General features: G+C 29.3%; 1 protein-coding gene across 4 annotated transcripts; it reads right to left on the bottom strand.

Moving 5' to 3' along the window:
- Nucleotides 1-1,334: 1,334 nt before the first annotated feature.
- Nucleotides 1,335-82,950, bottom strand: LOC142328189 (uncharacterized). 4 transcript variants are annotated; one of them, XR_012757215.1, is made up of 14 exons: nucleotides 82,604-82,950; nucleotides 74,837-75,094; nucleotides 73,715-73,831; nucleotides 70,359-70,577; nucleotides 69,534-69,704; nucleotides 68,473-68,603; nucleotides 64,941-65,049; nucleotides 63,538-63,724; nucleotides 62,359-62,549; nucleotides 61,548-61,656; nucleotides 59,265-59,284; nucleotides 11,841-11,912; nucleotides 10,517-10,674; nucleotides 1,335-1,744 (listed from the first exon to the last, which is right to left on the bottom strand). XR_012757215.1 is itself a non-coding variant. In XM_075371759.1 (13 exons), the coding sequence occupies exons 1-12, from the start codon at nucleotides 82,814-82,816 to the stop codon at nucleotides 11,871-11,873; spliced, it is 1,767 nt and encodes a 588-aa protein (XP_075227874.1). In that variant the 5' UTR covers nucleotides 82,817-82,950; the 3' UTR covers nucleotides 1,335-1,744; nucleotides 11,841-11,870. The 4 variants fall into 4 exon arrangements, 3 of the variants coding, with proteins under 3 accessions (XP_075227874.1, XP_075227872.1, XP_075227873.1); XM_075371759.1 differs by lacking the exon at nucleotides 10,517-10,674; XM_075371757.1 differs by lacking the exons at nucleotides 1,335-1,744; nucleotides 10,517-10,674; nucleotides 11,841-11,912 and adding an exon at nucleotides 40,783-41,313 and having other exon boundaries at nucleotides 82,604-82,949.
- Nucleotides 82,951-121,896: the final 38,946 nt, after the last annotated feature.

Genomic DNA, 121,896 nt, shown 5'->3' with positions numbered 1-121,896 from the left:
TTTTACAGGTAGAGACCATCATGGGGTGTTTCTCTAAAACAGCTGGGCCAACTTTGATGTTTTTTGCATTACATAGGTATCAGCTCAGAGCAGGTTCTTAAATTAGTTTTAATTATAAGCTGCCAGGGATGCTACAATAGATATGTTTCTTTAAAACTTGTTTTGAATATTTCTAAGTCTTTCTAATTAATATTTTTTTATTAAACATTTATTATGTTGGGTTTTCTAAAATTTTTAATTTTATTTACTTGTAACAAACATAACTTATTCCACTCATAAATTTAACAATTTAGCACAATACTAAATGACAAATAGTTGCAATCAGCAATGTATTTTACTTCGTGGGGCAACAGCCAGGAAATGCAATTCAATTGGTTTTTATGTTTTGACATCTTGACATGCACTAACTATTATAAAATAAATTTATTTATTTCAATATATTATTTATGTATAATAATGTAACTTTCTGTTTTAGGTTTCTATAAAGCCTGAACACTATAATTATTATTTACCAGCATTCACAGAATGATGAAGATAATATACTGCATGAGTCCAAGGTGGAGCGCTCTGGGTAGATGGTGGGAATGGCGACTGAAGCAAGCTTTGCAGCCATGGGGTAGGTCCTGAGCCTCTTGAGAGTCCAGCTTCTGGTTAGATGGACCGACTAGTCAATTATATCTTTAAACATAAGATCTAATATTGAATGTGTAGTTTATAAATTTTAGATTTGAACGAAGCCTACCCATTTCATCCATAACCATCATGTATGGCCTCTCTTGATTAGTTGACCTTGGATGTATTACTTAGATGTCAGTAATGCATTACTGATGAACCATCTAAAATCAATCTTTTTCACTAATCTTCATTGTCAACTTTGGGAGTAATTCCTTTAAATTCTAAGCTTCTTGTTAAGGTCCTTTATAAAGGCTATCATAACACTATACTCACCATTAACAAAGGCTTACTCCTGAACAGGTCAATTAACTACCCAAAGGCTTGTTTTATATAACACTGTATTGAAACTTAAATACATCAAAAATAATTAACAATCCTCAACAATTTGAGAATGAAATAAAACTAACTAAGCTAATCTTAATTACATTGGTCAATGTAGGGAATGGGTTGATAGGAGTAAAATGATGATTACACAAAGCAAAGCTGTATGTATGTAGGCTTCATATGATTCATGAAAATATCAAAGTTTTGTAAGCAATTAATCAAGTTCAGATCTGAAAACTAATAGTAACATTTTTTTAACCAATGGTATAGAAGTAATAAAAAAAAAGTCTGTTAGAAAATGCATCTTATTAAAATAAAGGAATAAAATTCAAACATCCAGTTCAATAATGTTATTTATTTAAATACCATAAACTTTTATTTTCTAATGTGTACATTACAACATGTTCAATTAATGAACTATTCACAACCCCCCACCTCATGAAAATGAGGTGTGGTCTTGTATAGACTCAAGCCAATCATTCCTGAGATGTGCGGTTAACTGTACACCACCAAAGTACCTATATTCACCATATAATATTCAAATCTATATAAAAGTAAGAAACTTTTACTAGAATTTAAACTTTAGAACCTTCGACTTTGAAAAAATACCACAAACTGAAATCAAATTATTTCCGTTTTAACAAATTAAATAGATCATGAAGCTCATAATATCATACTCCCAACAAAAAACCAGAAAATTAGTGATTGGTGTGGTTACTTTCTTCTGTGAAGTGAAGACACTAACCTGAAAAAAATATAAAAAATATATTAGGTACATAAAAAATTTACACCATATAAAGTATGAACATTAGAAATTATTAATATGCAATAATTTAATATCACAAATGAATAAATATAAACTTCTGATGATTTTTACAAAATATGAAACTACTAATCTGTATTCTGATCCAACTGTGAACACAGTACGTTCCAGAGAGATGTGACAACACAGTATGCCAGGTAAGCAAACAAAGTGTTAAAATTCTGAAATTAAAAACTTTCAGTCTATCATTAACTTTGTTACATAATGTGCAAAAGGAGCATTCATTACTCCTAATTTATATATAAAAATTCCCTTTTTAAACCTAACTATACTTTCTCAAACAGATTTAATTACAATAATTGCATAATGTTAATTACCCTAAAATTAATCACGTGTAATTAATATTTTCAGTACAATAATAATGCATGAATATAAATTTATTATGTTATTTTTGTATTAGAGTCAATCCATTTGAAGTGTCCGAAAGAAAAAAAAAACAAGCTGGTTGCTTGACCACCAATTCAAAAAAATTGAAACTTACCCACTTGTTTCCTACATGTTTTCAGGACCTTAAAGGTATTTTGTTTTAATTTTTTATTCAAGCAGTTTACCTGTGGGCAGCCACTTTTGTTATGGTGTGCACCACCATAACATTTTTGTGATTGTAGTGGTTTATGGAAAAAATCGTAACTAAAAAAATGATTGGTCCGGAAGAATAAAACAAAAAGCAATTTAATCATATCTTCTCAAGGTAAAAGACTGGTCCAGCAGTTTATCTACCTCTCTGTTTCTATGAGAAAATTATCAATAAAGTTGAACATGAAAAACTGTGAATTTCACTTTTGGTATTTTTTTTTTCATAAGGTAGCGATGGCATATAGTTTGAATTATTTTTTTATACGTTAAGTAGTTTTACCATAAATAATGGTGATATACTTACCCCTAAATTTTTATGAATTTTTGGAAACAAAAAAAATTCAAATAACTGATGGAGCCTAAAAATCTCTAATTTGCACAACTCGCAGCGTTTTTGTAGATGTTTATGGCAAATAAAATAGTTAAGTGTATTTTACTAATAATAAAGTTATAACCTCTCAAAAATCTTCTCAGCACTTTGGAGATCAGCATCCCCATTTGTCTTCTTGAAACTTTTGAAATGATGTATATGGTCCAGCTGGGTGGAAAAAATGAACCTGCACATCATTTCGAGGCTAATATCCACCACTGATACAATACTTGACACAGGATGGTCTTTCATAGTCCTTGGCGTCTGAATTAAATTATCGAAGGGTCACAAGAGAACTGTCCATACCAGGTGACTGAATTTTGACAAAAACCCTTTTTTCATGATATTTACAAACACTAATGAAATCTGTATTAAACACATAATAAGTTGTTGGTTATCGTCACTAAATTCAAAGATTTTCATGAGTTTTTTTGGCACTGTACTGTATACTGTTTTATCAGACTCTTCATACACATTAATTCCTATGGAACATTACTTAATGTGAAATTACTTGAAAATAATGTAAAACTTCTACCGATTTAAAAATAATATTATTAGGAAAACTTATTTATTTAATAATAAAACACTTCCAAACACAAGATAAAATTTGAGAGACTGTAAAGATATGAACAGGTCATCGACTAATGTCACAATCAGTGTATAATTACAAAGCTAAATGATGCAACAAGCATAAATAAGCATGTTGCAACTTGAACACTGCAGTTGAATGGTTCAAAAAAGTCTATTTCAATTAATAAGTATAAAAATATCAAAGTGCCAAGACAAGAAACCTCCCTTGGAGCACTTATTTAGTCAAAATGGTATCATTTTCAACAGGTTTTTCATGATTTTTGACAGGTTTAGAAAATTCATTAAAATTTAGGGGTAAGTTTATCATCATTAATATTATTTATGGTAAAACTACTTATATCTACATACATATAAAAAAATAATTCAAACTGTGTATGCATCCTGCCTCGAAAAAATTACCAAACGTGAAACTTCAGTTTTCCATGTTCAACTTTATTGGTAATTTTCTCATAGAAAGAGAGATAGGTATAAACCACTGGATCAATCTTTTACCTTGAGAAAATATGAATAAATTGCATTTTGTTTCATCCTTCCAGGAGAAATAGTTTTTTAGTTATAATTTTTTCTGTAAACCCTTACAATCACAAAAATAGGTGTGTGCACTGTAACAAAAATAGCCACCACAGGTAAACTGCTTAAAAAAAAGTTTAAAAATAATTGTTTTAAATTCCCGAGACATGTAGGAAACAGTAAATAATTTTCAATTTTTTTTTGAACTGGTCAAGCAACCACCCTTGAGTAACTTCAAATGGAATGAACCATAAACTAATACATTTATACTATTATAAATCAAACTAAAGATAGTGAATAAATGGCATTTACTTCTATCCATTTCTTTTTAATTATTTCATTATAGTTTAATATTCATTTAATTAAAATACATTTAGCAGTTGCAAATAAAGTGAATATTTAAGGGGTTAATTTGCCTAACATACGAATGTCAGCAATCTTAATAATAAGTAATGTGCTTATTTTTTAATCACTTAGAAGTGGTCAGCATAAAAATATATAATTAACCTTTTACTATCAACCTTTTTTGTTTAGGCAAGAATAATCGTATCTTAAATGAATTTATATGATATGGCTTTAAACTTTAAAGAATTCATCAGATTAAGTCATCCACCCCCTGGAGTAAAATTAATTGCTAGAAATGTGAGGACTGAAATTTATAGTAGACAGTCTGACAAGATTGTAACTAATTTAGATGGAATGAGGACTCTTATAGGGCTACTTTATATGGCTGGGGTGAGAAGTCTTTGCATCACAATGTAAATGACTTATGGGCAACTGATGGAACGGCCCCTGAATACTTTTACCTTGTGATAAGCTAAAATAGATATTATTTGTTACCAAGAGCCTTTAGGATTTGATGACCACTACCAGAGAAATGAGGAAAGCTTATGACAAATTTATACCAATTCAGGAGGTTTTTGAAGGCTTGTAGCATGTTATGAGATAAATTATACCATTGGAAAATATGTCACATTGGGTGACATTCCTAAGGCTTTCAGGAGGAAGTGCCCTTTCAGAAAATTCATGCCGAAAAAACATGCACAGTAACAACTTTTTTTTTTATATAGCTAAATTGGAGGAATAGAATTTGACTGTTGTATGCTAATAATACTGTACAGAAAAACAAAAGTGAATTACAATCAGAAATTGTAGGTAGTATACACCATAACTGGCACGGAGTAGTTTGTGTCTGAAAAAAGTTCTATGTTGGTGTCCTATGTATCTAAAAGATATAATGTTACTGTAATTTCGAGCATGCATGATTCAGATGAAACTACACGTGACCTAAATAAGCAAAGTGTCAACTTTTTAACCTAACAAAGGGAGGAGGAGTTGCTGTTGTGGTCAGGTTGAAATCCGAACATAGTGTTGCACAAATTTCTTTTTGGTGGCTTCTCAAAACTTTTTATTCTTTGCTTGATTTTTGGAGATCAATGCCCAAACAATACTCCGTACAGCAGAACAAACAACTCGGCATCAGGAAATACTTTGGTCTACAATCTGTGGATCAGCAACATTCATTCAGAGCCAGTAAATCAGATCAGAGCTAAATGTGCATTTTGTCCAAAAAGGAAAAACAACAGTTATGTGCTGTAAATGTGAGTTGCTACTCTAAGGAAAGCACACTCACAATTTGCGATTCTTTCAAAGAAGAGTTTTTTAATATTTTGTTTTTGAAATTCATTTATAATCAATCACGATTTCATTTTCCTTTATTTTCATTTCTATTGTAAATGCGTGTAGTAGCATATCAAATTTCTCTTTGTCATAATTTTGGATTTTTTTTCTCGTATGCAGAAGCAGAATAATAATAATGAGTACTAATAAATAAAATTAAATAATAAATATTTAGCAAAAGTGTAATATAGCAGTTATGTAAATATAATCTGCATTAATGTAAGACAATTATACTTGCATAAACCCTTTTATAATTTTTTGTTCAGTTTTAATAAACAAATTTGTTAATAAAAAGTAAAAAACTGAACATGGGCATAAAGAAAAAATACAACGTTAGATATGGGTAAATAAACAAAAATCAATGTGCGAGCCTAGTGCTTGCATTTTGAATAATGGCGGATTAACGTTTTGATTTTGTTAAAAAACTTTTTACCAATATAAAAAATTATTTCAGTGCAACAGTTGGAGAATAATATTTTTCTAATGAGGCCCACACTACAGTTTAAAAATCACTGAAAATTCAGGAAAACCATTGTTTACTCACTCACACGTTTCTCATGTTTAAAGAAAGTATTTACAAAACCGATTGAATTCTGTTTCATGTAAAATTTAACAGCTTAAACTCAGGTATCTCTCTCTTGTTATCTGAACTGTATTTGGTTTTATTATTGAAACTAAGAGAACATTAATCACCTTATAAAGATTAACCCCACAGTTTCCTTTGCCAGGTGGTAGAATAACCCTATTTATTTAGAAATCTAACCCTGTGTTTTCAAACAAAAAAACCTTGAAAAATTACATTTTATGTGTCTTCTGTTGTATTACCTATCAATTTTGATGTTACTATAAAGTTGCAGACATTTTTATAATAAAAGTATTGTAATGTATTACTATTATAATAAGAATACTACTGGATTATTTAGTTTTTATATTTAATAAAATAATTCTATTTAGTCATATTTCAATATAAGCCTGTCCCTGTCCCTCCTAGTCTTTCTACTTAACAATTTTCAATTTAAACCTAACAAGTTAACCTGAAGGTTGTTAAACCTTTTCACTGAAAATAACCTTCAGGTTAAATTTTTTTTACAATACAATTTTTTTGAACTCTTACGTGTTTAGTATGTTAGACTATAACGATATTATAGTATATCAAATAAATTAAGGAAATACATTGTAAAAATAAATATTAGAAAAGTAATATTTCTATTAGAAATTGTTTGGGGGGCCTTATTTGTATGACCTTATAATATAGATCATATCGTCATAACAAAGACTAGGAATTATTCTGGCAGAGATTGAAATTAACAGTGCATGAATATATTGTATGTTAAATCTTTGATTAACAATTTTCACACCATGTGTATCAGATTGATACATACATGAATGCCCCTATTGGACCAGATGATTTTTATTTAAGGTTTGTACTCCTAACATACATAAAACTCATTTCAGCCCATATCAGCCACGTTTTATAGTGTGTATCAATTATATACACATGGTTTATGATAAAAGGTTCGAAATATTTAGTCGAAATAACAATTGGAAAACCAGCCATTTCATTTGTAACAAGCAAACTAAATAATACTAATGAATTAATCTACAACTACTAAAACAGTTATAATAATACAAAGTGATTTTGATAACAATATTTTTAAAATGAGTAATACATTGTTACAATAATATGAAATGTCTAACAAAACTGCTCACTGGTTGAACTGGTACAATTACTTTTTGGTTGATTTGTAGGATTTAAAAAACACCATGCAAACAACAAATAAACATTTCTTCACACACTGAGCATTCAAGTCAAGCTTGAGGTGTCTTCTGGACAGCATGCTTTCAAACAGCATAGGTTAAAGCAGCATAGCACATCACACATCTTCCTATTTTTTCCAGTTTGATCAGCTTATGGTTAACTGACGCATTTATGCATAGCTGCAAAAATTGCTTTTTAATAGCAAAATTCAAAAATAAAATAAGTACCTGAAATCTCTAAAATGTTTCCCTCTAAAAATCAGATGACTGCTAAAACTAAAAACACAAAATTTTTGACCTAATGGTATTTGGCTTTTACTGCTGACCAGAACAAAAAATAGTACCATTTCAATCAATGCTACAGTGTATAAAATATTGATATAAATCAATCCCAACTTTAACAATACCTGTGTATCAATTTGATACATGGTCCACATGAAACTGTAGGAATAAATCAAATTGATACACACAGTCCCAAAGAGAGAAATCCTAAATATACAGTAGGGCTGGAGGTAAAAACTTGCATCATCAGCCTGGCGCTGAAAGTGTTAAATGAACAAATCTTCAAGAATTGACAAGCCTGTTTATACAATCTACACTGGAATGGCTTATTGTAAACAAATTTTGAGCCATTGAGTTCATAACATTTTTCTCTTAGGAGGGACTTTGGAAGCTGTAGAAAGTTTTAAATTGAGTAGGGAAATCCCCTTGAGTCAAACTTGGTTACCATTCTTCATTACAGCATCTGTATAATACATTTAGTATATTCAAAAACATTTATATTTTATATTCAAATAAGATGTGTACAGGTATAGGAAACATATTAAAGACATTACATACAGTAGGTGATTTGTTTACCCATTAGAGTATCTGTGAAAAAATGGATGAGAAGTGCTTAAAAATACAATCATATCATCACGGATTGGTGGCCATATTGTTAAAACGTTGACTGCAGACCATTCTGATCAAGGTGACTCGGCTTCCTTCGGTAACACCATCCACAGACTAGTCATTTCTGTAGCTGTACTACAAATGTGGTGTAATTGAAAAAACAGTTTTGCTTTCATGGCATCATTGATAAAGTGGTTTTGATACATAGTAATGTTGGTTACATATCTTTTGTCTTCAATACTGTGCACTCTTAGCTGAAATTGCCAACACACCAAATCTTTCTGGATCCAGCATGAAAGCAGAAATAAAGCGCTATGTAATGAACTTCTGTGATATTTGGAAGACAGTTAAGGGGAAGATAGCAGCGTTGACTATTTTGCAGGTTCTGAATGAAACTTTTGAATTCCAGAACCAAGGATGAAATTGACAATTAGGAAAGAGTAGGATAATTCAAGTACGTTAAAGCAACTTATATTTAGAAAAATAACAAAGAATGCTTATTCCAATTCCAGTTGACACCATGCCAACAATGATTTCGATTATAATCTTTGTTTAAACTAACGTGAAGTTTACTAATGAATATGCTGTTAGAAGTTTTATGTTCTCCACAAACAAAGGTGAAATCCCATATTGCAGATTGGAAGGATGTTACCCTAGAAGAGTTAAACATACTTTTAGCCTTACTCCTTCACATGGCAATATTTCATTGTCTCATCTCGGTGATTATTGGTAAACTGATCCTTTTTTTTCAATAAACCAATATTCAGAAAATAATGTTGTGGAACAGATTTCTTTTAATTTTAACATGGTTACATTTCTCATCCATCAGCAATAATAGGTGACCGTCTACAAAAGATAAGGCTAGCAGACTTGATTGTAATCGTAATCTTGATTGTATCCAGATCCTGTCTGGCCACGCCAGGCAAAGAATTGTCTGGCGTGGCCATTTGGTATTTTGACAATAAAAAAACAAGCACCAAAAGAATGGCATGAAATTACATATACTAACTGAAGCAAATGATTTGGTGTTTAAAATGCATGTATATGAAGGGGGGACGACACACCACAGACATTATTTTAGGTGGTATTGTCATACAGAAAAAGTAGTGATGCATTTATTACAAGAAAAGTTAGGTGGTAATGGCCATGCAGTATACCTTGATTATTTTAATTTCAGCATTGTTCTACTTACCACCAAATTATTTGATCAAGATACATACTGTACTAGTATGCTAACAGGAAAAAATACATTTATTATATGAAAAATTAAAAAGTCATGTTGGGAAATAGTATGACAAGTGTTCTGTAGATTATATTACTACTGAATTTGGTAATCCAATGGAGTTTTTCACAAATGAAAGGCACTATAACTGAGAAGCCAGTAGCTATTTAAAATTATAATTAATTTATATCTGGAATAGATAAGACAAGATATCAAATGATGGCATACTGTCCTTATAGTAAAAAAACCATTTGGTGGTACAAAACATTTTTACATTTTGCAACTAAACTTCTTGTAATGCACACTTTTTATATTGTATTTATGTAAAGCAAAGCCGTTTTTATGATGTTTGATTAGAAATAAGAACCCGATTATCATCCTGCAAGGCACTAAACATTCGACCAGTTGCCAAACCTTCAAAAAAATCATTAAAAAACAGCACAACAGAAGAAAGGAATGAAAGAGTGTAAAAACTGTAGCCAAAAGAATAATGAAACAAACATATGAATATAAAATGTGTCCAGGAAATCCTGGACTTTTAACTGTTTTGAAGATTATAATAAAATTTAGATATTATTAAATATACTGTAATTAAATATTAACATTTAAAAATAGACTGTATATTTTACATTTTTCATATCATTAATAAATACAATTAGGATTATATTGGTTTAGTTATTTCTCCTGTTTTGCACAAACATTTTGATCAATTTCATGTGTCAACAAGATAATATGTGATACTGGGATGCCAATCACTACAATCAAGAGTTCATTTTTTAATTATTTAAATAAATCATAAAAATCACATTTCTAATATTATTACATACTAATAAAAATCGACTGAAAAAATAAATAAATTAAAATCTCAGTAAGAGTGAACTATGTTAATTCAACATATTAAATGTAATATTTAAAGTTCTCTATTTTAAGCTTGCTCCCTTAGTACCAATTTAACAGATGAAAACAATTTTGAATGAGACACAGACAAGTGTATATTTAAAAGAAATATTAGAAACCTCGCAACATGAAGAAATCATTTTTAAAGTTACATATAATAAAATAACTCAAACAATATTTCTGATATAGTGTCACTCACAAGAACACCTCGTCTAATTTCATACTGATGCTTTCAAATCACTAAATCCAATTAATTATTTTAGTTAACGAGTTGCCATTTTTACATGGTGTTGTAGCTATCCTTTTTCATCGGTCTTGGATTACCACTCTGTACACAAGTTTCTTTCATGTAGAAATCTGTAAAAATAATAAAGTAATTCAACATTAACTCAATAATGATTTGTTTTAATAATTGTAATCCCTGAATATTAAGTATGTTACAATCAAAACCAGATTTATTAACTGTTATAAAAGGGCCATTCAAATTCAACCTAGTTGTGAGAGGGTGTTGACCAAATGTAGACATAAATCAAAATAAGTATAATAAATAAGCTCAGTTCTTTTTTGAAACCAGAATTCTGTAATTTTTGTTACACTATGTTCTTTCTTTTTGGAATTTAATTTTCAAATCACTTCCTTTCTGACACATTTTATAACCTTTATTATCTCTAATTTTTACACTCTTTTAATAGTGATAAATCTGTCATGCTGTTTTCATAACCTTTATAGGTGGGAACCGTGTGGCTACTTCTTACAAAACATGGTTTGATGAGACTTGAACCCAACTTCTTAACTATTTTTCAAGCAGTGTGGGGGTACGCATTACAAAGAGAAAACTGGGGCATTTCACTTACTTTCTATGATGTCACAATAGTAGTTGTTGATCATATGTTCTCTTCCAGACAATCATAATAGATTGGGCCTTCATAGTTCCCGGCTTAGTAACACTATACCAGCTGATATCCAGGTGTACAACATCAGAAAATAATCTCATCACAACAAATTGTTCTTCCAAGGTTCATGTTTTAAGTAGATCCAACATTTTGAAATAAACACAAGAGTTTACAATAATGGAAATATTCTCTTTTCATTTTTTTTTTTCAACATTTTCTGTCAGGAGTGCAGACTTGAATTCAGACATTTCAAGTTTATTTCATAAAATAGTTTTTCTTAAGTTGCAATTTGTCTTTAATTACCGAATGATTCTCATAATATCTCTATATGAAAAATAAGATTCTCTTAGTTTAAGCTTTATCTATAATGGAATTTTATAAGAAAATTAAAATTCTGAAGTGTTAAAATTATAATCTTTAAAATGTGTAAGTTACAAAACAATATATTTTTTATTTACAAATTCATATATAACATATGAAAGCACATATAGAGATCCTGAATATTCAAAATTCTGTTTTTTAAGACCACAGTATAAAGATTAAACTTCATGACTGGATTGTGTACGTTTTTTTTATCTGAAAAAAAATTTAAAGTTATAAACAATAAATTAGAAGCTCTACAATACTTACTACTTGAATACTGATTACTGATTGAAGTTATTATCCACCATCAAACATTACCATGCATAATGAACACGATACCTGTAAAATTACAGAAAAATTAATAACAAATACTAAGAACAAATCTCGAGTAAAATATAAAACTGCATTTACCATGAATGTCTTATGTAAAAAAAAATAAACAAACAATGGTGCTATTAGACGACAACTTATTTAATTAAATGTTAATTAGCTTTAGAAACTTTTTATTGTATACTGCAGTATAACAACCTGGATGATTATATACATAAAAAAAATTCAACTACTAATTTAAATAAAGTAATGGAAGAAATATTTATCACTTTAATATATTTGAATATGATGGTTTTAGCGTTTCATTTTAACTTGCACAGCAAAACAATTAATCCTATTAAGAAAAATCATATACATTAAAAATATCACCAAAATCCCACGCTACTGGCTTTTGCAGAAATTTATTTCATAGAAGAGTGGAATACAGATTTATTCTTCATACTGCATTAAAATAAGATTTATAGCAACTGTAACTAATTGATCATTAAAAAAAAAGCCCACACCCTCAATAATATAAGAATTTACAAGGTGCATTCCTTGATACATTCATTAACAATATACTTCTCTAATTAGCAGAGTATATATATTTAATAAAACCTAAAACAGTAATAGAAACACAATCTCAACATCTTGGTTTTAACTACTTTAAAAGGCCCCAATGATTTAACAAAATATCATTATCCTTTTAGCTAGTACAAAAATAAGTTTACTAAATATTTTAAAACATTGGTCTATTTTATTTCAGGTAACTTTTACATATTTAATAATAAATTTTAATTAGAACCAGAGCTTTTCAATTTACTCACTGCGATGTACAAGATTAATTTATATGAAATATGATAAAAAAATTTAATATTAACAAAAAAGAATATGAAAAACAACTGTAAAATAAATTATTCAGTCAAACAGTGAAAATAGAAACCCATGTCAATTCTAAAAAAGAAAAAACAAATGAAAACAAAATATAAATAACCGACTGAACAGAAATCAGCAAACAATAGTAGTGGCAAGTCACATATATTGATTTCACTTGTTTTTTGTTTACTGCTGGCCTATCTACTAAAAATCTTTAACTCGCGTTAATTTTCAACGACGCAAATTAAATTTTTAATGATTTCCTGATGAAAACTAATAATTTATCAAATTATAGAAATAAAACCTATCTGTCAAATATGTAACTACTTATCTGTTTTCCTCTCATAAATACATTCCTACCTCAATATTAAAAAAAAAGTCAAAATATTTTTTCACTAACAAATTAATATAAAATCATTATCATCATTAGTTATGATGAAAAATACTATTAAAAAAGAATGAATTTGTTGATCAAAAATGAATATAAATCTAAGACATTTTTGGTTGATTTCTTAAATACTTTTCTTTTATTAATGAATATTTACCAAACATTTCAAATTCCAGATGTTTCCCCCCCCCAAATTTCTCATTTATTTAGAATTTGAAAGAACTGTTTACCTGACAAAAGAAAAAAAAAATCACACAAATATCTTTCAATATTAATTTAAACCGAAATTTATGAAAATCTTTTTACTTCATTATAATACATAAGATCATTACTGATTATTATAATTAATTAAACAGTCCTAATTATTTGACACTGCTGGATAATCTTGACAATATTAAAAATTTGGTTGAGCCACATAACTGTTTCTGACAGTGAAAAATGAACGACCATCATTTGGATATTAAACACAAAACCTGCCTACTTATCAAACTAAGTTTGATAAAGTTACATAAATTAACATAAATTATTACATAAGTTAACTAAGTTTCATAAATTACAATTTATGAAAATGTTAACAGGCACTGCAATATTGGCAGCAACTATTTGACAATACCTATAAGGCAAAAACTTTATCAGAGAGTAACTGAAGTAGTAAGGGAGTTGAAAATTGTGTTCTTCATGATAATATGCAATAGAAGTGATATAGTACAATATAATAATATTATTCCTTAGCTGATGTACTCATAAAACACACAATTCTTAAAATGCCCAATAACTAACTTATTTAGTTAAATTACTTTTGTTATAAATATTTTTCAAGCTGTATTTTTTTCGACTTGTGAACAGTCAATGAGCTCATTTTTTAAAGGGGAGTATCAAAAGTCACTTAACAGTCTTGCAGAAAATTTTTTTTGTGTTTATAGCTTTTATTTTTCTGAAGGTGTGTAGTATGACTTTAGTAATTTGGACTCAAATAATGATGATGAAAATGTGCACATAAGAACACAGAGATTTTTAAGGAATATTGAGTTTTGAGCTGATGTTGCCAGACAACGAATAATTTGTTGGATGATCCTAAATGATATAGTTAGTTAAAATTATTAAAAAAAGAATTTACTTCCAAAAAAAATTTGATGAACATACTCAATAATCCTATGCAAATATTCAGTTTATAATTGCAATGATCATTAAAGTAGTAAACGAGGTATACTTTAGTATAAAATTATAATTTTACAATTGATGAAACAATGATTTAAAAATGTAAAATCTGACACGATAATTCTACTCAGATAATAAATATACTCATTATTACAGGCAGAAATATTATACAGTAATAGTAATTACAAAAACTTGAAGAAAACTAGGAACTTTCTATTGGTAGTATCACTTCAGGTTACTGCAGAACTCCACCACTTCTGTAACAGTCTAAGAAATTTCTGAAAGGAATTTTTATTATTTAATCAGAAATATTTTTTAAATGCTTGAATGATTAGAGTTTTTCTGATTTTTAAGAAAAAGAGTTTTTTAATAATATTAGGAAATTTATTTACGAGGCATATTCATAAAGTAAAGTAAAGGCCGTTGGCTTATATTTAAATATTAGCAGGTCTGAACACAGTTTCATGCATGCAGGGTCATCTATCAGGTATTTATAAATCTACTGCAGTTGTTCTGAGTCTGTAGTTGTCTGCCTGCTGGTAAATGCAGATAGCAATGTCCATGACAACCGTTTCTCCTGCCAGTTGTAAAGTGTGCACTGTGATTCGATTTTTCTGTGCAAAAGGATCTTCAGCTGCTGAAATTCTTCAGGAGTTGTGCCTGGTGGGTGGATCTAAAGTAATGAGTAAAAAGGAAAGGTTAGACAATGGTGTAAAGACTTTAAAAATGGCCGCACAATGTGTATGACGAAAGAGCAGAGTGGCAGACCCAGTATTTAGACCGATGAAATCATTGGAACAAGCGAGCCAAATTCTGCGATATGATCAGCAATTGACGATTAGTTCTCTGGCTGATGAATTTCCACATGTTGTACATACTTCAATCAACATGATTTTTTCACAGAAAAATTCTGTTTATCACAAATTGTGTGCAAGGTGGGGTCCAAAAATGCCCACTGACCAACAGAAAGAGCAAAGAATGTGGAGTCGATAAGAGTTTTTGGACCACTATCAACAAGATGGAAATAATTTGTTTACTCACATTGTTACTGGCAACAAGACATGGCTATCCTACACCAATGCAGAATCGAAATAAGTATCAATGCAGTGGTGCCATTCAAATTCTCCAAAACAGAAAAAGTTTAAGCAATCTCCGTATTAAGTCAAAAAATGTTGGCTACCATTTTTTAGGATGAAAGGGCGTCATTTTGGTTGATTTCATGGAACATGGATCCACAATTACTGCTGACGTGTACTGCAAAATGCTCACAAAAATTGACGACATGGGAAACTGTTATTTAGCATAATCCTCCTTCACAATGTGCATCCTCACACCGCTGCCTTAACCAAGGAGATTCAAGATTTTAGTTGGGAACTTTTTGACTACCCTCCACATAGTCCTGATCTTGCACCTCTTTATGCATTTGAAAAAGTGGCTTGGTGGACAACAGTTTGAAAACGAGGAACTCAAGATTGACTTCAACTGGTTCAATTCCCAGGCAGCAAACTTCTATGCAGAGAGGTTAAAGAAACTGGTGCAGTTACAAATAGTGCTTAGAAATGAATGGAGATTATGTGGAAAAGTGAAATACACATATACATATCTACTGTAGTAAACTAAAATAAATTCCAAGTAAAAACCATTTCTCAAGAGTTTTATTGACCAAATGGTCCTTTACTTTATGAGTATGTCTCACAGTAACATTTTATTCAACACTACACTTCAGTATTCTTAGATCTTTTCAAACCATGCAAAATGTTAATGTAATGTTTAAGGTCAGCCAATATACGGTAATTAAAATACAATTAAAAAAATTCAAAATTCATAAAATTATTCCTTTACTCAACTTTTTCCCATTTTCTAACAAGTGTTGATTACAATATACTAATTGGGCATAGATAGACCTGTAGTTACCAAAATAAATTTCAGAAAAAAATTGTGTTAACTGAAATCTTGAAAATTTTTAATGTAACACAAATAACAACTCTCTTTTCAAATATAACTAATTTTGTACAATTCTAAAATTTATTTGATAGGAATGTATATTTTTATTGCTCCAGTAAATATAAGCATATTGCCGACCGCAGCTACAATGCTTTTTTATCTTTATTACTGAACGATTTTTTCTTATACTGAGGTGAAGAATATTTATTCAAAATAATTCACTAAACAACGGTTCAACTATTGAAAAAAACTACATACAATCCCTTCTAAAGATGAAATCTTTTATTTAAAACATTCTTTCTAGATATCTGAAATCATTAATAATTTCAAGAAAATTTATATTTTTCTACAACTTGTCAAATTAAAATAGAAATTTAACTAAAATACCTGTAAAAAAATTGCAAAAAACAATATGAATATCTAACCCTATTTTTAGGAAATAAAATAAATTAAAAGTAATTTATTAAGTACTAAGAATTAAAAGTAATCACAGCCATACGATACTTTTCTAAATATTCTTTATAAATGTTAAATTCATATCCCGTTTTCGATGGATGCAAGATGTAGTGGTCATGATGACCAATGCTTACATTTTTTCCACCTTTTGATAGACTAGCCTTTCTACATTTTTTTTTTAAATTTACAAGTTGCATAACCTTTTTTATGTTTATTCATACTCATACAATATTAATTTACTAAGTGAATGATAAAATTATTAATACGAGTTAGTTTCTTTACTTGAAATACAAGTATTACTAGGACAAACAATGTAATGCCATTATGTATTTGAAATAAATGCATTACCTAAAATATTAAACAACAGCTTCTCTAGCGTAACTTATCTTTCATGAGCATTTTTCTAATTACAGGATTGTAACACTTTACCTTCACTTATCTTCCTACTTGATTTTCTCACTTTTAATCCTGTTGCAAAGTTTCTTTTGTTAATCCTCAAGAGACCTTATAAAAGTGATCTTACAGCTAACGATCAAAGTTGAGTTCTAGAATGTCCCAAAATTAAGTTAAGCTTTTCTTTTTTTTGTACATTTAAGTAGTTCCAGCAGTGCAAAAGTTGTCTACTGTTATAAACTCGGGTTATTCTGAAAACCTACTGTATAGGTCCATGCCATCAGAAGTAAAAAAAATATATATGAAACACAATGACAACTTGTATTTTTACAACCAATTCTTTGTAAATTTTTCTTACCTACAATTGTTAGATTTCAATCTACATAGAATATCCAACAGTTTCACATAACATTGCAATACAAAACACTGCCCATTGAATGACAGTTTGTCAAACAATAGACACCTATTATTTTTGAAAGACCTGTGAATATCAGATATAAGCATGAATGATCCAATTAATGCCTTTGTTAAAGATTGGTCACTATTACCTTTTTGGATGAAATATTTTCCATAGTCACTTGTTCATTTATCTATTTAACATTTTAGTCAAAATCTAGTCTTATAAAAATAAAATACCGGGTAATATATTCTGATGTTACATTTCTTAAAACTTTGACTATGTCTTTAGCCTAATATTCAGTAGCTTTAAGTTCCCAAAAGAGCTGTTGGGAGGTCCATCTAAATCATTTTTATTCTTGTGTTATATGTTGTGAACTAACTGCTTCTAAATTATATTGTTCAAGTTTGCATTCTGAGTATCCATTTTGTCTTTGCAATCTGTGAAATTATCAAATATCGAGTTTGTTAATTTCTACCATCTTCCAAGTAAAAGCTCTCTTTACTTTAGTTGCTAGACATTATATAATCCATGACCACTTTTACTAGTTGATGAATCCATATTCATTATGTTCATTTGAATTTAAAAAGAAATCCTACTAAAAAGTAAATAATTACTATTAAAAAAAAGGTAGAAAAATTGTTCTCAAATAAAAATACCAAGTATTCTCAAAGACAAATGTTTACTAATATATAAGTGGCAATTAAAAAATATTAAACTGAACATGGGAAAAATCCCACATTTACAGCAATAAATAGCTTAGAAAATAAAAATAAATCAAGATGCTCACTCTAATAATGAATACTTACACAATACCTATCAATACGAAACAACATGTCTACCTATAACTTTTTCAAAATAAACTGCAGTTAAAAACATAATTATTATACACATGCACCTTCATTAACTACCTCCTCAAAATAATGCATTGCAGAGGGATCACAATGAGTACACTATCAGTTCACTTTTTTATAATAAAAAAGTGTTGTAGTATTTATAGTATGGCTACCAGACATACCATTACAATAAATTGTCTTTTTATTATTTCTTTAATTATATTATTAAATTTAAGAAACTAAACAATTACTACAATTTACTATTATTCTATAAAATTATATATCATAATTTACTAATAAATGCAATTCATTTATAAAACATGTTAAGGTAATTGACATTGCTATTGTCAATGTTCAGATACCAAAGCAGTATAGCATACTTGCTCTTTTTTTAAAACAAATACAAGGTTTAGGTGTATAAGTTTCTATATAGTTTATAACACACTTAATGTTCTCTAATGTTTCTCTTTACTTCAAATACAATAAATATAAGAATTTGGATCCTTCAAGATAATATTGGTACAAATGCTCCGTTTAATTTACATGAATTTTTAAATCTCAATTCGATGGTCTCGCGTAAAATTTAACAAAACCATGATAAAATGAAAATATTTCAACTTGAAAAGCTTAAAGAACTAAAAAAAACTTTCCTTTTTTTCTTTTCAACATTAAAAATAATTTAAGAAAAAAAAAGATATTCTACCTTTCTATATAAAATAGTAAGAAATAAAAGATGACGTTTCAGTTTATCATACATATATTTATTTTTCTTCAGATAATACAGCACATAAAAATTAGAGGCACCATCTTTAGATGCACACACATCACTGGTTTCAAAGAAATTAATTTTTAATAAAAACAAATTGACAAATGTAATACAATATGGAGGACAAACTAATTGATATGAATACTGAAAATAATTTATGGAAGTATAGAAAAACTACCAGAACAAATTTTTGGTATATAAAAAAAATATCTTAGGAAAAAAAGCAATATAAGTTACATATAACGAACAATGCCACATTAGGTTAACACAGGCTTAATCCATTTAACAAACAAATTATCCATAATCTTGTAAAATTAAAGAGAACACAAGTAATAGAAATAATTAAATAGAAGGTAATTTTCTTAACTAGTACGTATTAACTTGCAATGTAATGTAGGAAGGTTTCAAATAACTCACAGAACAAAGTGTTATCATGAATTTGAAGAAATCAAAAAGTGAAAAAAAATTCACTAATGTTTAATTAAATGTCACATAGTTTAATTTTGAATTTTGTTAGAATAAAAAATTATGTCATGCTTAACTTAAAGAAAAAATGTTTAAACTTTGTTCAAATCATTTAGTTTTCTAATTTGACCCATCCTCATCAATACAAGAATTCTTGGAAATGAAACCACTTCATAATTACTAGACATCGATTGTATTGCATAAAATCATTAGCTTCATTGCAATAAATTTTTCATAATTTTCACGTAATAAACCAGATTCAAAATTACTAAAGAAAACACATGTAATTACAAGAAATATAACTTTTAGTGATTTACCTGGTTATCAGTAAGATATATAGAAGAGATTTTTAAGATATTAAATATAATTCAGTCACACTTACCTCCATCCATAAGGAAAATGGCAACAATAATATTACCCGCCATTTTTGTTGCCGGAAATACAGTAGCTAAGTCATTAATACTGGACTAATAAGTATGTGAATCTCAAATAGAACTGAGTGACTTGCAATTAACACCTGACAGTACATTAATAAACCAATAAATTGAAAACAAAGTTATTTAATATGACCAGCAACTGGGCATACATAATAATAAATATTATTACAAATTGTAAAAAAAGAAATGATTTTACATAATATGTAGCAAATATTTATTATTATGTATACTTTGAAATGAAACGAATATATATCAATTACACGCGCTTGCGCTGCAAGAAAATTATGCATTCATTTCATTAGAAAAAGAATGAATTAATAAAACCACATCACAATTACACCCTTCAGTCATCTCTCATATGCATGCTCTTACATCATTCAAGCACATACTTTCTCCTCTCATAAACAAACACCGTTAAACAGCATCTAATACTTCCTACAATAATGTAAAATAATAATGCTCTTTTTATTTGACTTACACAGTACTTAAGGAAGTATATAATTCTTGTAGAAAAATGTTTTTCTATTGTTTGTTGCAGACGGCACATTCAATCCATAGTAAAAGACAACGCATTTTATATATTTTTTCTGTACTTTACCATATCTCCAGTTGTAAGTTTTTTCTCAGTCCCATAAAAAAAAATGTTATAATGCTAGACCAACTCAAGATATAGGCAGCAGTAGTATTAAGAAATTAATTAGCTACCATCACCAATCTGTAACTCATTTGGAGAAAAGTTTTTCTTGATTCAAACTAATGATAGATAGTTTACAACACATTAAGGAAAATATTAAATATAAAAATTGAGCTTTTTGGACTAAGTGTAAAAAATATTAAGGGACTGGACTGCCTTGCACTGATCTTTCAAAATGTAAATTATAATTAAATAATAAAAAGAATGTCTTGTAGTTTTTTTTATATCAATAAATGCTTTAATGAAGATAAAAAAAAAGGTAGGCTTGAAAAAAGAAACTGATCCAAGTGGCTAAATAAAATGAAAATTATCCAACGTGTACAATCTTGGATTGATTTTGAGAAATTTATTCTTGAGCAATAAAAACCTATTCTGAATATTTAGAAATATCTTCCAGTCAAAATTAAAATATTAGAAATATTGTTTTATCAAGTCTTCACTATTTTTTAGGTAGATTTATTAGAAATTTTGTTGAATGCTTAACGTTAGTTGTAGTATAGGTATATAATTTAGTTACTTTCTTTTCTTCTTCATATAACCCATTAGATTTCATAAGCCTTTCTGGTGAAGTTGGCATTCAGAATTTCCTTTCTTTCATCTGTTTTATCTAACCACACACGTGATGTACATTAAATGTTATCAGAGTTCAATGCAATATATAAAATCCATAAGGTTTACTTTTTAAGGTAAAGCCATAAAGGATACACAAAATTTTGAAGGAAGGTGGGCATTTCTGTTATCATATGAAAGTGGAGTAGGGCGTGAAATAAAAGAATGAGTTTCTTCTTGAAATTCAAACCACAGATTAGATTTCTGTTAATTTTGAGCGGTGTACAAGGCTGGACTGGACTGCATTCTACATAAATCTCAATGCATTCTCATTTTTATACCCTGACATGTTATGTTAACTACAAAATTACAGTAACTTATTAATCAGAGATACAGATTAATGTTCCCCTCCCAAGAATAACAGCAAGCCTAAAAACATAAAAAGGGCGATGTATTGACTTCACATGATCACTTGAGTAAAAGTGTTAATCACGAACCTCAGCTTCTGAAAAGTAATTAAAAATTAGATAGAAAAAAGTAAAAAAAATTCGCAAAATGTAATGAAGTGAAGAATTTACCTCAATATCTATAATAAAAAAAATTCAGTTAATTCGTAGACTCAAGCAACTGAAATGAACTATCATTGTGTCTTACTTGCCGACAACTTTTTCAGATAAACGCAAAATTTCCAAGCGCAAAATATTGCAAACTGTTGCATAAAAACACCTACGTCAACAATCCCATAATGTTTTTGATTTTTATTCTACCTTTCCCTTATTAATTACTTTGTTTATAACAAAGATATTATTAAAACATACAGTAATATTTTAGCAGCTATATTACAGGCAAAATGTTCCAGCAATATGATTTAATATGAACTATTTAAATAAAATTAAATAAAGCATATCTTAAATTTATGATGCAGTATATATCAGACAGATATTTAGGGTTAAAAAAACTATTCCTGGAATTGGCAAATTAATGCCCCTTTTTTTAAGTAAAATTATTTAAATTTCACATTAAAATTTTTCTTGCAATGATAAAATTCTGATCACCTCAGAAAAAAGAAATAAAAAATGTGATGATAAATCTAATGCCAATTTAAATTTAATGTAGTCTCATAAAAATACTGCTACTTAAACATATAGCTTGTATGTGCACCACAGAATTAGTTTTATACACTTAAAAAAATCCTTTCCCCCCTGTACATAATGAAAACACAGATCCAGGAAAAATCTTGAATCCAGGAAAAGTCACACTGTCTAGCCAAGAATATCTCTGTCAAACAAATTATATCACAAGATATTAATAAATTTAATTTAAAAAATGTAAGTTTTGGTCTTCAGACCACTAAGAGTTTTATTATGCATAGAATATATTTCTAAATTTGTTATAGAATATATTTCTAAATTTGTTATACAAGAGTAACCTTTAATAATGAAAAAAGTAAATAAATAGAAATGTTTGATATACATTACTTAATACAGTATGTCTTCTAGTTTCATTTCTGCCTAACACTGTTAGTTCCTAACGTCCTGACTAGGTGGCATGAATAAATGAATAATTCCATAAGTCATCATGGAATCATATACCAATGCAGAATATGCTCAGTGTTTATGATTTCATGAATCCAAATCTAATACTATCATTCAGAGACAATTCATGACTAAATACCGCAAGCAACCACTTCAAACCACTATCTATTACACGGTAATAGCCACAACTATTACTTCAAGCCACAATTACAACAAGAGATGGGCACAGAATTCATTTCCCAGCATAATGGTGTGCCACTGCGTTAATCATGTATCTCAATGGGAAAGCGCCAACTTGGATTGAATATGGTGGAACAATTTCCTGGAAACCATGATTGCCTGATTTAACTCCAAGGACTTCTCCATATGGGGGTTCCATAAGAAAGTGTTTGTTCCTCTGCTTCCAGAAAATGTTGGACCTATGGCGCCAGATAACACAAACAGTTGCCACCATAAATTAAAACAAGCTTCACAGGATCGAAGATGGGACATTGTTACAAAACCAAGCCATATTGAACATTTTTAAATGAAATTTGAAGATATGCTGCATACTGTACTCAGTGTTGTATCAAAGCATTTCTGAAAGTTATTTATTTTTTTCATATTATTAAAGGTTCCTTTTGTGTAATTAATTTAGAAACATCCCATGTATATTAATCTACAGATGATTAGATAGAATTACTTATATAATTAGAAAATAAAAAAAATTATCTATTTGTTAACAATTAAGTATATAAATAGTTAATTATAATACAATTGCCAACTAGAAATTTGATTCACAAATCCAAACACAATATATCCTCTAAAGGAATAAAGAATATTTTTATTTTTATATACGAAGTAGTATTCAACAACTAATCATTCAATAACAATAAAAAAACGATTAAATAAATATACTGATGAACACAAATTAATCGAAGAATTGTAATTAAGATTATTATTACTATCCAATTTAATAATCACAATATTTTGAGATTTCAAATTAAGAGCTGCATACTTAAACAGAAGCCCTGAACCAAAGAAAAAAATTATTACTGCAGCGTAATAAAAAATGATCCATCTGCTTCACCGTAATGAAAATAATTATAAAATATGTTTTTGTTAGTAATATAGAAAAAATAATTCAATAAACCTATAAAAAATAATTGGTTCATTATAAAAAGAAAACAACTGTAACAATAACAAAACAACACAACATATTAATATAATCTATTAAATACTTTAATTATAAAAAAAAAACTGAATTGATGAATTCAATTTTTTATGATACAAATTTATATTGGTTTGGATTTATATTTACAAAAATGTGATTTTATCTAAAGCATGCAGAACTGTGTACAACCTAGCTTACAAAGAATATTAAAATTCTACCCATCCCTTTAATTTGATCACAGCAGAATCTGTTTTACAATATAAGCATTAATCATAATTAAGATAGCTACTACAGTAATAATTTTTTTTCTTTTACAATTTGAATCTCTCTACTTTTAAATTTTTTAAATATTCTACTTTTACTTAAATATTTATTTTTGAATCTTGATTTAAAAGGCACTACCAAAATTACATTGTAGTAAATATTGATGACAAGTCTCTGATTCTTTGGTCACAATCATTTTTATTAAAGTTTATATACTTACCAAACAAACAACTACAAACTCAAGCCTGACAATAATATTCTTATTGTAAAAACAAAATAGATTGTTTAATGAATTTATCTTAAATATACATTTAATTGAATAGAATCACACAATTTTTCTCTCTACTATAAATATTTGTTAATGCAAAAAAGGGAATTTTCAGTACATATAAATACAAACTGCTTATTTTTGTTTCTTGATAAAGACTAGCAAGTTTTCTTTTAACAAAAAAAATTTGCCACTAATGTAAAAATGTTATAATAATAATACATAGACATATATTCTTTTTTAAAAACCAATAAGGATATAATTAAAATTTCATCTTATTTTTTACAAAAACATTTTATGGATAACTAAAAAAAAACAAAAAACATGTTTACAAATATAAGAAAAATAAACATTTAGCAACACAAGTTACTTCTTTTTGTAAATAACAAAGGTTATATAAACTAATATTGTACTTTAATTGTTTACAAAATCTGTCATATTACAAACTGATTGATCTTGGATATCAGGAGGCTAACCAGTACAACATAAAACTTCTTTCGTTTTCTTGTTTAGATAATACTTCAGAGGATGAATGAAGATGATATGTATGAGTGTAAATGAAGTGTAGTCTTGTAGTCTCAGTTCGACCATTCCTGAGATGTATAGTTAACTGAAACCCAACCACCAAAGAACACTGGTATCCACAATCTAGTATTCAAATTTGTGTAAAAATAACTGATCTTACTAGGACCTAAACACGAACTTCTAAATCAGCTGATTTGGGAAGACGTGTTCACCACTAGACCAACCCAGTGGATAACATAAAATTCCTGGTAATGTTTAATTCAACTTAGATGGTTTTAAACATAAATTCATCCACATCAACTATTATTAAACAAGCAGTAAAATCTGAAAATTTATTTTTTATGCATCAGTAATAATTACATTTGCAAGAGATAGCAACTTTATTTTACTGAAAGATATGTACAGAAAAAGTTCTTGGGCTATAGCTAGCTATTTATCAAAAACGTTTGTTGCAATTCCTAGAAGAAATAGTAGAAGTAGTAGAAGAGTGATGTAATTATTAATAGAAGGTGCTAAACATTATATACACAAGGCACATCTTTTAAATGAAAACTTTATTATTAATGCATTAAAAACTATATTTACTACTTTTCTAAACAGCTGCCTTCAATTTCACATGTTTTTAGTTTTTCATAGTGTTTCTTCATTCATAATCATAGAATATTCATATGTTACATATTCATTTTCCTAGTTATCTTTTTCATTCCCTCTTCAAGACATTCAATCACCAGCAACGTTAATCAAGCTGTTTTTCAATTTGTCATCATTGTCAAACCTTTGTGATACAAGCCACTGTTCAAGGGTGGATATTTAAGATTTTCACAGTCTCACCATCTGATTTGTTATATGTGGATATCCTACATCATTTGTTTTTTATAGCTTATTAAAGATTTTTTTTAACAATGTGCAATACATATCAGTATTCACCGCAGTGACCTGCGATCACTAATTTCATAATAAGAAAGACATCCTTTTGTCCCCCTCACCAAAAAAAGTCGCTATCAGCTTCTTTACCAAATATTCTTGTTTATATTTCTGTCTAGTTGATGTATGGTACATCACATTGCTTTTGGTCATTCTGTTGTACTTTAGCTGACTATTGATTGAAATAACCAAGCTATGCAAGCACAATCTGTTTATACTGCATATATGGGTGGAAAATTAAAAATTGACCTTCTTTAAAAAACACACCTCATGTATATATATATATATATATATATATACACACACACACACTTTTTATGTAAAATAGATTTTTGGCATTCACTTGCTAAGGAAACTGTTCCAAAAAAAAGTAAATTAAATGTACTTCCTTCTAGCAGCATTTCCAATTTACATATACAAAGATATAGCTTACAGCTTACACAAAAATTTCAAATTATAAAAGTAAAAGCCAGAAACTGCTAATCTTTTTTTAAAATTTCAAAGAGGGATTCATTCAATCATCTCGCATCATTTTTTGTAATCTACAGTGGATGAATTTCAGTAAAAGATTTCTGGGGAAAATATTTAGGCAAACAAAATACAATAAAAAAAATTTTTTTCTGTAAACTGACAGTTATTATTTGGAAGAAAACTGTCAGTATATATACAACTACCTGTATATATATATATATATATATATAATACTTGATAATGATAATGCCTTATCCTCATTAAGTGCTGCAGTATACATAAAAAAAGAAAGCTTAACTCAAGATGAGATATCTTATAAACCACGATGGATAAAATTGAGTATCATATTCACTCACACTTTTTTCTGCATTATTCTCATATTTCAATTTAATCAAAGAAAATCTGTAAGAATTATATGTTAAATAAGTAGAAAAAGTTATTGCTTAAAGATAATTTTTATCCGTTTTAAATATATATTTATGTTTTGATACTTAAGCACATAAAAATGTTTGGAGGAACACAAAGTATGCACATAGATTCAGCATGCAAGCAACAAGGTTTAATAAGATAGAAAACTCAAATATCCATTGAGTAGTGATACATTAAGATATCTCTCCTGGATTAACTTTTTCTTTCATGATAACTGCAGAATATTGAAATAGATAAAGGTATCATATTACATAAAAAAAGAAAAAAAAGTAATTTTTAACATGTATGGAATGCTTTCTTCAAATTACTCATACCAGTCAACATTTCATTTTTCTTTGTTAACATTACTAAAATTCTGAATTAATTTTGCTGATGAATTTGTTTAACTTAGAAGTTTGTTAAAGAAAGGCAATATCAGACACAAAGATGTGTTTTCATCATACTATATAGCAGTAATAAGAAGCGACTTTACCAGACAGGTGTCTAAACAAAGAAGTCTTATTGTACAGGCCATCCATCAGACAGGAAAATCTCTGGGTTGGCACACAGACAAGTCCCTCTCACAAGACACTAAGGGTACACTGCTGCTAAGGGGTCTTAGTATCTTAGCACAGATAATACCTAAGCCGGAGAAGGACCCAGACCTCCCCTCATCTTTCAAACCGCTGGCCATGATAAATGTCTTGGCAAAGTTTTTTGAATGGATGATCCAGCACAGACTGGTCAGAGCTGTGGAGGACACCTCTCTGCGAACCAATATAGGTTTTGTGGGGCAGGTCCGACCTTGACACAGTATGCGTTGTCTGTGCAATGGCTGAACGAATTATACAAGATCACCCAATAGAATGTCTGGTGACATGTGTGTGCTAGTCACATTTGATGTGTAAAACGCCTTTAATTGCATCACCCACTCGGCAATCCTTGATGACTTTAAGGCTTCTGGACCATCTCTAAAAATTGTATCGTCCTACTTTACGGAATATAACCTCTTTTTGTTAGGTTGGGAATGGCAAAATAGTGCATGCTGTCAATAGGGGAGGCCCACAGGGGCTGGTCCTTGGACCAACCTTTTGAATCACTGTTAATGACAGGGTTTTTCGTTCACCGCTTCCCCCGGGGGTCAGTCTGCTGGGGTGACAATCTTGCTTCGATTGTGGATATTGGCTCCAAGCGACATGCTGCGAATAGCACCTGCAATGCCTGTTTTACTATAAATGATTGGATGCATGGTGTAGGGTTGCGAATGGCTCCAGATAAAACTGAGGCAGTTGTAATTTAAGCAGCAAAAAAGAGCCACTCTGACAGTAACCTTGGAGGGTCAAAGCATTGCGTCCCAACCGGCAATCAAATATCTGAGTGTCTGGACAGATGCCCGGCACTAATGCACTTGAAGCTAGAAAAAGGCAGGCGGGGTACTGAGGCTGGTGGCTGCTACCTAATTGCAACAGCCCCAGATTACAGAGGAGGAGACTCCTAATAGGCTCCACTGTAGGAGCAGAGGTGAGGGGTGGAGTTATTAGGTACGCTGGAGGTGCTACATAGGAGATGTTGTCTCCGAGTGGTGTCTGCATACCCAACAGTTTTCAGAGTGCCTGCAGAACTCCTCCCAATAGATCTTTCTATAGAACACCGCAAGAAGTTGTGGGCGTTAGGGCCATTATCATCTACTGACAGGAAGAGGCAATCTGAGACGCTGATGGATGAATTAATTGATACGTGGCAGCGGCGAATGGTGACAATAAGGGATGACGGCGGAAGCACTGTTTGGTGGGGGCATCAGAAGTATGTGTGATCGACCACATGGCTCACTTGATTACTGTTTGACTCAATTCCTTGTGAGCCATGGGATATTCATGTCTTACCTATTTAGATTTGGGTTACATAACTCAGAATTTTGCCCAGTTTGTGACTAGGAGGAGACTCCTTTGTATGTTTTTCTCCTGTCTCAGATTTGAGGATGGGGAAGGGAAACTGCTGAGTAACATCAACAGAGAAATCATGTTTACGCCTGAAGAGATTCAGGCAGTACTTTTGGAACCTGAGTATCTGGAAGGAGGTGTGTGAATACACAAACAAGGTCATGGAAGAACTAAGGGCCTGGAAGGAGTCTCACTTGTAAACAAGGCGTCAGAGGGTGCGGAGGCCAATAGGTCCTCGGCTGAGCGCTAAGGGAGTTCCCCATGCATGTGGGAATCGCTTAGGTGCAACGAGACTGGGGGCACTTCACCCATGTACTTGATGGTGGCCTCCGGTGTGATTGTTGAGTGGTGTTGTATGTGATGAGATCCCTTGTGATTCTGTGCATGACTGTGTGCGAGAACATATTACTCTCCTCCTGATGAAATGCTTCATTAGCAATACCAGGAGTGGGGTAACAAGTGATGGAGGGTAGTGCGCAGGTATACGTATGCATCTAATAACACCCTGTGGAACCTGTTAGCAAGCCTGAAAAAACTGCCTAGGTACCTGTAAATGGGGTTCTTCCACTTAAAAAACCTCAGCACAGAGAACCTAGTAGGTTCAGACTTGCACCCATAAAACTGATAATTGAAATGAATGGAAGAAGGATAAGAAACAAAGGTGATAAGGTGAAGGATGATCTACCAATTAGATAAAATATGAAGAACCATTAATTATAGTAGATATTGCTCAAAATAAATTATTTTTTGATTAAAGCTGTCTTTTGATGTTATCTGTACTAATAATAAAAACTATAATCAGGCACCTGTTTTCAATACATAAAAATATATGAAATATAAAAAAGCAAGGGAAATCAGTAAGGAATTTTCAAGAATATGATTATTTATATGGGATAACTTAAATTACAAAATAAATGAAACATTGGAATTTCTTTGTTTAGTTCATGCAATTTACGAAAAGTGTTCTTTTAACACAAGAGATTTTATTAATTTCTACATTGGCCATGTTCCAACATTTTAATGAAATATTTTTCTATACTAGACTGTTAAAACAACAATTTATCTTTTAACAGTGTTTACTGTACTGTATTGTGGTTACTGACAATTTTTTTAATATTTTTTATTAAAAAATTAAACGTTGAAATTTACAAACAAACTATTTACAACTTAAGAAAAAAATTATCCATTTTTCAACATGAAAGTTAAATGATTCAGCCATAGTTTTTAAATAAATAAAAATTTAATTAGGCTGTAATTTTTTAATTATTCACTATATACATACACTATACGAATTTGTAAACAATAATATAGACAAATTTTGTAATATATGAAAAGTACAAAGCCTGACCAGAATCTTCTGGATGAAAGGTTTAAATGCTAAACCACTTTCATCATGGACAGAATTACTTTTATTTAATTAAATAATATGAACAATAAATCAGTTAAATTAGTCTTAATCATTAGTAGTGTTTTGTAGATTTAAACTATGATAAAAAGACGTGAAAATATGATGTCAGTAGTAGTCCTGCAGATAATGCAATGCTTATAACCTTCCACTACTCTAACAATTTATTTAGAATTATAAGGTTAAGCTCTTTAACTGTAGTGCCAACTCGCACACAGATTCCTGTAAATAATCAATAAGTTTACAAATAATTTAATGAGCGATTCCTTTGGAATAACACACTCTTCTTCTGGTCCTGATCCAAAATGCTCGAAGCAGATTCCTTTAAATCCTATGACATGCAGCAAAAATAATCTATTATTAGAGACATACTGGCTGTTTTATAACAAATCATTAAAGCTCTTCAAACTTTCATTAGCCATAATTATCTCCTTAACCTGCCAAAAAATTTACAAACAATTTATTTGTTTTATAAACCTGTTTACCAATCACCGATATTTATAATGGTCATAGCTGAGATACATGCTGTCTCATAAGTAGTATTATAAATAAACTGTTATATACATATGTTAAAGCATCTGATATTACTTACCAAATAGGATTTTTTTTTGGTAGAATTTACCGTAAGTACAATAATTTATAAATATATATTTTGAATGTTCAACAAAAAACAGATTATTAATAAATAGTAACAAAATCTTTTTCTGATTGATATAATTGAGTAACTTCTTTAAGCAATTTTATTAGATATTATGTATCCCATATCCTGTGCATGATGTTTAATTCACATCAAATAACACTCCCCAATTAGTAAAGAGAAATTATCATAAAAAAAATTGCAAAGAAATACCTCTATGTAATATTTAAAAAAATGAAAATTCTTGCAAAGATAATGTATCAAAAGGTGATATATTAATTTATCAATTCTTTTAAAAAATCACATTTTATTTACTTTTGAAAATTGTTATTCTATAACCCCTTCACCAATCTTCTCCTTTTTTTAAATTATAATGTTCCATACAACTACGTAATTTGATATAATTGCATTTTATGTCGTGTAGCAGGTATTAACCATTTCCCCTCTCCACTAAATATATAACAAAATAACTAACACTCTATAAAACTTCACAGTAAATAAATTGCACACATTTGTATTCATCTTTCAATACACAAATGATAGTACGTAAATTTATTTAGAATTAGATTCTATAAAACCAAACAAATATATAATTTCTAGATAGAAAACAAACCATATTTTGACATAAAATTAACTACAGAATATACCGCAGAATTACACTTAAACATTTTAACAACAAATGCATCAATGTAATCAATTATATCATGAATTAAAATTGTTCTGTTAAGTGCATATTGTCGATAATACAAAAATTGATTAAGGTATCTTTTCTTTTTTTACATTTTTTGCAAGTTGAGAATTTATCACTAGATATTACTTTTTTTTTGCAATATATTTTTTAGATAACGTATAGTAATTGACTGAATGATGAATTAGAAGAAATTAACAATAAAAATTACCTTTGCATGTCCTTGCCTTCTAGTAAAAAAAATCTAAATTAATGTATTAAAAACTACTTTTAAAAAAGCCAGGAGTTCGTTCAAAATTATTGGCTGTTTACTATTATCACTAAACTGAATCATTTATTTAAAAAAAAAAAAAGACTATATTCCAACAACTTACTATTATAAAAATAAGTAGTTAACGAAAATTATCCAATAACACTGGTATTGCCAAATAATTATCACCACAGACACCATTTTTTAAAATAAAAACAATCATAACTTATGATAGAAAATGTTTTTATCATATTTTTATAAAAATGACAATTTTCAAAATACAAGTAAATAAAATTATTCCTTATTTCCTTTTAATTCATTATTAAAATTGTATGATTTAACCACAAATTGTATTTAATGATCGATGTGCAATGAAATCCATAAATGTATAAATAATAAACAACAATATTCATAACAAACCCATACTAAAATTTCATCATGTACATTTTTTAAACAATTATTTATTTATTTATTAATAATAATTTATTTTACTTTACTTACATTATTTTACTTCAATTTAATTTTTATTAATAAGCAGAATGTTTTTATACAAAATATATATTTACTCTTCCATTCACTTTAGCTTTACATATTTATTTTCAAAAATATAAAAAGAAATGTTTACCTTTGTTGCCTTATTAAAAATAAACATTAAAATTGACAACATAAATAAGGTATTTAATTCTTCTATCTCCATAAAAAATAATTTTACTATGACAAGTCACTAACTACTCAATCTAGTATTTACCCATTTGTTTTGATGTTTGATTTTGTAATCATATTTATTTTCTGTTAGTTAAATACGTTATTTATTTATGAAATGTTTAATATTGTCAATCATTTAAAATCATAATGTAAAAAAAAGATAATATTAAAAACATTTTACAATTGTATACTAACTATAAGACTTGTGTTTAATTAATAATTGAAAAAAAGAGTGATGAAAATGAATCTTACGCCTCATCCTGGTGCACAGTCCCATGTATCAAGTTGGACTTGGGACAGGTGAAGAGAAGTGTTATATACGGAATTATCCTACTACATGACACAGTTGACTGATTAAGGGAAAGGATGGAGGAGAATAGATTTTTAAACTTACTCTCCACCCAATATAATAAGAACATCTTTCTAAGGGTTATGGAAGCAGAAATTTCTGCATAACATATAAGAGGATGAGAAAAACTGAATGGGAAGATAACGAGTTCTTAAAAGGAAATGGAAACTTGAAATAATTTGGAATAAATACTGCTAATCATGTTGAAATGTTTAATAATAATATATATTACATGATGAAAAAAAATCTTTGAAGAGATATTTTATAAATCACTAGGTAGAAATGTAACACACTATTATATTGGGATTCTTAAAGAGTTTCATAAATTTAATTAATAAGATTATGAAAAAGTTGAGATTGAAAAAATCAATTAAAAAAAATTACTTTACAAATAAAACTCTTGTTTTGTATAATTTTTACAAGTTTCTTTAAATAAATTTCAACTATTAACAATAATGAAGAAAAGAATTAGGTTGAAAATACTTTTGTCATTTTCGGGTTCCCTAAATATACTTCTTCAGACAAAATTTTTTATGACTAATTCTTTCATGTTATACTAAGGTATAAAACACAAACTATTTCAAAGAAAATATTTACTACATTACTTTCTGAATTCTCTGGATTTACACTTATGTCTTCTTGCCGTCTTACTTCATATCGATTGAAGAATCCTCTGCAAACAGCTGAGGCAACATCTTGAATAAAAGCAAATGACTACAAAAACAGTCAAATTCACACACAAAATACAGTCATACGACGGGTTGTTAACAAGTTCAAAATTCATTCTTGCAGGATTGGAATAGAGAACGGAAAAATAATGTAGTCAATATCACTATTAGTAATGGTGACATTTTAAAAAAATATTAAAAAAAAGCTGGCAGTGCAATATTTTTAAATATTATTAATGGGTGTAATTGTCTTCTGCTAAGTGATCAATCAGTCTTTAAAAAAAAAAATTCTGTTACAAAATTATTACCACATACACACACCAATAATATACCAAACACCTCATACTAAATTTAGTTTTTTTAAATGTAATTTAAACATTTACAGAAATTTATTACACAACAGTAACCACCCCACCACTTGAAGACTTCTGATGACTATTGTATTAGAGAAAGAAATATCTAGTTCTAAAGTTTAAAGCCCTTTTCTATTTTTTGCTATTTTAAAAATATTGATTTGAAAACTTTTTTTGAAAACATAGTTTTTACAACATAAAGAAAGAAACTTTCTTAACTGGGCCGATCAAACAACTGCTATAAAATGGGATGTGTACACCTTAACCTGTAATATTTACTAGAGATATATTAACTAGAAAAGCCTCTTTCTTCTTTAAACTGTTATTTTTATTTACGATTAATATTGAGAGCATTAAGAATTATGTTGGGAGTCAAATTGTTATAAACTTTTCAGAAAATTGAATTGAGATCTTTGGTAATGCAGTGATCCCAATATTATATATAACACTACTAATCTTCACTAGCAACTGGCCACATCTATAAATAAACTATATTTCTATTAAAGATATTATTTATTATACAAATTGACAAACTAGAAAGAAGTGTTACAATCAGAATTTATACATTTCTATTATATTCATCAAAAGCTTTTTATAAAAACTGCTAGAACATATAATTGAAATTAAAGTGAATAAAGTTAACCAATTAGTGATATTTTTTCTTCTTTAATACATTTTTCTACTTACTACTTTAATGATTAAAGATTTAATAAAAATAATTTGAGTAATTGTAACAGTATTAACAATATCTAAGTGAACTGACTTAATATAAATTAACACACACACACATACACAAAAAAAAATCATGAAAGATTTGCTTTAACAAAGAAAAATAAATAAAAAGCACTTCAAAGAAAGAATGTCCTTTATCACAAGGCAGATGGAGACATGCATGCATATATATATATATATAATCATAATTATCATCAAGATGTATGTGCTAAATTTTTAAACCTACAATTTGTAAATATAAAGATTATGGCTGTTGTACATGGTGTCAAGGCAATGCATGTTTTTAATTTGTTTTGTAAATTAATAAAAAAACCTTATTAGTAGGAAATAAACTGATATATAAACATTTAAATACTTATATTCACGTATTCCCTGCGGTAGTCATGTTTGTGCAAGGTAAGCAAAACAAATTTGTAGTTATGTTAGTAAGATTTCTTTAGATCTTACCTTCTCCAAAGGCTTCTGCTGTTTTTGTTACATTCAGTCATTTATCTGAAACCTTTTGTCTATACCATAAATATTATTGCATTATAATAAATTTAAGGATTAAAACTTTTTCATTTACGATTTAATTATATTTTATATTATATTAACATAAAATATGTCATTCAAATAACTAAAAAAGCCAAAATTTTATTATGTGTAATAAATACAAAAACTTATAATTACTTTTAATTTTTGTGGATATTTTTTGTTTAATAAGATTACGCAGTATATTTTCAGACAACTATATATTTGTCATACATCTATTCAGCACAGTGGTGCTCTCACACTAGATAAAATTTCAGCATTCTTTCATTATGTTTTAGGCAAATATTTACTATTTACATTATGTTTTTTTAAAGATAATTTGAAAAATATAAATAAACAAAATATTTCAATGGAGAATGTGATAATCTCAGTGGAGTATGCTTTAAAAATTAGATGAAGTCTGATGCAATTAACAACTTATATATATTATAGGAACATGAATTCTAAATATACTAATTAAATTAAAATCAGAAAAATTAAACAAGCAGAGCTTTTGAATTTCACTTATGAATATAAATAAAACAGAAATAAAATAAATATGTTTTGTTCATGATAATCACACTTTTACCACCATTACATCAAACCTACTGACTGCAAGCTAAAAAATATATGTATCTTTAATTGAAATACACAATAAATAAATCCATGTATAAATTTATAATTCTCACTTTAATTATGTTATGGTAATATATAATTTATATTCTTTGCTGCTTAGTTTTAAATGAAAAATGCAACTCGACCTCGTCAGCTAAAATAATATTAAGCATGTAGTTTGTGATACAACCTAAAAAAAGCGTAACATTATAATTTTGTCAAAAAACTTTTTTTATAATACCTTAGTATAACATTTACTTTGCTATAGAACCCCCATTATTATTTTACCTTTTGCATGATATTTAAAAGTAATTTTTTATTAATTTTTAAAACAAAAAATAACACACTGGAATATAATAAACAAAAAATTATTAAAAGTAACTAACTATTGATAAGAATTAAGAGTAATAAATAATTCATTAAAATAATTACAATTATTATGAATCAAGATTATTGTAGTTAAGTAACTAAATTAGACGAAGAGGCTATTACACATCAGTCTTGTTTTGATTTAACTCAATGATGCATATTTAAAATAGCAATTCTTGTTACCTTTACCATAAAATTTTATTAGTATAGATAATATAATGATGTGAAGAAGCTTTCATTAGTCAAATCCTAGAATTTATGAAGGACGATCTGTAACAGTCCAATTTTTCTTTTAAAAGTACTACTAGTACCTAAGAGTTAAAAGGTATAAAACAGGCATGTTACCTTAAGCCCTTATTATTTATATTATGCCCAAAATTTGAAGAAAAAGAAACCATTTGTAAACATTATGAGATTTGGTTATGTTACTAAATGAATTTTGAGTACACTAAGATGAAGTTCTATCTTTACTCTTTCAAAAAGCCCTTTTGACCTCAGTACGATGTAAAATAAGAATGCTACAGTTCATGGAAAAAGTGATGAAAATGGCCATTTTTATCTGTTGGGGTTTATTACTTAAGAAAAATTTTTTTTAAATAAAAAAAAATATTTATTGTTCATAAAGTGGATAGTTATTATATACAAAAATCATCAAAATCAAAAATAGTGAAGTAATAAAACTTTTGAAAATTTGTTGAATTAAAATTGAATACCCCATTTATTATTGTTACAAGGACTAGTCAAATTCTTCTACCATAATGTTCATAATCTTTAAACTTATATTTTTTATAAAGAAATCCATTTTATCAGGACATTCTCATAATCAGAATTTGGAATTTTGCTATTAATCAATGATCAATATGAATTGTTCATGTTAACTTAACTGGTATTTGTAATAAGACAATTTTTTTATTTTCAGTAACTAGAATTCATTCATCAGCTAAATAAATCAGTTAATCTATGTAATAGTACATAGATTGCCAAATCATTTTAATAAATTTAAGTCTCAGCCACTAATTAAATATCCTTTATGATTTATCTTGAAGGTTTAAACAATTTCATCTGGTGTATAAAATTCAATCACTTCAGAGAAGTCAAAATGGAAACTGGCTAGAAGTTTTCTACAGAAAATGTTGTTGCCGGCTTAAAAAGGTTTTTTTTTTTCAATTTCTATTCGATTACATTAGAAAACTTTGAAATATTATGAGGAAAAATTATTCTTTATTTTAAACGTTTTTGTAAAAGGGTGTAATAAAATATTATCTTAACATTTTTACTGCCAATTATGATGAAACCTTTAGAAAAAACAAATATTTACTTAAAATAAGTTCTAAATGACAGATTTGTTGATTTAAGATAAATTAAATTTAAAGAAAGTAAAAAACAAAGGAAATGAAATACAACAAAAATGAAAATAGTAAGGTTAACATAATTATACCAGAATTTAGCTACTTTAGGTATAAAATTACAAAAGGATGGAAGGAATCAGAAAAGGTTTGAAAAATGGAAAACAAGGATGTCTTAAGAATGTAAAGGAATGGAAGGTAGTATTATATCACACCAGTTATGTAGAATTCATTTATTCATGTTAATACATAATTAACTGGTAACATGTAGAATATACAAATAATTTACTGGATACAGTAAATGGTTTCAAGAAAAAAAAACTTAAAAACTAGCTATACTGCTACACAGCAACAGTATTGCTATTGAATAAACAAAAACATTAAATAACACATTTTATTTGAATATAATCTGTGTTTTCATTTATTATAAATGTCTGTAAATATGCATAAGTTTAGTTAATTTTATAGCTGTTCATGTTCAAATGCTAGTTTTCTTTCCTAACATTAAGCAAACTTAACTGTTATAAATTATAATTCAAAATAATTTTTAATTATCAATTAGTTGTAATTTTAAAATCATCACACAGTGGTATACGAGGTAAGAAGTGTTGAATTTGGGCACAGTATATCATTAATTTTAAAATATTTAATAAGTACTCCGGCATCTCAAAACTTTATTTAATTCTAAATTTCACTCAGATTTCAACTTCAGAAATTCCACGTTTAACGCTTAACATTACATAAAATAACACATCTGAAACATCCTCTTTTCTCATAATAAATGACAGAAAAGTCAGGAAATTTTCACTAAATATTTTACCTTGGTGAAACAAAAACTATGAATGAAGTGCAGTTTTAAATAAGCTACAGTATACGTGTGTTTTAGATCGGTTAGATTCTTAAAAAGAACTGCACAATGTAAAGAATTATAAGTTTTCAATTTTAATTAATTTAATTAACATGAATAAAAAAATTACGTACTGTATTTAAGAAGGTAAAGGAAACACTATTAAACATCAGATTCTTATAATAATAAAATAGTGTAATCCTCCAAGTAGCCAGCCAATTTGGCAGTTTGTTTGCAAGTGCAAAAAAACTAAATATATAACAAGATTAAGAAAAACTGAATTGTTAATGAGAACTGCAATATTATTATGAAGAACTCTATATCATTGCTGATATGCTTTTTAATGAGGGATAACTGTATTTGTTTATTGTAATAAATAGCCTACAAATTATTATATAAAATATCTGATTAATTATCACTTTATGATGCAACCATATTCCACAACATAATACCACTCAATTTATTTCATATACATCACCTAGTACTTAAAAGCACAGCACCTTACGTAGAATACATTTTATTCTGAATCTATTAGTTTTTCATGTATCTCATGTTATGATAACCATTTTTTTTAAATGTTTGCACGATTTAATTTCAACAGAGATCAAAACTGCGTAAAAGCTTTGAAACGAAAAACATATAGGATTTGCAATTTTAATCTTTTTGTATAACAAGTAGCATTCAGGCCAGAAATGAAGAACTTACAATTACTGACAAAACAAAGCAGAAACTCTTTAAATTCAAAAAACTGTAATAGTTATTTTGATTATTGCAGCTAAATAAAAGTTATTAGTATTGAAAATACTAAATTGTTTGTATTGAGAATACATTAAATTTTACAATGCTAAGAGAGAAAATGTATTTACATTTTTTAAAGTGGTTTTTTTAAAAAGCCTACATGTAGAAAATTGGTGGGGGTCGTTAGGCTTATTTAAAATTAGTTCAGTCCACCTGAGATCAGTAATCAGGTAGTTGCATAAGTCACAACACGTTATTACTTAAGTTGATGGACCTTATAAGCATAATAAAACAAACCACAGTAACTACTATAAGTTTCTCTCAAGCTAAGTGGAAATTTGAATTTTATATATAAAAAAAAAAATCATTTTTATAAATGTTTCCTGCATCTTTGGAATACATACACATCTGGAGCCCCAAATGGAGCAAAGACTCTGGGAGCATTTAGCTAGTTTACATATAAAATCAGCTACCGATTTGTTTGCAAAATTTGACCAGAGCACATGTTATGATGTCCAGTTAAGTTTCCATGGAGATAACATCAAAACTGTCAAACATTGTTGATGAATTGTGGTCTAAGAGGGAGTTCTACTGATCCATACTAAACAGAACAAGCAGGAAGGCTGTACTTTCATAACTGAGGAAGACTGTGCTTTGCCCAGACCAATCATCTTTCAGCCAGATTTAATCAAGTGGCCAATGCTTTATACAGTTATCAGACAAGAACCCAATTCAAATGTTATAAAGCAGTTAAGTCACAGGCTGGATCAATTACCTGCAATTAGTGGTATGTGTAAACTGCTGTATGGCAAATGGCAGATTGGCTGAAGCTAGATGGCTGCAATATGTTAAGACATTGGTTTTTCCTAAAGCACACAGGCAAGCAGTGAATCAGATAAAAATAAACATCACAACTGAGTAAGAAAACATTTAATTGGTAAGTCCCAAGGACATGTTTAAAGGGAATACTGGAGTTGGGATTTATACCTGGAATGGTAGTCAGAACATTTTAACTTTGTTGTAGTTCACAATATGAAGAAACCTGTAGCTTACAAAGGCAAGAGAGCTAATGCTCCATAAGTTTAGTTTATTGCTGAAATTCAGTTGTCTGTATTATTATATGATCAGTATTTACCAATATTCAAAAATTTTCTGTAAATCTTAAGTATTACTGTGGTGGTCTTGGACAACTTGTTAATTGTGAGTTTTTTATTATCACTGGAAATTGCAAGATTATAGAATTCTCTTAGAAAGCGAAATTCAAAAACTTAATTGCAGTTAATATAAAAGAATGTTAATGTTAAGCCATCAAACCTGCTCTTTTGAAACTACGAAACTTTTTAACAGCAAACATTTTGTATTAAATGTGCACAAGATAACACATGCGTGCGTGCACACACAAACCTGTTACAAACTCTAGGAAAATTTTACTTTATACCGATAGGGATTGTACAATTTCAAACTTGGAGATGAAAATTGAAACTAATAAAAGATGTAAGTAAAAAAAAAGTACAGTATAACTAATTTGATTTACTAAGCATTTATTTAATTTTATATATCATAGAATCATAATAATAGATCAGTTTTACAATACTTATGATTAGAGTATGTGTAGTAACATTAACATAAACAACACATAGCATATGAACACCAGTTTATAAATATAGAAGTATATGTCAATAGAATGTCTACAGTTGTCATAAAATACATATAAACTGGAAAAAAATGAAATCAAAGTATAAAATGTTTAGAAAAAATAGTAAAAAGTGTCGAATTTCTAAAATTGCAAAGAAAATAATGCTACTAACACGTAGTTTAATGCAATCAATATAACTTAAAAGTCCATCACAATAAATAAAAAATTTATATTCTTCCATTCCAAAATATATGTTTCTACAGATAAAAAACTAAATTAAAAAATCAAGACAAAAACATCAATACCAACAAATACTGACAAATAGTATTAACACAAAACAAATAAAAGCGATATGTTTTAAATACATAATCAACTGATTCAAAATACACTAATGTTCAAAGTTCTCATATTTTTCTAAATACACATATAAAATTGATTACTTGATCCTCCTAAAACCATGATGTATCGGGTATAAGGAGTAAAAATGTGTAAATTAAAATTTAATCGGATATTTGGATATTAATTTTAATATGTTCACCCCACTAGTGTGGTAAATATTTTAATAACGACGTCGCTTAGTCGGATAGTCTTCAGCAGGTGCACCACGTCTTTCGGCCGGTGGACCCCAACGGCCTCGCTGTGGGGGCATATCTGCACGGCGTGGTTCATCCATTGCGCCCCTAGCCCCTTCATAACGTGCGCCTCTTTCGTATGCTTCCATATAAGCCTTGGGATCCTATCCGTAATAAATAACGGAAACGTGCCAATGTAAAAATTAACAAACATAGAAAAACATATTGATAAATTAACTTAGTAAATAAAAACTAAAAAGAAAAAGAGGAGATAAACATACTTACAGCCGTATCAGCACATCCTACCTACAATTGTGAGCAGATATATTAAATATTTATAAGCAACAACTAACTCCACTGTAAAATGGAATGATTGATAACATATCATTCTCTTTTTAGATAAATATTAAAACTAAATTTATTTAAAATACAAATTTTTACTTTTTAATTGTTTCCATTTTGAGATAATCATCAGAACAAAATAAATACACAATCTTGTAATGTAACAATGTTATGCCCTGCAATTAAGTCTGTATCTTAAAACCTGTGTTAAAGCAATATTTGAATCGAAGAAATTTTTATCATAAACTATTAAGGCTGATATATAGATATATTTTAATTTTTACTTAGTCTAACTTAACTTCTACAATAAAAAAATTATAGAAATTAAATGAAAATCCGATGTGCTGATACAAAAAAATTAGTTATATTTTATTAACCCAAAAACTATTTTATGTTATTTAACAGATAAGATACAATGGATAAACTTGTTTATCATATGCCACAAAGATAACAAAGTTTTATTAACTTCAGAGTTAATAGACCTACTAATTTAATATGTAAATACTACCTCCCTTTAATCTAAAAGTTAAATTGAGTTACACATATTATCACTTTAATCATTTTTATTATTTAAAATTTCACCTTCCAATTTCATTTATAATAAACTACAAATACTGATGGCTAATAGCGGTACGGTAAGCAAGGCAGCAAGGTAAAACTGTCACATTCAGCAGAGTTAAATATACATGAAACTCAAACTTGAGTTAGTTAATATAAAACGTAAACTTTTTATTAAAAAATAATTTTAATTTCTACACCATTTATAACATAAAAAAGTAAATTCCGTCATTAAAATTTTTTAAATGTTGTTTCATTTCAGACAATTAGAATAATCATAAATAGTATATTTAACACCACAAAATAAAAATTGATCCCCCCATTCAACATATGTCACAAAGACAAGTCAATGAAAATTGTATGCCACATTTTCACTAAATTCTTTGGATAACGCTTTAAATAAAAATTAGTTAATGTTAAGTAATCAAATTTAATTTTTCTAGACATATTATTTATCTAAATCTGAATAAAACAGTTATTTTATGATAGTGTAAGAAATCACAATTTCACGAAATGACATTTTTATAGTCTTCAGAAAAAGCAGCATTCTGTTAGATTTTACAACCACCCCCAAAATCTCTTTTTCCACGTTAACACATATTAACATACTAAAGATAATACACTCGAATGTGTGTTCCATCATAGATTAACTTCTAAACTTCCTTTCATTACTGAATAAACTGAATTTTGATGTCTTAATGCAGCACAACCAGTAGTCAATAGTAATATAATATACATAATAAAACACATAATATTACACTCAAGTTATCTTCATGGAAAACCAACAAGTGCTAAACAACATTTATGCATTTAAACATTTTCCTACTATCTTATATAATGTCTCATATCTGAATTATAATGTTAAGTAAATCTAAAGAAAAACTATTAAATGTTACAAAATTAAAAATTAGTTGCAAACCTCCATATTTAATATAAATATCGGCAACAAATTAATATCACTAATAAAAAACGACATCCAATAATAAATATGTTTCAACAATAGCCCCAATGAGTCTCCAGAGCAGTTAATAGTGATTCAGGCTTTGTATTATTGATTTATTCTACTGTTTGTTATTTAATATAGCAAATTTCTGGTAAATTCTTCTAAATAAATTGTTTCTTCAAAATCATGCACAAGGAAAACAATAAAGTACCGCACCAACCTTTAAATTAAAAGAGCAAGTAATGGAACTTCTTAATATTATAATTAAAACCTAAATTGATGCTCGATATATTATAAACCTGAGTGGGTGATGCTTGATGTAAAGGTCATTCTGCAATGAACAAAATTTGTACTAGCACCTACATAAGAAGTTGAACTAAAATGAACACCTTTAACTAAAAAATTGTTTAATGGCAAGTTAAATTTTTCGTTATTTATTAAGTGTGGCCTGAAACACCTATTGTCAATAAGAGTGGAAAAAAAGATTAAGAATTCACAGTTACTATTGCATTGCATACAATAAATTGTATAATATAAGCCTTTGAATACTGAGGAATTTAATATATTATAAAGCTATCAAGTTGGACAATCATGTGAAAATAGAATTTGTCAAAACAATGGTTGTTTATCTTGTACTTTGGCAAATTGTCAGATAATTTGCAAAAAGTGTACAAATGCTTTAGCAACGGAACTGTTTTACTTATGCAGCACTGCACTACTTTCTTGCGGCCATTATTCTCTTTTAATTGGATTAAAACCATTGGCTGCAACCTCTTATACTTCTAAAAACATCTTATTTTAAATATACATTGTAATAACAAAAAATTAATTAAAAAAATATAAGTCTGTATAATAAATTCTTAAAATTGAATTTATAAAATAAATTATCATCCCTTCCAACCTACATTTTCTTTGTCAATTCAGGTATAGAAGAACTAAAGTTTATATAAGTTGGAGAATACACTTTTTTTAAACATACTATCAATCAATGTATAAAAAAATCAGTCTTATACAAGCAAAACTGATTAAAATTCAGCAAACTGAATAGAAATGTAGCTTCCTTATGCACAAAATAAATTTCAACTGCTATATGCTCTGAAAATTTGGCAAATTAAATTTAGTGACTGCTGGTCATAAAGATGAAAAATGACTCTTATTATGAACTTTAATTTACAGAAATGACCAATTTTTTATTTAATAAAAAAATATGACTACCCATATCCATCACACACATGTAGGGATATCTCATGTCCCTCTCTCCTTTCGACGAATGATCATGTGGTTGCTGATACTTTCTCTAGTTGGCATCTTGCAACAGACAGCTCAAAGCAACACATCATAAAATTAAGTATTTACAAAATGTACTACTGTACAACCTGCGTAATGCTGGTGTTAAGGTTTTCCACACATTTTTCTATTTTTTCTAAATGTGAATAAAAATAAATTTACCAGTCACTATATTTTTTAATTAATAAAGTCAGCTCTTTTAACAGTGTTCATTGCAAATGTTGTTTGGAATTATGTTATTACAATTATTTGTTTTGACAATTACCAATGAATTTATCATCTAGTGACTAAAATCACATTCCAGAGACTAATTTATTGCTTGTGATGAATAAATAATTTACCGGCATAAAAACTAGGAAATTGTTAAAATATTATTCTTAAATGGTAGTTAATTCCTCAGGTGGGATTTATGTGGGTTATAGAAAACATTGCATCTCAGCCCATACTTGTGGCCTGTGAGTGTAGGCATTGTGCATCTTCTTTTAAACGTAATTTTTTTTAACTAGTCTAAAACGATATTAAATTTTAAGTTTTCTTTTAATTTTGTTTATTACAACTACATTTTTCTGTTAATAAATAATGTTACCCAAGTTTTAATCAAATAAAGTTCATTAATAAGCAGTATGGTGACTACTTCTAGAGGCATATCAGGAAGATCTTTAAAAGTCAACTTGTGAAATTTTATATAATGCAGCTCAATATTTAGAATGCATAAAAAAACAAGTAAATTCAGCTAACTTTAATGTTATTAACATGGCGGTGGAGGCTGAATATTTCAAAAATTATTGTACAGAAAATTCTCACAAAAGGAGAAGAATACTCCGCCAAGGGGTCAATTACACCCCCCCCCCCCATTAGGGGGTTGCGTTTTCAGCTCCTCAGGAGAAATCATACAAGCGCAAAAACAAAATTGTAGTAGACAACAGCTTTAGAGTGTACCATCCATAAAAATATTCATTTCTTTTAACAGTAAGAAAAGAGATTCTGACAATCAAGAAGTTACTGCCAGTCTTGAAAGAAGATTGTGTCACCAACTGGAGTTTGGAATATCTTAAGAAAATTACTATTAAAGCTTGGTTTTTCATGGAAAATATGTCAGTCCTAACGAAAACTGCTTGCTAATTGAATGGTCAGATATTGCAGCGTGGAGGATGCATTATCTGCAGAATATACACAAATACAGAAAAAACTGTTGGAACATGGTCTATTTTGACAAAGCTATACCCAAGAGGAACATTCTGGCTGAACAATCGTAAGCTCATTTATGGTAAATCATAGATAAAAGCACAGTTTTTGCCAAGCAGTAAATAATTTTAATGGGAAAGAATTCATCGTGGATGAAATTGTTCAGAGTAGAGTCATATACCTCTAAGGCTACTGCCATACCACCCTGATCTAAATCCAATAACAGTTTTGATTTGGGCTGCAATTAAAAACAAGTGGTTGAGCAAAACATCAATTTGCCTTTACAGGAAAAAACTTGTCAAACTCATTCAGATTTATGGCGCCAAAAATCTGAGAAGTTGTGAACATGTTAAACAATTGAGCACAGTTACTTAGAAAATGATATAATTGATGAGGAAATGGATAATTTATAATTAATGTAAACTATGACTATTAATTGAATGACGATCAAAGCAGAAATATCAGTGACATAGAACATCTTAGTGATGAGAACAAACTGCAGTTTAAGTGGATCCTCACAGAGAGAATTCATAACCTTGGTGGGGGAGAGTCACACTCATCAACACTGTTCCACCTTTTTTTTTAAATTTCATTATAGTTTTTATAATGTTATTCTAAAACGTAAACACATTTCATAGCAAAATTTAAGTTTGAGCAATGTCAAGTGAAGTGAATACGTCTTACATCCAGTAAATACTATTCTGGTTTAAAAATTTGCCATAAAAGGTTTTTATTTTAATGATACAAAATAAATTCTAGTTAATATTAAAATAATATCAATTAATTACATGCTTTAGACACAAAATCTATACCATATAATAGCAGCAGCAGTATTTGAATGTTCTTTAATGTTAGAAAAAAATTCAACTGTCTGAATGTAAATAATAAGAATACAAACGATGACAGTAAATATTATTCTGGTGCATTCATTTCAATTTTGTAGGCAAGTTACACTACAGAAATAAATAAAGAACTATGATGAAAAGTAATTTTTTCTGCCTGCATGACTAACACAGGAATGATAACGTCAATCTTTGGAATATATTAGATAAGTCGTCACATTCTAAAAACAATATGGATGATTGTTATACTTAAAAAATGCTGTCAGACAATTCCTTCTAAGCCAGCAATAATTCTCATCAAAATAATGTAAAACAACAATATTTGCATATAAAAATCAAAATTCAACTCGTGTGAATAAAAGCATAGTTTCATTCCTGGTCATTTATAGAGCAACAAATGATCTTATGTACCATAAAAATTCTTATCACAAAGATAAAATTCTACGATATATAAATTTAAACCTGTAATATAATAATTAAACAAAAAATTCTATTTCAGCTGATATTGTACTTTACAATTAGTAAACGGTAATTACTATTAGTATCAAGATATAAAATGCGATACAAAATTTGTTATTTGTAGAAATAAATAAATAAATCATTGTTTTATTACATAATGTGCTACTCTATGGCATATGAGAAAAATCAGTTAACCATTGCATCAGTTTTATAGATAAGATAATATAAAATACCAAAACAAATTAATTATACCATATTAAATTATACATATTGCAGAGAACCAGTGAAAAAGCAAGTTGTTTTATTATATTTTACTTTGTAAAAATACAATCCCAATCAGAAGCAACAGTAAAACCAACCAAATTTATCTGTCAGTCAAACACTACACCTGTTAGGTATAAAATATTACATTTATCTGTCAGTCAAACACTACACCTGTTAGGTATAAAATATTACATAAGTTAATCTTCAACCAAAACGTATAAATAAAATTTATTAAACTATTTGCAATTTACACCATCTGTTAATTGAATTGAAAGATATTATACTCTAGTAACATGTTAATACATTATTCAATTTTTATATGTTTTATAATTTTCTAGTTACTCATTTGTATGTAAAAAGTTAATTATATTTTTTAAAAAAGTTCTATTCCGATATTGAAACACTTATGAAAACTTTCATTGGCTCAAAAAAAATAAATAAAAGTTTAAACTGTTAAACATGATATTAAGTATTAAACATAAACTAAAAGTATTTCTATTAATTTATTTCTTTTATATAAACTTTTAAATTATCATTATGTTCCTAATGTTTATATTTGAATTTAATTTTTATTTGTTCCTTTACAAGATTAAATTCCATGAAAAAAAAGATTTTACACAATTTTCTTTTAGACCCCTATACTAAAAACACATTCTGACCAAGTGAAATTGCTTGAACAGATTTATTTATCTTTACACATTTTGGCTATAATCTGCAGATTAGAACCAAGATGAAAAAATGAAAAAGAATTTAATTTGCATAGTTTAAAAATGTAGATTTATAATCCTAAACTAATACAACATTTGACCACCAACCCCACTTTGTAAATATTTATCTACAGAATTAAGTATTTTTTCTAGAATCCAGAATTAAATAATTAGTGTCAGATGAAACAATCCTAAAAGACAAGGATAATTAAGAAAAAATATAAAACCAACTCTTTTCAATCTATGAAATAATTCTAAACTAATTCTGTTCCACATAGAATTCAGATAAACAATGTTCAAATGACTAAATAGCTATTCTTGATTCTTTAATTCAAAAGAAGTGCACTTGTTCCATGCATTAAAAATAAACTATTATTTTGTTCACGATGAGAACTGGATATGCAAATAATAATTACTTTTTATTCAGTATTTAAGACACATGATGATACACCTTTTTTGCAAATGAACATGTGTAACACCAAATGAAATATTACCAAAAGATTCTACACCAAGGGTATTTGGATTAATCTATACAAAAACAAGAAAAATTTCACACTTCAGCAGGTCAATTTTTATTCTATTAATATATACTATAATAGTAAATTAATATTGATGTTCAAAATGAGCCAACATCTTTGAAAAATCACAAAATATTAGTTTTACAAATTATTAAATTTTGTTACTTGTCTTTATCATTGTAATGGATTATTGATATCCAATTAGTTCATCTTTTTAGATAAATTTTTATTGACCATCAAATTCGTTTGCTCAATGGCATTATTAAATAAATAATTTAATTTCTAACAAATAAAATAAACAAAATTATAAATATTACTGCCTTAACATTTTATTTTTTATGTGCTTACATTTACAAGATCAACTGAACAACTTTCTTTTTTACTTTTTTATGTTAAGTATTTTAACTTAATTCTAGAATAATTTAATATACCTGTCATTTATATTTCAATTCAAATTTATATTTCTTTCAAACCGCAAATTACGACTGAAATATATGTAATTCTCTTTAAGTAATTTTCCCAACTTTTATATTTATGTTATGTTAACTGCCTACAAATATAATAAAATCACAATATCAATGTTGCAGTTAATTCTTTTCTGAATGTAGATTAATAAAAATTAAAAGAATTCAGATTTTAATTAAATTTTTCAGTTATTTATTTATGAACATTTATAACAAAACTGGAGCATCCAGTTTTATATTCAACTTAGACAAAAATGAGACATATATGTTTTTAATTAATGTTGGTTGCACAAGCCTCCATGCAAGTTAACTCTTGCACAAAGTCAAGTCAACTCTTTAACAAAGTTAATTTACAATTATGAGAATACTGATAATGTAATTCACCAAAACCTTGGATATTTATTAAACCAAGCAGTCATGAAAAAGTATACTTAGCTATATCATTCATTCATAGATTACAGAGACCTGATTTATTTTTAAATATTTGAGAACAACTACAAAACTGGCAGTCAATCTAAACTAGTCCTGTAAAAAAAAGGATCAATGCAAGAAATATCCTGGCAAATTAATCATAATAAAACTTTTCCAATGCAGTAAATTATGATTGAGAAAAGTAAATAAAATAGGTATATCAAGTAAAAGCTGTTTATAAACACTATCACGGGTCATGAAAATTATCTTCATAATTATTGCAGCATCTAATCATGGCAAATCCATTGAATGACAGCAACGGGCAATAATACAATGGTAGTCTTCTTCTCTAGTGGAACTGTCTACTTACAGTTATCTAGAAATAGCATTCTCTAAAGTAAAGAACGCAGGGAAATTTCTCTCCTTAAGGTTGGTGAAACTGTGTCGTTCATGGCCATGCTAGTAATGTACACACTGCAATGTTGTCTAAATTGTCACATTGTAGTGATTACGTGTGTGTTATGTTGTAAAATGAATAGGAAAATCGATGATGCCGCCGTCTGTGAAATATATGGACATACATTTTTTAAACCATCAAAACATTAAGCCAGCTGAAATTCATAGCAATTGGTTGCTGTGTACTGTACTGTAATGAATGAAAGAAACGTCCAAATATGGTGTGAAAGGTTTAGATATAACAGAATTAAATGCGCATGATAAACATTCGAAGAGGCACTTGATAATCACTGAGAACTTGTTAAACACGTCGATTATGAAATCAGAAAAGATTGTCGCTCAATGATTTCCAATCTGGCCCTTCTTTTTCCTGATGTTTCAAGAGCTGTTCACACACTGGTGTTCATGAACATTTAGGCTTCAGAAAGGTTTGTGTTCGTTGGGTGCCGCACGTTTTAATGGAATGTCGCAAAAAATCTAAAAGGGATCTGATTAGAAATCTTCGATGTGTTACATGGAAAAAGATGATGATTTCCTTAATTCAACTGTTATCAGCGACGAAACGTAGATTTCATATTACATGCCAGAGAAAATAACATCAACCAGACCAACAAAAGTCAAACCACAACCATTTGGATGCAAACTGATGGCCACAGTGTTTTGGGATCGGTTTGACATACTGCTGATTGATTTCATGCCACGTGGAATGACTATAAATGCTGAAGCCTACTTGAAACTGTAAATTATGATACGCCATTCAAAATCGGCAACATGGGGCTGACCAATGGCGTCGTCCTGTTGCACAATAAGATAATGCATGTCCACATGTTGCAGGTCTGACATGTCATTTACTGAGAACATTTGAATTAGTAAGTGGTAAGCAATTCGCAGGAGACAAACTTTAAATGCTGTTAATCAGTGGCTAAATGGACAGGCGGCAGAAGAATATGACGAGGGTATATTGAAGCTAGTGTATTGCTACGATAAATGTCTTAATTCATATGGCGATTATATAGAGAAGTAGCATAAGGTATATAGTTTAAGAGAAACAGAAAATATTTATAAAGTTTTCAGAATAAATTCTTTACATTGAAACAGTGTTTACTTTAAAAATAACCTCTTGTAACTTACCAAACATTATTTAGACCAGTGATGCACAACTTTTTCACTACTGTGGGCCACTTTTAAAATTCCCTGACACAAAAAGCCATGATAGTCTGGAGAAAAAATCTTAAAGAGGCTTTTTATGTAAAGGTAAATAAAAATAAATTAGCATTAAATGAAAAATCATTTTTTTCTAAAAACAACTGATTTTAGTGTAATTATAGAATTTAAACAAACTGAAAATGCAGGCAGGATAATCCTGCAAAAATTTTATTTATGTTAAATTTTAATTAACTCAGTGATAAATGTTAATGAATAATTTGATTTTCACAAAATTATTCAAGATAATATAATCAATAAATAATAATTACAAATATTTAAAGAGCAAATGTGACAATTAAAATTTAAAATTTGTTTTTTAATGATTATGAGAATTATATGTAATCTGAAACAATAAGAACTCTACATTGTTTATATCCGGTATAATTTTTATTGAATTTAGTTGTAAGATTTTCATCTGCAAGATGATTTCTATTAAAATCTTTGTTTAATTTCATTGGAGCAAATATTTGCTCACAAATACTGCCAAATAAACATGAATATATAGCAGCATGTTTTCCTAACCAATAATAAGATTCCAGTAGAAGACATCTATAAAAAGTTAAATTTCCTTCTTCAAACTTCAATCATATTGGCTCGAATATAAGACAGGTATAAGGATAACCCAATATAAGACTGGTATAAGATAATTTCTGAGGGGCGTTTTAATAGAAAAAATTAAAAAGTCACAATTAACACAGTTTTCACATATATTTAATCAAAACCCATTGAAATTTCATCTATAAATAAATAATAAACATACCTTAACGTAAAATGTAATTAGTATCATTCCCAGTCATATCAACCACCTCCTCCTCTTCTTACAGTTTATCTTCTTCACTACTGGAACTAGATTCAGAGCTAGTCTTTCCACAGTTCGTCTTCAGTACCATTCATCTTATTAGGAACACAACAACACTTCTTAAATCCTTTGACGATTGTTTTACATTTGATGGCACTCCAAGCTGTGGTTATCCATTTCACCAATAGCTGTAGGCTTGGTTTTTTCAACTTACCTGCTTGAGTCAATGCATGGGCCGTGTTAAGCAACCAAGCATTGTATTCCTTCCAAAGATGATCCTTATAAGGCTTTGATAACATCAAGGACCTGAAGTTGAGAAGACATTCGCCCAGGGATCATAACAAGATCAGTCTTCATTTCAGCAACCCGTTTCTTTATCTTCTCTGTTGTGTGCTCACGAAATGAATCCAGTACTAGCATGCCCCTCTGCTGTAGTAAAGCATCTGGTTGACATCCCCAAACCACATTCATCCAATCTGTCATCAGTTGTTCATCCCTTCTCATGGGCTCTGAAAACAACTTCAGCTGGCAATTGTTGCGTTGGCAGTGTCTTTCTCTTTAATATGATATAAGGTGGAAGTTTTCTTATATCTGCGGTTAATTGCTAACATGACTGAAATGTGTGACTTTTCATTGCCCTTATGTCTAAGCAATACTGTTGTCGCACCCTTTTTGTCTACAGTAACATTTGATGTCACGTCAAAAAAGACTGGTGTATGGTCAGCATTTGACATCTGGTCAAGATGATAATTATGTTCTTTCCTCAGCTTAATTAAATAATGCTGTTATGCGATCTACTTATCTGCATATAATCTGTCTGTAAATGCTTAGTAAGAATTGTATGGTCGTCACCAGCACAGTCCAGTACGGCGCATCATTTGTTTGCAGCAGCCCAAGCTTGCCTTAAATTGAGCTACCGGAATACTTAACTCACAAGCCACCTCCAACACTTTCATTTGTATCACTTAGTGACTTACTGCCAAGCCTTAGTTTCGTTTCTCCAGCACATAAAAAAAACACTTATTAATTGCATCAAATTTCCCATTTTTGGGTTCTCTGAATGCTTTTCATGTTGCACCAGCATTTCAAAGCTTTTCTTCTTCTTTTCGCACCATCAAATATTGCATTCAGAAATGCCAAACATTTTTGAAGCTTGTACATTATCAGTATGTTTTGCTTCACATAAATAACCACAATTTAAAGTTTGCATCGTAACTCCTTTCTAATTTAACTGTAATAGTGAAGACGCTCTTCCTTTCAACACTTTTCACCATGATAGGTAACCTAATACTACTGCTGTCTACTGGTTCAGCAATGAACAGAGTACAATGCACCCCAAGTTATGAACGAATTGTGTACATCACTTGACTATAACGTTATAATAAATTAAAGTAAAAAATCTGATAAATCAGCTGTTAAGAAAAAGAACTAATGCATGGAATGAATTCAAGCTTGTCTGAACAAACCCATCAATAACAAGTCAGAAAAACGTCGCTTTAGTTTTGACTTGAGCTCTGCTGCAATGCACACATGTTTTTCTCTCATATCAAGCCATGTAAATGCAAAAACTGTGTAAAGCCCTATGACTTATATGTAGTTATATGATAGGCTGTACGTAGAAGACAAATACTATTCAAATAGTATTATAGTATACAAATAGTATTCTCAGATTCAAGATCTAGAAATTTTCATTAAATAAATTTTTTAAATATAGCTAGCATAAGGAGTGCTACATTTGTGTTGTGAAAACACCTGTTAGCAACTTTGGAAAAGGCAAGTAATATTTTTTTTTTTTTAATTGCAAGTAAGAGACAACTTCCTTTGAAATGCTGAACACTAAAACACATCACTTATAAAGTACCTTTCCTTGTAGGTAGAGATTTACGTTGTTGATATAGCCTGTTATATCACTAAGAAATGAAAAATCACACAACCACTATGAATGTTCAAAAAGCTCATAGTGTTTTTTATAAAATGTAACTAAAGATTAGTCTTCAAGTAAATCAAAATAGTGTTTTAATACTTTCCCACGACTCAGCCAGCAAATTCTGGCAAGAAAATATCTTTGTACTCTGTATAAATTTCCTCTAAAAAAAACAAATTGGCAGTGATCTTAAAAAATTAACTGTAGTTGTTATAGTTTAACAATAGTGTCCAATCCCAATCTTTTTCCTATAGGTTTTGCTGATAATTACATAGCGATATTTTTTAAGTTACATCTAAAAATTTCTGTTTTCAGGTGTTTTAAATAAGACACCACTCCATTTTCTGTATCTATTTATTCTAAGTGCACCATCCATACCCACTATACCCATACCCGTTATTTTTTATTTTTAATGCTGTTATATAATCGCATCAACAATTACAGACTAAACACTACATCATCATAAATAATAAAAATAAGCAATAAAAACAGGAACAATAGTGACAAGAAATAACAAACACAAACTAAATACATAAATCAGAGAAAAACCACTAAATTGCATTCTTCAATCCACTGCAGGAGAGGAACCGCAACAGATGTTTTATACCTTCTTGGCAGTTTAGTAGAAATTTCATCTGAATCCAGGTCTAAGTTTTGTCAGATGGTTTCAAAGACTGTGCAATTAAAGAACAGGTGGTGCACAGATCATTTGACCTTGCATTCCTCACAGATCTGCTGAGGAGAGCGAAATAGATGAGCATGGGTGCAAGTCCAATCCTTAGCCGAGCTATGATGACTTTCATCTGTTGCTTGGGAAGGGGTTTCTTGAGCATATTCTCATGTATGTTATTTAATGCTGTGGGAGGACTAGTAGCCAGAATTCATTCCACTGAGCTTGCAATTTTACTTGAACAGACCTCATGAAGTCTCTCTCGCATGTCAATTGTACTCAAGAGACCATAAGTTTTGTTACATCAAATTTATGTTTTTCTATGCAAAATAATAATCCTTGTAATAAATCTGAACCTCTTGTTTGACTATTTATCGGTTGTAAATAAATAAGTTCTTCATAAATTTCAAATTCTGATGCGACTCAAAGAATAAATATAACCATTTGGGCTGTAGATGTTTTCTATATATAATCTCATAGTTTTTGAGATGTGTTAATTAAGCATTTTTTGACAAAATCACAGTTTGTGATCGATTGACAAAGTTGCAATGAAGTGCGAAATGTCAAAGCGAAACATTTTGCTATTTTCTTTATTTGCCATAACTTTCTTATTGAAATTTGCATGTTTGAGAGAAGTCACTTGCAGTTTTCCAAAGTGCACATATTTTCACCATCATACATTGAAAATGTGAGGTGACCTGCAAAAATTTTACATGCAACCAGCAGGTTGTGCATCAGTGATTTAGGCTACAGTAATTGCATTTTACTAAGATATAAATCTGATGCATAAACAGGTTTTTATTTTTAATCGAAAAGAAAAGTAATACCACTTTCTTTTATGTAGAAATAGTAGACAATTAAAGGACTTTTTTGACAGTATGTGAACACATTATTAAGTAACAAATATTAAATAAAAAATTATTCTCAATAATTATTTACAAACAGAAAATTTAACCTTTTATTTTCTCTCTATCAGTAAGGCTAATGTAAGAAACATTGATGAGCACACGTTCTGAGATGAGAAGTTGAAAAAAATAACAGCAGTAAGACATTACTCAACTGCAAATTTATTCCAACTCTTAACCTCTAAAACTAGTTTGTATGGTCATATGCATTTCTTCTTTTTATAGAAAAATGTATATCTGATAAATAAAATGATTTTATAAAAAAAAAATATATATATATTTCTCGACATATTAGTTTATTACAAACAAAACATTACTAATCAAGCATTCATACATATAATCAAATATTTCTTTTTATCACGTAACTGCAGATATATTGCACCCATGCATTCAATTTAAATACTTTTAATTTAATAACATTACATATTACAGCAAACTGGAATAAACATTTAACTATAACAAGAAAATAAATATATAAACAAATCAGATGTTTGAAATATTTTTCAGGAAGATTATAACTTTTGTTGATAAGAGTTCACTACCAAAACTAATATACCTTACACCTTAATATTCAATATACACAAGAATCTTATAAAGTTTAACACAATGTTTTTGATGATTCGATGATTAAAATAAAATTAAATTAAATGAGACAAACTGATTGACAGATAATTCGGTGATCATTAAACCTGCTCTAGAAACAAAAAACAGAAAGTTTGTTTGAATATCTTGATATTCTTAAATAACCCTTTTATGCACATTAGGTAAATTAGAACAGTCAACTAAGTTTCTTTATTTCTAAATGAATTCAATCTTTTTTATATTTATATTTATCTATAGTCTAATTAATGTTGCTCTGACGCTGAAAATTTTTATCATATTTGATCTTGCAAATTAAAACAGAATAAATGGAATTGGACATAAAAGGTAGTTAAGTAATTAAATACTGATGCCATTAAAGAAACTGAGGTTAATGATATAACAAAAGATTGGTCACAATTGTCTGACAATAGGTAATTGTTAAACCAAAAAAGAAAATTACACACTATAATAGGACCAAAACATTGTGGCAGTACTAGCAATGTCACTCTCATTTTCACATTGATATCAATCGTATCAGATAATGGTAAATTGTGGTGATCAATATAGACTTACTGTATATACAGGCATAAACAGGAGTAGCATTAGCGTTCAACTGCATCTTTTTTACAATTATGCACTTGGCTCAGGCGAACTCAAGTACTACCACAATGTTCTGATCATATTCAAAGAAAATATAACAAAAACTCTATTATAATAATTAAGATTTATCAATTTAATAAAATATGAATACAACTGCATATCACTGGATCTCTTTAAATTAATTTTAATTCATTAGCTCTTTAATTCACAGCAGACCGATATGGTTTCATTTTTAATTTATTTAGCAATAGTAAATTATAATTATAAACCTAATGCTAGTATTAAGTTAGTCAAGTTTCTTTCCACTAAAAACAAAACCGGATTTAACTGAGAATGAAGCTCTGACTGTAACTAACAAATAAAATATAATAGCTAATTTAAAACCAAACCATGAAAATAATTTTATAATAATATGTAAATAATATATTAAATAGAATGGAGTTGAGTCATGCAGATCTATTTTTAATTAATAATACTATTTTCTAAATAATAACCTTAGATTAAACCTTTGTATTTCAGACGTAACTTAAGTAGAAATTGTCTGAGAGAATAATAAACCTTAACTAAATGTAAAATAAAACCACGGATCACCATTCTTTTAATACACACGCAAACATATTAAACAGATGAACCGATCAAGTTGCAAAGCATATGTTGAGCGACCAATTTAGAATTTAATAACAAAGAATAAAAGGCGAATCAAAAATTTTCATCACTGCAATAACTATTTTGCTATAACAATTAGCTATTTATTAAGCTCTCATATTGTTTATTATTGTAGTAAAGATTCTCATAATCATATTTTGTTTGTTACAACTGATTTCAGAGAATTAAATAGTTTCAACTTTTAAGAATTTCAAATGAGGCAATTTCACACTTAAAAATATGCAAAACTTTTTCTACCTAAAATCCTATAATGTAAAGAGATTTAATCAGCTTTATCCTCTCTTGTACAAATGGTAGAGACAGATTTCATTGAGCACATTAAAATGATAAATCTGACTCAAATATAACGGTTTTCATTTTAAGTAACAAACACCACAGCAAAAAAAAACCTATTTATCTGTTTTGATATTTTAAGAGTAACACTGGTTAATATTTGAGTAATAAAAAGATCTTCCTATATTACACTTTTGTAAATATAAAAATCTGCTGATTACTATCATCCATTATAATATCTTATTAAAGGTGATAAACACTCCTGCTGTCTGAACATCAGTAAATTAATTTTTAAATTCACAAAAATTAAATATCCATCAATTCTTGCTTTACATAACCTTACTGGTTTTCCAGATTATTGAATAAAAATTAAAATTATTTTCTCAAATAATAATAATAGTCATAAAGAGGACAGAAAATACTTTTCAGAATAATTAGAAGAAATGTAATGTAATAAAAATATACTTAATTTAATGATCTATCAGACAGTCTTTAGTTATAACAAATGACCCCTTTTTTTACTAAGTGGACATGCATTATCTATTCATGAACTTAATAGCATTAACTGAATGAATAAGAGACAAAGTAAAATAAATTTATAGATTAAGAAAATATACCTGTAATATAAATCAAGTATTCAAATAAAAAAAAAATTGCTCAACTTTGGATGAACTCCTCATTGTTTTGACAACCCAAGTCAAAAACTTCCTTTAATATAAATATTGAAATTTAACTTCTAGAAGCATATCAACGATCAAAAATAAATATGAGTAAATAAATAATAAGAGATTTAAGAAAAATAAATAGAATGCCATGTAAAACACAACTATAAAATTAATGTAAACTTATTATCATATTCTAACATAATAATCCAGTTCTATACGAACAAAGTAAAACATAATTTAAATGAAAGGAAAGAAAATAAATTTACTTTATCTTGCTGTATATTTGAAGCTAGTTAATTCTTAAAATAATTTTTCACTGCAGCTGAAATAATAAGTAATAATCGTCACGCTGGTTATTATATGATCTAACAGTTTCATTTGTTTAAATATTATGCAATTTCAAGACAAATGTCCACATAATAACAGAATGAAATAAAAAGTTGAATACTATGGGTAATTTAATTATTTCTTGAATAATAGATTTTGAAATTTAAGTTGTTATAGGATCTCACTTTATCAAAAAAACGTTTAAAGTTCTGTTCAACTTCAACATCTTAATATTCAAGAAATAATTAAATTACCTCAGTATTCAACTTTTTATTTCAGTCAGAAGAGAACTCAATTATTCAATAAATGGTACTGATGCTACGCTATAAATTTTAAGTTAAACAATACATTATAATGAACCTTAATTCAGAACAGAAACAATTTTTTTCACTATAACATAAAAGTTCTAATGCTGTAGAAAAAGGATTCATTCAAAGTTCCACTAGATAAGCACATAATATTGTTTACAATTCTCCAAACAAAAGCCTAAAAAAATGTAATAAATGATTTTAAACTATACAACCTGATATTTAAAATCTGTAAGAAAATGTTTCTGACATTAATAAACTAGATTTATGTATTAAGTAACACATTACTACAAAGAAACAACATGAGTATATTACTGCAAATCAGAACGTTAATATAAAACATCTATTAAAAAAAACAAAAAAAAGAACAAATCTCTTATGTCCATGAATATAACCCGAGTAACCGTTTTCGAAATCCTTAAAATCACACGCACAATTATATAACTGTAGTAATAAAAAGAAGGCTTAAATAACCTTAAAATACATTTACTCTCCAGTAATTAATTTTTCATTTAGACTACGAATGCAAAAAATGAGATATATAGATTATGAAGGCCAAAAATGCATGAATACAATTAGTATACCACAGTAAATTTTCAATGTTGAGTGACTGATTAATGATAAAATGAATTAAAAATTTAAAAACCCACTTCTTACATTAAATAATACTAATAAATCAATTTCAACTCCATGCTAACTTTACAAACTACTGTTCTTTTCTAAAGTAAAATAATCAACATTTGAGGTACATTACCGGTGGAATGGCACCACTTCCTGTAAAGAAAAAAAAAACAAATATTAAAATATAATAGATAGGTAAACAGATCTAAAAAATAATTATCTTCTAAATATTGGGTCAGATTTTTAAAAATTGAAGTACATTCCACACAGTTTCGAACTGAATATTCCTTATTGAAAATACTTTTGTGCGTGCGTGTGTGTGTGTGTGTATTCGATTATTACTAAATATTTTCACATATAACATTAAATTATTTATTTGTTAAGTTGATTTTCTTTTCCTTACCATTCCTCTTGCCTAGCAGAGTATTTGGGGCAACAGGCAATCATATACATAAATTCTGAGGCAACAGCGGGAAGGACTATGAATCTAACCCAGTAATGGTTTCTTGACATCAGTTAAATTAAGTGAAATTCAGTATAGGAAAAGACCATTTCTAGAGGGATTCTGTAGAATATATATAATTTTGTCATTTTTTTACACTTTTCTCAGCATCTACAAAGCGAGATATGAAAGTAACTAGCCTAAACTGCTTGCTATTAGAACTATTATTTTCATATTCTGCTCTCAGGCTCTAAGAATTTCAACTGTTTATTACCAAAGCAACCTAAACACCTCTTAGGAATAATCAAACATGTCAGGCCAGCATCAACATTACAAAACTTTTCAATTTATATAAAAACTTTTTACAATTTTTTCCAGCAGCATTGAAAATTTATAGCATTTATTTTTGTGTTGTCTTCTTAACGATCTATCTGTCTACATTTTTTCATAACTAATTACCTAACTTTTCCTGACTGGGTTTTAAGAGTACAACATGTTTTAAAAGAGAACGAGATACATTGATTTGTTGGTTTTGAACTAACTGTCAATCTTTCTCATGACTGGGCTAATCATTTAGAGCAATAAAGTGCAAAAGGCAACAGAATTGCTTTCTTAGCGTTCCATACATCCACAACACCATGTGATGACCACAATGAAGTTATCAAACTTGAGGCTGAATATTACCTGCATGTTGATAGGCTTGACAAAATGCTGATATGCAACAGTATATTTGACGGCAAAGACAACAGAAAAAAACTTTCCTCAACTTCTGATAAAATAGGCTGAAAGCATGCTGTACCTTTTGTTCTTGAGAATAAGTGATTTTGGGAAGAAATTTGGAACCAGTGTTGGGTAACCTATAACCATTATGATGATGAGACTAAACATATAAGGTACATTAATTTATAATTCTAAGTAACAATTTTGTTCTTTACCAGTAACTTACTGTTTAAGGAAAACAATGACATATACACATTAACAGAATTCTATATAATTGTATAATGTTAAAGCAATTCTAAATGAATAACAATCAATTAACTAAAAAGATATTTATAAAATCCAAAGCTGTTGCCTAGGGCACATTAAATTAATGAACAATTAATCCATTCATTTATTGGAAATTAGGGTTCATTTTTATGACATATAAGGTGAATGTTTGAAGATTTATTTTTAAAAACCTTCAAGCAAATTCAACTGTGGTAAATAACCTACCAATTAATTTTTTAAATAAAAAAAGCAAACTAAACAATAGAAGTATAGAATCAACTGTTTAAATAAACAGCACAGCATTTGTCCATTACTAAAAAATGTTTCAGCATTTTTCTCAGAGGCTGGGAAACTCATATTTTCTGTTACTATCCGCAATATCATGAATTTGTGTGGGTGTGTGCACAACGTTCTTAAGGAAATTGTTTACTACTGAGCTCTCTTACTGCATTATGTCAATGAGTATCTTGATGTCTACAACAAAGGAGTTTACACAGTGATGTTTTCTTCTTTCAGATGGAATTGAAACCAGCAGATTATTCAAATGTTAAGTGCGTTTACTGAAAATGCTTTAAAAGTGACTGAATCTATTTCTTTCGTGAACAGATTTTCTATTTCAAAGAAATATATCATACTGATACTGTTCAACTGAATGGAGAATGCTAGACAATAAGAACAATAATCATGATTCTCTACTTACAACTATTAAATTTAGATTAAGTTTATGATCACTAGGATCTTTAGATAAATGACATTAACAGAATCGTGCAGAAATTTCTAATTGGCATTTGAGATATGTATTTACAGATTTATAAATCTTGCTCAAAGTATTTATTACATCTGAATGAAGAAAATATATCATAGCTCACATTTCTGTAGAGCATAATAAAATAAATTTTCATCATCAGAAAGCTAAACGATTCATAAAACCAATCAATAAATAAAAGCATGCATCATTTCTAGACTGAAAGAGTAACAAATAGTTACCTGCAACAGCAGCAGCTGTCATCGCATCATAATCTCTAATAGGTCCACCATCCTGTACAGGTGGAGTATTATATGAGCCACTGACCTGAGACTGTCTTAATGCCTGTTCCTGTAATAACACATACACATCAGTACAACTAAATACACATATATACCATAAACAGAAAAAATATTTGTATAAACAATACGAAGATTTACAAATAAGACGAAAAAACTTGAATGAGTAATATTTAATTACTAAAGGAAGGAAAATCATTAAAATATTATTTGAGTTACATATGTAAAGATCCACAATAATACTAGATCTTAACCTAAGAAGAACAAAAACCATGCAGTGTGAATCAAGTAAATACTAGCCAATAGAAAAAAAAACTTACCAGAAAAATGAATTTACAGAAGCTGAAATGGTGCATATATTAAGAGATGCTAATTGTAATAAAACTTTAACACGAACATTCTAAAAAGTTTTTATTAATACAAAGAAAAGGAAATGATATCAAATTATGTTATACTGTTGTCTGTAACAATAGTTCATGAAATTTTTTTTGTTGATAATGAAATAATTGGCAAAAAAAACCGCAGTTGCTCCACCTAATATATATCCAATCTTTTAATGTCTTTTAACTGAATGACAGACGTGTCAGTTGAACAGGCCAAAAAATGATACAAGGAAACAAAGACCATGCATATATACAGCAATCATTTTTAACACAATGGTAATTATATAAATTATGCAGTAATTTCTATTTGAAATGAGCTACCCGATTTGATTATATCTAGGACGTGGACTAAACAGTATGACATTATATACCTGCATAAATAATGAATTCTCCTGCTGCCGTCTTCTCAGTTCATCTTCTTGATGATGCATTCTCAATTGCATTTCCTCTTGCTGACGACGCATCATATCTTCATCAGCACGCCGTTGTTCCTCAGCTTGTCTCTCCTTCATTTCCCACTCTCTTTTCTGCCGTTCACGATCCAGCTCCCTCTGTCTTAGTTCTGTAATTTAGTAACATAAATCAGATGGTAATCAACTACTAGTATTTTCATTCCTGGACTAATTGACCAGAACATTTTCATTTCTGAAGACAGCTATATCAATTTTGGAAGTGACGTCTTATTTCAGATTGCCTGACTAGGCATTCAAAAGCAAGCTGTATGAAAACAAAAATTTGTCAGTTAGGTGTAGTTCTCTCTTAAAGAAAGTTTTAACTACTAACTCAGTACAGTATTTTAACACCTTTAAAATTATTATTATTAAATATTATAAAATTAAAAAATAAAAATTTTTGATTAAAAACATTATAAAATTACTATTAAATATTTTTAATATGGTAAAACAATTTTTTTAACACTATTACATATGAGACAACACAATCAAATTTTTTTGGCGCATTTTTTAACTGTTTAGGACTTTCAAATAAAGTATATACATCTACATAAAATAACATTTACATCTAATATCTGCAGTACACCAAAGGGCTAAGTATTTGAAATTTAGATTTGCAACCAAAGTAGATATTATTTGATAGAGTACTGTTTGCCATTAATCAGTATGTCTGGAGGTTAAATCTCCCAACTTACAAATGAAATGTTTCACTACACTTAAAATTTTCACCAAAAAGGGCAAGTAACTATAACTGGATATTAATCTACTGTTACTAAATTAATATGCACTTTTCTTAGATTCCAAATGCACTGACTACTGTAATTAGACACAAATAAATGTAAACATTTGCAGTGAAACTGTAACAAAAAAAACCCAAGAAAGTTTAATGCTGTTAAACTTCAGTGATCTGCAGGAATCAGTTTATAAACAAAACTCTGAATGTTATTTTACTTCAACTTTACTTTTTTTTTTAATATGTAAAACAACCATTTGGAACTAGATTAATAAGCATCAATGAACTTCAAATTATTTATTGTATTTACTTAAATTTAATATTTCATTCTATTGCTGCAAAATTACACATAAAAAAACACTCACGTTCTCTAAGAATTTCAGTTTCATGCTCATAACGAGCATACTCCATCTGAGCTTCTAACTTTTCTTCTTCCATTTTCATTTCTCGAGAAAGAGCTTCTTCCTTCTGTTTGTAAAGCTCATGCAACTGTTTCCAGCGTGTACCATACTCAAATTCAAAACCACCAACAGATGCAAATCTTGGTCCAAGCTGGGAAAAAAGTACATATTTTTATATATATATATATATATAAATATATTTTTAAAAAAGTCTGTAGACATAAAAACTTTTTGGATTTACTACTAAACATAACAGTTCTGTAGCTGATTTTTTATTTTCCATTGAGAAAGAGAAAAAAGAAATCATCTTATCAATGCAGAAGTAATAATTACTGCTTTATCCAAAAATGTCTTCTTTTTTAAGACCTTCTTAAGTTAACAGCAAGTTCAGTTATACTTTGACAGGGTTTTTTTATGCAAAACTTTACCACCTTTAAGGCTAATTTAACACTATTAATCATATAACAAATGAAAATGTTTAGAAATGAAATTGCTGTTACACTTTTTATGAATCTTGGCCTCAAATTTTTTAAGCACTATGATGTTAATAATCCCAAATTGAGAAAATGTCAACCAGATTAATCACAAATGTTGGGACTTATTGCCAAAAATTTAACAGAAAGTTTCAGACCCGTTAATAGCTATTACAATTTCATACTGCGTGGTAAATACAAGATAAATTCTGACATAGAACATATCCCATTAAATAAAATCAACTCAAACAGAAGAGTTCCAAGAAATGATAAAACAGTGTTCATATGCATAAAACCAGAGATCCTTAAATGTTATAAAGTTAACTCAACTAAGTCAACAAGACAAAATAAAACAAGGCTGATTACTCAAAAAAAACAAAATGTCAACAAACACAACCATGGAATAGAAAATATTTCAATTTACATACATCAAGAAATTCTTACCTTAATGATGATATATTCTTTTAAGACAATACATTTTCAGAAATAAGTTTTTTCACAACAAATCTTTTAAAGTTTAATGAATCACAAAGATAAACAAATCTGGTTACTTTGTCAAATATTTACATATAACTTTTTAAATGAAAAAAAAAACAAAAAAACTGAAACAAAGTTTTAAAATGCATGTATCATTAAGATTAGAATATCTTCCTTCAAATTTACTTCTTAGATGAATTCATTAACTTGTATAATATATAAATGGAAATTTATAAATATTACATTATTGATATGTAATATCAATATGATATTTGTATATATGTGATATTTTTTGGGTTATTAAACCCAATCAAATACATAAATATATAAATATTTTTTTAACGTTAGCTGTATTACAGCGATATCTAAAGAATACTTGTAAATTAATATTATGAGTAATATTATAAGGATACTTACTTCTCTGGCTTTAAAATATTCAGGGTTTTTCTTAGGAAGGCTTTTCTCAGGATATCCATCAATATCATCCAATTGTTCATACGGTTCCAAAATAACAGGCCGTAACGAACTAAAAAAAAAAGTTATAAGCAGAATAAAAATATTAATCATGTAAGAAATATAAGCCATTCCTAATAAGAATTAAACAACTGAATAGTTGCTAATAGGAGACTTCAGAAAGCCTTAGGAAATTGTATATATAAAAAGTGTTTTTTTTTTGTTTTCACTATACTACTCAACAACCAAAATGACCATAAATTTAATCTAACAACGGCACTAACATTTTTTAAAACAATTTAAACTACTATTATATTGCTAAGCCAGTACAATGTTGCCAGAAAGTTTAGGGCAGGCCTACATTTCGTTCAATCTGCTTTTGTTCTGAACTGTATTTCAGTCAATGTTTTTACACAATGTAATTAGGCATCTAATTACAAGTTTTCAGTAAAATGTTAATCGTTTTAGCTCTAATACTTTCGGAGATGTTTTTTTTCTAAATCGGGCTAAAAAACCCTGTTCTTCAGAATAAAATCTTTTTACTTGATAATGGCTAGTCCTATAACTTTGTTATGGCCTAACAAACATAATACTAATAATACTGCGAGATTCAAAAATGGCCCTTAACTTTAAAAGCACATAAAAATTTATTTAGATAATTTACAGATTCGGCTGAGGTCCCACTTCATAGAAGAACACATCAAATTTGTCACCCAAGATTAATTATTATTTGATATGGCTTCCATTTGTAATGCGAATACATCCCACCTAAAGTCGATTTCTTTCCAGACTGTAGCCAGCAAGTGAAGTGTTAACTCTGCACCTGCGGCGTTCATACAAAAGTCTTGCTCAGCAAGTTCAACAGGTAAAGATGGTGCATAAACTCTTTTATCTTTAACGAAACCCCCACAAAAAAATCTAGAGGTCATATCTGGGGAGCAAGATTTGCATGGCAATCTTGTTCCAAAAAATCTATTTTATCTTGCTATAAAATGAGACCTCAACCAAATCTGTAAGTTATCTATCTAAATAAATCATTAAATGCTTTTAAAATTGTAGTCCTTTTTGAATTTCCCGATACAACCTTGGGACAAAAACTTCCAACTTACTTGGCTCAAAAACAAAAATTTTCTCTGGGAAATTGGGTGGCAAAATCAGACATTTTTATTCTGTGGCTCAAAAACAAAAATTTTCTCTGGGAAATTGGGTGGCAAAATCAGACATTTTTATTCTGCGATAACTCGCAATTGGCAACACTTAACCTGTTCTAACTGCATAGTTGTTTCCTCAGTGACTTGTTTGCAACAGATTGGCTGTGCATGAATTTTCTTGTGACCTTGTCGTCGTGTCAACCATTATTTATAATCTCACTACACTTTACTGTCTTGTAAAAGTAAATTCCGCAGAAATGGGGCAATCGTCTGACAAATTATTAAATTAGTTAACACAAGTATGGTAACAGATCAATAGCATCTAAACATAATGTGTCCAAAACGTGTGTTGAGAACACAAGAGAGATGTTTTAAGGAAGACAGCACCACTCATTGAAGCTCCACAAAGTGGTAGACTGCACAAACCTTTGCCTTATCAAGATCGAAATATAAGTCTTAAAAATCAAAGTACAATTAGTAGTGATTTATTATCAATTATGAAAAAAGAAAACAAGATCTCAATATCTGGGTCAACAGTGTCTTCAAGAATTCAGGAAGTCCTTTCTATGCACTCTGCAAACCCTAGCTGCTAATTGATCTGACTAAAAACCGATGTAAAATTTGGTATAAGGCTTGACTTGGCTGGTTAAAGGAGACCTGGAGATGTGTTTGTATTCTCAGATGAAAGCTGATTTCAACTATTTCCTAGGCACAGAAACAGACTGAAAACGTTTTGCTTGCTTGTGTTGCTGTGGCAATTCAGGCTGGTGATGATGTGGAGGTTCAATTACATCTGAGGGTATAAGGGAGCTTTCTTTTGTTAAAAGGGGACTATGAATAGTGCAAAATACTGCCAAACAATACAGGGAGAAATCATGCTAGTTGGTTAAAAAGACGGCTTGATAAAAATGTTGTCTAACAGCAAGATAATGTTCTATGTCACTTCTCTCACTACACCAAGGTCTGGATTTCTAAGCAAGCTGTTGAGATTCTTTGAGGGCCAGCAAGGAGCCCGACCAAAACCTCCATCATATGGAGCATGATGGATCAATTCTAACCAAACAAAAGCCTAAGAATGAGACGAGCTGAAGTTTATGTTGGTGCAGATTTAGCAAACTTACCATGGATGAGTGTCTGAAGTTTATAGACTCTATGCCGAAGAGGATTACAAAGTAGTCCTCATTAAGTACTCCCCCATGTACTATTTTAATTTGTATCATTAAAACTGTTTCTTTCAAAAGTTTGTTATTTTTAGGTCTGTACCTAAACTTTCTAACACTGTAGAATGCAGATGTTTAGTTCAACTGACAACTCTCTTCACTTCAGGGACTGCATATATAATGATAAAACACAGTAGTATTTATTTAATCTTTTAGTTCTACCATAATATAAACTATTTGTTGAGGTACAGCTTATTCATATTGATAAGACTCATTCAAACTTACACACAATAAATGACATTGTTTATACTGCAGCTGTTTATGTAATGAGTCTGATTGCATTAACTCTACTCCTGAAACATTAATGTCATTACATGATTGATCTTTATTACTCACTTGTTTATGTTTGAAACCCAATTAGAAATAATTTCATTAAGTCCCTCTGTTTACAACAGGGTAGAACTAGGTAAACTAATTTTTTATTGTTAGCCAATTTTTTAAGGTAATGATTTTTGCAAAAATAGTACAAATAAAAAAAGTCATTATGAAGTTCTTTAAGGTATATGATTCTATAACGCTAAACATTAGTGTAAAAAAAAAAACTTACATAGTATATAAAAATTGAAATAAGAGCTGAAAAATCTAGATTATCTGGGAATGCAAATATGTTTTTTACTGGTACACTAGTGAAAAACAAAAAAAAAAGGCTTAGCCTTTCTTATCATTAAAAGTTTCTGGCTGGCCTTGTAATTAGAATAACTTATTTAAAAAAAAAAGATCCAAATGTGGCAATACATATAATATAAAGTAAAATACAACTTCAATATCTTCAGGCTCCGTTAACTAATAAGTTTTCTATATTGGTCCCTGAAGGTAAAAAACGTCTTGAAAAAGAATAGTTCTAAAATATGTCAATTTAATCATGTTTATAAAGTGGTTACAGAGAAGTTTACAGGAATGATAAAAATATTATGGCGATATTGCTTAATAACCTTTTATTTCATAAATAAGACTTTGCTTTAAATTACATTTTAAAATTGTACATAGAGACAAAATTCCTACATAACCTAAAAAAGAAATAAACCTTTTATAGTAGAAAAAATTTTTCAGATCAGTTCAGTAGTTGAGATTAACAAACATAAAAAAATTCAGTCTTAAAATAAAATGAAAAATTTATCTTTCTACCTTGTCAAAAAGAAACATCCTTCTGTGCATCGACGTAAGGCAAGCAATGCGCTTGGTTTGCGAGCAAACTCAACTATTCCCTCTCTTTGTGAATTACCTCTTTCATCAGTTATTATTACAGCTCGCTCAACCTACACAAAAACACGAAAGTCACATTAACGAGTTTAAGATTGATCCTAGTACAGTTCCTTAAGTTAAACATTTTAATAATTGCTTACTTTGCTAGAGGGAAGTGAGCAAAGGATTGTTCAGCCTGTTTATCAGCTGATAAATAACTGGCACTAAATTTGACAATATTTTCAATAAAACAAATCTCTTCAATAATTTGAAAAAAATTATTTTGCATAAATTATGTTAATGTTAAGAATAAAAAATGTTAATGCAGTTAATTTCCATACAAGTTACATTTTGTTAACTGTTAAGAGTAATTTACCAGAACAAGCATATTTAGCAACACGCATTTGAGAGATTTGAAATTAAGATACTTATATATGGAATTAAAAAATTTATAATAGCTAATTATTTAATTTGTCAAAAGTATAATTTTATTTCTTATCTACAAATGTAAATCTGGGTCTGCCAGTTGAATGAATTAAAAAGAAAAGTTTAGAAATTTAATTCACATAAAAATCATCCTTCTGTAATACTATAAGCATCTTAAGTTTCAAAATAAATTAAATTTAATTCTTCTGCTCTGATAAATTTTGTTGTCAATATTTTTACTTTTTCTTATCTTTTATAATTGTGATTATTTGGTATTTCATAAATGGAAATTTCCTTTCACTTAAGTCAACAAAGTTTTTGCTAAGTTAATTCTTCACAAGAATTTATAAGTCTATTAGTAGAGCACCCACTAATCAACACTGTCAAACCAACTAAATAATATTTCATCCTTTATTCTTAGAAATTCTACAGTCTGGACCATGAAATAGCTATGAGCCTATATTACTGTAACTTAATAAACTTGAAACATTGATTTTTAGCAGTTACACATAACACAATCTTTCTGCAATAATTTGTGGAAGAAAATGAAATCTCTAGTAAAAAAAAAATGGACTTACCTCACCAAACACAGAAAATGAATACTCAAGAAGCTCATTAGAAACCCATGGTGTTAGATTTTTAACTTTAACAGCAGCACCTAAAGGAGCGAATCTAACTTTTAATGGTCTTCCCTTTCTTGGAGTACCATCCAACTCACGTTTTGCCTTCTCAGCATTAGCTCTGTAGTCCTATAAAAAAGTTTTATTACATAATATTCAAAATTCACAATACATAACATTATTCAAAGACATTTATTTCAAGTGCTAATAATGCAAAATTACAAGACTGAAACCTATCACAAAAAAATTATATAAGTAACCCAATTCTGCAACTTAAACATTTTATCGTGCAAATTTAAATAATCACAATGCCTTAAAATTTATTAGATTCTTTTAGCGATAAGCTTTTGCTTATACCAAACATACTGATAGCACTTTTCTCTCATTCACATAATTAACAATTTGACTAAATTTTTTTGTTGCTTAAGGCAAATACAACAGCAATTCACACATAAAACCAATAGTATCATTCAAGCAGAGAGATTGGAAGAAAGTTGCCCTAAAATAAAAAGTAAACAAAGCATGATCTCAATCATGAATCAAATTGTAACTTTATTTAAAATAAACTGGAAAAATCACTTGAAAAGGAATTTTATAAAAAAACAATATACAACTTTTTAAAGAGCTCTCACTTTTATTCAAACTGCCACTGAATTGCTCTTACACATTTTTATACAAATCTGCTTGACAAGATTTATATATATATTTTTTTTTTATATAAAAAGTATAATTATTACTACCATTAACATAATTATTAGTAAATTAGTAATAAAATTTACTCACTAGTCGAATAAATGCAAAATTCTTTTCCTTATTGACAAAAGTTTCAGATGTCTCGCCAAAAGGTTGAAACAATGCATTTATTTCTTCCTCAGTAACATCATTATTAAGGTTACCAATGTAAAGTCTGCATCGTCCAGTAAACTTTTTCTCTTTGACATCTTGAGGAGCAAGATCTACTGTTGGACCTGATATTGCCATCAGTTTTTCATTCAACCTATCCTGTAAAACAATGCAACTTTAAATAAAATTACAGTGAACATGAAATACAACGCTAAATATGTTAAATTACACAATTCACTGGAACTCCAAATTAAAGTAAAACTTAACTTAATATTTAGATGCACAGCAAACACATTAATGTGTTTTCAGTAACAGTACATTTCTTAAATGTCAAATTGCCTTGTATGTGCAAATTTTTGTATGTGAAAATTTAACTTACTACTTTTAACTCACTTTGCAATTTTAGATCTAAGATACGCTATTTTGAAAAACTGGAATTACTATATAAATGATTATTCAAACACATGATTTAATTAGATTGAAATTTATAATTAGAATGAAGACAATTTCAGTAAGAAAAGAAATAAGATATCAGTTATTATAGTACGCCACTAGACACATAGGGTTCAGGGAGGCAGAATTACATATCTTGATTAATTAACTTTGCTTTATAATATACAAGTTATTAAGAAACAGCATTATTTGTTATATCAGAAACACTAATTTTGAAGCAATAACAAAATTGACTCTTACAGAGGAAACATACGAATGGAAATATTCATCTTTCACTTTTCAGTTATGTATAGGTGCTGATAAATGTGAAACTAGAAGTGATTCCTATAGAAAAAAAAGGGAGGAGAGAAGTAGGTTGGTATAGCTTATCCAAGCCAAATTGGCACAGATCTGATCTAGGTGATGGTTGCCTAGTTAGCGCGGGGCTATAATATGCTACTTGTTGAAGAAAGTATATACACGATAAAATAAATTTTATGGTTTTTTATATATATATATATACACACACACACACACCTTATATGTGAGATTTCATGGCACAAAACCTTACAATTGAATTTTGAAGCACTTCTGCTTATCCATTTGCTCTGAAATTTTGCATACAGGTTTGCTCCTGATGACAACACATTTTAGCAACATTTTCTCACGTTGCTAAGATGCCCTAACTTGCTAAGTTAAGTGATAAAAAAATGCCCCTTCAACTTATGCAACCTCATTTACACGCATATTTTCTTAGTGAAAGATAACCTAACCTGTTTCAGTAAGTTTGGATCTAAAATTTGACTGAAGTTTTGAGAAAATTCAATACTTTTCAACCAGATTGGAATTTTCAGATGAAAATCACAAATATCTTAACAGTCAGTCCTAAGCGCTGTGAAAATTTTTTTCAACCACCAAGAAGATAAACCCATCCACTTCCCAGTGGTACCCATCAGATGATAATATTTTCAAGTACCCTGGAAAACAGTTTGGAAATTGGAAAGGGGTGCCACCATAATAACTCTGCAACCGCTCATTCGATTTTAACAATTCAAACAGCGTATGTATCAGCAGGTTGACCGCTAACTGTTTAGCACATCGGGTACACTCTTGATCAATTGGATCTTGGTTATCTGGAAATTAAATCGTTTCGTCCTATGTTTCGATTCACTCACTCACTGTAAAACATACAGATCCAATCTTTCGCTAAATATGCTTAAATCTGTGTGCTAGTGCAGCTGTAAAATATAAACTTATGAAGCCAAGTATAAAATAAAAAAAATGTAAAAAATCTTTACAACACCACTCTTAAATTAAACACACCAAAATATCAAAAATACCTTTAGGACGGCATCTCAGAATGGATTTGACGACAAGCTTTGATAGTGATATGTAAGATTATGTGTAAGTCAGCTTCAAATTAAAAATTTGATGCGTTTGCAAATTTTTTCATATGCATGATAAATAGCTTAAAGAGTGGGATGCACACACCACTTTATAGGCCATACCTACCAGAACAAAGGGCAAACAGCATAGCATAAACAGTAGACATCAAGCTTGTGCATGTTTGGCTTGGATAATTTATAGTTATAAAACTATAAATAAGGGCTAAATACTAATCAGTAACAGCAGATTAGTCTGCATAAGATTGCATAACATATATAAATTCAGTATCTAATAAAGAAATAAATTATTAATTTAGTAATATAGAAACTCAGGATTAAACAGTAACTAATAACTGATGTAAATCTGTTCACTAATTGGAATAAACAATAGTCGTACAATATACACACTTTCTTTAATCAAGTAGTAGTATAAACCTAGGCAGCAAGATATACATCTACGCTGTTCATCAGATCTGTGCTAATTCGACTTTGACAAGCTATAAGAATATATAAAAAAAGATCCCATTACTGTTTAGCTTGGCATTATTTATAACATCAGAGACTGGAGGAAAAAAAATTGTTTTACGAGTGTGACATCTTTACTTCACTTGAAGCTTGTAACATTTTTACTTTAAGTGTTGCCTGGATAAGTGTGAGCAACCCTTCTTGTCTACCAGTAACATGATTTCATCTAAAATAAAATCTTGGAAAGAGTTGATCTGGTAGTGGAAGTTTACATGCCTTGCTTTTTTCTATGATCAACGATGAACTAATCCCATGAGACTCCACATGTGTTCAGTAGATATACAAAGATTCTTACATTCAACCTGAAACACCTCTTATTAAAAAAATTTTCATTTTTTAATCTTTATTTTATTTTTATTAATATTTTTTTATAAGCTTTATTATTTTTTTTTGAAAATAGATTATACAAAAAAACCAATACTCTGATTAAACAGAAACTATTGTTTGCATCAGGATCAACACATTCTGTTCTTTGAAATGTTTTATTTCATGGATCTGGATGAGAACACCAGTTGATTTTGAACTAATGCAGAAAGAAGTCTAAGCAAACAAGACTGAATAAGGATATAACCTACCTGAAAGTTGATGAAAAATGTACTACTCATAGCCGAAAGTATTGCTTTAATTTCAATCTTACTGGTTAGAGTGAATTCTTATAATCTCCAATTCAAGCAAATTGTTCAAAATATTGTTTTTTATCATGTACTTAGTAAGGTCAACTTTGTTTACTACTGGCAGTAAATTCACTATCGTCAGTACTAATACTACTTTATTTTTAAATTTAGTCCTTGTTTGTTTTTATTGAAAACGTCAGTGTCAAAATAACATACAAATTAAACATATAATCACAAATCATGAAAGAATAATTTAACTAAGAACACATCTGATGACTAAATTTATGCATTCTCATTTTCAAGGGCTTCCCAGTTGGGCCATTAACAAATTTCCATTTACCCTTTTCCACCTTTCATGACCCTTTCTTCCATCAGTTTCGACATGCCAGTTCTTATAAGGCTTCTTTTCCACGTCAACTGCTTCAGAAACCATACTTGAAGCGTCAAATGCTTCATTCTGAAAAAGATGTCTCAATCACTCAGCTTTTACTTCCTAACTCTGTTTAGCATTTTACAAGCATGCACACACTTTTGTTTTTGTATCTTTTTTTTTCTCTAATACTTTTTCTCAGAAATTTTACTCATTTTACATTCCATTATTAAACTTAAATAACCAATGTCAAATGCATTTATACACGGTCAAACACAATCAAATAAATGAAAAAATTAAAATAACTATTTATAATCATTAAAATTAAATAACCGATTGTAACATAAGAGTTATTTTTATAAATTTAAAATGTGTACATCATAAACCAGTCTGTTAAAAAAAAACAACTATTCAAAACTGTAAAATAAAAAAAAAATACATATACACAAAAACACATTTATCTACTTTTTTATACGTGGTACATCAACATAATATTTTGATTACATTATTTTATCAGTACAGTTTTTTAATCACAAAATATAATTAAAGAAAAAACACTTATAAAATAAACTCTGAGATAGAGAAAATTGAGAAGATATTTTAAAAACATTAAGAATCTAAAAGTATTCAAGTATTACAATCTTAAAAGATAAGAAGTAGGCTTACGAATATTTTAGAAGTTAGAAATATTTATAAAATCCAATAACTTTAATCATCTAAAGTAAGTGAGAAGTCTAGAAGAGGGAAATCAAGAACCATAAGAACAAATAGCAACTAGAATCTGGTCTTTTATTAAGAGGATAATCATCCAGCTACCTAAGTGAAAAATAAAAAAAACTAATTCTGAAAACTGAACCACACCAACATTACAATGTGATAAAAACAAATTGAGGAAGTTTTATAAAACAATACGTTAGCTTAATGGGCAATTAGCTTAAAGGACATATGTAAGCTTATAGATTTCAGAAAGAGAAAAAATAACATTAAGAATAGGGGAAAACTGAACTAAGAAGACTGTAAAGTACAATTTACCATGCTTAAAATTAATAAAGAGAATACTTATAAATATAAAGTAGAATAATTAAAACTTACGTCTTGTCCTCTACTGGCACCACCTCCTCTTTCATCCCCTCCAGGACCACGATTCATTCCTCTGAATCCACCACGACCACCCCCACCGCCCATGTGACCTCCACGACCACCGCCTCCACCCATGTGGCCACCGCCACCGCCTCCACCCATGTGGCCACCACCACCACCTCCACCCATGTGGCCACCGCCACCGCCTCCGCCGCCACCACCCTGTTGGCCGCCTCCCCTGCCACCTCCAGGAGCTCCACCCTCATCTACCTGTTAAGTACCATATTAACATCATTCATCAATCACAAACAATAATGGACATATTTATTTCATAACCATCTGTACCCACATAATAACATAACCACATAATTAAAACCTCTAGTTTTACATTTCTTCCATATTAATATCTTTTACCCAACATTGGGGATACATCACAAATGCAAGGAAAAATTGAAGACCAATGAAAAAAGCATTCAATCAATCAATGACATGAAGTTCATGAATTCATACAAAACCGCTTTTAAAAAAATTATATACATGTTTGTGCAACTTGTATCATCAATTATAGGATTAAATAATTCACTAACAAAATTATCAATATTCAAGAACAGTAACTGCACAGGAAATATATAACTAGTATTGTACTGTTACCATTAGCTCAAGAATAATTATTCAGGTGACAAGATTTGATAGATTATCGCAGGAAATATTAGCTAAGGGGTGATAACATAATAGCACATCATGAAACTAATCAGTATTATGGCATTGTTTTATCAGTAATTGCTTTATAAGCAATAATACACTGGTATTAAAGAATCAGTATAAAATAAAACTTATTAAATATTATTTTTCTGGCTTTTGGAAATTTATACACTACCAATTAATAATTTTTAAGATACATTAACAATTAATATAATCCACCTTACCAGCACGTTGATATGTTCTCTAATTTTTCGGCTTACTTGGAAGCCATCATCAGAAGTTAAAATTAATGTATTAAAGTAAAAAATTTTAAAAATCATAATTAAAATTTATAAATTTTGAAAGAAATTAATTTTTAAGAGATAAAAATCCATTACAATAGTTTTTCAAATTAGTCTTAAGGGGAGGTATTTACTGGCCTCCATAGCATGAGTGATAGCATCTCGGCCTTTCATCTGGTAGTCCTGGGGTTTGAATCCGGGTAAGGCATGGTATTTTCACTACAAATCATTCATCTCATTCTATGAAACATTACCTAAACAGTGATCATGGAGGTAAAAAAAAAAGCAAGTGTTTAAAATAAAATCCAAATAACAGTCTTCAGCTACTATATTAAAACAAACACTATGAATGTGTTAAATACAAGCTTTATTCAAGGTTGAATTTTTACAGCAAGCAAAATCTTACAGCATAACAAAAAATTATAGTAAAAATAGAAAGCCTGACATTTTTTGACTTCAGTTATTTCGCTGATACTAAGATTTATACATTTCTCCAATCTGCTGTGAAATAGAGTGTGTTCCATTATCACATATATTACAATTATAAGTGCTTTATAAGCATCACTGAGGGAAAACATTAGACAGGTTGTGTTAAATGGTCAACAAAAAACTCATCATGGTATATAGTAACATCTGTCTTAATTCAGCAATACCAATGTTGCAAATTCTGAAAATTTATAAAGCAATACAGAAATTATATTGTGCGCAATGACCATACTTAATAAACTTCCGCTTTATATAATACTGCATTGAAAATCAATATGGCCAAGAAACAGTCTTCCTGAAATTTAAAAAAAAAGGAAAACTGATCTCATAGGAGATAACATTTAGAAGCTCTTTCGTACAGATACATCTCTTAAATATAATTTATTTTCAATAACATTAAATTTATATGTGCAATGTAGTAATAATCTTCAATATCTCAAACTATTTGATATGATTCATTCAACATTAACTTTTCAGATACATCTACACAAACAAATTACAATAATCTAATCCAGATAGAAATTGAACAGTCTTTTAATTTACTTGTTCAGGTTAAAAGATTATCATTATTTGTTATTCAGTGACTATATAATTATCAATTTTAAATAAATTCTAATAAGTTATGCATTTACACATAACATACAAACACACAACATTGCAACATAAATTTTATTCCTCCCAATATAGCAAAGTTAATAATCTTAAACAATTTCTTTGGTCTCACTCTTTATGTGCTAAGATACTATAAAATAAGTACTTTTTTCCTCAATTTCAGTCAAACATATATATCAATTATATGTCTAAAAAAAACTTCAAAGGAAAAGAGGCAAAATCCGAATAAAAATGATTTTTAAATAATCTTAAAAACACTTCAAATAGAAGTTATTACTTTTTAATCTCAGAATATAATGACCATCTTATGTCATTAAAATGTTAACTTTTCTCCATTATAAAGTTTTCCTAGATATCTACATTAAAAGACTGGGTAATTTTTTGTTTATCAGAAAGTAGTGAAATTTTGAATGCAAATTCCTAATAAATACAAAAACTGTACTAACATTTTTTTTTATATAAGGGCATTAGAAATATCATTAGCTCTTCCTGTTTTGAAGGCTAACCTCAATAAATCATAATGAACATTGAAAAATTCTTATCACTTGGAGAAACATTGTTATCCTTCACTGGATTAATTTCTTCAAATATTTTTGGTACTACTTACTTAATTGCAATAAATATTTTTAATGTTTGCTACTTTAGAAAAAACAAAGAAAAGGTTTTTGACAAATTATTAATAAACTATTCATCTCAAACTTCAATTTTAAAAGCAATATTTCATTTCGTAAATTTGTTACGCTGATTGTTCATGTAACATCTGCATTTAACATTTTATATTTAAAATTATGGTAAAATCAAATTACAAAATGTTTACACTTGAATTATAATGTAATTATATAACCATTATAAATTATAGTTGTTAATGTTCACAACAGAAACACATTTATATATTCATACATATATATACATATATATATATATATATATATATGAAAATTATTTAAATAGAAGATTTTATCTGTCTTTATGTATTAAAATAAATAATATTTTTATCCTAAATAAACAATGTATACAGATTGTTGAGAAAACAAAATAGATAAACCTAATCACAATAATCTTTTCACTAATAAATGAAGAGCACAAGATGAAATTCAATTGTGACTGGTTTCAATTCAATTTTGCTATAGTTTGTGCAAACTTCACCCAAGTAAAGAATATTATTAATTTGGTAAAAACAATTAAAATGAGAAAAAACTTCACTTAATTCTCCATTCACAAGAGAGTGATTGCTGCTTTTATCCATATCCATGAGATGCTACACAAATGAAGAAATACAAACGTAAACAGTTAAGATTTAAATCAGTGTTGATTTTTTGTGTGATTTTTGCCAGAAACTGATGAAACTAGAGGTAGGGCATAAATTTGAAGACAAAATAGAAGTGCGTTTCTACATTGTACTAGTACCCTGGTTATCAAAGTGGAGCAGCAGAAAATTATGTCTATAATGTACAATTTGTAAAATATTTGATTTTGTTTCAGATCACATTCTGTGAAAGGCAAATGTAAATGGATAAAATTCTTATCAATAGTGAAAAACCGAATGAAGCACAAGCAAACTGGCAAACTCATTTCTGAATACCTTGTCACTGGTGTTCTCGACTGTACACATAAAAATAAAGAGCTCAAGGAATCTTGAGCTCTCGAGTATATTAATCGGACGGGTTATGCTAGAATAAACATACAGGCAACATGTGATGTGAACAAAAGGTTCAATAGCATAGATATGTAAAATGACCAGGGAGTATACATCATAATGGCAGAATTTGGAGGGGGTAATAAAAAGAAAAATGTCAATGTTTGATGGCATTTCTTGCTATGAGACAGCGATTACAGTATCTCCACGGCTACTTAAACCCTTCCCACCACCAATTAATAAACAGGGATGAATCATGTTTTACTTTCAAAGGAGATTATAATTATAGAAATAACATTACATCAATTAAAAATGAGTTTCCAATATTGACAAGTATAAGGGTATCTTCAGAAAAAATCATGAGAACAGTATGCTGTGGTTTTGCACAATGCTGCTCAATATTTCAATGACAATTTTGAAATACCAAACAAAAATGTAGTTGAATATAACAATTATATTGTGTACTCCAGGACAATTTATTTGATGAAGATAAAACCTATGGTAGCACCAAAGTGTCTAGACATTTTAAATTTATTAAATTAATAATATCCCTTCCAGTTTTCCTTTCTTTGCAAAATAAAACATTAAAAACTAAGTAAAAATGAAACAAAATCATAAAATACCACAAGTATGGGCAATTCAGCAAGCATAAGAATTGCCGAGTTGAAGCAATGAATTCTGCAATTGAAGCAACTGCTTCAATTTGATTATTTACATATAAATATGCAAACGTATTAATTAGACAAGGGTAGCAAACATTAGGTTATGTTCGGTTAGGTAATGCTTCTGTATAGACCCAACACATTGGTCTATTGGTGAATGCCGTCTTCCCAAATCAGCTGATTTGGAAGTTGAGAGTTCCAGCATTTAAGCCCTAGTAAAGGACTTTTATATAGATTTGTATACTAGATTGTGGATACCAGACCAGTGTTTCTTTGGTGGTTGGGTTTCAATTAACCACAAATCTCAGGAACGGTTGAACTGAGACTGTAGATGACTACACTTCATTTACAATCATACATATTCTCATTCATCCTCTGAAGTAATACTTGAATGGTAATTTCCGGAGATTAAACAGGAAAAAGAAAGAAAGAAGGTAATGTTTCCTTGTACTGAACTTCAACATAATGTGGACAATATCAACATAACCTAATGCTTACTAACATTGTCTAATTAACATTAAATATAAAAATTACATTAAATTATAAAGAGAACCAGTAGAAAACCTTGGGTTTCAGACGATATATTGCAGCTGATGGATGAACGTAGAAAATATAAGAATGCTAGTGATGAAGAAAGTAAAAGGAACTATCGGAAATTAAGAAATGCTATAAACAGGAAGTGCAAACTGGTGAAAGAAGAGTGGATTAAAGAAAAGTGTTCAGAAGTGGAAAGAGAAATGAACATTGGTAAAATATACTGAGCATACAGGAAAGTTAAGAAAAATTTTGGGGTACATAAATTAAAATCTAATGTGTTAAACAAAGATGGTACACCCCCATTTATAATACGAAAGGCAGTCGATAGGTGGGTGGAATATATTGAAGAGTTATATGGAGGAAATGAATTAGAAAATGGTGTTATAGAAGAAGAAGAGAAAGTCGAAGAGGATGAAAGGGGAGAAACAATACTGAGATCTGAATTTAAGAGAGCATTAAAAGATTTAAATGGCAGAAAGGCTCCTGGAATAGACGGAATACCTGTAGAATTACTGCGCAGTGCAGGTGAGGAAGCGATTGATAGATTATACAAACTGGTGAGTAATATTTATGAAAATGGGGAATTTCCATCAGACTTCAAAAAAAGTGTTATAGTTATGATACCAAAGAAAGCAGGGGCAGATAAATGTGAAGAATACAGAACAATTAGTTTAACTAGTCATGCATCAAAAATCTTAACTAGAATTTTATACAGAAGAATTGAGAAGAGAGTGGAAGAAGTGTTAGGAGAAGACCAATTTGGTTTCAGGAAAAGTATAGGGACAAGGGAAGCAATTTTAGGCCTCAGATTAATAGTAGAAGGAAGATTAAAGAAAAACAAACCAACATACTTGGCGTTTATAGACCTAGAAAAGGCTTTCGATAACGTAGACTGGAATAAAATGTTCAGCATTTTAAAAAAATTAGGGTTCAAATACAGAGATAGAAGAACAATTGCTAACATGTACAGGAACCAAACAGCAACAATAACAATTGAAGAACATAAGAAAGAAGCCCTAATAAGAAAGGAAGTCCGACAAGGATGTTCCCTATCTCCGTTACTTTTTAATCTTTACATGGAACTAGCAGTTAATGATGTTAAAGAACAATTTAGATTCGGAGTAACAGTACAAGGTGAAAAGATAAAGATGCTACGATTTGCTGATGATATAGTAATTCTAGCCGAGAGTAAAAAGGATTTAGAAGAAACAATGAACGGCATAGATGAAGTCTTACGCAAGAACTATCGCATGAAAATAAACAAGAACAAAACAAAAGTAATGAAATGTAGTAGAAATAACAAAGATGGACCACTGAATGTGAAAATAGGAGGAGAAAAGATTATGGAGGTAGAAGACTTTTGTTATTTGGGAAGTAAAATTACTAAAGATGGACGAAGCAGGAGCGATATAAAATGCCGAATAGCACAAGCTAAACGAGCCTTCAGTAAGAAACATAATTTGTTTACATCAAAAATTAATTTAAATGTCAGGAAAAGATTTTTGAAAGTGTATGTTTGGAGTGTCGCTTTATATGGAAGTGAAACTTGGACAATCGGAGTATCTGAGAAGAAAAGATTAGAAGCTTTTGAAATGTGGTGCTATAGGAGAATGTTAAAAATCAGATGGGTGGATAAAGTGACAAATGAAGAGGTATTGCGGTAAATAGATGAAGAAAGAAGCATTTGGAAAAATATAGTTAAAAGAAGAGACAGACTTATAGGCCACATATTAAGGCATCCTGGAATAGTCGCTTTAATATTGGAAGGACAGGTAGAAGGGAAAAATTGTGTAGGCAGGCCACGTTTGGAGTATGTAAAACAAATTGTTGGGGATGTAGGATGTAGAGGGTATACTGAAATGAAACGACTAGCACTAGATAGGGAATCTTGGAGAGTTGCATCAAACCAGTCAAATGACTGAAGACAAAAAAAAATAAATAAAAATTACGTACACAATGGGTATGGTAGACTGCATGTACTGTAGTGGTAGACCTGAAATTAAAGTATCACCTAAACGCATGTAAACATGTTGTTAAATATTCTTATTCCATAGAAATTCTTTTCCCTTTTTAATGAATTACTTAAAAATAAATACAAAATAACTGAAAGCCTATATGCAACATAAAGTTGTGTAGAATGTCAACAAATGGATTAATTATGTACGATGTAGATATTGATGAATATTTTAAAACTATGGATTACAAGTTAATGTAAAATACTACTTTAAATTCGAGTTAATTTTCTAGCTAGATTCAAGAAATCTTTATATTTCATTTGTCAGATCAAGCAAAGCCCACTCCAAAATAGTAAATATTTAATATACACAAGAGGACCAGAAATTAATTCATTAATAATATGCATATATATTACACCTTTACTCTCATCAGTAAATTCAAAATAAACAACCCTGTACTGAGGGTGTCTAGGCACAATATATGGATGCAGATTAAATAATTTTGCACCATTATTACTACTGAATGTAAAATTTCCAACATATTTTTTTGTCTAAGAAAGATTAAATAAAGTAAAAAACGTAAAAACACCTGTAGTATATAGACATTACTATAATCGAAGGCTGATTCCACTAAAGAATACCATGCTATCATGGAAGGCAATCATAACGGATTTACGCATTACCGTAATAACCTACTACCCCTCCTCGATGAAAATACTTTAACCCATCAGACTTCTAAATTTTGGAGAACTCGTAATCCAAGTTCAATAATTCTCTGTACAATATGAAATTCACTTGCATCGAATTAACAAAAGATATCCCTGTGACATGACCTAAAATTATAAAGAAATTGGCAGTCATGACGAAGGGCTTGTAAATATAGCACAAATAAGAATTACGATATTTACCTTTTCAGGGCCACCTCTCATGCCTCTAGCTTCATCTCTGGGTCCTTGTGGAAATCTCCTTCCAGGTCCTTGTTGACCTCCTCTACCAGGCCCTTGATTTCCACCGCCACGGCCGCCGCGACCACTGAAAGAATGATTTTGGTGTTCGGGCGTTCCTGGATTCGCGTTCGATTCCATCCCGTTCTCAGTTTTTGGTTCGGTAAGACCAGCCATAACGAAACGTTTACTGAGTTAATAAATGAGCTCTAATAAGAAGAAAACTTACAATAAAAATGAAATTACAGCAAACCACGCTAAACGACCACCAAACAGCAAGAGACGCCGACAAAATGGCCGGATACTAATGCAAATGTTTGACGCAGGAACTACAAACAAAGAGACTGTAGCAATATCCTCTGTTCAAATTATAAAAGTTTATTTAAAAAAAAAATATTCTCAATTTCCTTATTTTTAAAATATTCTAACAAAATATATACTTATTTATAAAATTAATATGTAAAGGAAGAATAACGTAATATTAAAATGAGAAAAATTAATATTAAATATATATATATATATATATATATATATATATATATATATATATATATATATAAAATTAATATCTTAATATATATATATATATATATTTGTGAGCGTGTTTGTAGTTCCATATAGAAGACATAAGACATAAAAATTTATAATAAATTATATTAAATAGTGCATTAAATAAGTATAATATTAGAATAAATATGTGTTAATCAACAAACCAAACCTGTAAGTAGTTTTTTTACAAACCCAGATTTTTTTATTTAAAAAATCTATATATATTTTTACTTTTATACTATTATTAGCTTGGTACCATCATTAGCTATATTATAAAATTAAAAAAAAAAAATTAATACTGTATTTGTTTTTATTGCAATCTTCCTTCTATATCATTTATAGTGTGATCATTTCCCATTTAATAATTATTTTTAAAAAATGCGTTTAAATAAAATAATAATATACATACATGCAAATATTAAACCACTGACAATCCACAAGTTTACAAAGTGCTGAAAGAGCTCAAAAACTACAAAGCGATTGAAGATCAAACATTTGAAGAACTTTGGAAACATTCAGCAGAATCAGTGAAAATATCAGAAAATATCACCAATACATAGTTGAAATTTTGGACCAAAGAAGAACTACCAGAGCATTGGACTATAGCTCTAATATATCCTTTATACAAAAATGGAGGAAAATCAAGCGCAGACAACTACAGAAAAATTTCTTTCTCGAACTGCACATAAAAAGTCATGTCAAGAATTCTCTACAATCGCTGTAAAGGTCAACTTGAACAAAAACTAGGAGAATACCAGGGAGAATTTATAACTTAGAGAAGCTACCCAGACTCTAAAGTCAATAATGGATATCTACAAAAGAAAACACAGGCACTAAGTTGTAAACTTTGCAGACTTCAAAAAAGCCTATAATTGTATTCACAGATCTTCAATATTAGGAGATGTTAAGACATTTTGGACTACAACCCAAATTAATAAAAATTATAAAATTAACCCTAACATCAATGATCAAACATCTAACCTCAAGTAAAATTAAGGAGAGAACTATCTGAACCATTTATGATTAAAATAGGACAAAGCAAGGACAAAGCAAGCTGGTTTATCACCACTACTCTTTAACTGTGCTCTGGAATATGTGATAAGAGAATGGTATAAGAAAAATCCTAAGAACATAAAAATCAGTACCAAAAAAGACCCAATAAACTTAAATTGTCTAGGATTTGTAGATGATTTAGTGCTATTAGCTAACAACATCTAAGAAGCCAAAACCCAAATAACAACCCTTCAAAATATAACACAAAGAACTGACCCCAAATCTCATTCGAAAAAACAGAAATAAAGGTAGCAGACCTATTTGTTATAAACCACACAACAGTAAACAACAGAAAAATAAAAATAAAGAAACAATTGAAATACCTAGTAGAAATTATAACATACAACTTAACTGAAAAACTCACCTGGCAAAAAAGAACTAATAAAATGATAAAAGCCCAAAAACTAACATGATCCACATATAACAAAAAATACCTGTCCATCAACATGAAATTAAAACATTACAAAACAGTAGTTCAGCCAGAAGTAACCTACTGAAGAGAGCTTCTTCAAAAACACACAGAGGAACAGAATTGACAAAATCCTAAAAGTGGAGAGAAGACTATATGAAGATAGTGCCATGAAGTGGTTTACCGGGATCTAGAACACATCACAGATACAATACGTAAAAAGAAGATCTTTGGGCAGCTCATGAGAACACCAGAAACCAGAAGAAGACAAGAAGAATTATAGACAGACTTTGGAATCAGAAGGAAAGGGTGGGATGAATTAAAGAAATAAGACAGGACATGGAGGAACTGGGAATAACTCTGGAAGTTCTGCAAAATAAAATGGAAAACATCAAGGAACTAAAGGACAAGAAAATAAAATTTACACCAAAAACCGACAAACACACAATGATAAGGATATTTACGGATGTGAAAAGAAAAGGAAGATCAGAATGAATCAAAAAGTACTGGGAAATTTGAAAGAAAAAACTATTCAAAATGACCTGACACAGATTAGTTAAAGTGGTCCAATGAGGCTGTACAAGCAGGAAAAAAATACATATACACTTTTGCACAACTCTGTAAATACTTGTTATAATAATGTCTATACAATTATTTTTATGTTATAAACACATAATGAATAATCAAAATAAACCTTATAATTATATCAAAACATAAAAATAATTTTATAATTTAACTTCTTTATAATTGCTGTTATTTTTATAAGAAAATAAAACTGTTTGATTTTAGATTTATATTAATTTAAATAAAAAAACATTAAAGTAAAATATTGAATTATACAATAATATTATGGTTTCATAATTTAGAGACAAAATACAAATCTTAGATTTCATGTAAACAATTACAGTTCACTCTACAGATTATTACTTTGATCTGTACTTTTTTTTCAGATTTGAATATTAGATTGTGGATACCGGTGTTCTTTGGTGGTTGGGTTTCAATTAACCATACATTTCAGGAATGGCCGACCTGAGGCTATACAAGACTACACTTCATTTACATTCATAGATATCATCCTCTGAAGTAATACCTGAATGGTAGTTTCGGAGCCTAACAGAAAAAAGAGAGAAATTTCATGTAAAAATGAAATTAATTAGGTATAAATTAATAAATTAGGTAAAAATTAATTTATTTTATGGACTATTTAAAAGTTGAAAGTTATTTTGTAGTAATGTTAAAAACTAATTTTTGAATCTGCAATAAAATACCCTACTTTTTTATAGTAATTTTTACAGCTTTACCTACCTATCAGAAAAAATAAAAACTAAGACTTTTCAAAATTCTTTTCTAATGAGCATCATAATGTATATGTGATGATTTTTATATTAATTTTCTAGGAAAGTCTTGTCTGGTTAAAAATCAGCTCTAACTCTGTTTAAGGTAGCAGAGTTAAGTATTTGAGTTATCCAACAAACTAACATTACATGTATTACTGCCATTCATGAGCAACATTTACCAGTTTACCTAACGACAACTTTCAGAATTTTGTAATAATTTTTGTACACGACTTAACAATTGTTACTTGAAAGTCATCTACTGTGTAGGTTTGCTTTAAAGCCTATAAATAAAATGTTAAGTGTGTTATAATTTTTTTTTTGTTTTTGTATATGGCAGTAAATATTTAGAAGATGGAATGTATGAATTACTCTCAATGTGTAATACAATTTATGATGTTGGAGTATGGCCAGAAGATTTTTTTAAAACAATAATGATACAAACACCTAAAACAGTAGGAACCAAAAAATGCGAAGAAGATAGAACTATCAGTTTAATATCACAAGCTGCAAAAAAATAATGCTAATTTGTGAATAGAAGGTTGATTACAAAAAAGGAGGAGAATACTGGGGAAGAATAGTTTGGATTAAGAAAAGTAAATGGGACAAGAGAAGCTGTAGGACTGATCAGAATGATTTAAGAGAGATGTTTTGAAAGAGGAAGAGTATTGAGCTTGTGCTTTATAGACATGGAAAGAGCATTTGACAAAGTACAGTGGTAAAAGTTATTTGAGATTCTGAAGAAAAAGAGAGTTGATTGGAAGGATAGGAGACTGATCAGAGAATTGTATATGAAACAACAGGTAGCTGTGAAAATAAATGAGAATTTTACAAATTGGCTAGAATTAGGCCAATACAATATAAATTGTATCAGATTTTCTGACAATCTGCTGTTTGTAGCTAAAGACACTCAGACATTACAAGTATTGGAAGTAGGGATGAAGGAATATGGGATAAAAATAAATGTATTTTTTTATTAAAAAAAAACAAAAGTTACGAAGGTGAATGAGGGAAGTAATGCTGAAAAAGCAGAAGGAAAAATTGAACAAGTAAACAGGTACAGATATCTCGGGATAGTACTAACTGAAGACTGGAGGAGTAAAGAAGAGATTAAGACAAGAATTGCAATGGCAAAGAAAGCCCTTTTTAGGAAAAAAACCTAATCTGCAGCAATATGGATCAATTCTTTTGAGGAAGAATTTGGTAAAATGCTACATTTGGAATATACTTTTGTGCAATAGTGAAACTTGGAAACTGGAGAAAAGAAAAAGATAAGATTGAGGGTTTTGAGATGCGAGTCTGGAGGAGGTAAAATGGGTTGATAGAATAAATAACACAAGAAGTATTAAGAAGAATAAATAAAGATAGAATAATACTGACGACTATCCGAAGGAGGAGAGGAAATTGGAACAGGAATATAATTAGGGGAAAAGAAATAATAAATACAGTTCTTGAAGGCTCTGTTGAAAATTAAAAAAGAAGAGGAAGGAAGATGCTGAAGTTAATAAATGACATAAAGGGTAGTGAAGGCTATGATGAGATGGAAAGTAAAGCATGGGACAGAAACGGATAGAGGCAGCAATGGTGCCAAGGACCTATCAACAGGCAGAATACCACATCATGATGATGTTGATAAAATAAGTATATCTTCAAAAAAGAAATTAGTTTTTATAAAAATGAACATAAATGAACATAAGTTCATTTTTATAAAAATGAACTTTTAACATATAATATAGCAGCTCTTTGGCCTAAAGGAAAAAGTCATAATATTATTCATAGTAGTTTTTAATAAACTGCATTACCATTCATCAGATAATTTCTCAAATGTATTTTCTTTTGAAAAACAATGTTTCCATTTTTGCATTTTTATTCATTATATTTCATTATTATAAGTTTTAATTAGATAAATTAAATTAACCTAAACATTCATTATGTGTTTTAAGGAAAATTCAGAAAAATAAAAATATTATTTTTATTGATTTGCTATGATTTTACTTATAATTGTCATTGAAGACTACATAAAACCATCAATTGTTTAATGACAAAACAAAATAAATTTATTGTAAGTTAATAAACTCCATTGTAAATAAAAAAAACTTTTTTTATTAAAAAATATTTTTTTCATTACCTTGGAATCTATTTATTGTCATGTTATCATATTTATCATGTAGTCTGTTTATTATCATACTGCTTTTTCAGAATATTTCTATTATAACCAATGTAAATAATTTTAAGACAACACTTTTTTAATATGGGAGTTCATTTGCAATAACATTTATGATGATTGTAAAAATAAAAAAAATATTTATAATTTGTTTGCTTTATGTTTCATAAGTAACAACAAATCTCAACCCTTAAGCTGCTGTATAATGAAAATGTATAACATGCAATTTAATATAAGTACATATGAAGTAATTATTATGATAGATTGTCAACTACTTATTTTTATGAAAGTTAAACGTATTAATAAAAATACTGTCCTTGGCATTGTGAAATGAATAGCACAAGAAGTATAATTTAACATTCCTAATATCTTTGTATATTATAATTTATAATACTGTAATTACTTACATTTAATCTAAGACAAAATTACTTCTGTGTCAGTAGTAATAGGAAGTAGCACAACATGTTGTATTTATTAAGCAAGTAAAGATATCTTTATTGAGTATGTTTTAATGATGAAATTCTTCAATTGTAAAAAAAAAATATTATTGCACATTTTTACTTGTAAGAAGTAAAGGAAGTATTGTGATCGCGAAAAGTTTCGGTTTTCAGATTTCAATGGAAATATCCATTTTGATCATCCCTGAATCCATTTTGACTAGTTTCGGGGTGACATCTGTATATATGTACTTGTGTATGTCACATAACACAAAAAAAATTAGCCGTAGGATGTCGAATTTTGGATGTAGGGCTGTTGTAACATCTAGTTCTGGACCTCCCCTTTTAATTGCAATTGACTGAACCAAAAGTGTCAAAAAAGCCCAAAATCCAAAAACATTTGGAAGTTTTCTTAACTGCTGTAATAACCCCCCGTCATTGAGTCGACGATATATCATAAGAGGTACTTATTTTCATTGGTTCCAGAGTTATAGCCAAATAAAATTTTAATTAATGAAATATTTGGATCTTACAAAGGAAGGCACATTGGTTCAAATCAGACTTCATCTCCTTTTTTAACTTTTCTTTTTAATTTAAATATATTGATTTATTAATAATAATTAACCGTGATTGTAAAAAAGTGTTTATAATAAATAATTACTGAATAATAACAATAAAAAAGTATGAAAAAAAATCATAAGTTATTAGCAAAATAAAATTTTATGTACTTTTAAAAATGTGTATATGCAATTTAATAGGCATTAATATATATTTGTATATGTAATAGATTTGGTGAAACATCTGATTATTTAATAATATTAATTGAAAATTATAAATTAGAATTGTATTATTTTTAGATTTTCTAGTTTAATTTCTGTTTAAATTTATCTAGTTAACCTTAACTACAGAGTGACTGAAAAATAGACCTTCACAAGAACAACATATATACTGAGACATTCATGCCGGATCTTTAATAAATTTCAAAAAATTCTATCTTTTAGTTCATTACTCCTCTGATATTGTCAGACAATATATTCCGTAGGTTGAGTTTATCATCATTTCGTTTGTTCTTTCTTTTCAACTAATTAATTGCTCTTTGGTTTGATGTAATTTTTCTGATCTTAATTTGTGTTCATGTTTTCTAGTTTTCAAATTTTCTCTGTTTTATATTCATCATCCTCTCTTAATATTTTTATTTTTGTTTGATTTTAACTCTTCCTCTTTACATTTATCATATTTTCTTATTTTTTTATTCTTCCCTTGTTCTTAACATTTTCTTACTCTTCATATTCATCTTCTTGTCATTTTTTTTAGATATATTTCATCATGTTATCTTTCTTTCTCCTGTAGGATTGTTTCTTTTTCATTTTTGATTATTCACCAAATAATCCAATAATAACAACTGAATATTACACTGTAAGGTTTTTTTCCTGTTTAGCCTCTGGTAACTACCGTTTAGATAATTCTTCAGAGGATGAATGAAGATGATATGTATGAATGTAAATGAAGTGTAGTCTTGTACATTCTCAGTTCGACCATTCCTGAGATGTGTGGTTAATTGAAACCCAACCACTAAAGAACACCGGTATCCACGATCTAGTATTCAAATCCGTGTAAAAATAACTGGCTTTACTAGGACTTGAACGCTGTAACTCTCGACTTCCAAATCAGCTGATTTGGGAAGATGTGTTAACCACTAGACCAACCCGGTGGGTACACTGTAAGGTTGAAATTAACATTTGTAACCAATATACAGAAGTTCACTAAACAAAATAGTTTAATAATTATTGTTAACTTTTATTTATACAACACACAAGAAATCTGAAACTTTTGTTAATCAGCAACTCACGAAGATACGAATAATACTGATCTGACAATAGGAGTAATAAAGGGACTTTTACTCTATCCTAATATTACATGTAAAATTGTTGAATTAATAATTGTATAAATATTTGATGTTAATAAAAACTAATATTTCAGCAATTGTGTGACTGTCCACTTTATTAAAGAATTGGAGAATCGTATCTCACTTTCAAATGAAATAATTAAGGGAGATATTATAAGTAGGAGAAAGAGAAGGAATGATGGAGGAACAGAACAAATAGTGGTCCATGATCCATGGCCTAAACCAGGATACTAGATAAAAATAAGAGAAAGGAGAAGAAGAAAATGATTAGAATAAAATAGATGATATATATCGTTGGGGTAACACATTTGGTAAAATTATTACATAAATAATTACACTGAATCTAAAAATTCTGTTGTACAAAAAATATTTTAACTACTGGAATTAGATTCATCATATCTATAATGATACAAGTTATGCAATGATGCAATTGGTTTGTTTCATATCTTATTCTGAAGGTTAAATTGTATTTAGATTTTTTATGTATGTGAATTATATTCTTAAAGTTTTTTAGTGTTGAATATTTTTTGTTTAATTTTTTTTTTGCTTGTTAATATAGCCACATAAGCTTGAAGCTTAAGCATGGGATATGGAAATGGAATTTTGTAGTGTATGAAGAGTGCCTTGCCTGACCAGGATTCAACATGCGACCTCTGGATGAAAGGCTGAGATGCTACCACTCTACCACGAAGATCAGCAAATTTTTCTTTGTTTCTGTTTTTATTTGATTTTGTGTAGGTGTGAGTCAGTAAGTAATGTCATGTGATGTGAGCAAATGAGTGATGAGTATTGTGTTATATCATAGATTAAGGAGAGAACTCTTCTTACTATATGATTATACTCATTTGTATGTGCTAGATATTCTACAGCATTGAGTTTCTATGTGGTCTTTAAGGATCATGGATGAGTTGAGCAGTTTGTGGGTCATAATTCTAAACACAGGTAATTTGTGAATTTGAAATGTTGTGAATGTATGTGAGTGTGTGTATGTGTGTGTGTGTCCATCATCCGTATTGGTTTCCAAAATATTTTGAAAATCTACATTTGTTGGATACTTTTTACAATCATTGATAAAATTTATCTGTTATTTTATATTCTGTTAATTTTAACATGGATTAATTTTGTTTATGTATGTTATTAGTTGTTCATATTGTCTTTGTGCAAAAAGTAGTAGAATAAAAAATCAGAGTGAGTACATTTTTTTGTGGGAAGTTCATTGTTGGCATGCAAATATTTTCTACATTACAAACAAATTTCTGCTAGAATGCTGGAAATGGGGTATGTAATATTTGTTCTGGAATGTGTAGCAATCTTTTTTTAGACATATGTTTTGATATATATACTTCAATGATTTAGTAGTTTACAAATTAAAAGAAAAATTTTGGAACCAAGACACAATTTGGTGAACTTTATCCAATTTTTATGCCAGCAGTTGAAATTAAAGTAGTTTTCTCTATCACCTATATATTTTTGATTGCAGGCCTTCAAAAATAGTAGAAAAAATTTAACTCTATCATCTCAGTGTTTTATAAGTTGTGACATTATAGACTACAATCACTCTGTAAGTATTTCTTTATTATCATGTCCGAAGTGACAAAAATAAATGAAATTAAATTTGTATCTGTACTTTGCAGAAATTGTTTATTTAACTGTTATTTTTCTTTTCTTTTAAATACTGAGAAGTCTTCTCTTTGTAAAAACCAACAACAATCACTCATCACAGATTCATTCCATCTGTCTAAATAATATTGTTCTATTTTAATATATTTTGACGGCATGTTTCTTCTTCCTTGTCGCTTGCAACGCTTACATTTAAAAGGAAGAAATCAAGATTAACAGTGGCAGCTTGTAGCTAAAATTAGTGGGTATGCTGCTCCAGGAAATTTTTTTCTGGGCCTTTTCAAGGCCTTGGTTAAAGCTTTCTGTAAATTAAGAGAACCAAAAAAAAAAAAATGAGTCAAATATAACATCTGGAAGCAGGATAATAATCTAATTCTACACTTTATCACATTCAAGAATATGGTGCATGTGGTTTTTGAATATGGTACAATGTCATTTATAAACACACTGTGCTTAAAAACCGTATTTGGTTTAACCAAATAAATAATAAAATCCAATACAGACAGTATTTTTTAGTATTATTGGATAATAACTTAATAAAATGTCTACTTGAAAACACTATAGCCTAATGTTGCTTAATTCAAATTTCTATGTACACAGAAACAAATTTCTAATTTGCAGTAGTAATTTATTACTGGGGAGTTCTATCATATTTGCAGATGATACATCAATCATCTGTTTAAATAAAAGTTTACATTTGTTGACAATAAAGTATCAGATTGACATTCAGACCATGAGTATCCAAATAAAAATTAATATTACAGAAAGAACAAACATGTTTTATTTAATTATAGTATAAAAATAATCCACAATAACTTAAATTGAATGTAAAAATCAATAACAACATACTAAATATAGATGTTAGTTACAGTGGTTGTTGAAAAAATATTAGTAATGGAATAAATTTATTGATGATTTTTAAAGAATATGTTTATAGTACTTTCTGAATTTGGCTTAAGAAAGTTACTGAACAGCGAAATATTATCTACAAATAATTTATTAGTAGAATCACTGAATTAGTAAAACAGCCATTCATCTTATCATGTTGATAGTACTTCTTGATTGTTAAAATGTTTCTTCAGTTAAGCACATATTAATTAAATAAATTCGATAATAAAATAAGAACTTATTACAACAATAGTAACAGTTTTAAAATAAAGTTTATGTAGATATTACACTTCCTTATTATAAATAATACTATTATTATTTTTCAAACAAGGCTGTCATATCATCTCTGATTGTTCATAAAATTATAATTGGCTTTATGATGGTATGTATTATATGTTCTTATTACTGAATATTGTCTGTTCTACTATTACTTATTCTAAGATTGTTTTGTTCATTAGTTATAGCATAAATTAAGAAGAAAATATACATTTCACCAATCGTTAGGAATTAGTAACGCACTTTTAGTGTGTTAGGAATGAAGTACTCATGTACTGGACTATCAATAGTCATGAATTGTATAAAAGTATTCTCTATTATTGAACACATGCATTATGCTCTGTAGGCAGTTAAATATTTGAATGGCAAGTCTCAAACCTACATTCTTAGTCATCTGTATTTTATGTTATATGCAAATTAAAGGCTTGATCTTTACAATCTATATGATTGTTTTTATCTCACTAATTGATGATTTTTAAAATTAGACTGGTACAACTGATATTTGGACTAATCAATAATAACATAATTACTGCACTTAATAAAACCCAATAACAAAACTTTAAAATTGAATACAGTGTACAACAACAACAGGATTGACAGTTTTTTTAATGCTAGCTTGTACTAAATACACATTTTAGTATTATTATAATACTATACCAAACTATATGGTAGAGTGGTAAAATCTAAAGCTTTTCATACGATAGATTCTGGGAGTAATGTAAACTCAGGCTTGGAATTTTTCATATATTACAGAAATTCATCTCTCATCATCATCATCATCATCATCATCACTAATGATGATGATGAACTTGAAGTCACTTGAAAGAATAAATAAATATTTATAAGTGATCATTATCATTTATTAATAAACCATATTGTTTTTGAAATAATCAATTGACATAATTATTAGTTGAACATTATCAATAATTTAATTAACAATTATCAACTGATATAAGTGCAGTTAGAACTCTATTAAATATAAAACAAATAGACACATTTTAGGTAAGCTTTTATTTTACTAAGTTAATTAAGGCAGCTTGTGTTCTGGCAGGGATGCCCCTGATAGATCTTTTGATTAAGGAGCATTGCTGGAGGTACGAAGGAGTTCCTAAGGAGGTGGTCAAAGATAGGGTTAACGTAGAATCGCAGGAGAAATGGAGCATGGGTGATAAGGCGGCATGTACAAAAAGATTATAGTTGACCTAAAAGCATGGTTAAACAGAAATAATAGTGAGGTGGGCTTTTATTTAGCTCAAGTGTTAACAAGATCATCTGATCAGTTTCATGCTGATTAATAAAAGCAACTGGGGGGGCTGTGGAGGGTGTTGTCAGGTGAGTCCTGCATCTTCTAGAGTGACAACGTGGGTACTGGCATTTATTGTAGGGGTTGGGCAGACACCCCCATCCGTGAGGGCCGGTTCCGATGAGCGGGTGGGTAAGTAAGAGGTACAAGGGGAAAACGAAAGACCGAGTCCTGATCACTGGGTAGGGGTCCGAGGGAGATGCAGTCAAGCCTGGCTTCCCCTGCTTCAATGATTAGAGGCAAATGGCACGAAATTGTACAGACTGAGACTCGGTTTCCGGGGGGGGGGGTACATCCAGTGACTCTTTGGGGCTTCTTTCCTCTCCAGCTGCCGAACCACCTTGGTTTTCCGAAGGAAATCTTCGACGGCCATATTCAGTAACAGATTTTGACCGTGCACGGCCTTGAGGATTTCGGGGTCCTCTACCCTTGTCGCCCTTGGTATATCATACACCAATATCTGTGGCCTCTGCTTGGCCAGCAACTGACCCTTTAACCTGTTCTTCACCAGAAAGTTGGCCTCCAGCAGCTAGTTCGCCTGCCGCTCACTTACGACTTCCAAAATGAAACCATGGTCTCTTGTTTTTGTGACCCGGGAGACTTGGTTCCTTTCTCTCCTCGGGTCTAGAACCTTCTTAAGGGTTAGTTCCGTCACTACCGACAAAGTGGACTGTAGTGGTGCTAGTCTCGGGCGGCATGGAAGATGAGATAGAGGAGGTAGCTACACGTGAGATAGAGCGAGTAAGCGCCTGGCTCAAAGAAAAATGAGTCTGGCTTCACATAAGTCTGGGGATGATGGGCAGCAGGAAGTTCTGGGACATAGAGTTGAGGTCAATGGAGTCAGGGTCGCTACGTTGGGGTGCGTTAAGTAACTCGTCGTTTCATAAGTAACTAGGAGTTTTGTTTGATGAAAAGTTGCTGTTTAGCAACCACATTAGACAAGTAGCGGCGGACGCCGTCTAAGTGACGCACAAACTAAGGAGGATTGCTCGGAAAGACTATGGGTTGTCGGGCCGTCAAATGTACATGATGTACCGAGGTGTCTTCGAAAGCATGACCTCTTACGTGGCGCCCGTTTGGGCACATAGGTTGGATATGAATAGAGCACTTGTTCAAAATTTAAGGAGTGCCCAGCGCAGAGTCTTAATTGTATACACTGGTGTTTTTAAAACAACCTCCTACGAGGCTGCCACCGTATTGGGAAAGGCCAATCGATTTAGTGGTGAAAGTTCGAGCAGCCATGTGGAGATTGTGAAGAGGCCAGGAGGCCGAGGTATTTGGGATGCGGTTTCGAGCCGGACCTGTACCGGAGCGGAACGGAGATCACAATGCATCAGATCTAAATTTCGTTCAGTTGCCCATCTCTCGCCTGCGAAAGAGGCTGCAGAGCCTCAAGATGGAAGCATGGCAGCTTGAATGGGATGCCACGACTAAGGGAAGATCAGGATACAGGATTTGGGGGGATAGTATGCCTCCAGCTCGTTTTTAAGGGCAAAGGGTGCCCGGATGCTCACCAACCATGTTAATTTGAACCAATATCTGTTTCGGTTGTGCGTATGCGGGGAGGTCCAGTCAAATTAACACCTGATGTCTGACTACCCTGCTCTTGGTGAGGGGGCAGAGACGGGACCACACTGGAACTTATTGGTCAAGGGGAAAATTGGCCAAGAGCCAAAATTGGACAATGTGGCAAGAGCCGCATTGTCAGACCGTGTGGGAGTTCCTAGATGCGGCTGCTTTGTTCAACCGGCATCCGTAGTTTGCTTAAGGGAAAGACTTTTACCGCATTGCCGTGGGAAGCTAACCCTGAGTATGGCTGATCACCAGCCAATTATTATGGCTTCAAGAGCTATAAAATGGTGGACAGGTAACTTGCTGGCATTCAGTGACTTAGGTGTGGCAGCGAATTGCTACCTCAACAAAATAAATTTTATTATGGATGTCATATATTTTAAGCAGTTGACAGGGTGCGCCTACCCATTTTAGAAAATAAATGACAAGTGATTAGTTGGGACACGTAAGCCGATGGTGAATGGCACCACGCTTAGTCCACTGATGCTGTTAGGTAAGCTCTAGGAGCTATGTTAGGACACTGGTAGCTAAACTGTTCGAGGCTCAGTTGCTGTTTGTGGCACAGACATTCGGTCTTGTGCTTTAGGGCGACCGAATGTTGTGGTGGCGGGAGAAATACCAAGCAAACCAATTTATAAAAAGTAACTAGTCGTGTACCTCGAAAAAAGTGGACGCTTCAATGGCCACTTGAATGAGAGCATTAAGAAAGCCAAGGTAGTTATGAACAACCTACTCAAAGTTATGAGAACCAGACACGGCCCTCGGCCTAAGATCTGACGAATAATCTCTGTAGTACTCTTCGTGTTGTTATACACGGCACCTGGCTGGACGGATGCCCTCCTTATCAAGAGAAACAAAAACAAACTAACATCCTTGTTGAGGTGGGTTGCCATTAGAGTGGTTTCAGCATATCGTGCCAGGACAGTCGGAGTCATTGCCGTATTTATGCCAATCGACCTTAAGGTCATTCGGCATTCGGCTGAAAAGAATACATGAAGTAATGCCCAGAGCGGAAGCATTTTGGTTAGCTATGGAAGAGTGGCATGTGGAGTGCGATTGGGCTCCTCCACATTTGTCGGCCTGGACAAGGAGGTTTTATTCTACAGGTATATGAAGTCAAGGTATTAGTGTGAAGATTTGCGATGTGAACCACCTAAGCACTAGGATTGAGGGCAAATGTCATACCCTAGACAATCATTATGGTCCCAGGGTGTTAAACACTCTAAAATTCTGCCTAGAGACCTGCCTGGAATTTGACAGAGGACAATTGGACAATTACTGATTTTGCCTATGGTGTGGTATTTTTCCATGAATACATATTTTTATATTTCAAGTATAGTATCAATTCTTTATTTTTAGATAGTTATAAATATACCCTAGTTTTACTGTGAAATCTTTTATGTTACTACTGTAGCAAACCAGTAAGTTCACTATGGTCTATTTATTTCAGTTTTATTTTCTTACTTGATATGCTATGCAGACTCCTGATAGATTAACTTCCTGTTTTACTCCTACACCATATTTAATACAAATGCCCTGATGTAGCAGTATATTTCCTTGAATTTTTATTACTTACTATTCAGAATTTTTAGATCTTAGATTCCTTACTCATTTGAATATACAGATTTATTGTTTTTCTAGTCAACATCTTGTTTACTAAATTAACCTTTAAATTTTTTTTTGTACATTTTGAAGTAACTTTTATTTATTTCTCTATTCAATTTTATTATCTATATTAATTTCTCCTCTTAATTACATTTAAATTTCAAATACACAACTGAACAAAAATATTCTAAACACAAATCAACTCTGAAGCTGGCAGTTATTGATTTTCCAATGCTATTTTTTTCTTAAATGGTACTATTAGTTAAATAACATTTTCATACTCACTTACAAAAATCTATATTTTCATCATAAATTCATATTAAATTATCTTGATTTTCTTGTTGATCTGAGAGTTAAAATTCAGTATTTTTGTTTAATGATTTAAAATACTAGCTGGTTGGTTGCTCATCCAGCCATCTAGCGAGGGGCTTCATCCTCTGGACCCCTGTGACTCAAGTTAGCATAGGCGAGTCCAAGAACCAACCTAAGGCTGAGTCACATGCCTCCAGGCATGTGACTCGTCCTCCTGCCAGTCCCTGGGGGATCATTCCAGTCTAGCCAGGACCCCTGCAGTGTTCATTACCCTCATGGTTATGAGAATAACACTAATAAATAACAATTAAAGTATTCAGGCTTTATAGATACCTAAAAAAGAAACTAAATTACAAAAGACAGAACAGTTAATCATAGCAAGTACAAAGGCCATTGATGAGAGGAAAACTTAACAACTTATTTATGTTGCCATAGGGAGAGAATTAATTTAATTTTTAATTAATTATTAATTTTTTTATTCTTTAATTAATATATTTAATTGACAACTTTGTTCCCAAGAGGCCTAGGGTCTCAGACTATGGTTTAAAACCTTCTCTGGGGAAACACGAATGTATCTTGCAAATTTGAAAGTAATTGGTCAGTTTGTTCATTTGCATGAATCAAGAACATACAAATAAATAAACAAACAGACAGACAAACAAATTTTCAACTTTATATATAGGATTATGTTATTATTTTTAGATTTTACAAATAAATGTCATCATAGTAATTGACAAAGTAATAAAATCAGATTAGTGCTACTGGTGGATCTAACGGGGGCCGTGGCTCCTTGTTAGAGATTAACATGATATATATTTGAAAAAGATAAAAAATAAGTAGTAATACCTTTAAAATAAAAAATGCAAAAACAAAAAAAAATATTTCTCTTTTCTTTTTAAAATCAAATAAAAATATGAGAAGGGAGTTTTTTGTTTTTTCTGATACCAGATACCCTTCAATTTTTCTAAAACTTTTATAAAACTGTACTTTTATAAAATTAAATTTTTAATTTAATTTTTTTTCATACAATAAAATATTTCTATTTTATATTCCCAACCACAAGCAATGATCTTTTTGGGGAATTAATCGTAAAAAAAAAACCTCTAAGTGTATGTATTTAAATATCTGCAACCAAAGAAGTAAAAAATTACCAGTTCTAGGTTTAACACTTAAAAATCACTGATCTGGTTTGTTGCAGGAGTAAACTTTTATATAGAAGAAATGAGGACAGTGATTATTGCAAATTCTAAACAACCAGGAAACTGGCAGTTCAAAATAATTTTCGTGAAGGAAATAGATTTTACTGATTAAGATACATTTTTAATTAACAAAAGATATTAATTAGGTTTTGTCTTTGTTAGATCTTGATTGAATGAGGGTATTGTTTTCTAGGTGAAAAAACTACTTCTATGTACAACTAAAATCTACAGAACACTCAACACATTCTAACCCCTGGAGATCGCATAAAAGAGCTCATCATTATAAAATACCTAGCTTATACATACCTAGCTTATACATATACACAATCTATAGCACATAATATACATTGCAGATAACTTTTTACTAGGAAGCAAAAAATGGGCCAAACCCACAGAAAGCATTAGATTTTATGTAATACTGGTTTTATGAATATTTTACTATTCAGTATTAGAATGCAGGTTTTAGTCAACTAATGCTTATGTAGAGTTACAGAATATATTTTTGTTTTGGGAATGAGGTATGTTAATAGTTTTTATGTATATTAGTATATCTATATTTGTGTATATTCTGATGATCTTGTCTGCATGCCAGTCAAGTTTATGTGCAACAAGGATATTTTGAAATTTATAATATTTTAAATTAGCTATTATTTTAAACACTGCCTTATAATATACTGGTAATGTGGATAGATTTAATCATTCAAATAAAAGGTACTTTCTTGTTTTTAGCAGTTTTACATACAACTTGTCAGCTTTTTAAAAAATTAAATTTACTCCACAGTTATTAACTCATTTCTACATGAAATATGAGGTCTGTAAATAAAGTAATGAGACTAATTCAGAAAAATGGACTCTATCACCTTCAATATAGTTCCATTGGGAAGCCACGCAACACTTCAAACAGTTTCCCCACTCTTCATAGCAGTGTTGAAACTCAGAAACCCAAATATCCTTCAGATGGTTGATTACATTTTTTTTTATATCTTCTACTGTTCCAAAATGGTGTCCTTTGAGGTGTTTTTTTAAAAGTTGGGAACAGAAAAAGTTGCCGGGACTCAAGTCAGGTGAATAAGATGTAATTTGCAAAGGTATTTAAGTCCTGATTTTTTGCTAATTTTAAAACTTTATTACCGAGACTCTTACAAAATATTAATGTGATTCGTTTATCCAAACTTGAGATATAAATTTTTATATAAAAATAATAAAATGACAGACAGGGGGAGAACGAAGAAGTAATTGCCATTTTTCCTAAGGATATTTTTTGTTCTGTTTTACAAGTAGAATCCGAAAAAGTATAGCCAGCCCACCAATTTAGAAACATTCTGTATATATAACAGAACATATAATATATATTACAGAATATAAATATATAATTATATGTATTTTTAGAAAGGAAACTTGCATAAAAGGAATAATTTTTTTTTATGAATAGATGCACACCAATTAATTTCTAAATTAATTGAGTTACATAATTTCTAAAATTAATTCTTATGTATTAAATTTAATGTGAAGAATATTTCTGCTATTAGAAAAAAAAATTTCTTTCATAGTTTTTCTTGCAACCATACAGTTATGTAATAACTAACTTGATACTAAACTAATAAAACTTTTAAACATTAAAATAAACTAACTGAACTAACTTGATACAGATTCGTAAAAACTAAATTTAATTCATCAGTTATCTTTATTTGAAAATGTTTATTTGTTTATAATGCTTTAAATGTACATTATAATTACAGTTTTAATTTTAATGATCCTAAAAAAGAGTTATATATTTAGTAAGTAGTACATACTGTCATTTCTACTGAACTGCAGATTGTAGCACTATCCTTTTTGAAAAACTATTTATTTTGATAATAATCTTCATGTTAGTTAGAAATAGATGTTAATTTTAAATTTAAACTTTTGAAATGTTACACCAAACCAAATCATTTCAATAAATATTTTTTTAAAAAAACTTGCTTATGACCATTCTTGGTGACTCATTAAGAATATTTGTAAATTAAAATGAAAATGTTTTGAGGTTTTTTAGTTCAAATTCAAGATTGAATTTATATAATAATAATATTTTACTTTTTAAAACATATTTAACTATTTTTCTTTCAAAAAATAGATAAGAAATTAAGAAAAGTTGCTGTGATCAATTTTATAAGTTATGAAAGAGTTAAATTTTAACGCTTATTTAAATGTAAAGAAACTTCAGCTATGTCATTGTCAGATTTTTCAATCAAAATGCAGAGATATAGGAAAAAGATTACTATAATGGTATGTAATGACGGCAATCTTAATTCAATTCAATTTAACAATTTTTTTCTTGGCATCAAATGTTCAAATTTGATGCTTGTTTGCATAGCATGCAAACAAAATAAGCTCACTAACATATTTCATAAGAAAAGAAGGAAGGAAAGAAAAACTGAAATTATACACTGACAGAAATAAAATACTTTAAACAGTTATCAACAGGTAGTCACACGTTACTGTTCACTGAATCTAAAATATTATCATGCAATAAGGATGAATGGATCAGGTAACAAGTTCCTTGAGGCAATATCCTCCATGTAATATATTATTATATATACATGCACACATAAAGAGAAACAGAGATCTGCTATATTTTACTTCTACTTGTTAATTTTATGTACAGAAGTTAAAAGCTACCATTTACTTTGTGATGCAAAATTATTGTACATAACAATGAAGCTGATCACAACTAAGTTGGCAAGTTAACGCTCACTAACAACCTTATAAATGCAAATCACAAATATATTATTCTGATAACACAAAAAAATTATGTTCTTTTGGATGCATTCCTTTTTTTCACCAAAAAAAGTAACACATTCAAGTATCAAAAACTAAGAAATTATACACTAGATTACACTGAATGAATAGGCAAAATTCAAATGAAATATAATTAATTTAAAATTAAATTAAAAGTTTTGTTAATGATACACTAAACCAAATTATATTATAAAACATTTTTTTTAAATTTACTTTTTAAAACTCTACAAAACATCTTCAGTTACTTTTACAATCACCCTTAGTGACTTGTTTCACTAATGATTTTACTTTGAAGTTTTTTTAAAAGCATTTTATGATACAATTTGTTAGGTCGTAATTAAAATTTATTAAATTTCAAATTAAATCAATTGTACCCATTATGGATAAGACTTAAAAAAATTTAAGCACAGTTTTCAAGTACATACTAAATTCCATCTGCTTAACTTGGAAAACCAGCGGTTGATATGTGGATGAGAATAGCAGCAACAGACACAAGATGGCCATAAGAGTAATTGAGTGTTATGACATAAGTTGTATACTTAAGCTGGTAAATTGTTTCTAATAAGTATAGTTTTAAATAATAATATAGACAACATAAAAAAGTGTATCCTGAACCCCATAGGAGAATCATCTAGTGATGATCCTGGTCACCACACCACACCCTCCGTTCCTAGCCCTGATGGGCAACTTGATAACACAACACAGTTATCAGTTTGGTCTCTGTCAGGATGCCACCAATGCAAATGCTTCAGCAGACATTTCCATCAGTGTATTTATACAATCTACTATTACCTTCGTATGGCCTCTTCTAACTATGACCAACTACCTTAACTAAATACCGTGAGCTATCAAATTAACAAATTCGCAGAAGCACAATCCCTGTGTCTTTCTCTATCTAACTTCAATTAGACTATGCACTCATTATTATCATTATCAAAACCATTACTTGATTGAATCTTTAAACACTAAAAATACTATTCTCATACCAACAAAACAGTTGTTGATTGCAACAGTGGAAATTTAGTACTGCAATTCAATTTACTCAAAGTCTTGATTTAGTTCAAAATCAAGAAACAAATTCAAAACTTTAATAAGCCTCTAATGAAAACATATCCTATCTATCTCTGTTCTGGTCTGCTTTCAGGTACGAGGTCAACTGCAACTCCATCACAGAGTTCTCCACACATCTCATCCTAACAGTGAATATACCAGGGCTTGATGCAAAACACCTACTTTATGAAGTAAGTAAGTAAGTAAGTAAGTAAGCAAGAGGACCCTACCCATCCGAGTTGCTATTCTATCTATACATATATATATAAAACAGCATCAGATATCCCCAGCCATCCTCCACAGGGCTAAGAATCTAAGGAAGCCAGCAACTATGTTCCATTCCCTTTTGGTTTTCCAATTAACTTGCAGATCAAAACCACAATTGATCTTCGCAACTTTGGTATGTTCAGCTTCATACCTGGGACGGACAGACATATAAGACATGATGCACATCATCAGTAGCCCTGTATTCCTGACAAGCCTGAAGTAATCAAACTAAATCTGGGCAAACTATCTCTAAAAGCACCATGTTCAGAAAGAAACTGTATAATACAGATTAGGGGAAATCCACGTAACTACCACCATCGCCACCTAATTTCTAACACCAGGAAAAATTCCATGCGTGTAACAGCCGTTGAGCATTTTAGTCCACCTGACCTGCCATAAATGGAAACTTGGTTGTCTATTTCTTTTATGCATCCAGAGGTAAGTGGACCTACCTTCTTCGCATCATAAAAAAGTGCAGTAAATTCTTATGAATGTAAATTAATGATAGGATTAATAATAGCTCACAGCTAGGTATTGAACATATTTTGAGAAATTATATTTTTTTTATATTTTCCACTTCACTCATAGCTATATTAACTGTTTTTAGATGAATATTTATAATTACTGTTTTCTGCTTAAAAAAACAAGAGATAAATATTAAACATTAAAAGAAAACACGACTGCCAACAAAAAACATTGCTCTTTAATGTAGGATTATTGCTAATATAGAACAATTAAAGAGCATGTGGGTGACAATTTTGTATTTAGTGTTTGTATATAGTATAATTTTTTTCAAATTTTAAAAATTTATTTAAACTAATAATATATATAGCCTATGACATTCTTGATAACGTAAGGATTCCAATCCGGGGTTACACATCTAAATCGGTTCAACCATTGAGCTGCTGTGGTCGAACAAACACAGATGTATACACACATATACCCTAAATGCATTACATTCCTTTTTGGGCAGTTATGTAAAAACATTACCAATTTACTAAATTTATATTTCAGTATCTACTGCAATGAGTCAAGTGTAAGTTATCATTGCATGAGAATGATATATACAAGATTGGTGCAACCATTTCAAGCAAAAACAAAATCTGTTATCAAACTGAAATCATTTGGAAGACTTCCAGATTCAAACCTTCATTTTCAAACTTTTTCAGCATTTCATAGCAACGTGAAACATGATCACGTTGCTGGGAAACGTGATTGTTGGTAAAGTTATGCAGCACCCAAAGGGTACAAAGCTTTCCAACTTGAAGCTGATCATACAAAATAGCACAAACTTCTGATGCATTAATGCCCAAGGACACCTCTACTTGTCTGTCTTAAGACAAAAAAAAATCCTTTAAAATGCAGTAATGTTTCCGTAAGTCACAGACGAAGACGGTTGACCTGACCTTGGAGCATTCTTCAGGCCAAAATTTCTCTTTCAAACTCTTGATACCACCTAAATATTCTATAGTGAGGACATCGTCTTCATTCACAGGAGTCATTTCCTCTAAACATTGATCAACACTTAATCCACACACAAAATTGCCCAGTATTCACGTTTCGACCATGATGACCTCACTTATCTCTTTTCATTAATACAGCTAATAAGAAATGATACTCAGACAGTGAGTAGTGTAACTGCAGTGCAGGTTGGTACTTGTCTATATCCACACACCTGTCTAAACCATCTCTGATGGTATGTTGTGTCATATTGTAAAATTTTCCTAGTACCCTTGTATATAGACCACAACCGACTTTTTTGCATGTGAAGTTTTTAAATATTCTTCAACAATTTCTAATTTAATTATTTGTTATGCAATATTTATTGTTATTTTCAAAAGCTCCATATAATTATTGAATTATCTGTTTTTAATTATGGCATTACATAAAATTTGATTTTTTATATTTGAATGTAGAGACTTTAATACCCTATCTATTTTAAAGTTGATCTGTTACACTGTATAAAGTGTATGGAAATGCAATTATTCTGAAATGAACAATTAGTTTATGTCAAATAACTTTACACAAGTTACAATTTATTAAACAAATCACTCAACTAAATGAAAATTAACATGTAGTTTACATTTAAATGTAATTTGTATGTCAAATTAATATTTTGTTTGTTGCAATTATTTTGGTAGTCTGTGGTATATAACAACCATTAAAACCTAACTTGTCATACTTTGAAAATAAAAGGAATTTTTGTATGACTATCTCCCTTTTTGTAATGTCAGCAATACTCTGTAAACAGTTAGTGCTGATCTCCCATTCTGAACAAAGTTATCTTTGAAACATAATTCTTTCATGCATGTTAGATTGTAAAATAATTTACCATTAGATAAAGATATGTCCTTCCCAGCTGATTATGGAACTCATTATTGCAGACTCTAACAATATATAAACATAAAGATATATGTAAATTAAATATAAGAATACATTTTTGTCTATCCGCCCATAGATCTCGCAACCTTACTTTTCCCTTCTCATATATTTTCATTTATAAACATTATATCCAATTTTTATAAAACTTCAAAATAATTACGTTGACGACTGTTTAGGTTTCAGAACCTAAACAGCTTCTGGTTATTTCTGGTTCATCAGAAATATTAAATCAATTTCATTCCTTATTTTGGAAAATCAAGATGATTTAGTAGTAGTATCTATAAGAGAACTTAAAAAATAATAAGATACAGAATGCTGCAAATATTCTGAGTGCAAAAAGTATGAAATAAAAAGGAATAAAGGATTATATTAAAAGTAGTCAACTGAAAAATAATATATTATATAAAACGATATATACTTAAAAACACCTTAAATATGTATACTGTGAACAAATTTAAAAGACTTTGGTTAATTCAGACACTTATTTCTGGTACTCTACTGAGCTGAAGACCCTTGTAATTATAGAAAAAGGAATTTTTGTATTAGCTGATAGCATTTCTAAAATTACTATACATAAAAAGTGAATATTATTCAATGATACAACCATTAATGAAAGATACTATCCAATGATACAACTTCTAACGAGTCACACACACACACACACACACACACACACACACACACACACACACACACACACACACACACACACACACACACACACACACACACAAACACACAAACACACAAACACACAAACACACAAACACACAAACACACAAACACACAAACACACAAACACACACAAACACAAACAAACACACAAACACACACAAACACAAACACACAAACACACACAAACACAAACAAACACACAAACACACACAAACACAAACACACACAAACACACAAACACAAACAAACACACACAAACACACAAACACACAAACAAACACACAAACAAACACACAAACAAACACACAAACACACAAACACACAAACACACAAACACACAAACACACACAAACACACAAACACACAAACACACACAAACACACAAACACACAAACAAACACACAAACAAACACACAAACAAACACACAAACAAACACACAAACACACAAACAAACACACAAACACACAAACACACAAACACACACAAACACACAAACACACAAACACACACAAACACACAAACACACACAAACACACAAACACAAACAAACACACAAACACACACAAACACAAACACAAACAAACACACAAACACACACACACACACAAACACGCACACACACACACACAAACACACACACAAACACACAAACACCCACACACACACACACACAAACACACACAAACACACACAAACACACACACACATACAAACACACACACACACACAATTGCTACTCTGGATTTGTAGTAAATTCATTTTCTTCCTACACCCTTCAGTACAGTATATAATGCAATGAAATGAGGAACATGCTGAAAAATTATTGATTCCTACTTGGTTGAATTTATTTTGTGGCAATGATAAAATAATGCTTATCTTTTGATAAAATAATACTAAATATTGTAGCATTCATACTTCAAATTTACATTCTCAATTTGAATCCAGAAGCAACAGAAGAGAAAAAACCATTTTGCCCCCATGTCTGTGAGAGTTTGAGTAAGACCAAAAACCATCAAAACGTACCTTTGCTACCTAAACAGCATAAAATTATATGAAAAATTACTTACCATTTTCTATCTCCTTGCCTGCCCTCTTGACCAATTATGACCGTAATTAAATAGGATTAATGGTCCAGACACAGAAATCCTTCTGCCAAATATCATTCAAATTTGTCAATCCTATCTAGAATATCAATCAATAAACAGATTAATATGCATATATCCTACTGAAATTTTTCAGTACAAAATTGTGTTTTTTGGGATCAAGAAATGTCAAGATCTGTAGAAATCCAGATAAGGAACTTGATCGATAGCAAATTTTTCATAATGCTGTATAATTACATAGCAGGAAAGTAAAAATCAGTAATTTAAGTTGGTAACTACATTGTCGAATGAAGAACTTTGTACAAGATGTAATTCTAAGCAAAAAAGGTGCATTTACACTTTCAGTGGTAGAAAAGTTGCTCATTAATGGAAAAGAACCAAAGATCGATATTTAAATTTGTAAAAATATATTGAAATACCATTTTTTCTTAATTTTTGTGTAACTAAGTGTCTTCTACTCAAAAAAAAACATTGTGTAAGATGCTTTTACCCTATCAAGCTGCCCAATATGCCCACATCAATAGAGATTTACTTTAGTTTACTATTTCTGTTTCTTTATTGTGTTACTGAATAGTGTTATTCTAGCATTTTAAATTACAAATTTTGTTGTTCATACTTGAACAGATAAATATAATAAAAAACCATGGCTACTAGAAAGAAGGAATTCTCAAATTTTTATAAAAGTTCTCAAAACAGAAAGTTTATACAAATTTTTATTTTTTAACTAAAAATAAGTTTATATGTATACATCCATTAAAATTTAGGTAAATATAAGCACACAGTACCAGATTTTCTATAATTAATTCTTAAAAGTGAATTAATAGAAACAGTGAGAAAACTTAATAAAATATGAACAGGAGAACCTAACTGAAATTAATTATTAGTTTAACACAGACTAATTGCATTATAATTAGTCAAATTATCTGATTTAAATTGTAAAAAGAAGTGAAATGTTTTAATGAAATATTATATACTACATTCTAATTAAATAAAATACAAAGTTATTTTTTAAAACAAATGAAAATATAGAAATTAAATACAATTTCTTTAAACAGAATATAGATTCGGTTTAAATATTTTGAATTTCTGCAATCAATATTAATAATTAATACAGACAAATGATTGCCATTTTTTGGAAACTTGAATTATTTGTATCCAGAACTTTTTCAAATCCTATATTCCAAACTATATTTCTACATGATTTTTACCCTCTACTACAAGTCCCAAAACCTCTGTTTTCTAAACACAAAAATTGTTAATTTTGACATAATTTATTTTAATTACATAACATATTTGAATAATTCTATGGCCGACTATGTCATTTCAGGACATGTTGAGAAGCCATCACTAGGTAATTCAGAAAGCATCAGTATAACAGTAACTTTGATATGTGCAGTGATTTTCATGAAAACTTTTTAACAAAGTGAGGAAGACTGTAGCTCCAAACTGATTTTGTCAAGTTATACTAAATTAAAAAAAAAAGGCTGGCAAAGTACTGCATGACTTTCCTGAATATGCCAGTCAAGTAATGATTACCAAATAACAATTAAAGATCAAAATTCCCAGAGCTAGAGCCAAAAACCAAAAAGAAAAACAGAATATTTTTTTTAGAGGTGGGAAATAAATAAAAACAATTTTTCTAAAAATATTCATATAAAGCTTAACAAATTGGCTTAAAAAATTTGCTTAAGTAAAGTTTTCTCTAATTCTAACATCCACCTTTTCCAATAAAGACTAAAATAAGAAAAAGAAAATCTTCAAAAAAATTTTCTGAATTTTAGGTCCAGGATCTGTAATAATTTTTTAAAAAATTGTAGACATTTCTTGATAGGTCTACATATGAAATATAAACTTCCAAAAAATGTTTTAAAAATATTTAAATTGAGGGAGATAGAGCAAAATAACAAAAAACATATTTCAATTTTAAGTGGTGGGGGGGGGGTTGATTTTTTGAAAAAAAATTTTAAATTATTTATATATGCATTGGAGGTATCAAATTTGTTTTAATAAAATTTTCTCTAAAATGCCTCTGAAGAAAATCAAAATTGGTTTTTACACATACGTCCCAACCCCTTACATAATTTTGAAAATAATAATATGATCAATGCCCCATATATAGATACATTTGAACCAAATTTAAAGAAAATAGCTTTGGTCAATCCTGAGATATGAGACCAAAAGCAGTGTGATATATGTATGTACATATGTAAATACATACGTGTTTTTGTGGTCTAAATGAACTAGTTGTTCCCTAAAATGTAAAAATTTATAAAAAACCCGATATCCCATTTTTGACAAGATCTCTTTTCATACAAGCTTTCAAATTTAGTTTAACTAAACTGATAATTAAAACCTATTCTAGTTAATTTACTATAACTAATTAATTGTAGTAATTGATCGATAACTGTCTGTGAAATATGAATCAGGTTCTAACATGATAAATAAAAAGTATTAGTGAATTTATGTACAATAGAGTTCAATTTAAATAGAAAGATATTGAAACAAAATAAAAATAATATTTATTAAAGCCAGGGGGGAATATATAAATCAGGAGACTCAGGGGAACACAACCCCTTTGAAATCACTTGTCCATGAAAACACTGATTCAAGAAAGTCATAGTGTTTTGTTGGCTGAATGAGCTGTAACATTGTCCTACTGAAACCATGTGTACTGCAGTTGATCTGCAGGTATAGTGTTTACAAATTGTTGTACCAAATTTCCACCAATATTGAAAACAACTTTGATTTTCTATTTATACATTAAACACATAATTATGAACTTGAACATTATGAAATATATAAACATACAAAAATACACAACTCTAATATACTAAATGGACAGAAATAACCCAAATGTACTTTTCTACCACATTCTTAATATGTCTGGCTAATTAAAAGCATAAATAAACTACTAATACTAGCATGAGTGTGGAAAACAGCAGCACCAGTCACTGAGGATGGTTGCAAAAATTAATGAAAACATTCTGAACAGATTTCAGGATTTTATTATGCAATTTGTTTTGGTTTATTGTTTTAAACGTTTAAATTTTAAAATAATACTGTTGTGGAAAAGAAGATAATAAATATATAAAATATAGGGTGGACCTATCTTTAATTATTCAGTACTCCAGCTAAGATTTAAAAAAACTGGAAACAATTATTTTTTACTACTCCTATCTTTTGCATCATTTTTAAACACAGTTTCACACCTACAAGATGTAATCTAATCCAGTCATTGACTATATATGTCATACCAATTTTGTAAAATTTTTATATGAGAGATAAAAAATTCAAAAAATCAGAAGCTTTATTTATATCTGAAAATATTAATGTGGTTTTGTCTTCTGAAGCAATACCTTTCTTAATGGAATTTTTGTAAATTTTTCTTTTATAAACTAAGTTTATATACTTTTATTATATTACTTTCATTCATATGAAATTTTAACATGCTGAGTAATACCCTTTCAAATATGTAAACACAGTATATAGATGATCATGCATGTGTATATACACGTACGTACACTCGCACAGAATAAATAATGCTAGACAATCTAAAAAAAAACTGTTTAATATTAACTCTAGAAAATGAAAGAAATGAATAGTCATTAATTTAAACTATTCTCTTTTCAAATTATTAATAGAATACTGGATGAAAATTCTTTATGCAAATATATTTTATGTGCTAAACTAAAGTTTGTAAATACTACTATATTTTTACATAAAAACCCGATAGAATATTTGTTCACATTATTTCTTTTTTTTTTAAAAAGTATTTATTTTTGAAAGAACTATTTACACTAAATAAAGAATAACCAAGAAATGTTAATTGCATTATGTACATTTAATTACTCAGCAAATTCATTTAAATATATGGTTTTTGCTAGATGAATATAAACGCTACAATCATATAAGCTTATTAACGAGTATTTCTAATCTTTACGTACCTGAGAATTATTTTTGAAAATTAATTAAGTGGAAAACACACAATGATGTATTTTAATAAATAAATTAAATAAAACACACACACACACACACACAAAGTTTATTTTTGTTTATTTTTATATCTTACCAAAAATATACTTTGATTTTTTACACTCTAGATTAAAGTATAGCTTAGTTTAGGAGCATATGTAGCATTAATAAACTACTAATGATTGCACAGAAATATGAATCTTAAACATTGGCAAAGAAATCTAAATTAATATCATTATTAAATGTATTTTTTAGATAAGAATTTTCCAATTAAGAAATCTATACTTTTTAACCTTTTTAAGATATCAGGATTATTTTTATTTACAAAAAGAAAAATTTGAATCAAAATTCAAAGTTATGGTTATACCCCATTAAGAAGCCTAGAGAGAACAACTGTGTCTAACCAATGTAAACAATACTGTAAAAATACAAATGAATATATTAAGTAAAAATTAGCCACTATGTTTTATGAATTGGTTACATGGAACCAGTCTTATTCTAGATATTTACAGAAATTATTTTTAGATTATTTATAAAATATGAACATTAATGTTTTTGTATTAATATTTTACTAATTTTATTTTTGTTGTAACAAATTGTTGGACTATTTTTTCTGATTTGTATGTTTGTCTTTAAAATTGATTTTTAATATACAGAGTGTCCATAAAGTCTTTCCATGATTACAAAACTTTATTCCAAAATAACTGTTACAGTTACAGCTGTGTGGTTTGTAACAAAAGAAAGAAAAAAATTATTAAGTTTTTTTTAATACTGGTTTGTTGTTGGTAGAGGCAGAGTAGAGAGCAATGTGATCAATTTTTTATAAAATGGCATCGATCCAGGAGAAAGCCCAATGTGCATTGTGGTATCACGAGTCAAAATGACTGATTACTGTGCAGCAAAATTTTAGAAGGGAATACAGACAACCAGCACCTGACACCAAGAATATTGTTGCGTGATGACTAAGTTTAAGGAGAGTGGAAGAGCAGTTGATCGTCCGCGAACAGGGGGCCATCTGTTAGTTGAGGTTGTGCAGCAAGCATTTCTACATAGCCCTTCTTCCAAACCTACTCATCATGTATCTTGTGATCTAGGGTTTCCCTGCTCAATAGTACACAAAATTTTCAACAGCACACAAGAAACTAAGGTTGCATGCGCATAAGTTCAGATATTGCAACATGAGGCTACTTTACACACCTCAGAAAGTAAACAGGCATAATGTGAGAATATGGGGCTCAGAAAATCCGTTCTCTTTACCATGGAAAAAATTAAAGATTCCCCTAAACTGAATGTGTGGTGTGGTTTGATGCACAACAGAATCATTGGTCCCTTCTTTTTCATTGAGCAATCAATAAAAGCTAACATTTACCGGGATATGCTGCAATGCTTTGCTATACCTCTACTCAATGACTTGCAACCTAGAGCGGTTTTCCAACAGGGATTACTGGTTCGAGATTTGCTGAATGAATCATTTCTTAGCAGATGTATTGGGTGCAATGGTCCCACTCCCTGGCCACCACAATCACCAGGCATTACTCCTTAGATTTTTCCTCTGGAGTTATGTTAAGGACAGAATCTTATGCAATACCTGTACCTGATCTGGTCAAACTGAGATGGAGATTAATTGAAACTGTTGCTAGTGTTATTGAAGAAATGTTGACCAACACATGGTGTGAAATTGATTATCGTTTGGACATTCTACAAACGACAAAAGACGCACATGTTGAAGTTTATTGACTTGGTAAAAAAAACTTGATTATTTTTTCTTTCTTTTGACAGAAACCGCACAGCTGGAATAGTTTTTTTGTAATAAATTTCTATAATCATGGAAAGACTTTACGGTCACTTTATATAAGTAATTATGTTATACCTACAGGTAACATTTTTTAGTTCTATATTATAGTACTTTTCCTTCTTTCTTTTTCCTGTTTAGCCTCTGGTAATTACCGTTCAGATAATGCTTCACAGGATGAATGAGGGTTATATGTATGAGTGCTAATAAAGTGTAGTCTTATACAGTCTCAGTTCGACCATTCCTGAGATGTGTAGTTAATTAAAACCCAACCCCCAAAGAACACTGGAATCCATGATCTAGTATTCAAATCCATGTAAAAATAACTGATTTTACTAGGACTTGAATGCTGGAACTCTCAACTTCCAAATCAGCTGATTTGGGAAGACGTGTTCACTACTAGATCAGTGGGTCTAGTGGGTCTATATTATACTACTGCATTTATTATTATTATATTCTGTAATCCACCTACCTCAGTAGTGGAATGATAGCATCTTGAATCTGAAAGGTTGTGGGTTGAATACCAGTCATAGCTACATTTTTTCTAGCTACAAAGTTCATTTCTCATATTAAAAAAAGTGGTTAGAGTTTCAGTAATTGGGCAACTGGTCTGTTAGCAAAAAATATACATAAATAAGTAATTGTTTTGCATCAAGAGTTTATTTATATTTTTTGACAGAATTTTTAACTATTGAAAAGAAATTAGTAGTAAATTCTTGGTGAAAAATTTTGATTCTTTTTAATGGTATATTATATTTACCATAACCAATTCTAAGTTCTTTTTTTAATTTTTTAATAGATAAAAGGCTTATTTTAGTTAATCGAATCAAAGTAGTAATCTCCATTACAGATTATCCTATGAAGATAAAAAATTTTCCTTCATATTAATTTACATTGTTATTAATTCTATGACTATTTACTTTGAACACTTATGTAATGTTCTCTACTTCATACAAGTTTTTTTCTTCTTTGGACTGATTGAAAATAAAAATTATTATTAATGTTGTTATCTGTCAATTATATATCACACCAAAATGATTTTAATTGTTCAGATGTGATAAGAAAACATTCTCATTCCAAACCAAGCAGATAAATGAAACTGAGGACTGAAATAGGTTCCCACTGCTTTTTCATTGAATCAAATATACATTTGTTTGTGTGATGCCAAAGTAACTTAAGTTTAAGTGGGATTTATTCCTATAATCTGTTTAGAGAGTGACTGACTGATTGCTTAGTGAATATCATTATTCTCAAAGAAAGCTATTCTGACAAGCAATGCTTATATATCAGATATTTTACATACATCAAAATTATGGCCATGATGTAGAGTATTAAATGCCAAATTGATGTACCACTTTCCTAATACATAATATACTTTTTTGGGCATAGAAGATTATAGAAAGGACTAAAGATAAGTGGTGTTAAATATTATCGCTCTTTAAAGGATATAGTCCCATTATAAAGTAAGTTAGTATTTGATGGTATGTTTTATTTTTGAGATTTCAATACAACCCCTTATTGCTGATTTTTTTTTTACACGTATGTCATTACTTACACATTTAAATTTTTTATGCTTTATGTTAATTTCTTTTTCAATTTTTAAAAAAATTGCATAATAGTAGTTATTTTATGGTTCTACAGTTACTGTTGTAGTTCTGCTTTTTGGGTGATAATAATCTTTATGATTATTCACCATAAAAATGAAATAAAAGATGGGTGAAAAAGAATAGGGAACATTTTTTGGTTAATGCACAAGAGAACATAAGGTAAGAGGGAATAGTTTTCAAATATATCAACTAAAAAAAGTTGATTGTTTGGAACATAATTCTAACTAATTTTCAAATTGCATAATTACATTTATTGACCACTATTTTTAGGCAACATTTTCTTATTAATTATTAGAGTAACTGTAATATATACATAATATTAAAAAAATTATAGTAATTATTTTTGTTTACAAATGAAACAGGCATCCTATAAATAAAATCCATAAAAAAATGCAGATACTGATTAAAATTATGGAGATAATGTGATTTTAAATACATATTATTGAGTGCAATGAACTGGTATGAAATAGCAGCAAATTCAAAGTTAAATTCAAAATGCTAACATTAGAGTTTGAAAGAAAATTTATATGAGAATAGTAATAAAAAATCATGAAATTTTTTTACTACTTTAAGTTTGAATCAAAATTAATGAATCCCCATGATATGCAATGATGCAACTGATAAATAATCAAAAAATAAATTTTTATTCCATAGTAAAAATTCTTCTTTGTGATCCTGACTAATTGTAAACTGTTATTCTACAGTGTTCTCAAGGAATATCACTTTGTAATTTGTGGCCGATAAATAAATACAATTGTAATCTGTGGTTGAAAATAATTTTTTCTTCTGATTTTTTGGCAATAAATATGTTCATTTTAACTTCTGCCCCAATTTAGTTGTTGGTCTTGTTGAAACTTGGGTAAATCATGCTTGTGACAATACTGTAATTTTAATCTCAATTTCTAAAGTACCATAGTAAATAGGTATAATACCTAATTAAAAATAATTCTATACCTTATGATTTACCTGCAGTATAGTATTTCTTTCTTTGTTTTTTTTGGGAAAGAAATTATTGTTTCTTCAGCCAAATAATTTTATTGGGATTGTTAAACAATAAAAAACACAAAAATAAAGAAAAAACTCAAATGGGATTTGAACTTAGTCCTTAAGTATGGTGCAATATTTGAATTAATGGTGAGATAGTCTCAAAATCAATTACCAAGTTCCTGTTACTGGATAAGGAACTGTTCATTTTATAGTAGTTACTAGAGGAGATGATCAAACCAAGGCCTGTAGACTATGTCCGCATTTAAAAATAATTGTACCATACTAAATAAAAACTTTGAAAAATAATTTTAATACATATAAAAAATTTTAATTAAAACAATAACCTTTATTTGAGTTTGAGATCAAACAGACTTCTAAAAAATGGAGTTTGTTTGATCTCCTTATTTTAAAATTCATTTAATTTGTTAATTAACTTAAAGTTAAAATTAATTTAAACTTAATTTTTTAACTTAAAAGTATTTATTGAAGAAGATAAATTAAATATGAATATTACACAAAATTATTAAAATTTATCAATAATTCACTTTGCAGATTTCTATAGCAGAGTCTTTCTTTCTAAAAGAGACTTATGAAAAAAATTAATTGGTTTGTACTTCTGTAGATCTTTTGAAGAATTTCAGCACTTTCTTTGGTGCAGTTTTCAGTAATATTATTATTAGTTGTTACTTTCTCAAATAGATTAGGAATGAAGTAATCAAATAATGTTTGTTTAAAGAGATTTTCTAATTTATTTAAGACAGGTGTCTTTAAAAATAGAGTAACTATACATTTTTCAGAAGAAGGGACTGGTATTTATCTACCGAAATTCAAGTTCCATTAATTAAAAAATTATAATCATTTTTAATTATTTTAGTGTTATATTGTTTCATCATAATCAAAAAATAAATTTAATATAAAAGTAAAACTTTTGGATACTTTTTAAAATAGTGGTAAATATATTTTTATTTGTTCTAATGAATTATTTTTCCATATGAAATGTCAATAAAATAAAATTAAGGCACTTTCATTTTTATGCTTAAAAAACATCAAGGGTTTCTTGATTTTTTTCTTTTGAAAACTGTTGCATTCAGTTATCAAAATAAATTTGTCAAAGTAAAAACAGACACATAGTAATAAGATAGTTGAAATAAGAAACAATACTGAATTTGTTTTAAATGTTTTTATTAATTCCTTGATTGTTGATATGAAATTTGAACCTACAATTAGATTCAGTCATTATGATAAAAATTTGTTAACTAATGACTAAATTACTAAAAGGCTTTCAAAAAACTGATGACCTTTGGGTTAGTGCAATAATTAATGTTACTATTTTTGTGGATATTTTTAATTGATGTTTACATTTTTTATGGTACAATAGATGAAGGTCAAATTAATTTTCAAATTGTAAAGTGCATACTAACAAATTAAAAAAAAAAAAAACTGGATTTTCTATTAATTTATTATTTTATAATTTAAAAATAGTTGTAAGTGAAAACTTAAGTAATTTTTACCCAAATTTTATTTATCTTAAGATTTAGTTATTGAAGGTCATTGTAAATTAATATCAAATGAAAAGTGTTAAAGGTGGTAAAATATGATGTGACCTACATTTTACAAAATAATAACTAAGCACTTAATTACATAATACTTATACAGGTTTATTATTAAATATATATATCTAATAATTTAATTATTCCGCTGTTTTTTCTAAAATTTACCCAATTTTCTTAAGTGCATAATCTTAGTTAAGATGTGAAATACAATGTTTTCACACTGGTTAATAGTTGGTCTCAAGTTGTCGGATGGGTAACACGGATTCTTTAGTGGGAGGGGCGCGCACACACACATACACACATTACACGAAGAAGAATAAAAGAGCAGCGTTGTGTGCTGCTGCAGCACCTAACCTCACCCAGCGCAAACGGCGCGGCGTACCGCTTTTTACATTTTAACCTCTTCGACATAGGTGGTGCATCAGCGTGCACGGCCACAGAACCATTTCACTCATAGTACTTTATATTATTCCTCTCTTTCTCATTTTCTTTTTATCTCGCTCTGTCTACCGGTTACTTATGTTGTTTTTTCTTTTCTTTTCTAATTTTATTACAGTCGTTTTCTTGTATCTTTTCTACTTTCCTTAAACCGCAACGTACTTTACAGTCTAGTATCTACCGTCTTACATCTGTGTGTTTGAATTTGTAGCCGGCGTGCGTGCTTGAGTTCTTTATTTTACCATAAATATATTTTCTCTTATTTGCTATTACTTTGTAATATTTTTAAGTTTAAATAGCTTAACATTAAAAAACATTATCAGAATTAGTATAAAACTAATTTTAATTTTATTAGGAAAAAGAGTTAATTTTACTTTTCAGGCTATTTTGTAATGTACAAGAAAGAAACTATAGTCATCGGATAATAAATGACCACCTCTTTCCGATTTTTGTATATTTGATATTTAAAATCCCTTGAATTCTAAAGAGTAAAATATAGATTAAAAACTAATGCATCTATTTGTGTGAGTATTTGACTATAATCGGCTTTATATCTCAGAAACGGTTTAACCTATAAACATGGAACTTTTGTAAAAATTGGATGTGGAGGCAGGAAGATGTTTAGGGATGATATATCCGAAGCTAATCTTCAGGAAAAAGTTTACTGCTGCATAATTTTATAATATTAAAGAATTGTAAATAAATTATTAAATTCTCCTCCTGAACTCAGTCTTATGCTAAAAATCTTGAATGGTTTTGAACGAGGGTCCATAACATCGTAAAACAGGTAATTTATTTTACACATACACACACGCGCGCGCGTAACATATTATATATAATATGTGCGTGTGCTTGTTTTTAGATTTGGTGTAAATTTACTTTGTTAAATTTACAGAAGACCAAAACTTTCTAGAAGATTATTGTCACAACGAATCAAAAAATTCAAAACTGAAACTTTAAAAATGCTATTTGTTTTCATTTGACATTTTTACATAATAGATAGTGCTATAGCAGAACGATAGCTCTAGAGGGAAAAGTATTGTAGTCGGTCCAATTTGGGCATATGCGGTTTTCACCGGATTTTGAAGTTTTAACACCTAAGGAACCCAAAAAACCGGATGAAAATTTCACGGATGTTAATGTTCTATGTACCTGTGTGTGTTCAGTATTGGCCTCTAAATCACCTTACATCTTCAGAATTACTGGACCGATTTTGACCAAACTTGGTCAGATTAGTTCTATATACGGAGCACTGATGTATTAAATTTTCAACTTCAAGCTCACCCTCAGTATCTCAAGATTTCGCCTAAGGTGATATTTTTCTTAAGACACATTTATTAAAAATTAAAAAAATTACAATATTGCAAAAAAAATTGTAAAATCACACACCCCACCCCCAAAAATGCTCTAAACTATTGCTGTGTTTTGATGTCATAAGTAAGCGGTAGAATTAAATGAGTATGTAAACAAATAACTCGATCTGGCCGGTTCGCAAAATTCGATCGCCCGGTTGACTCTCTGGCTGGTGCGTTAAGCTTTGCGGCTACACCAGGCTGCCGGCAGTAAGCGAAATTTGTTCTATATAAATTGTTAAATTATATTAGTTTAGTAAGTGCCGACCGTTGCCACTAGTACCGCCACACCCGCGTGAATTAAATACGGTATGCGCGCGCGCTTTAGTTAGAATCAGTCAATTAAATAAATGGAAAAATATTGTATTTAAATAAAATGATAAATATTTTTAATTAAGTTGTGTATGTAAGCCGAGCATCAGAAGAACCCACAGTTGTATGATTTTCCCGGAACACGGTTTTAGCACGTGACGGTAAAGTCCTATAACTGTATTTTCAGCTTTTTTACATATTTTTTTTAGATTTAGTTCTGTTCTAAGAATACATTTTAGTCTTTAAAAGTTTTGTGTATTTTTTTACCGGCCAAAATTTATTTGTATAACATATTGTACTTACAAAGTGTATATTCAAATCTAGCCCGATTTTTTGTGCTAACCAACTTTACCAAAACCTACTAGAGGTACAGATTTAGGATCATTTTAAAAATATTTTTTAATTAAAATAATGTAAAACCAATTTTGTCCAATAGTTTCTGTACTAAATTATTATCCTATAAATAAATTTTTAAGGCTCAAAACACACGTTGCTGATTGAGGACCCATATTTAAAATATTATTTTTGTTTTCTTTTTACTTAAGTTTCGATATTGAAAATACCACTCACTGTATCTAGTACTAATACAGACGACATTGGGATTTTTTTAAAACAGGGGATTCAGTGGAACTCGACTTATCTATCTTGCGGTTTTCACGTTTTCATTCATTCGTTCGAACGATTTATACTTCTTCATACTAACGATTCATCTAAAATCGTATTTGTGTTTTGGGAATAAAAAAGGAAAACATTGGCGGTTTGAGCTGTGTTAAAAAACCTAACTCAAGAAAAAGTTAAAAATGTTCAGAATTTTGAAGCTTTTCGTTGTAAAAGATTTTGTTTTCGCAGCGATTCACAGGTCAGCCATTTTTCTAATTAATTTATAAATGATCGATATTAATTTATAATTAAATTTGGTGTAAGATTAAGGAATTTTCAAAATTCAACTTTAGTAAATTCAGTTTTGCTTTCCGTTTCAAATTAAAAATTTTAATGTAGAAATAATTTTTGTAAAAAAAGTAGAAATCCTAAAGATTTTATTGGAAGAAATTCTAATTAAAAAAAAATCTGATTGTTGTTATCAACGGTTTAAACTAATGAATGAATAAAATATGTGTTTTTATGAACGGTTTAAACTAATGAGTGAATAAAATATGTAATATTATTAGGGACAACACGTTTTGAGGATATTTCTTGATTAAGTATACATCCTTCAACGAATGCGTGTTAACATAATTATCAATTTCCGGTACAAATAAGTGTGTAATACAATCAAGAAATATAAAACGAACTGTTCTAAAAGAATAAAAAAAATGAATTAACAGATGAACAAGATGAAGGACCGGAAGAGGAAAAAGAAAAAAGATATAATACGAGAGAATATTTCCTTTTCTTTTCATACATCTCATGATCTGTCCACTATAAATCAAACAGACATCCTTTCTGAACTAACACAATAAAATCTAATCACAGCAAATGAAAGGAAACAAAATTTAATAACAGAATAATTACGTGTTAAACATTTTATTTCCACTTAATTCTCAATTTATAATCAATTAAATTAAGTTATATATTTATTTTACTTTTTTGTATTCTGCATATTCTATTAAAAAAAATGATCATAAAATCTTAATTTTTCTTTGCAATTAAATAACACATAATAATAAAAATACTGTAATAATTACAGTATATATACTCGTATATATACTGCAGTCTTTCTTTGTCTTCAAAGATAGATTTTGATCTTTTTAAGGGTTGGATATAACGAAATATTTAAAAAAAAAGATTTATTTGGTAATTTAAATATTATTTTAGTTTATATACCTTCAAAAATACTTCATACTGTTAGTGCACTGATCTCAATATTTTATTTTCTGTTTGTAATCTTGGTGAAATTTTGTTGGTGTGAAAGAGTATGATCCCGTAGCAAATTGTCTTTGTTCTCTTCAGTTATTTTAAAACATTTCAAATTATAATTTTGTAAAAAAAAAGAAGAAAATAGTAGTAATAAAAAAAACTTCATGAGCAAATTTTAGAAAGTAGGTTTAAGAACAATAATTGCAGGTATTTTGACCAACACTTACTTACTGATGGGGGTGGCACAACATCATGAAGTTACTGATTTATGGGTGAAGCACCCATGAATTATTGACACATGTCTCTGATTGCATATTTCTTACTTCTCTCTTATATTACATTATTGTTAAACAAAATTCTTTGCTATCTACTGTGCTTGAAAATTTCTGAACAACAGGAAAATAAAGAGAATCAACCTTTATGTTAATCAGTTACTAGTTATTAAACTGATAATTCTGCAGTTAACATTTTTTTTAAATATAAGAAACGAAGTACGGTCACCTC

The sequence above is a fragment of the Lycorma delicatula genome, chromosome 7 (assembly GCF_047948215.1).
Source record: "Lycorma delicatula isolate Av1 chromosome 7, ASM4794821v1, whole genome shotgun sequence".
Classification (NCBI taxonomy): Eukaryota; Metazoa; Arthropoda; class Insecta; order Hemiptera; family Fulgoridae; genus Lycorma; species Lycorma delicatula.
The sequence above is the reverse complement of the archived record's forward strand: the minus strand, read 5'-3'. Positions and strand labels throughout refer to the sequence as shown.

Excerpts from the sequence above, each read along its gene's own strand:
- LOC142328189 (XM_075371757.1), bottom strand. The coding sequence starts at position 82,816 with ATGGCTGGTCTTACCGAACCAAAAACTGAGAACGGGATGGAATCGAAC. Across the intron at positions 62,550-63,537 it reads AACTGAAATTCTTAGAGAAC|AACTAAGACAGAGGGAGCTG; the intron begins GTGAGTGTTTTT and ends ACTAAATTACAG. Across the intron at positions 59,285-61,547 it reads GACAGCTGCTGCTGTTGCAG|GAAGTGGTGCCATTCCACCG; the intron begins GTAACTATTTGT and ends TTTTCTTTACAG.